This window comes from Bubalus kerabau, chromosome 17, assembly GCF_029407905.1.
Source record: "Bubalus kerabau isolate K-KA32 ecotype Philippines breed swamp buffalo chromosome 17, PCC_UOA_SB_1v2, whole genome shotgun sequence".
Classification (NCBI taxonomy): Eukaryota; Metazoa; Chordata; class Mammalia; order Artiodactyla; family Bovidae; genus Bubalus; species Bubalus kerabau.
Window position 1 is genome coordinate 70,376,367 of NC_073640.1, and position 141,675 is coordinate 70,518,041.

General features: G+C 44.8%; 3 protein-coding genes, 1 long non-coding RNA gene, 1 other non-coding gene and 1 pseudogene across 9 annotated transcripts; 4 read left to right on the forward strand and 2 right to left on the reverse strand.

Moving 5' to 3' along the window:
• The first annotated feature begins 2,714 nt into the window (after positions 1 to 2,714).
• LOC129631503 (zinc finger protein 850-like) lies at positions 2,715 to 19,853 on the forward strand. Of its 2 annotated transcripts, none has more exons than XM_055552561.1 (3): positions 2,715 to 2,993; positions 8,202 to 8,328; positions 15,578 to 19,853. In XM_055552561.1, exons 1-3 carry the CDS (start codon positions 2,961 to 2,963, stop codon positions 18,418 to 18,420), a joined length of 3,003 nt encoding a protein of 1,000 aa, XP_055408536.1. In that variant the 5' UTR covers positions 2,715 to 2,960; the 3' UTR covers positions 18,421 to 19,853. The 2 variants fall into 2 exon arrangements, with proteins under 2 accessions (XP_055408536.1, XP_055408537.1); XM_055552562.1 differs by having other exon boundaries at positions 8,221 to 8,328.
• Positions 19,854 to 30,166: 10,313 nt separating this feature from the next.
• Positions 30,167 to 60,075, forward strand: LOC129631243 (zinc finger protein 256-like). Of its 3 annotated transcripts, none has more exons than XM_055552123.1 (4): positions 30,167 to 31,005; positions 46,695 to 46,821; positions 51,438 to 52,515; positions 59,869 to 60,075. In XM_055552123.1, exons 1-4 carry the CDS (start codon positions 30,964 to 30,966, stop codon positions 59,885 to 59,887), a joined length of 1,266 nt encoding a protein of 421 aa, XP_055408098.1. In that variant the 5' UTR covers positions 30,167 to 30,963; the 3' UTR covers positions 59,888 to 60,075. The 3 variants fall into 3 exon arrangements, with proteins under 3 accessions (XP_055408098.1, XP_055408099.1, XP_055408097.1); XM_055552124.1 differs by lacking the exons at positions 46,695 to 46,821; positions 51,438 to 52,515; positions 59,869 to 60,075 and adding exons at positions 34,408 to 34,534; positions 35,067 to 35,149; positions 36,077 to 36,360 and having other exon boundaries at positions 30,307 to 31,005; XM_055552122.1 differs by lacking the exon at positions 59,869 to 60,075 and having other exon boundaries at positions 30,309 to 31,005; positions 51,438 to 57,462.
• Positions 39,654 to 40,038, reverse strand: LOC129631259 (60S acidic ribosomal protein P1-like; annotated as a pseudogene).
• Positions 60,076 to 60,578: 503 nt separating the features above from the next.
• On the forward strand, positions 60,579 to 76,018 carry LOC129631237 (zinc finger protein 345-like). 2 transcript variants are annotated; one of them, XM_055552098.1, is made up of 4 exons: positions 60,579 to 60,858; positions 62,177 to 62,303; positions 63,842 to 63,902; positions 71,181 to 76,018. In XM_055552098.1, exons 2-4 carry the CDS (start codon positions 62,283 to 62,285, stop codon positions 73,502 to 73,504), a joined length of 2,406 nt encoding a protein of 801 aa, XP_055408073.1. In that variant the 5' UTR covers positions 60,579 to 60,858; positions 62,177 to 62,282; the 3' UTR covers positions 73,505 to 76,018. The 2 variants fall into 2 exon arrangements, with proteins under 2 accessions (XP_055408073.1, XP_055408072.1); XM_055552097.1 differs by lacking the exon at positions 63,842 to 63,902 and having other exon boundaries at positions 60,583 to 60,858.
• On the forward strand, positions 69,719 to 69,791 carry TRNAE-UUC (transfer RNA glutamic acid (anticodon UUC)). The gene has a single exon. It is a non-coding gene; the product is annotated as a tRNA-Glu (tRNA).
• A 38,381-nt stretch (positions 76,019 to 114,399) lies between the features above and the next one.
• Positions 114,400 to 122,055, reverse strand: LOC129631262 (uncharacterized). Its single transcript, XR_008703951.1, has 2 exons — positions 121,325 to 122,055; positions 114,400 to 114,634 (listed from the first exon to the last, which is right to left on the reverse strand). It is a non-coding gene; the product is annotated as an uncharacterized LOC129631262 (long non-coding RNA).
• Positions 122,056 to 141,675: the final 19,620 nt, after the last annotated feature.

Genomic DNA, 141,675 nt, shown 5'->3' on the forward strand with positions numbered 1-141,675 from the left:
CTCAATGAGTGAGAAAATTCCTAATTGTACAGGCAAGAGAGAGGTTTTGTGTAGGATCAGAAGCAGACCTGGTTCTGCTTCAGTGACCCACCATCTGTTCACAAGAAAACCACAGGCTTAATATGAAGTTACTTATGATAGGCCATGACACCAAACCGGGCCTTAATACCTAACCTAATCGACGCTTCAACTTTCTCTGGAAATGTAGCCTTAACTAATCAGTTAAGAATTTTCTGGTTGAAATGAGGACCTATTGTTGCAGGAAGGGGGACCCCTTCCAAGGCCCAAAACTGGGCTCTTGTCTAACACTTGGAAATGAATTGTCCAAGGAGACACATGTGCTAACAAAGCAAGAGATTTTATTGGGAAAGGGCATCCAGGTGAAGAGCAGTAGGGTAAGGGAACCCAGGAGAACTGCTTTGCCACATGGTGCACAGTGTCGGGTCCTATGGTGATGGAATTAGTTTCCAGGTTGTCTTTGGCCAGTCATTCTAATTCAGTCTTTTCTGGTGGTGCATGCATCGCTCAGCCAAGATGGATGCTAGCGAGAGGGATTCTGGGAAGTGGACGGACACGCAGTGTCTCCTTTTGACCTTTCCTGAACCCTTCTGGTTGGTGGTGGCTTATTAGTTCCATATTCCTTACCAGGATCTCTTGTCATAAAACAACTCATGCGAATGGTTACCAAACTGCCTGATCAGGGTGGGCGGTTTCAGTCAGCGTGCTTCCCCTAACACTTCTGTATAGCACGTGGAACTCTACTCAGTGTTATGTGCCAGCCTCAATGGGAGGAGTTTTGAGGGGAAATGGATACAAGTATATGTGTTGCAGGAAGGAGGACCCCTTCCAGGGCCCAAAACTGGGCTCTTGTCTAACACTCGGAAATGAATTGTCCGAGGAGACACATGTGCTGACAAAGCAAGAGATTTTATTGGGAAAGGTCACCCAGGTGAAGAGCAGTAGGGTAAGGGAACCCAGGAGAACTGCTTTGCCACATGGCGTGCAGTCTCGAGTTTTATGGTGATGGGATTAGTTTCCAGGTGGTCTTTGGACAATCATTCTAATTCAGTCTTTCCTGGTGGTGCATGCATTGCTCAAGATGGATGCTAGCGAGAGGGATTCTGGGAAGTGGACGGACACGTAGTGTCTCCTTTCAACCTTTCCTGAACTCTTCTGGTTGGTGGTGGCTTATTAGTTCTGTATTCCTTATCAGGATCTCCGGTCATAAAACAACTCATGCAAATGGTTTCTATGGTGCCTGCCCAGGGTGGGTGGTTTCAATCAGTGTGCTTCCCCTAACATAAGTGTGGCTGAGTCCCTTTACTGTTCACCTGAAACTCCCACAACATTGTTAATCAGTTATACCCTAAAACAAAATAAAAAGTTTAAAGTTTGAAAAAAAAATTTTTTCTTGTTATTACCAATGAAGTAATATGTCACATGAGGCCCTCTCCAACACCCTCAAATGAAGATGAGGCAATCTGGCACCTAGACCCCTTCCATTCTCCATAGGTAGGTTATCTAAGCCTGAAAGCATCCTATTTATTAATGACTTCCTTTTCCTATTTAAGAAAAAACGTTTTCCTCTCTGTAGCCCTTCAGAATTCCCCCCTGCTCGCTAGAAGGGTTGACGCTTAATTAGTGAACCAATCAATAAAGACAATTAAACTTTTTAAATTTACCCAGTTGATTTTTTTTTTCTTGCCAGTCAGGACCTGAAAGGGATCTTTTCTGTTGTTCCTAGCAATTCACACTGAAACTCCCAAAAGTGACTCTAATGCTTGAGGCTACAAACATTTGAGAGCAATAACCAGTTTTCTGCCAACCCACGGATTCATTTATGCCCGAATGGCTCTATTGAACGATGTCCCTCATACCTCAGTTGTGGATTGAAGCGGAAGACACAACCCAAAAGTTGCAAGTTGTTCTATTCAGGGATGTTACTCACAATTTTAACTCTAGTAACAATCTCTCACACAGCTCTGAGGAACTGCTCCATAGAGGTAAGGGAGAAGCTGGGATATAGAGAAGGTGCTTTTTGGTTTTTTGCTGGAAAAAACAGGCAGTTGACCATTAAAGGATCACTGATAATCACAAAGAACAGACAACTCAAGTTAATGATTTTAGTGCTTTTCTTCTGTGTGTGAGAGGATGCAAGAATCTGGGCTTCTTAACACTAGTCCTTAGATATGCATCTTAACTATCAAGGCTCATTGTCCCAGGCACAGAATGCTTCCTGCCTGGCTGCATCCCGATTTCCCCTCAGGGAACACCTTTGGGGAACAGCAGCCGTGGCTGTGGCTTTGTTTCTTTTAGAACTGGAATGGGATCAGGAATGTGGGCAACATTGCCTGCCCACAGTAACAGAAGTTGGAAAAGTCTAATAGACTTGTCCTCTGAGAGCAGGATGAGCTTGGGAGGAGTCTAAATGAATGTCTCTTCACATCTTTAAGGAGTAAAGCTCCTCCCTCTGGGGAGGACAACCTTTTCCCCGAATTCTTCGGGTAGCTGACAGGAAATGCTCTGGAAGTTAAGGATGGCAAACACCCTTTCATGGGGTCTCCAGAGCACCCAGAACCACACTACCAGGAAGAGCCTAGGCAGAGCGACATCAGCGTTGAACCAATGAGGGATGAGGATGAAGGCTTTCCCCCAGTGAGCATGCGTCAGGGGAGGGATTTCCGGTCTCCTCGCCTAGCGCTCAATCTGCTTAGAGCATCCTTTGGAGGAGGGTAGGCTACTGGGAAACCGTTGTGCTCCGTTGGGTATGGTTGTCCTCATGGAATGGTGAGGAGCGAAGGGGACACCCGCCTAGCCAGCCTGGTTGCCCCTTTTTTTGGCGTCTCTCCTGTTGGCTCGCTGGTCGGGGACGGGAAGGTCTGAGAGAAGGCACTGTCCCGGCTGCACTCGCCAGACCCGGGGTACGGACCAACACTCCCGTCCCTCGCAGGCAGAGTCCAATGGCTGCGGCGGCGCTGCGGGACCCACCTCAGGTAAACGCTCTTCTCCCGGCCCTCACCGCCCTCGCCCCGTGCGTGTGTGCTAAGTCGCTTCAGTCGTGTCCGACTCTTTGCGACCATATGGACCGTAGCCCTCCATGTCCTCTGTCCATGGATTCTCCAAGCAGGAATACTGGAGGGGGTTGTCATTCCCTACTCCCGGGACCCGACACAGGGATTGACCCCGCGTCTCCTGTGTCTCTTGCATTGGCAAGAGGGTTCTTTTTTTGGGGGGTGGGTGTGGATCCCTAATACATAAGTTGTGCATCAGTTCTAGGGAACAAATGGAGAAGGGACACGTGTTCTTCGGGAATTTAGGGGGGAGGAAGGAGGCAAGTGTGTACAGGCGTATGACATTCAAATAGATAATTTCAGGGTAATTTTGTTAATGACTATATATATAAAGGTTGTTAAGATAGCACTGAAAAAGGACATTGTTTTAAAAGTTCAGGACAGTTTTTTTGAGTCAGGTTTAGAAAAAGGAGAAGTATTTTGCCGAGTGAAGTAAGAAAGAAAATACATCCTGAGCAGAGGGGCTGCTGCTGCTAAGTCACTTCAGTCGTGTCCGACTCTGCGACCCTATAGATGGCAGCCCAACAGGCTTCCCTGTCCCTGGGATTCTCCAGGCAAGAACACTGGAGTGGGTTGCCATTTCCTTCACCAATGCATGAAAGTGAAAAGTGAAAGTAAAATCGCTCAGGCGTGTCCGACTCTTTGCGACCCCATGGACTGCAGCCTACCAGGCTCCTCCGTCCATGGGATTTTCCAGGCAAGAGTACTGGAGTTGGGTGCCATCGCCTTCTCCAGAGCAGAGGGACTAGAATATGTAAATAGCAATGATAGTAACAACGGTCACAAAAATAACATAAACACACAGTGCTTACCATGAACTGTTTTAAACCCTCAATATATGTTATTTAATCTTAATAGTAATCGTGTGAAGTAGGTGATAACTGTTTTATAGAGAAGGAAACTTTAGCACTCTCCCCCCTTCCCTCTCTCTTTCCTCTCCTTAACCCTTCCTATCCTTCACCGTTTTTCTAGTCTCCTGGTCCTGGACGCAAGAATCTGGTCGAAGGGCCCTCAGCCTGAGCTGAGGATTGGAGACTGATCACCTCCTCTTGGCAGAGAACTCGAATTCTGGTTCTGGTCTGGTCTGATTTGTGGTAGGGCCGAGTTCCAGTCCTCCCATCTCTGGAGGCCCAGGGAAAAGTCCCATAACGCCTGGGTATCTGTAGGTGGCAGGAGACGTTTGTAAGGCCACCCCTTTAACTCCCCTCTCCCGCCTCCTCCCTCTTCTTCTTTCAACCTGGCTTCCTTTCCTCCCTTTGAAATCTTTGATGTTAGTACTTGGATCTGAAGTTCTGTGTCTCTATAGGAGGTTTTCTGAGAGACTGTATTCTTGTATTTAAGGGCTTCCTTGGTGGCTCAGAGGTTAAAGCGTCTGCCTGCAATGTGGGAGACCTGGGTTCGATCCCTGGGTTGGGAAGATCCCCTGGAGAAGGAAATGGCAACCCACTCCAGTGTTCTTGCCTGGAGAATCCCACGGACAGAGGAGCTTGGTGGGCTACAGTCCATGGGTCGCAAAGAGTCGGACACGACTGAGCGACTTCACTTCACTATTAAGCACGTTGTAGAGACTCATAGCTGGTGTCCAGTACCCTAGAACTTAATCTCAAGCAGTCTGCCTCTTACTCCATGGTGTTGTTCTAAGGAAGGAAAGCAAGAGGCTATATTTAATACATTTTTTTTTTTTTTCCAGTTCCAAGCTTCAGACATAGAAAAGGCTTTCTGACTTACAACACATTTTAAAATTTTTATCTATTTATTTTAATTGGAGGCTAATTACCTTACAATATTGTAATGGTTTTTGCCATACATTCACATGAATCAGCCATGGGTGTACATGTGTCCCCTATCCTGAATCCTCCCTCCCACCTACCTCCCCATCCCATCCCTCAGGTCATCCCAGTGCACCAGCCCTGAGCAGGGTGATTCTTTACCACTGTCGCCACGCTGGGAAGGCCATGCTGCACCAGACACTTAAGTCTGGGGCCCATACTCACTTGCCTGCAGCTCAGGCCCCGGGATTCAGGATGGTGAAGCGGTCATCAGGTCATTTCTGACCGCATGGTGGCTAATGGGAGAGCGTGACAGACAGAGGGACCCCGAAATGCAGAGGCTTGTAGGTCAGACTAGCCGGAACCCTGGTACAACTTCTCTGTTTTCCTTTAGAAGCCAGATGTGGTGAGGCCAGAGTCAGGCTTGCAGTGTTGCTGCCTGAGAAATTGGCAATTTGTTATACAAGTAATGAGAGGTTTGACTTGCAGGCAGGAGGTAGTCTTACCGAAATCAAAAGACACTCCAATTAGTTGCAGAGAAGAGAACAGACTATAGAAGTAAATAGGGGGAGGGGTAGCAGGAGGCATGGAATGATTAATTGTGGTAGCCTAACAGTTAGAACTGGACATGGAACAACAGACTGGTTCCAAATAGGAAAAGGAGTACGTCAAGGCTGTATATTGTCATCCTGCTTATTTCACTTATATGCAGAGTACATCATGAGAAACGCTGGACTGGAAGAAGCACAAGCTGGAATCAAGATTGCCGGGAGAAATATCAATAACCTCAGATACGCAGATGACACCACCCTTATGGCAGAAAGTGAAGAGGAACTCAAAAGCCTCTTGATGAAAGTGAAAGTGGAGAGTGAAAAAGTTGGCTTAAAGCTCAACATTCAGAAAACGAAGATCATGGCATTCGGTCCCATCACTTCAAGGGAAATAGATGGGGAAATAGTGGAAACAGTGTCAGACGTTATTTTGGGGGGCTCCAAAATCACTGCAAGTGGTGATTGCAGCCATGAAATTAAAAGACGCTTACTCCTTGGAAGGAAAGATATAACCAAGCTAGATAGCATATTCAAAAGCAGAGACATTACTTTACCAACAAAGGTCCATCTAGTCAAGGCTACGGTTTTTCCTGTGGTTATGTATGGATGTGAGAGTTGGACTGTGAAGAAGGCTGAGCGCTGAAGAATTGATGTTTTTGAACTGTGGTGTTGGAGAAGACTCTTGAGAGTCCCCTGGACTGCAAGGAGATTCAACCAGTCCATTCTGAAGGAGATCAGCCTGGGATTTCTTTGGAAGGAATGATGCTAAAGCTGAAACTCCAGTACTTTGGCCACCTCATGCGAAGAGTTGACTCATTGGAAAAGACTCTGATGCTGGGAGGGATTGTGGGCAGGAGGAGAAGGGGACGACAGAGGATAAGATGGCTGGATGGCATCACTGACTCGATGGACGTGAGTCTCAGTGAACTCCGGGAGTTGGTGATGGACAGGGAGGCCTGGCGTGCTGCGATTCATGGGGTCGCAAAGAGTCGGGCATGACTGAGCGACTGAACTGAACTAAATTGAGTATTCATGGACCAGAGGGACTGCCCTTGATGTCTCAGGAATTCTGGATCCATTTTTGGAGACGGGCCAAGCCAAATTGTGAGTCTTTTTGGTGACAGAAAGGAAGTAGCGATGGATGACCTTCAGGGTTCCTAGTAGATGAAGGGATGGAAGGCCCATCAACTGGATGGGGACCTTAACAGCAGATTAATTTTCCTTGGAAATATTATGTTTGTTTTCGCTCTGTTAAGAGTCTGAGATGTTTCAGAGAAGACTGAGTGTAGGCAACAAGTGGGCAGTTGACTAGGCAGGTCTGGAAAACTGGGAAGGTGTTCAGGAATGGAAATTCTCAAAAGTGATGACAGTTGTGTGGAGAAGCGTGGAGCTGTGGATCACATTTAGCAGGGGAATGCAGGTTATAGTAGGCATGATATTAGTTGGTCAGAAAGACAGGTGTGTCCTGAGAAGTGGTTCTTTTGCTCAGGGCCTGGATATGTTTGTGGGATGAGTGGAGGAAAAATGGCTGAGGAGACCCAGGAGTAATTGAGACAAGAAGGCAGTGAGGCTGGGGCTACTGCTTATTTAATACTATATGGCTTCTTCAGGATTTTGTGATGAATTTTGATGGGATCTGGGATGTTTTAGTCTTGCTAGTGGATAAGGTCTGGGGCAGATGTCATTTATGAGTCACTACGTCTGGCTTAAAACTCAACATTCAGAAAACTAAGATCATGGCATCCAGTCCCATCACTTCATGCCAAATAGATGGGGAAACAATGGAAACAGTGACAGACTTTATTTTCTTGGGCTCCAAAATCACTGCAGATGGTGACTGCAGCCATGAAATTAAAAGATGCTTGCCCCTTGGAAGAAAAGCTATGACCAACCTAGACAGTATATCAAAAAGCAGAGACATTACTTTGCCAACAAAGGTCGATCTAGTCAAGGCTATAGTTTTTCCAGTAGTCATGTATGGATGTGAGAGTTGGGCTATAAAGAAAGATGAGCAGTGAAGAACTGATGCTTTTGAACTGTGGTGTTGGAGAAGACTCTTGAGAGTTCCTTGGATTGCAAGGAGATAAAACCAGTCAATCCTTAAAGAAATCAGTCCTGACTATTCATTGGAGGGACTGATACTGAAAATCCAATGCTTTGGCCACCTGATGCGAAGAACTGACTGACTGGAAAAGACCCTGATGCTGGAAAAGATTGAGGTGGGAGAAGGGGATGACAGAGGATGAGATGGTTGGATGGCATCACCAACTCAAAGGACATGAGTTTGAGTCCACTCTGGGAGTTGGTGATGGACAGTAAAGCCTGGCGTGCTGTAGTCCATGAGGTCGCGAAGAGCTGGACACGACTGAACTGAACTGAAGTGATGTCTTGTGGGGAGATTTTTAGGGCTGGGTTTTTTACAAAGGTTGAGTGGAGAGACAAGTGTTGTGGTGGTTGAAAGGGCAAAGCTGGCAGTAAAGAAGTTGAAGAAAGCTGTGGGGATGTGAAATTCATGTCTGGTTTTAGGGTGGCAAATATGGAAGGAAGGACTGGTGGCAGGTGGTGAGATTGCAGGCCAAGCTCAGAGTTTAGATGGCATCTGTGTGCACCACCACCCCTTCCACCTAGTGACTGCTGAGGGCTGAACACATTGGTTAATGGGCTGTGAGGAGACAGTGGCACCAGGGCCTGGCATCTTCTCTCAGGTTGGGAGCTCTAGTGGAGAATATCTGGAATAGATTTGTGCAGACATGGATTGTGGGTTCTCAGAGGGATAATGTTCAAGCTTTCATCTGTCCCCTTCATGACAGGGTGGTGTGACCTTTCCAGATGTTGCTGTGCGCTTCTCCCAGAGGGAATGGAGACTCCTTGATGAGACTCAGAGACTCCTGTATCTGGATGTGATGCTGGAGAACTACACACTTATATCTTCACTGGGTAAGACTCAACTTCCCCAGTGACCTGGGCTGGGCTCTGTATCCTGCCTCATCCCACCTTTCTGAAGGAGGTGCTCTGGCCTCACGTGGTATAGGCACTGCTAGTTTTCCCAGGTTTCTGTATAGTTGTGGTAGGTAGAAGGCTGGGGTGTTGGCACTGCCCTCTTTTCTCTCCAACCCCAATCCTTGCTGTACTGAACTCTCATAGGGCAAGTGATTTGGTTATACATATATATGTATACATCCATGTGTTTTCAGTTCTTTTCCATTAAATAGTTTACTATAAGTTATTGAATAAGGTTCCCTGTGCGGTACAGTACATCATTGTTTATTGTATACATGGTAGTGTGCATCTGTTAATCCCATACTCCCAGTTTATCCCTCCCTCACTTCTGCTTTGGTAACCATGAGTTTGTTTTATCTGAGTCTGTGTCTATTTTGTAAATAAAGTTCATTCGTACTTTTTTTTTTTAGATTCTATATATAAGTGACATCACATATATTTGTTTTTCTCTGACTTACTTCACTTAGTATGATAACGTCTAGGTTCATCCATGTTGCTGCAAATAGCATTATTTCATTCTTTTTATGACTAGTATGTAATACCCGGCCCCACCCCCACCCCCCACCCTCTCTCCTCCCCGACCCACCGCTCCCAGACACACCTCACACCTTGAGGCTTTGGGATCTTAGTTCCCTGGCCAGGGATTGAACTTAGGCCCCAGCAGTGAAAGTGCCCAGTCCTAACTACTGGACCTCCAGGGAATTCACTGTAATTGCTTTTTGACCATTTTATTATAATATGCTTCAATGAAGTTTTTGATTGAACCTGTGAGCCTCATGTATCTGGATGTGTACTCTTTTCTCTCTAGTTAGAGAGTTTTCAATCATTGTTTCTTTAAATGTGCTTGCTACCCCTTTCTCTCTGTCTGCTCTTTCCAGGACTCTGAAAATACAAATAGTGTTTTGCTTTTTGTTTCATAATCCGTGTATGCTTTCTTCACTTCATCTTAGTCTCTCTTTTCTCCTCACTGGATAATTAGAACACCTGTTTTCAAGTTCCTAGACTTATTTTGCTTAATAAAATTTGGCTATTGATACTGTCTTCATGTGCTTTATTTCATTGTATTCTTCAGCAGCAGAACTTCTGTTTGGGTCCATTTGTTTGTTTGCTTTCTTTTTTAAAACACATTTTTATTTGGTTAGTTTTGGCTATGTAGGTCTTTGTTGCAATGAGCGGGGACTGCTCTTCCTTGTGGTGTGTAGGTTTCTCATTGCAGTGGTTTCTTTTCTTGTGGAGCACAGATTCTAGGAGCATGGGCTCAGTAGTTGTGCAGGGGCTCAGTTGCTATAGGCCATGTAGAATCTTCCTGGACCAGGGATCTTTGACAGGTGGACTCTTAAAGACTGGACCACCAGGGAAGCTCTTGTTTGTTTCTTTTAAATGAGTGTCATGATTGTATTACTAAGGTAAACATAATCCCCAACAGATGAAGGTAATTTTACCAACTCAGAGTTTTTGCAAGTACGTGAAATTTCCATTTTTATTGTATGGTTTTCTGAGACTAGTCAGAGCATTTCTTAATTATATTCCAGTGTAGCTGCTTTGGAATGATTTTTAATAGCCATAACATAAGAATGTACCAAGGACTTTCAATCTAAACAGAATTCCAAGTGATTGACTTTCAGTTAAACAAGGTAAGAAATAGGGAGGCTCAACAGGGAGGGGATATTCCTATACATATGGCTAATTTACTTTGTTGTACAGCAGAAATTAACACAACATTGGGAAATAATTATTCCCCCCAAAAAGATTGATAATATCATCAGATTATTGATACTACCCCTTTTCAACAGATATTTATACTCTTCTTCTAATACACCAGTTATATGTTTGAACATTCGAAACACAAAGACAGCACAAAAAGACAATAAAAGCTTAAGCCCATAGTCATAATTTTTTGACAGAAATTTAATTATCTTTCCTGCAAATCAACTGGGTCTCCCATATTTCCATCTAGTTTTCACTTAGTTAAAAATAGATGCCCAAGGGATATACATTGCAAAGAAACAAAGGAAAACAATAGAATGGGAAAGACTAGAGATCTCTTCAAGAAAATTAGAGATACCAAGGGAACATTTCATGCAAAGATGGGCTCAATAAAGGACAGAAATGACGTGGACCTAACAGAAGCAGAAGATATTAAGAAAAGGTGGCAAGAATACACAAAAGAACTATATAAGAAAGATCTTCATGACCCAGGTAACCACGATAGTGTGATCACTCACCTAGAGCCAGACATCCTGGAATGTGAAGTCAAGTGGGCCTTAGGAAGCATCACTATGAACAAAGCTAATGGAGGTGATGGAATTCCAGTTGGGCTATTTCAAATTCTGAAAGATGATGCTGTGAAAGTGCTGCATTCAACATGCTAACAAATCTGGAAAACTCAGCAATGGCCACAGGACTGGAAAAGGTCAATTTTCATTCCAGTCTCAAAGGCAATGCCAAAGAATGTTCAAACTACTGCACAATTGCACTCATCTCACACGCTAGCAAAGTAATGCTCAAAATTCTCCAAGCAAGGCTTGAACAGTACATGAACTTCCAGATGTTCAAGCTGGATTTAGGAAAGGCAGAGGAAGCATAGATCAAATTGCCAACATCTTGGATCATAGAAAAAGCTAGAGAATTCCAGAAAAACATCTACTTTTGCTTCACTGACTATGCCAAAGCCTTTAACTGTGTGGATCACAACAAACTGTGGAAAATTCTTCGAGAGATGGGAACCCAGACCGCCTTACCTGCCTCCTGAGAAATCTGTATGCAGGTCAAGAAGCAACAGTTAAAACCAGACATGGAACAATGGACTGGTTCCAAGTTGGAAAAGGAGCACATCAAGGCTGTATTCTGTCACTCCACTTATTTAACTTGTATGCAGAGTACATCATGCAAAATACCAGGATGGATGAAACACAAGCTGGAATCAAGATTGCTGGGAGAAATATCAGTAACTTCAGATATGCAGATGATTATAGCAGAAAGCGAAGAGGAACTGAGGAGCCTCTTTATGAAAGTGAAAGAGGAGGGTGAAAAGACTGGCTTAAAACTTAGCATTCAAAAAACAAAGATCATAGCATCAGGTCCCATCACTTCTTGGCAAATAGATGGGGAAACTGTTTCCAGTGACAGACTTTATTTTTTATGGCTCCAAAATCACTGCAGATGGTGACTGCAGCCATGAAATTAAAAGACGCTTGTGAAGCTTTGACCAACCTAGACAGCATATTAAAAAGCAGAGACCTTACTTTGCTAACAAAGGTGCATCTAGTCAAAGCTATGGTTTTTCCAGGAGTCATGTGTGGATGTGAGAGTTGGACCATAAGGAAAGCTGAGCACTGAAGAATGGATGCTTTTAAACTGTGGTGTTGGAGAAGACTCTTAAAAGAGTCCTTTGGACTGCAAGGGGATCAAACCAGTCAATCCTAAGGGAAATCAGTCCTGAATATTCATTGGAAGGACTGATGCTGAAGCTGAAGCTCCAATACTTTGGCCACCTGGTGCAAAGAACTGACTCACTGGAAAAGACCCTGATTCTGGAAAAGACTGAAGGCAGGAGGAAAAGGGAATGACAGAGGATGGAATAGTTGGATGGCATCACTGACTCGATGGACACGAATTTGAACAGGCTCCGGGAGTTCATGATGGACAGGGAAGCCTGACATGCTGCAGTCTATGGGGTCACAGAGTCAAACATGACTGAGTGACTGAACTGAACTGAAGGCGTATACTTCATATATATACCATCTTGGTTCTCATAACTTTAGCTATTCAAGTTTTTAATACCCATAGAAGTCCAAAGGTGTAAGAATACATAAATTGTTCTGGTAATAGGTAAGAGCAGACTGTAAAAGCATAAGTTGTTTGCGCTATTTCAGCATAGTAGAATGTTTTCTTTTGGAGACCAAGTAGAATAATTCTGCTAAAGGATCAGTGCAATAAGGACAGTCAATGTAAAAACAGCCTTTCCCATGTACTAGTTGACACTCGACTGGTATTAAGAGGATATAGTTGTTCTGTGTCTGCATGAAAGTGTTTGATTATAAATATATGTAATGATCTTGTATTGTTCCATTTCTTATTTTGATATGTCTTCTTAGCTCCCTGTTGTATCATATTAAGAATCCCATCAATGATGTGATAGGGATTTCCCACATATTCATTTATCAATTTATCTGTTGATTCTTCACATCTATGGGCCTTTTTGGAGAGTGGGCATACCAGAACCTCCAATATCACTGGGGGCGATTCTTCAGTCCTGTTCCTCTCAGCCAACCTTCATGAGTTCAGTGAGTGCCGGTATCGTTAGTCACTTAGTCATGTCCGACTCTTTACGACCCCATGAACTGTAGCCGACCAAGCTCCTCTGTCCATGGAATTCTCCAGGCAAGAATACTGGAGTGGGTTGCCATTTCCTTCTCCATGGGATCTTCCCAACCCAGGGACTGAACCCAGGTCTCTCGCATTGGAGGCAGAATCTTTACTGACCGAGCCACCAGTGAAGACCTGCTTTTTCATTTTTGTCTCTTTGTTAAACAACTTGCTTTGTTTATATATTGTTTACCTTACTTTGTTGAATTGTTGCTTTGTTGTTGCTTCACTGAACTGTGGTCAAACAATTATTTTGAACTCTTTGACCCTTTATAGGTCTCCATTTCCTTGAGTGTGGTTTCTGATAAATTATGGTATTTCTGTATTGGTTTCATGTTTCTTTGATTTTTTGTGTGTTTCCTGTAGCCTTGCATTTCTTTACGCTGATTTGATGGTTTAGTCATTTCTTCCAGGCTTCACATTACAGTTTTTGGTGTGGGAAGATTTCAATCTGTGGTGGGTTCAAGTTTGGGCTGTGGCCATTCTGGCTCTGTGGAAGACCCAACTATGTTGTTCTGTGTGCAGCTTCTTCACCTGAAGTCTGTCAGTAAAGATAATCAAGATTCCTCAATCAGCAAAGCTGAGGGTGTCCAAAGTGGTGGAGAAGGCTGCTAGCGAACTCCTGATCTCTTTTCTCCCAGAGGACTTTGTCACCAAGGGGATCCTTCTTGGTGCCTATCGACTGTTGGGTACCTGATTAGTTGTAGTGGCACTGGTGTCTGAGGTGTGTGCATCTGTTGAGGATCCACAGACCTGGGGTGTTGTATGCAGGCACTTTTGGAGTGACAGTGGTTCTGGGGTCTGGGTGATTGGATAGCCTCAGCAGCCTTGGCTTTTGTTTGAGATATGTGGCTGTGCAGGGAGCAGCCATGGAATCTGCCTGGCTGCACATGTAGACAATGGCTGTGGTTCTGTCAAACTGGCATGTCTATAGCGAAGTTGTTTCTAGTGCCTGAGACACAGGAGTACATGGTGTAGTGGTGGAGTCAGGGTCTGAAATGCTGGCACAGGTTTAGGGGGTGTGGCAGCCCTGCTTCTGGATCAGCACAACAGCTCCTGCCAAGGGTGTTAACCAGTAGCTTCATACTCACCAGGGTATCCACTCTGACCATGAGCGTCAGATAATTCAGTGGCAAAAGTTCCAGTGTCCTCTGTGGAGCAGGCAGCTATGTCTTCTGCAGCAGAGGCCACTGGGACTGCAGTGGCCCCTGCCCTGTGGCTGAGAGAAATAGGTCAGTGGCAGCCCAGCCCTCATTTCCTAGTCATTTCCAGATGTCTCTTTTAAGACACTTTCCAGTGATCCTTTCTGTGTGCTTCTTCCTTCTATGATGTTTCACTGTGGTGGTGGTGGTGGTGGTGGTGGTGGTGGTGGTCAACAGGTAGGTTGTGTCCTACTCTTTACAACCTCCTGGACTGCAGCACTGCAGACTCCTCTGTCTTTCACTGTCTTCCGGAGTTTGCTCAAATTCATGTCCATTGAGCCAGTGATGCTATCTAACCATCTTATCTTCTGCTGCCCCTTTCTCCTTTTGCCTTCAATTTTCCCCATCATCAGGGTCTTTTCCAGTGAGTTGGCTCTTCGTATCAGGTGGCCAAAGTATTAGAACCTCAGCTTTAGCATCAGTCCTTCCAAATGAGTATTCAGGGTTGATATCCTTTAGGATTGACTAGTTGGATCTTCTTGCAGTCCACAGTATTCTCAAGGGTATTCTCCAACACAATTCAAAAGCATCAGTTCTTTGGCACTCAGCCTTCTTTATGGCTCAACTCTCACTTCCATACATGAATATAAGAGTCAGTTCTTCACTGGACTCTTGTGTCTTCCAAGGCTGATTAATGTCCTTCATGGACAGCTGTTTATTTTTCATTGGTGGTGAAGGGTGGTATCTCCTATTCTACTATTTTATTGGTGTCATTCAACTTGTGCTCTTTCCTGGGTCTGCTGTAATGCTGAATTGCTCTGGAACACTACTAGCCTTTCCGTGTTTCTTTTCTTTTTTTTTTTTTTTCCTTCAGTGCTCCATGTACCCAGTAATTGTGGTTATGACTTTCTTAGGGAAAGGAATCCTTTGTGCATAATGGGATGGACATGACTCTAGCCATGGCATGGTGAGCTCAGTGGGCCTGGTCCTGCTGAATTATAGCTGGGGAGACTGTGACATCAGGGCATTGTTAAAAATATACCAGGAAACTGTCTTTGTTCAATGAAAACTTTGGTACTATTGCCAGTGACCACACCCCATTTCTGCCTTTACTCCTCCGCTGTTGACTTTTTGCTGACCTGTCATTTCTGTTACTTTGTCATTTCTGCTATGACTTCCAGCACAGGGATCAGCTCCACCTCTCTGGACTCAACATCTTACCTGTTTCTCTTACCATGCTTTCTCTATTACTCTCTGAACTTTGCCCATCATGCATCATGCTGCGAGGTGTGAATATATCCTTAAATTGACCTTGAAAAACAAATGATATGTGATTGTGTTTTCATGGCCGTGATCACACCCTTCTACTGAGCTTCACATCAGTAGTAGAAAAGGTCCTACAGGAAGCTGTGGACAGGGAAACAAGCACTAGACCCTGCTTCTTTTCCTTGTGTCACACTCTATTTTTGTATCCTTTTCTTGTTGAGGTCTCCACCAGTTTCAGTCCCAGTAATGCACAGCAGCTGCTGCTTAAACTGATTTCCAACTCCCTAGTCTTTAAAAGTATCCCATTTCTTTGAAGGTCATTCTTATATGAAATGGCTATACATTTATGGTGAACTAGCTCCCTCCCTATGAAGTCAACGTGCACTTCACTAGTGTTTCTTTGCATTCAGGTTGCTGCTGTGGAGCAGAAGGTGGGGAGACACCCTGTGAAAAAACTGTTCCTATAGGAGTCTCATGGACTGGATCTCCCACAGCAACTCCATTTTCTCAGAAGACCCATCCCTGTGAGAAGTGTAGTACAGTCTTGAGATATGTTTTCCAGTTGGTGGAGCAGCAGGGAACAAAATACAGCCCAAAACTGTTGAGGTGTGGGGCGTGTGCAAAAAAATTTTATATATCTTTGAGAAGCTGTGTACATGAGGCTTTATCTTTTAAGAGCCCCAGATTCCATGTGTCAGGGAAGCCTCTTACTTCTGGGAAAATTCTGGCCAGCATGGGACATCTGCAGGCCACTTATACTGTGGAGAAGCTGAATACAGTCACCCAGTACAGATCAACTTCACCAAGCAGAAATCATACCTCCGGAAATTGCGAGAAAGCCTTCAGCCCTGAACACACACTTGTTCAGGACTGGAGTGTCTACACTGAAAGGCCGTGTTTTGTGTGCAGGGAATGTGGGAAAACATTCAGGTACAAATCAACGTTTATTATCCACCAGAGAGTTCATCCTGGGGAAAGACTTCATTTGTTTATCAAAAGTGGCAAATCTTTTAGACAAAACTCAACTGTCAGTCAGGATCAAAAAATTTATACTCGTTCAGGATCAGAGAAGTGCAGCAAATGTGGGAAATCCTTAAGCCACAAATCAGTCCTCGTTTCTCCCCAAAGATTGCACAATGGAGAGAATAGTTCTGTGTGCAGTGACTGTGCAGAGTCTTTTTACGACAGCTTTGTGTTCATTGGACATAAGAGAGTATTTTCTGGAGAACGTCCTTATAGGTGTAGTGACTGTGTGAAATCTTTTACATGTAGATCTGCCCTCATTTATCATCAGAGATCTCACACAGGAGAAAGACCTTATGACTGCAGTGAATGTGGGAAATCCTTTACCACTAACTGCATCCTCCGATCTCATCAGAGATCTCACACTGGAGAAAGGCCTTATAAATGCAGTGAATGTGGAAAATGCTTCACCTCTAACTTCAAACTCCGTAATCATCAGAGATCTCACACAGGAGAAAAGCCTTATAAATGCTATGAATGTGGGAAATCTTTTACCTCTACCAATTCTTTCCAATGTCATCGGAGATCTCACACAGGAGAAAAGCCTTATAAATGTTATGAATGTGGGAAATCTTTTACCTCTACCAGCGCTCTCCAATATCATCAGAGATCTCATACTGGAGAAAGGCCTTACAAATGCAGTGAATGTGGGAAATCTTTTATGTCTAGATCCTCATTCATTTGTCATAATAGATCTCACACAGGAGAAAGACCTTACAAGTGCAGTGAATGTGAGAAATCTTTTATCTCTAGGCCTTCCCTCAGATATCATCAGAGATCTCATGCAGGAGCAAGGCCTTATAAGTGCAATGAATGTGGGAAATCTTTTATTACTAGTTCCCATCTCCATCGTCATCAGAGAATTCACACTGAAGAAAGGCCTTATGTGTGTGTTGAGTGTGGAAAATCTTTTACCAGTAGCACTAGGCTCCATTTTCATGAAGGCACTCACACTGAAAGGCCTATTGAGTGCAGTGAATGTGGGAAATCTTTTATTAATCCTGCTGTTTTTCATTACCATCAGAGAATTCATTCTAGTGAATGGCCATATAGGTGCAGTGAGTGTGGGAAATCTTTTACCTCAAAATTCAACTTTCGTTATCATCAGGGGATTCATTCTGGAGACAGGTCTTATGTAAGGTGCAATGAATGCAAGAAATCATTTACTACTATCAGTTCTCTCCGTAATCATCAGAGAGTTCATTCTGGAGAAAGACCTCATGAGTGCAGTGAATGTGGAAAATCTTTCATGTATAGGTCGGTCCTCAAGCGTCATCAGAAATCACATGCAAGGGAAAGGCCTTTTGAGTGTAGTGAATGTGGGAAATCTTTCATGTATAGGTCGGCCCTCGAGCATCATCAGAAATCACATGCAAGGGAAAGGCCTTTTGAGTGTAGTGAATGTGGGAAATCCTTTATCTTTAGGAGTACCTTAATTGAACACCAAAGAGTTCACACAGGGAAAAGTGCTTATGTGTGTACTGAGTGTGGGAAATCTTATAATAGTAAGTGTAGGCTTACTGAACACCAGAGTATTCACAAAGGTGAAAGGCATTATGAATGCAGGGAATGTGGAAAATCTTTTAACTTTAACTCTGCCTTGTACTATCATAAGAAAACTCACGCTGGAGAAAAGCCTTACAAATGCATTGAATGTGGAAAATCTTTTATTACTAATTACCTCCTACGTGTTCATCAGAGAGCCCACACTGGAGAAAAGCCTTTTGAGTGCAGTGAATGTGGGAAATCTTATACCCTTAATTACTACCTTCGTTGTCATCTTAGAGTTCATACTGGAGAAAGGCCTTACAAATGCACCAAATGTGGGAAATCTTTTACCACTAGTTACCAGCTCCGTATACATCTGAGAAGTCACACTGGAGAAAAGCCTTATGAGTGCAGTGAATGTGGGAGATCCTTTAGCAGCAAATCTGGCCTCTGTTATCATCAGAGTGCTCACACTGGAGAAAGGCCTTATGAGTGTGGTGATTGTGGGAAAAGCTTTGTCCAGAGAAATCTTCTCATTATACACCAGAGAGCTCACACTGGAGAAAGGCCTTATAAGTGCAGTGAATGTGGGAAATCTTTCACTCGTGGCAACAGCCTCTATTATCATCAGAAAGTTCACCGTGGAGAAAGGCCTTTTAAATGTAGTGAATGTGGGAAATCTTTTATTAACACCACTAAACTGCACTGTCATAAGAAAGCTCACACTGGAGAAAGGCCTTAGGAATGCACTAAATATAGGAAATCTTTTACGAGCAAATCACTTTGAACATTTGAGAGTTTACCCTACAGGAAGTCATAAATGTGCAGTGAATATGCAATTTCCTTGTTGAGTTTAGGGACACTGGAGGAAATTGAGGGGCCATTGGTCTGAATTGAATCTCATTTCAAGTGTTTCTGAGAGCAGCATGGATCTTTATTCCTTATTCAGATTAGAGATTATAGAGTATTGAGGCACTGTTGAAAAGTAGGTATTCTCCAAGTCTAAAAGAACCTGATGTGTTTCCTGATGTCCACAAATCTTTGAGCTAATCTCATTATTTGTATAATCTCATTATTTGTATGATCACTGGGTCCAAGGGAAACCACAATTGGTACAGAAACTCTGGTTTAATAGGGAGTGGGGGGAAATTGCAGTCAACCTGATGGAATGTGCCTCTCCTAAAAGTGCATCCTGATGTTTATATGACATTGACTGTGCAGTATCAGTTTATATGCTGATTCTAGTGAATTGTACTTTAAGGACCTTACTGCAGAGGCAGGAAAGGAAAAGGGGATGTGACTCTTGTGATCTAGGCAGCATTCCTGCTGACTCAGGCAGAAACCCTAACCCCATCTTCGCTACCACTGATAGAAGACTGAGCTCCAGAGAACATGAGGAGTGTGTTGGTGGGTTCAGCATACAGTTGCAGAACCTTTTTTTCCAAAAAGAGTAGGACATGAAGGTTTTTTTCATTTTGAGCCAATCTTTAAAGCTATATCAAAGTATAATTTACATGCACCAAACTTCAGCCATGAAGTCAGACTATTTTTTCTTGGCGGGAAACCAATGACAAATCTAGACGGTGTCCTGAAAAGCAGAGACATTACTCTGCCGACAAAGATTTGTATAGCCAAGGCTATGGTGTCCCCAGTGGTCACTTACGGTTGTGAGAGCTGGACCATAAAGAAGGCAGAATGCCAAGGAATTGATGACTTCAAAATGTGGTGCTAGAGAAGATTCCTGAAAGTCCTTTTCACAGCAAGGAGATCAAACCTTGAATATTAACTGGAAGGACTGATGCTGAAGCAAGTTTTCACCTAGGTATGAACCTCTTGAGTCCTAATGATGCCCATATCTGTTAATGGTATGTTTACTTCTCCTTGCCCTTCCCACCTTTCCAATAACCATTGATGTACTTTCCCTTAGAATAGATAATATGTGCATTTTCTTGAATTTATCTGATTGGAGTCATAAACGGCTTACTATTTTTGTTTTCCTTTGTTTCATAATTGTTTCAGATTCATCCATGATATATACAAGTATCTCATCTCTTTAGTTTTTGGTGAGTAGCGTTCTTATATTTAGATGTACAACTGTTTATCCATTCATCTTTTTCTGAGCGTTTAGGTTATTTCTAGGTTTTCATTCTTGAAAATAAAGCTGCTGTAAACACTTGTGTCAGTTCTTTATGTGGATGTATGTTCCTTTTATTGATAACTCAGGGGAATGTCTGGGTCACTTTGGTAGGTAAATTTTAACACCTGATGAAACTAAGAAACTCATTTAAAATGACTGTTCCCCTTTGCATTTCCATCTGCATTGTAGGAGTTCCAGTTTCTCAACATCTGTACCAGTCATTAATATCAGTCCTCTTAATAAGTGAGTAGTGCTGTCTCAGTGAGGTTTCAATTGGTTTTACTACATTTCCCTAGAGATTCATGATTTTGAGCATTTTTAATGTGCTGTTTACCAGCTGTATATCTTCTGTATAATTGCTGATTGCATCATTTGCCTTTTTTAATATGTATCATCCCTGTTCCCATCACTTAAGTCTAGGCTTTCAGTGAAACAATAAACCTAGCCCTGCTTTGTAGCTTTTGCCAATTTTAAAAATTCTTAGTTTGTGAAAGTGGGATGTACTCAGGGAAGGAGCTGATAAATTCTGCTTGGGTCCTCTGGGTGTTCGGTGGAAAACTAAACTTAGCATCCAGTTTCTTATGTTGTTCAGTCACTCAGTCGTGTCCAACTCTGAAACCCCATGAAGTGCAGGACACTAGGCTTCCCTGTCTCACCATCTCCTGATATGGGCTTCTTACACTCTGAATGCTCTCTTCAAGGTTCTTGTCATCTTTCTCTGTAATTAATGACTCATGGCATCGGGTATTTTCCCTACGTGAAGTTCACCAACACTTGGGATGTTTTTCAAAGACTCCAGTTGGTTGATGGGGCCACTGTGGGTCTCTCCATCCCTGGTGAGACTTCTCAGGAAATCTAGAGCCCAGGAAGTTCCCCAGCGGAACCTGGTGTGGCCTTTTTGTCCAAGGCCCACATTCTCCAAACCACTGGCCATGTTTTATTGGAGGTGGCATCTCAGGAGAGGGAAAGGGGTGAGCCAGGTATGGTGCAGAGCAGGAGGTGGCAGGAAGGTAGTGGTGGTAGTGGGGACCCAGGAGAAAACCTAGGTGTGTTGGCACCCACCAAGGGAATTTAGGTAGGACCATTCAGGCTGAGTAACCAATTCTCTTGGGGTGAGGTTACCACGGCTCATGCCTAAGGTGATGCACTGCCCAAAGTCACAGATCCCTCTTGCCCTTGGAGGTTCCTGAGCAATGCAGGACAGTGAGGGCAGGATGCAGTCTTGTTGATCTGCTGGCAGGCCCCACCCACCTTGTGCCCAACATGTATGGTGTAAATGCCAATGATTTCCTTGATGAGGCAAAAAAACAAGGCAAGAATCAAGAGTTTCTGTCGTTGGAGCAAAGTGGAGACTCAATCGTGGTATTGATTAGGTTGTCCAAGCTACATCATTAAGGGAGAAATTAATGTCAGACAAGAAAGCACAAATCAAGAACTTTAGTACTAAGCAGGATAAATGGTAATAAAAAACTACATGTAGCCATCAGTTTGAAACTCCAGGAAATTAAGGATTAAAGATTAAAAACTACATGTAGACATCATTTTGAAATTAAAGGAAATAAAATATTTCAGTGACTTCTTGTGGTACAGTGGTTAACAATTCACCAATTTCAGATTGGGTGAAATTGGTCTTACAGTGCAGGTGGCATGGGGTGGATTCCCTGGTCCTGGAAGATCCCATATGCCACGGGGAAACTAAGCCTGTTCTCCAGAACAAGAGAAACTAAGGAGAAGCTCTCTCACCACAAATAGAGAGCAGCCCCTGCTTACTGCAACTTAGAGAAAGCACGAGGCAACAGAGACCGCCACCACAGCCACCACCTCAACAAAAGGGGGGACACTTCCCTGGTGGTCCAGTGTTTGGGAATCTGCCCGTCAATGGAGGGGACATGGGTTCTATCCCTGGTCTGGGAAGATTACACATGCCAGGGGCAGGTAAGTCCACGGGCCACAACTGCTGAAGCCTGAACGCTTTAGAGCTTGTGCTCTGCAACACAAGAAGCCTCCATAATGAGAACGCCCTCCCACAGCAACTAGAGAAGCCCCCACTGGCTTCAACTAGAGAAAGCCTGTGTACAGTAACGAAGACCCACTGTAACCAGTAATAAATAATCTTCAAAAATTGTGCAGGGAAAGCAAAGCCTTTTAAAGACAATCAGCTATACTCCAATGTAAAATAGTTTAAAAAAATAAAGAGAAATAAAAACGGATTTTTTTTTCCCAGTAAGACTACCATCTTGGTTCATTTGGGGTGTTATAACAAAATACCACAGCCTTGTTAGTTGTTTTTGTTTGTTTGTTTTTTGTTTTTAATGAATATTTCTTATTAAGTTGGAGGCTGTGGAGTACCAGATCAAGATACCAGAATGGATGAGTTTTCTGATAGCAACCCACTTCCTGGATCTTAGTTGGTGCTTTCTTGCTGTGTCCACATGTGATAGAGTTAGGGGTCTCTCTGGAGCTTCTTATAAAGGCATTAATACCACTTCCGAGGACTCCATCACCTTATAACGGAAGCATCTCTTAAAGACCCCACTAGCACCTTTGGGACTGTTCTTTCAACACACAACTTTTGGAGGACTAACTCAAACATTCAGACCATAGCATCTGCCTTGCAAGAAATGTGTAAATTTCATTAGAGAGGAGCAAAATTGTATAGGTCAAAAAGTCCAATTAAAGAAGAGCACTGAAGAAGGAATAAAGGTAAAGTTATTTTTCTCATTTTTAATTGATCTGATAACAATTTGTTTGAAATACTAATACCAACACATTCTATTATGTATGCTTATGTGTATGCATATCCTGTATATGTATGCTTCTATGTAATTAGAATTGTTTAGTTGCTCAGTATGTCCAACTCACTGGTCGGATTGCAATATGCCAAGCTTCCCTGTCCTTTACCATCTTCACCAGAGCTTGCTCAAACTCGTCCATTGAGTTGGTGATGCTATCCAATCATCTCATCCTCTCCTCCTGCTATCCCCTTCTTCTGCTATCAATCTTTTCTAGCATCAGGGTTTTTTCTAATGAGTCAGCTTTTTGTATCAGGTGGCCTAAATATTGGAGTTTCAGCTTCAGCACCAGTTCTTCCAGTGAATATTCAGGACTGATTTCCTTTCGGGTGGACTGGTTGGATCTCTTTGCCATCCAAGGGACTCTCAAGAGTCTTCTCCAACACCACAGTTCAAAAGCATCAATTCTTTGTCACTCAGCTTTCTTTATACTCCAACTCTCACATCTATACATGACTAATGGAAAAACCATTGCTTTGACTAGATGGACTTTTGTTGGCAAAGTAATGTCTCTGCTTTTTAATATGCTGTCTAAGTTTGTCATAGCTTTTCTTCTAAGGAGTAAGCATCATTTAATTTCACAGCTGCAGTCACCATCTGTAGTGATTTTGTGGAGTCCAAGAAAATAAAATCTCTCAATATTTCCATTGTTTCCCCATCTATTTGCCATGAAGTGATGGGACCTGATGCCATGATCTTTGCTTTTTGAGTGTTGAGTTTTAAGCCAGCTTTTTCACTCTCCTCTTTCACCTATGTTAAAAAGCTCTTTAGTTCCTCTTTGCTTTCTGCCATAAGGGTGGTGTCATCTGCATAGCTGAGGTTATTGATATTTCTCCTTGCAATCTTGATTCCAGCTTGTGCTTCAGTCCAGCCCAGCATTTTCCATGATGTACTCTGCATGGAAATTAAATAAGCCAGGTGACAATGCCTTGATGTGCTCCTTTCCCAATTTTGAACCAGTCTGTTCCATGTCCGGTTCTAACTGTTGCTTCTTGACCTGCATACAGATTTCTCAGGAGGCAGGTAAGGTGGTCTAGTATTCCCATCTCTTTAAGAATTTCCCACAATTTGTTGTGATCCATACTGCCAAAGGCTTTAGTGTAGTCAATGAAGCAGAAGTAGATGTTTTTTTGGAATTCTCTTGCTTTTTCTATGATCCAACTAGATGTTGGCAATTTGATCTCTGGTTCCTCTGCCTTTTCTAAATCCAGCTTGAGCATCTGGAAGTTCTTGGTTCACACAGTGTTGAAGCCTAGCTTGGAGAATTTTGATCATTACTTTGCTAGCATGAGAAATGAATACAATTGTTCAGTAGCTGAACATTCTTTGGCACTGTCTTTCTTTGGGGTGGGGATGAAAACTGACCTTTTCCAGCCCTGTGGCCACTGGTGAGTTTTCCATATTTATTGGCATATTGAGTGCAGCACTTTCAAAGCATTGTGTTTAAGGACTTGAAATAGCTCAGCTGCTATTCCTTCATCTCCACTAGCTTTGTTTGTAGTGATTCTTTCTAAGGCCCCCTTGACTTCACATTCCAAGATGTCTGGCTCTAGGTTAGTGATCACACCATCATGGTTATCTGGGTCATTAAGATCTTTTTTGTATGGTTTTTCCCTGTATTCTTGCTACCTCTTCTTAATATCTTCTTCTGTTAGGTCCATACCGTTTCTGTCCATTATTGCGCCCATCTTTGCATGAAAATTTCCCCTGGTATTTCTAATTTTCTTGAAGAGTTCTCTATTCTTTCCCATTCTGTTGTTTTTCTCTATTTCTTTGTATTGTTCACTTAAGGTTTTCTTATCTCTTCTTGCTATTCTTTGGAACTCTGCATTCAGATGGGTATATCTTTCCTTTACTCCTTTGCCTTTCACATCTCTTCTTTTCTCAGCTATTTTTAAGGCCTCCTCAGACAACTATTTTGCCTTTTTGTATTTCTTTTTCTTGGGTATGGTTTTGATCACTGCCTCCTATACAGTGTTATAAACCTCCATCCATAGTTCTTCAGGCAGTCTCTCAGATCTAATCCCTTCAATCTATTTGCCACTTCCACTGTATAATCGTAAAGGATTTGATTATAAGTAGAATAAATGACATTAATAATTCAAGGAACTACAGGGAAGAACTGGGATTGTTGTATTATGAGGTACACTATCTGTGAAATGGAGAATATTATTTGAAAGTGGACTTGGTTTAGTTGTCAATGTTTACTTCAAACTCTATTGTCCATGTGCTAAGATGCTTCAGTCGTGTCTGACTTTGCAACTCTATGGAGTGTAGCCCACCAGGCTCCTCTGTCCATGGGATTCCTCAGGCAAGAAGACTGGAATGTATTGCTATGCCCTCCTCCAGGGGATCTTCCTGATCCATGGGTCAAACCCATGTCTCTTGTATCTCCTGAATTGGCAGGCAGGTTCTTTATCAGTGCAAAGAAGTATAACCTGATATGCTAACAAGATAGAATGGAATCATAAAATAATGAAAGCCACAAAAGCAGGAAAAGAGTAGAAAACAAAATTGGAATAAAGGGACTTCCCTGGTAGCTCAGTGGTAAAGAATCTGCCTGCCAATGCAGGAGATCACTGGTCCAGGAGGATCCCTCATGCCACAGAGCAACTAAGCCCGTGTGCCACAACTATGGAGCGTGTGCTGTACAGCCCGGGAACAACAACTACTGAACCTATGCACTTCACATACTTAAGCCTGTGCAACCTAGAGCCTGTGCCCCACAACAAGAGAAGCCACTGCAATGAGAAGCCCACACACTGCAACCAGAAAGTAGCCTCTGCTTGCCATTACTAGAGAAAAAGGTCATGCAGCAACAAAGACCCAGCACAACCAAACATACATTTAAAAAAAGAAAAAATTTACTTTAAACAAAGGAAAAGGGCAATGAATACAAATTGGTAACAAATATGCTACAGTCCATGGGGTCGCAAAGAATTAGACATGACTGAGTGACTGAGCACAACACAGCATGGTAGATATTAATCCAACAATCCAACTATCTCATAGTCACTTTGAACAGCAAAAAACTAAATACAAGAGATTTCCAGGGTAGGTAGAAAACCAAGATCCTAAGTATTATCTACAGAAACGGTCTTAATCTTCTAAATTTGTAACAGTTTGCCACAGGGGCAATAGAATATGAATCATGGAATTCCCTGGCAATCCAGGAGTTAGGACTCCACCTTTCCACTTCTGGGGCCCCGGGTTCAGTCCTTGGTGGGAGAACTAAAATCCTGCATGCCTGTGGCTTGGCCAAAAAAAAAAAAAGAAAGAAAGAAAGAAAAAATGCATACTGGGATAGAAGTGAAAGAAATGAAATAATTGAAAAAGACAAATTAGCAAACCAAGACAGGACTTATTTCTGATTTTGTGACATTGGTGTGGTCATGTCACATGGTAAATATGTAGTAAATAAACCTCTTTATTTACTATGGGTTCATTGCTTAACAGTGTCCCTTAGTTATCTGTCATCAGACAAAATAATAATGATATATTAATATTTCATTATACATTAATAATGTTATATTAATGCTTCCCAGGTGGCATTAGTGGTAAAGAGCCCACCTGCCAATGCAGGAGACATAGGAGATGCGGGTTCAATCCCTAGGTCAGGAAGATCCCCTAACCTAGGGGATCTTAAGTATGACATGACAACCTACTCCAGTATTCTTGCCTGGAGACTCCCATCGACAGAGAAGCTTGGCAGGCTAAAGTCCACAGTGTCACAAAGAGTTGGACACTACTGAAGTGGCTTAGGAGAATGTTTCATCATAAAATTATTCAGTTATGACTGGGTTAGAAATGACTTTATGACAAGTGGGGGCAAAAGTTAGTTGGTGAACTACTTCGCTAGTTGGAAATCATTCAAGTCTTTGTGCTTTACTGAAATATACCCTTGACTCTATTGTAAAGATTCTGTAAATGGAGGAATAGGAAGGACACAGCCTCATTACAGCTTATTGAGAAGTGCCTGGTTGCTTAGTCAGGTCCAACTCTTTGGGGCCTCGTGGACTGTAGCCCACCAGGCTCCTCTGCCCATGGAATTTTTCAGGCAAGACTACTAGAGTGCGGTGCCATTTCCTCCTCCAGGGGGTCTTCCCTACCTAAGGATCCAACCCGAATCTCTTGTATTTCCTGCCTTGACAGGCGGGTTCTTTACCACCTGGAATTTAATCCCAATAAATATTTACAAAGTGTATAGAAGTTTAGAAACACACAGTTATACTCCCAGTATAGTATGTGGGTTTAGAATTAAGCTTTTAAATCCATCATTGGAATAGAGGTAGATATGTAGGCCAATGGAACACAATATATAGCCCAGAGATGAATAGGTCCACATACGGTGAATCTGCTTACATCAAAGCCATCAAGAATAGACAATGAGGAAAGGATTGTCTTTTCTAAAAATGGTTTTGGGGAAAACTGGAGAGACACATACAAAAGAGTGGAACTGGATCCCTATCTTACACCACACACAAAAATCAACTCAGAATGGATGTAAAATTTGAACACATAACCTGGAATTATAAAGCTTCTAGAAGAAAACATAGAGTGAAAGCTCCTTGTTATTTGCCTTGGCATTGATTTTTGGGGGGATTAACACCAAAAGCAACTAATAAAAGAAAAATATTAATAAACAAGTGGGACTACATCAATCTAAAAAAGCATCTGCACAGCACAGAAAACCAAAACTATCAACAAAATGAAAAGGGAATGTACAGAATAGCAGGAAATATTTGCAAATCATACATCTGATAAGTGGTTAATAAGTAAAATATAAGAAGAACTCATACAACTTAATAGCACAGTAAATAATCCAATTAAAATATGAACAGTGGAACTATATAAACATGTTTTCCAACGAGAGCCTACAAATGGGCAACAAGTACATGGAAATGTGTTCGGTATTACTAAATACACAAAGAAAATTGTAATGAGATATCATCACACACATTAGAAAGGCTATCATCAAACAAAGGATAATAAGTTTTAGAGAGGATGTTGAGAAATGTGAAATTTTTGTGCATCAATTCTGGGAATGTAAATTAGTGCAGCCACTATGGTAAAGAGTCGAGTTTTCACAAAAAAAAAAAAAAAAAAAAAAATAGAACTAACCTAGTATCCAACAATTCCAGATACAGAGCTAGAGAAGACTCTTCAGAGTTCCTTGGACTGCAAGGAGATCAAACCAGTCAACCCTAAAGGAAATCAACCCTCAATATTATTGGATGGACTGATGCTAAGCCTGAAGTTCGAATACTTTGGCCACCTGATGTGAAGAGCAGACTCACTGGGAAAGATCCTGATGCTGGGAAGGATTAAGGGCAGGAGGAGAAGTGGGTGACAGAGGATGGGATGGTTGGATAGCATCACCAACTCAATGGAGATGAGTTTCAGCAACTCTGGGAGATAGTGGAGGACTGGGAAGCCTGCAGTCCATGGGTTTGCAAAGAGTTGAACATGACAGTGACTGAACAACAACCTAGCCATAAGAATGAAGGAACTCTTGCTATTTCTGACAACACCAACAGACCTTTAATGCATTGTGTGAAGTAAAAGAAGTGAAACAGAAAGACGAATACTCTGTGGTATCACTTTTATACAAAATCTTAAAAAGTCAAACTCATAGAAATAAAGAGTATAAATGTTGTTACTGGTGTGAGGCGGGGTGGAAGAAATAGGGAGAGGTTGGTGAAAGGGAGCAAACTTCCAGGTATAAAATGACTAAGGTCTGAGGATCTAATGTAAAACACCATAAGTAATGTTGATAAAACCATACTTTATAATTGATATATGCAAAGAGAGTGTAATATAAATGTTCCCTCTCTCATATACACGATGACTATATGAGGTGATGATGTATTAATTAACTAGATGAAGGAATGGTTTCACATGGTGTACATATGTCAGATCAGCAAGATGTACACATTGATACATTACAGTTTTATATTATAACTCAATAAATCTTATTAGGAGAAGGCAATGGCAACCCACTCCAGTGCTCTTGCCTGAAAAATCCCATGGGTGGAGGACCCTGGTAGGCTGCAGTCCATGGGGTCGCACAGAAACAGACACGACTGAAGCGACTTAGCAACAGCAGCAGCAAATCTTATTAAAAAATAAATAACAAAATAAAACAATAAGTCAACCTCCTAGACATGTCTTTCTTTATTTAAGGTTTATTTTTAATTGAAGGATAATTGCTTTACAATATTGTGTTGGTTTCTACCATACATCAACATTAATCAGCCATATACATATGCCTGATAGTTATACATATGTCATCTCCCTCTTGAACCTCCCTAAAATGCATGTCTTTCTTGATCAAACTAACAAATACCAAATCTCTATGATACTTGCTGATACTTGATATCTGACAGATTTGTAGAAAGACCCCGATTCATAGGAAGGGAGTCACATGAATCATTCACTGAAAAGAGGAATGTAAGCTTATTCTAAATCTTACAGAGATTCATGTTCCTCAACTAATTTTATGGTGCTAGAATAACAGTCTCATAAAACTTATTAAATTCAGCTGTGTTTCCAGACTGTAATACAAGTTGAAAGCATCTCAGTAACTCAAGAATGGTTTAGTATTAGAAATACATTAACAGATTCAACGTAATACTAATGAATTATAAAACATGTTTATATTAATAAGTGCAGAAAAATAGATCTGTTGCAGGAAGGGGGACCCTTTCCAAGGCCCGAAACTGGGCTATTGTCTAACACTCGTAAATGAATTGTCTGAGGAGACACATGTGCTGACAAAGCAAGAGATTTTATTGGGAAAGGGCACCTGGGTGGAGAGCAGTAGGGTAAGTGAACCCAGGAGAACTGCTCTGCTGCCTGACTCACAGTCTCCGGTTTTATGGTGATGGGATTAGCTTCTGGGTTGTCCTTAGCTGATCATTCTGACTCAGAGTCCTTCCTGGTGGTGCACCCCTTGTTCAGCCAAGATGGATGCCAGAGAGAAGGATTCTGGGAGGTGATTGGACCTGTGGTGTCTCCTTTTGACCTTTCCTGAACTCTTCTGTTTGGTGGAGGCTTATTTATTTAGTTCTGTGTTCCTTACCAGGACCTCCTGTCAATACAACTCATGCAAATGGATCCTGTGGTGCCTGGCCAGGGTGGGTGGTTTCAATCAGTGTGCTTCCCCTAACAGATCCATTCATGTTAGAAAACAACACAACTATACAGAGAAATATATATATAATTAGTCAAAATGTACCAAAGAAAACACTACAATAAATTAGCATTCTAGTAATTAAATAAGAGGGCTTGGTTTAAAATTAGCAAGCAAACAAGGCTCTCATTATTGGTGCTATATCAAATATACTATACATTCTAACTGGTGCCTTAACACAGACATTAAAGAATTTAAATAATTGAAAACCCACTTGGGCTTCCCTGGTGGCTCAGCTGGGGAATCAAAGAATCCGCTTGCAATGCGGGAGACCTGGTGTCAATCCCTAGGTTGGGAAGATTCCCTAGAGAAGGGAAAGGCTACCCACTCCAGTATTCTGGTCTGGAAAATTCTATGGACAGTATAGTCCATGTGGTCGCAAAAAGTCCGACACGACTGAGCGACTTTCACTTTCTTTCACTTTCAAGCCTATCTGGAAATATGATTATCTACATAGAAGAGTTTCAAAAAATAACATGAGTATCTGGCATATTTACGACACTTTCACAAGTTTGCTATATTTAAGATTAGTATCCAAAAAGAAATTACAATTCCACAAATGAGAATCGTAAGGGCATAAAGGAAACTTTAAAAAAATATTTGCCTTATAACCAAAAACATTTACAGATACTCAAGATAAAATTAACAAAATATTTTGTGCGAATTTGCATTGGCGCCCTTGTAATTCATGGCATGGATTCCTTGGCGCTCAGTTGCAGAACGCATCCCTACCAATTGGTATTTGGCCCCTTTAAAGGCGTCGAGTCACTGCTCCGGCGTGGCTTGGGAGAGGTCATTTCCTGGCGCCTTATGAGGTGGACGCAGGCCTTTTCTCCTGGCACCTGGAAACTACAAGACCCAGAGTGCCCAGCGTCGAAGGCGACGCTGCTGAGGCAATGATGGCGCAGGAAAAAAGCTATTTCCGCTGGGGCACAACACTAAGGGGCGGGACTTCCGGCCCCCTCCTCGGGGCGGACATTTTAACTCCGCTGGTCCTGTTCGGTGTGCGAGGGCTGTCAGGACCCGAGTGACGGGAACAGGAAGGTCCCAGAGGGGGCGCTGTCGTTGCTGCACAGAGACGGGCCTGAACCTCGGCGGCACCGCCCGGGGTCCGCCGCTCCCGGGTCTCCCCGCCTCTCCTAGCCCTGCTACCCCCAGAGTCCGATGGCGGCGGCGGTGGCGGCGGCGCTGAGGGAGCAGCCTCAGGTAAACGCTCGTCCTGCGGGCCCGCACCGCCCTCATCCCATCAAACACTAAAGCCCCACGAGGCGGCTGCTCGCGCAGCCCAGGCCCTGGGCTCCAGGATGGTCAGGCGGTGCTGGGTGGGGCTCTGCCTCTCTCAGACAGCGTGATGACGCATGGGAGATGGGGACAGGCGGAGGGACCGGTAGGTGCAGAGGCTTGGAGGTCGGACTGAGGCGGGGGGATTCCGGAAACCTAACATCAGCCTTCGGCTTGCCGGAAATAAGAGTGTTAGCGCAGTCAGCCCCGGGTTAGTGCATTAACGGGATGTAATCCTCAAGAGCTGTTTAAAGGAAAAACGGGGTGGAGAGGGTTGATGAGGACATTGAGGTCCTGGGAGGTTGAATCTTCTTTCAGGGCCCCACAGCTGGTAAGACGCAGCACTGAGCATCGAGGCCCAGAGGTTAATCAGCCAGCCTGAGGTCAGCTGGCTTCCAGGGCCAGGCAGGAGTACAGACGGTGAATGGTGGAATCCCACACTGGATGCATTCCTATCTCTTCACACAATTCTCAGGGTTAAAGAAGTGCTTATGGAACCTAAACAGGGAAGTAGGGGGTGTCCCATTGCCTCACTGGCCTGCTCTCACCCCCATGTTCCCTGGACTTGTTGTCGCCCCGAGATGCTTAATGGGCTTCCCTGGTGGCTCACCGTAAAGAATCTACCTGCAATGTAGGAGATATAGGAGACACGGGTTTTATCCCTGGGTTGGGAAAATCCCCTGGAGGAGGGCATGGCAACCCACTCGAGTATCCTTGCCTGGAGAATCCCATGGACAGAGGATCCTGTTAGGCTACAGTCCATGGGGTTTCAGAGAGTCAGGTATGACTGAAGCAACTTAACACACATTCACACAGGAAACGCTTAATGTCCTTTATCCCCTCCTTGAGTCCGAGGTTCCTGAAAAACGCCAAACCTACCGTCCTGAGTCCATGATAGAGGTTAAATGGAGAGGTGTTCCCATTTCTGGCAGTCACGGTAAACGTGCGTAAGGTCAACCTAACCCAAGATGTGCAAATGACTAGAGGTAAAACTGAGCTCAGGAATATTCAGGACCCACAGGTCTCCTCTCTTTTAGGTAGGACTAAATAGCAGGTGGGTTGGAGTCAGGAGAGGAACAACTGCCTGAGATGTGAATTTTTGTGTTCTAAAGGAAACTAGAAGTTTCGGTTGTGGGATGGAGGTGATGTGGTTAAGGCTTTATTTGGCTTTAGAGTGGAAAACAAACTGTGAGCTTGAGAGAGGAAGAAGGACCATCATTGTGGAGGGTACTACCATAGTCCAGGTGAGGGTTAATGGAGCAGGGACATGCCTTGGAAAATGTGGCTGTATTCTGGCTGCGTGTTTTAATTTTTATTTTTTGCCATCCCATGCAGCATGTGGGATCTTAGTTCCCCAATCTGTGATCTTGCATGTTCCCCCTGTGCTGGAAGCACAGAGTGTTAATGACTGGACCACCAGGGAAGTCCCTAGCTGCATGTTTTTAGAGGAGGCAGCTAGATTTTGTAAAGTGGGTGGTGAGGGAATGAAACGCAGGTACCAGAGATGACCCCTGGCTTTGCAGCTGTAGATTTGGAAGCTGCATCAGTAGAGATAAGCAGGTTGGTAGTAGGTGTAATATTCATTGTGTTTATTCAGAGCTTTGTTTTAACCATGTTAAGAGTCAGATATTTTAGACACCAATGAGTGGAGGCATCAAATGAACATCTGACATACAAGTTTGGAATTCTTGAGAGTGATTCAGGTTAGAGACATCCAAAATGTAACTACAGTGTAGACCAAACTGAATGACCTGTGTCTCAACATTTGGAAGAGGCAAGCTTCAGGCTGTGGTGGCAGATCTTTTAGGGAAGAGGTATGGAAGAAGGGGGCAGAGGATTGGGTTTCTTACTTGCTTCCATGCGTGATTGTGTCATTTACTTCATAAACATAAGTAAATGGCCAAGAAGTTTTGATGTATGAGACAGGATATTCTGGCAGGCAGCCAGAGCTTCCAAGAGAAGAGTTAACATGAGGTAGATGAAGAAGCAAGGGGTAATTCATCCATATGACCAGACTCAGGCCAGAACTTGTACTTCTTTACCACTTTATCAGCTCATCAAGTTTTGTGAGAACTTCGGTGGTACCTGGCGTGTTTCATTCAACCTAGTTATATGGCCACGAGCAATAAAGTCATCTGTAAGAATCACTAGGCTTGGGGTAGGCGAGTAATGGGGCTGGAGTTTGAATGAGAGTAAGGGAACAGGGAAAGGTGGTCATTGCTGACTTACATCAAGGACAGTACAGAAGTACCATGAGACTATGTGTATCTGAGATCCACACACGGTTCTGTTGTTTTAAATCTGAGACAAGGATCAGAGTCATGCAGTAAGGCCTTTATAGATGATTTCTGATACTGCCATTGGGAATTGTTGAGAGTTCTGTGGTCATATTGGGTTCTGTTTGACTTTGCCATTTGTATTGTGGATACTGCCTGCCAAGTTGTGGTATAAAGCCTAACTAAGTTCAGTGTGATGTGCTTCTTTGACATTTGGTGAAACTTGGGTGCCTTCAAATGACCTGAGTGCAAGTTCCTTTCCTCACAGTGTTCCTATGGATAATGTCTCTTAGCCTAACAACCATTTTTACAAAGGAAACCAGATACTTCTAGGTAGCACTAGCCCTCAGAATTATTCAAATAAGGTAGTCACATCCTCCTTGGAGCATCCCAACCCCTTCATCCCACAAAGATTCCTTCACACAGACCCTGATTGTGCTGTTTTTTTTTGAGTACTGCTCCCTGTGGGCCCTTGTGGTGAGTGGTGAATTTATGTGATTAATATGTTACCGTCAGTTGCATTTGTCCAGTCTCAGATGTCATGTGTTAGGTCACCATCATAGCCCTATGCTGGGATTAGGAGAAAGTGATTTAAATACAGATAAGGTGTGGGAAGTGTAAGGAGATGTCTGTGGTATGGGAGAGTGAGGTTTTGGTGGCCATCGTCATGTATGGCTAAGGGATACAGCGACTGAGGATGTGCAACCCAAGGAGTGATGTGTGCTTGAAGAGAGAGCATATCTGATGGTGCTAGCATGTCCAGGGCAATGCCCATACCAGGGAAAATTGCTTGTCAGCAGGGGGTGGATTCCTCTATGCCAGGCCTATAGTTGAGATATATGTTCATCCAGCTGCCTCTTGTTCTTGGTGGTTATACATAGTGATCAGTGAGCTTGTGGGAAGACAACCACACTAAGGTGCCAGGGTGTGATTGCTTCTCTGAATTGGAAGGGCTGGGTGATAGACAGTCAAAGGGTAGATGTGTGGGGAAATGGACTGCAACTCTTCAGAGGTGTACTCTTTGTTGTTTCATCTGTCACCATCATGGCAGGTCAGTGTGAACTTTGAAGATGTAGCTGTGACCTTTTCCTGGGAGGAATGGGGTCTCCTTGATGAGACTCAAAGATGCCTGTACCGTGATGTGATGCTGGAGAACTTGGCACTTATAACCTCCCTGGGTAAGAACCTCAAACCTTTCCTCATGACCTGAGGTAGTCTCTGTGCTTTCCTTTTCCCCAGAGACAAACTTGTCCTTCTCATGTCAGGACCATGGTCACTGCTTTTTTTTTTTTTTTCCCCAGTACTCTAGGTTGGTTCTGTGGTTGGTTGGGCTGAGGTATTTGCACTGCCATCCGTTTTCCTTGAAGAGGCCCCACATATGCTACCCTGCAGCCTCCCCTGGAAGGATCCAGGGTCAGGAATCTTCCATTCAGCCTAATATATCCCACCATACTTGCCCTCTTCCTACTGGGTGACATCTAGATGCAAGTAATCTGTGCTCCTTAGGTTCTACTTCTTTCTTCTCATAAACATTTCCTTGTAACTGCTTTTGCTGGGAATTAATTCTATGGTGTAGAGCATGCACTTCTTGCAAGAACCTTTCAAAAGTTCTCTTAATAGTATTTAAATGTTTTCCTCTGGTTTATGATGTGATGAATATGGGTCAACTGAGCAATGTGGTGTCTTTCCCCTTGTATTTGCATCATCCAGGTCCCATACACTTGTTCATTTTGGAAGTGGAGTGGGGAGCTTTTATTTGTCCACAAGCTGGATATGAATTCCAACTCAACCAAGTAGGCTCAAAGGGCTGCTGTACAGTAGCACCCTATGGGAGTGCATGATGCTAGTTCAAGTGATACCAGGAATTTGTTCTGTTCGACTTGAATTTTGATGGCTATTTCCAGTGACCACAACTTTTTTCTCCTTTTTTTCCCCCTCCATTCTTAATAGTGCTGACTTAATCCTGCATTGTGGTTCTTCTACTTGTAGTCCAACCTGTGGCTAATCCTTATCTCTCTGAACTCCCTATATCACCCATTTTCCTCCCTGCTTTATCTGTTCATTCTGTAACATTGGCCCATATATTTTCTATAGTCAAACATACCCATTCTTAAAATGTTCCTGACCAAAATCTACTGTTTTGCAGTTCTTTTCTCTTGGCCCTGGAAATACTCATCTACATTGCAGTCATGTGTTACCAGCAGACACTGTCCTGCTGGCAGTTGTTTGTAACTAATTTTTTTTTTTTTTCCTTTTTTTTTTTTTTTGTTAATGGCTACACTGGGTCTTCATTGTGGCACATGGGCTTCTCTAGGTTGCAGCTCATGGGTTTGGTTGCCTGTGGCTTATGGGATCTTAGTTTTCCAACTAGGGATCAAACCCATGTCCTCTGCATTGTAATGCAGATTCTTTACCACTTGACCACCAAGGAAGTCCCTGTAACTGATATTTTAACTGTCAACAATTAAGTAATTTTTCACCCTGCCTTTCTTCTCTATGACACATCACATGGTTATCTTTTTTCTCATGTGGTCTTCCCCCATCCTGTGGCCTTTATAGCACAGTATTGCTCATGATAATGTCATCAAGAAGCCAACTCCCTGTTCTTGTAAATAATCACACGGACTCATTCATGAGTTTGTCAGACACACACTGGTGTGTGGGCTCCCCCCTGCCCCACTAAAGTCAACATGTGCTTCACCAACATTTCTTGCTTTTAGGTTGTTGCCATGAAGTGGAGAACAAGAAGACTTCTTTTGAGCAAAATGTTTCTTTTCAAAGAATGTCACAGATCAGGACTCCCAAGGCAGATCTATCCTCCAAAAAGGCCCACCCCTGTGAACTATGTGTCCAAATATTGAGAGACTTTCTGTACTTGGATGAATGTCAAGCAATACATTCAAAGCTGAAATTACATAGGTCTGGGAAACAGTTGTATGTCAGCACAAACCTTCATCAGCATCAGAAGCAGTGCATAGGGGAGAAACTCTTCAGAAGAGATGTGGATAGAACTTCATTTGTGAAGAACTGCAAATTCCATGCGTCAGGAAAGTCATTAGTCTTCAGGGTGGTTGAGAAGGACTTCTTGACCAGGTCTCAATTTCTCCAGCAAAGGGCTACTAACACCTGGGAGAGGTCAAACAGAACTGAGTGTGAGACAGCCTTTCAGAGGGGAAAAACTTATCCTAACTGGGGAGAAGTTACCAAGAAGTCACACCTCATTGTACACCAGAGAGTTCATACCAGGGAAAGGCCATATAAATGCAATGAATGTGGGAAATCATTTAGCCAAAACTCTATGCTCCTTCAACATCAGAGAATCCACACTGGAGAAAGACCTTATGAGTGCACTTTCAATCAACGTTCTGCCCTTCATCAGCATCAGAGACTTCACACTGGTTCAAGGCCTTATAAGTGTACTGATTGTGGGAAATCCTTTGCTGATAATTCCACCTTCATTAAACACAGGAGAATTCACACTGGAGAAAGGCCTTATGAGTGCAGTAAATGTGGGAAAGCGTTTTCCCAAAGTTCTTCACTCCTTCGACATTGGAGAATTCACACTGGAGAAAGGCCTTATGAGTGCAGTAAATGTGGGAAAGCGTTTTCCCAAAGTTCTTCACTCCTTCGACATTGGAGAGTTCACACTGGAGAAAGGCCTTATGAATGTGGAGAGTGTGGAAAATCATTTAGGCAAAAGCCCAACCTTATTCAACATTGGAGAATTCACACTAGAGGAAGACCTTATAAGTGTAGGAAATTATTTAGCAATAAGTCCCATCTCGACCTCCAAAGAGGTCACACTAGAGAAAGGCCATTTGAGTGTGGGGAATGTAAGAAATTCTTTGGCAAGAAGTCCTACCTCATTATACACCAGAGAGTTCACACCGGGGAAAGGCCATATAAATGCAATGAATGTGGGAAATCATTTAGCCAAAACTCTATGCTCCTTCAACACCAGAGAATCCACACTGGAGAAAGACCTTATGAGTGCAGTGAATGTGGGAAAACTTTCAATGTTCTGCCCTTCATCAGCATCAGAGACTTCACACTGGTTCAAGGCCTTATAAGTGCACTGATTATGGGAAATCCTTTGCTGATAATTCCACCTTCATTAAACACAGGAGAATTCACACTGGAGAAGGGCCTTATGAGTGCAGCAAATGTGGGAAAGCGTTTTCCCAAAGTTCTTCACTCCTTCGACATCAGAGAGTTCACTGGGAAAAAATCTTACAAGTAAAGAAAATTTGAGAAGCTGGTTAGCCCAAGCTGTTTTTCAAAATCAGAGAACTCACATTGGATCAAAGCCGTGTGAGTGCCATGAGTGTCAGAAATACTTTGCAAAAAGCTTCAGGTTCATTAAACACAGGAGTGTTCATACTGCAGAAAGGCATTATATTGTAGGAAATGTTTGAATTCCTTTACCTACAACTCTAGTCTCATAGAACACCATAATGTTCACAGTGGATAATAGCCTTGCGGATGTAACTAATGTGGGAAATTGTTTTTTTAGCCAAAACTCTAGCCGACATACTGGAGAGTTCACAGGCTTCACTCTTATTTCATTGAATACCACAAAGTCCAAAAAAAATAGTTGTGCAGGGATGAATTATTGGTCAGTATAACACTGGGGAGATCCCTTATGAGGGTGTTGTCTGCCTCTGTTGACCTCATACATGCAATAAACTGCTGGAGTCCATCTCCAGCAGCCAGGGATTCAACCTGAAGGGGTGAGCGGTGTCGGCGAGAAACTGAGGCAGCCTCTCTTTTTTCTTGGACTGCCTGTTTATTTCAAGCTTATGATTCTCTTTAATACTTTTACAAAAGCATTAGGTCAGAGGTTTGATATTTTTAGTTCCCATTGACCCAGATTTATTTTTCTCCAAAAATCATTGTTGCCCCTCAAAAGGAGCTCCTTCCTCAGTGATTCTCTTATCAACTTCTTCTCATGTGTCCTTGTGAATACACTGTAATTCATGCTAATGTCTGGGCTGCATACCACATTCCTCAGTTTAATTCTTATCTTTCTAAGTCCTGTTTGCCCCTAGTATCCTAAGCTCACTATTTCGTAGAAAGGGCTTCTAGCTAATAATATCTCTAAAGTCCCTAATTTCTATAACCTATAGTAGAATATGCTAACATTACAGCAATCCTTAAATCTTTAGCTTCTAATTATTTTAATTATTCCTAAGCCCTAAATTCGGAGAAGGCAATGGCACCCCACTCCAGTACTCTTGCCTGGAAAATCCATGGACAAAGGAGCCTGGTAGGCTGCAGTCCATGGGGTCGCTGAGAGTCAGGAACAACTGAGCGACTTCACTTTCACTTTTCACTTTCATGCATTGGAGAAGGAAATGGCAACCCACTCCAGTGTTCTTGCCTGGAGCACCCCAGGGATGGGGAAGCCTGGTGGGCTGCCATCTCTGGGGTCGCACAGAGTCGGACACGACTGAAGCGACTTAGCAGCAGCAGCAGCAAGCCCTAAATTCAGCAAACTCCTTTGCCATAAACACTTTTCTCACAAATGGGCTTCAGATAGCAATCCCTCCCATGGCTTCAAGCTGTGGCCTGTGTGCTCACCCTGGAACACTTTTTTGTAAAAGTCCTTGAACAAATGTCAGTGTTTAACTTTATGAATTATTCTTTGAGCACAGCTGCAGAAGGCTTTATGCCTTCTCATGCTCCTCTCAAAAACAATAAGCACCTTAATACTCTCTTCAGTCAACTCAGCCGAGGGAAGGAAAAAACAAGTCAGAATCACAAAGCCTAACTCCTTCATTCCGGGTCCATGCCTACGGAACAAAGGGAAGGGGGTTAGGGCCGTGCCTCCATTTTGTCAGCAATGCCTAACACGGCTCTCGACATCAAACCACTAATATTCCAGGTTTATGGGAGCTTCATTGCATTTCTTAACCTGCCCAGAACCCTTAACAGATTTATGTCATTGCCAGTTCTATAGCAAAAGCCATTTCACCACTGTTGTGTGGCAGGTGTTCATGATGTACATATTTGAATCACCCTGAGTCCAAGGAAGAACATTTTGATGTTGTCCCATTTATGGGAGCCTTCATAATAAATCTGAGCACTCATTCCTTTCTAATTCCTTTGATGGGTTACATCTCTGAATTGACCAGTTTTTGTCCTAGACTACTCTGCTGGTGACTTGCAAACTGAGCCTACTTTTCTCAGTGTCTGTTGTGACTCCTGTGATGAGATATTCCTCCTCTTCATGCCTCAAGCCCAGGAATAGCCTGCGTCCCATTGTACTGGTTTGTGTGAAAAATGAAGACCTTACTCTTTTTTTTTTTTTGACAGCTCAGATTTTTATTGAATATGTTACTAAAGAGGTTTAGTCAAAAAGACCAAAGCCCATGTCATCATCAGATTCTTCAGATTCTTCTTTCTTTGCTTCTCCTTTCTTCTCCTCAGCTGGGGCAGCAGTGATGGATGGGGGCAAGACCTCCTGCTGGTGCAGCACCAGCTGCCATGGCAGGTCCACCAGCCCCCACGTTGCAGATGAGGCTCCCGATGTTGACATTGGCCAAAGCCTTTGCAAACAAGCCTGGCCAGAAAGGCTCAACATTTATACTGGCTGCTTTTAATGAGGGCATTGATTTTATCCTCCGTGACCATGCAGAATGAGGGCAGAGTAGATGCAAGTGAGCTCTGAGATTGAGGCCATGGTGAGGGCGAATGCTAGGTGGGGGCTGCCAGGCGCAGTGCTAGTCACCGGATGAAGTGAGGGCCTCATCCCAAAATGGCCTTAGCTTCCTCAGAAGAACCAAGCACCTTAGCAGCAGAGGAGGAAAAAGCAAGACCTTACTCTTTAAGTTCCTTCAATCTTGGGATTTTATTCACTGGGGTGACTTGAAAACAACTGGGTTCTAGCAGCAATCAGGGTTGAAAAGTTTTTTTGTGGAATTGCACACTCTGTGCCTCAGAGGGAACAGTATGCTGTGAATCTACCTCTCTCTAGTTTTGTCCTAGTTGCCATTGCTGCCCAGCGCCTCCAAGAAAAGACTGCAGGGATTTGTGGTTCTTATTTGTAGCCTGGATCCATTGGTATTTTGTTGGTTCAGATCAGTCTTTAGACGGGCAGTTGTAATACCTTTGCTGCTTCCTAAGTCAAGAAAATTTTCTTGTTCCCAGGGATCATGGATTGCGTCCAGTTAGTGAGATAAGTCTGTTCCCTAGGTCCTGCAGTGGAGCCATGTATCCTCATATCTAGAATTCAAGATAGTGGCAGCATAGATTATGCAGTACAGACACGGGGAATCATCTGTTAAAGGAACACTGGATTTGTAGGGAGGGGGAAAGGCTACCACAAGTTTGTGGAAATGTGTCTATATTGAAGGGCCTCCACAATATTCCAGCTATTAGCTGTGAAGGATGAGCCAGTGCAGAAATTGTCATGGCATTCGGAACTATGTATCTTGTATAGGGAAGCTGTTGTGAGATGAAAATATCAGTGGTTTTGTAGTATCTATGTGATTTCACTTCAGATGTGTTGCTGTGCAGGAAAATGAGGATAGTGAGGATGTGCTGTCCCCACTGAATGCAATGTAACCCCTGCATTCCTATTGAATTTGGGGGGGGTTTTCCTAGCAATTCAGTAGTTAGGGCTTGGCACTTTCACTGCTGAGGGCTCAGGTTCAGTCTCTGCTACAAGCTGCAACCACAAAATAATTAAATAATAAAATTTTTTTTGAAGTTTCTGTTTTTTTCCTAACAAAAAAGATAGTGAAACAGCAAAAACTTATGTTGGAATTTTATTTATTTTTCAGTGATGTGACCTCTCTGGCATAAAAATAATTGTTTTTTTAATGTGGGAGTATTTCATAAACACTTTGTGTACTGTACACAATGCAGTAGCCACATACAGCATATACTTTTAAAGTTTAATCATTAATATTCTTGATCACTTAAAAAATTTTTTATTATAGTATGTGCCAATCTGCTGTACAGCACGGTGACTCAGTTATATGCATATATACATTCTTTTTTAAAAAATATTCTTTTCTACTATGATTTATCACACAGAGTATTCAATATAGTTCCCTGACCTTGTTTCTTGATTTCTAAATCTAGATACTCAACATTTTCAAGCCATGACTTGTAGCTCTGAATAAATAGGCCTTGAGTGCTCTCATTTGGCTGGCCAGCTTTATTTCCACAAGTGTAAGTGTAGTCAAAATTCTGTGTTATAAATTGATTTGAAATAGGTTTTGACTATGTGATTATACAAGTATTCATTTTATACAGCATTTAGTTTGTTGTATTTCATTTTCCATTTTAGGTTATTGACATTTTAGCAACAAATGGATCTAAGAAGATACCCTTAACTAACATCTTTAAAGGAGGCATTGTTAGTCTAAATTGCATTTGGACGCCTCATCACACCATGTATGGAAAGTGGTCCATTGGTTAATCAGAATTTTCTTTTCCTTGTGAGTAAACAATAGTGTAGGAACCACTTAGGGGGACTTCAGTTCAGTTCAGTCGCTCAGTCGTGTCCGACTCTTTGCGACCCCATGAATCGCAGCACACCAGGCCTCCCTGTCCATCACCAACTCCCGGAGTTCACTGAGACTTACGTCCATCGAGTCGGTGATGCCATCTAACCATCTCATCCTCTGTCGTCCCCTTCTCTTGCCCCCAATCCCTCCCAGCATCAGAGTCTTTTCCAATGAGTCAACTCTTCGCATGAGGTGGCCAAAGTACTGGAGTTTCAGCTTTAGCATCAGTCCTTCCAAAGAAATCCCAGGGCTGATCTCCTTCAGAATGGACTGGTTGGATCTCCTTGCAGTCCAAGGGACTCTCAAGAGTCTTCTCCAACACCACAGTTCAAAAGCATCAATTCTTCGGCGCTCAGCCTTCTTCACAGCCCAACTCTCACATCCATACATGACCACAGGAAAAACCATAGCCTTGACTAGACGGACCTTTGTTGGCAAAGTAATGTCTCTGCTTTTGAATATGCTATCTACAGATAGTAATCCTCAAACATCTGAGTGCATTCTCTTTAAGAAGGGACGCCCCACCTCAGTCTCTGGACTTAGGTTGTTATTTTAGTAAATCTCACAGTGTAGCTTCGCCTTTTCTCCTGGACGTCAGGGATAAGTCAATCGGGACCTTGGTTCGTGTATCTGTGGGAAATACATTACCCAGGCGGCTGTGCGATGGGTGGCTTCGACGATCAGCCAATTAAGACAAAGAGAAGCCGCATTTTCCTGTGAGGCAATAATGTCTGGGCGGGACTTCCGGCTGCAACGCTATGAGCGTCATTTTGAAAGTGCTAGAGCTTTTTCATAATTCAAGCGCTTCGGTTACTCGTGCTGGGAAGCGGGGATGAGACTGAGAAGGTACCCGCTGCAGAGAGGCGGGTGTGAGGCTCGGTAACGCCGCCCAGGGTGCGCCGCGCTAAGACCCGGAGGGGCCCCGCCGGGCGGGGTACTCCAGCTGCTCCCGGCCCCGCTCCGCCCACAGAGTCCGATGGCGGCGGCACTAAGGGACCCGCCTCAGGTAAACGGTGGTCCCCCTGGGCCTTCACCGCCCTCACCCCACCTGACACTAAAGCCCCGAGCGTCGAGGGGGTTGGGGGCGCCTGCTCACGTGCCCACAGCCCAGTCCCTGGGATCCAGGCCGGTGAGGCCGACTTGGGTGGGGCTCTGTGTCTGACAGACTGTGAATGCGCGTGGGAGAGGGTGACGGGCGGAGGACCTGCAGGCGCAGAGATTTGGAGGTGGTACTGACCAGGGGCTGCTGCTGCTGCTAAGTCGCTTCAGTCGTGTCCGACTCTGTGCGACCCCATAAACGGCAGCCCACCAGGCTTCCCCGTCCCTGGGAGTCTCCAGGCAAGAACACTGGAGTGGGTTGCCATTTCCTTCTCCAATGCATGAAAGTGAAAATGAGGTCGCTCAGTCGTGTCCTACTCTTAGCGACCCCATGGACTGCAGCCTACCAGGCTCCTTCCTCCATGGGATTTTCTAGGCAAAAGTACTGGAGTGGGGTGCCGTTGCCTTCTCCAGACAGGGACTAAGGTATAGCAATTCATCCTCCTAGCAGTTTCTGCTAGGAGCAAGTTGCAGCTGGACCAGTCAAGGTTGCAGTGTTGCTGCAAGAAAGGTTGGCCATTTATGGAAATTTCCTGGCAGCCCTGTGGTTAGTATTCCGCCTCTCTTGGCCGAGGGCCCCGGTTCAACCCCTGGTTGGGGAACTAAGATCTCACAAGTCCCACCGTGCGGCCAAAAAAAAAGAAAAGACCATTTATCTCATAGATAATAGAGGGTTTGAATCGCAAGCGGGAAGTGATTGCATGCAGACCAAAATAGGCTCCCTCTGACTGGCAAGAAAAAAAAAAAAGTAGGAGAGGGAGGAAGGAGACAGGAAGCACAGAGGTATTAATTGTAATAGCCTGGGTGTGTATTGATGGGCCAGAGTGACTACCTTGGATGTGTGAAAAGTGGTTGAATTCTGGATCAATTTTTTGAGAAGGTGTTACCGAAATCGCAAGTCCTTGTGCCCCACACACAGTCAGGCCCATCAATATTAAAACAGAGTTTCGAACAGAGATTTACTACAGATTTGTACAAGGAGATGGGTGGCTTATGCCCTAAGAGCCCCAAAGTTGCTGAAAGCTTTCAGCAAGGCCCTTTAAAAGCAAAAGGTGAAGTGGGGCGTGGTTAGTTGTTGTAAATTTCTCATGTCAGATCCTTTGTTCTTGGGATCAGTTCATGGTCAGGTAAGGATGTTCCTATAAGTCTGTACCAGATGAATGTTATTCTCTGTCCTGACAAGAAAGGGCAAAGTCCCAAGGCACAACTTTCACCCGCCAATGTCTCAGTCCTAGCTAAGAGGAGGCAGATTGCAGTTGGCAGCTCCTTCAAGGCCAGGTCCCCAGACTCACCCCACTGTCATCCCTGAGGGAGCCAGGCACCCAACCCAACTGGCCCTCAGTCTCTTCAGTTCAGTTCAGTTACTTAGTCGTATCTGACTCTGCGACCCCATGGATTGCAACATGCCAGGCTTCTCTGTTCATCACCAACTCCCAGAGCTTACTCAGATTCATGTCCATTGAGTCGGTGATGCCATCCAGCCATCTCATCCTCTGTTGTCCCCTTCTCCTCCTGCTTTCAGTCTTTCCAGCATCAGGGTCTTTTCCAATGAGTCAGTTCTTTGTATCAGGTGGCCAAAGTACTGGAGTTTCAGCTTCAGCATCAGTCCTTCCAACGACTATTCAGGACTGATTTCCTTTAGGATTTACTGGTTTGATCTTCTTGCTATCTAAGGGACTCTGAAGAGTCTTCTCCCAACACCACAGTACAAAAGCATCAACTCTTCAGTGCTTAGCTTTCTTTATAATCCAACTCAGGCTCTTCCGACTGCCCAAAGTGGGAAACCAGTTCTCACAGACTGCAAACCATGTAACGGCCACTGCTGTTACATCTCAGAGACAAGGATGGGAGAGAGGTTCACTACTGCCTCACGGCCTGGGCCACGGCTAGTAGAGGGACTTATGAGGGCGCTGAAGCCCTGCAGGACGTAATCCCCAGCCTGTTTCCTGGACTCTCCAGGTGACCCACTGGCCCAAGCCTGGTTGCGCTGGAGGGCCTCCAGAAGAAGGCCTGAATCTGTGTCCTAGCTCACTCGCCAACTGATGATCACCACACCACTGACCCTTGACTGAATCACTTCCCTAAAGGTCACTCATTGACAGTTGGTTGCTTGTGGGGAGGGTCCTCTGAGGCACTGACCAGTGGCTGAGCAAGACTTGTTGCCTAGTTACAGAGCGCAGAGTAATGAGGCACAGCCATGGCTGCCTGCTAAGGGTTGTTCTCATCCTGCTCTCATACAAAGGGACAAATAAAATTGTGGGTGTTGTTGGTGACAAGAGAAAGGCAGTTGTAAGGGATGACTCTTGGGTTTTGGCCCTAGTAGACAAAGGGGTGGTAGACCCATCAACTGGATGGGGACCTTAGCAGCAGGTTAATTTTCCTTGGAAATATTATGAGTTTGTTTTGGCTCTCTGAAGAGTCTGAAATGTTTCTGAGAAGACTGAGTGTAGGCAACATGGGCAGTTGACTAGGCAGGTCTGGAAAACTGGGGGACGTATTCAGGAATGGAAATTTTCAGAAGTGATGACCATTGTGTGGACACAAGTGGAGCTGTGGATCACATTTAGGAGGGGAATGCAGGTTATAGTGGCCATGGTATTAGTAGGTCAGAAAGACTAGGGTGTGTGCTAAGGAGTAGTACTTTTGCTTAGGGTTTGTAGGGCATTGCAAACCCAAGTGAAGTGAGAAGTGGCCGTGGGACCCGTGTAAGAGAGGTCAACTTGGCAGGCGGCCAAGGCTTCAGTGGGATGAATGGAGTCTATGGTAAGACCCAGAAGTAATTGAGACAAGAAGGCAGTAAGGCTGGGGCTGCTTCTCATTTAGTACTGTATGACTTCTCCAGAATGTTGCAGTGAACTTTGACAGGGACTGGGATGTTTCAGTCTTGCTAGTGGATAAGGTCTGGAGCAGATGTCATTTGTGCGTCACTATGACTGGAGGGGAGATTTTTAGGGCTGGATTTTTTTTTACAAAGGTTGAGTGGAGAGAGGCGCGTTGTGGTTGTTGAAAGGGCAAAGCTGTCAGTAAAGAAGTTGAAGAGAGTTATGGGAATGTGAAAATCATATGTGGTTTTAGGGTAGGGAATATTGAAGGAAGGACTGGCAGCAGGTGGCAAGATCTAAGCAGCATGTGTGGCTTAGTCTAGTGTCAGATCCATCAGAGGGCTGGGGTTGTAGTGAATCTTCTTTAAATTCTCAAGCATCCTCTGGATGCCAAGCACCAGGTATGCGTGTATGTTCAGGAAGAATGCTGTGGTGTGGTGCAGGGAGATGGCAGTGCTGTGGAAGTGCAACTGTAGAGTCTGAAATTGTGAGAGAGTGCTACCTACAGAATGATGTGCCCATTGAGAGGAAGTGTGAACTGATGGCCTCAGGTTCCTGAAGTTGAGTATTTACAGGTGAAGCATGAGCTTATCTTTGGCTGTGTCTGGATTCCCATAATTTGGGAGACTCTAGGGGAATTGCTTGGTTTGGAGGGACAGGACATTGCAGGCCAAACCCAGAGTTTAGATGGCATCTGTGTGCACAAAATTCTGGAGAAGCCTTGTAGTACTGCCCCCCGCCCAGTTACTGCTGAGGGCTGAACACAGTGAGTAAAGCAGTGGTGAAGAGAGAGAAGGCATCAGTGGCACCAGTGGAGGATGGGAATGGCATAGGTGTTTGGAGAGATGTGTTGTGGATTCTTAGAGAATGTTCAAGGTTTCATTTGTCCCCCTTCACCACAGGGTAGTGTGACCTTTCCAGATGTTGCTGTGTACTTCTCCTGGGAGGAATGGAGGCTCCTTGATGAGGCTCAGAGACGCCTGTATCTGGATGTGATGCTGGAGAACTATGCACTTATATCCTCACTGGGTAAGACCTTCAGCCTCCCTACTGACCTGGGCTGGCCTCTGTATCCTGCCTCACGCCCCAGGAGGTGCTCTGTCCTCACATGGTGTAGGCACTGCTTGCTTCCCCAGTGTTCTGGGTAGTTGTGGTTAATAGGGCTGGGGTGTTTGCACCGCCCTTTTTTCTCCCCTACAGCCCTAATACCTGCTATACTCAACTGTCACAGGGAAGGGTTTGTGGTTCATAGTCTTGCAGTAAGGCCTTTGGGTGCAGCTTGCTCGCCCTTTCCCTGAATGGGTCAGTGTGTCCAGATCCATGCGGTTGCTGTGGCCCCTCCTTTAGCTGACAATTCTGTTTCTGCCTGTTTATGGAATTGCAGCCGTTGTCATGGGGACTACTTACGTGAGCATTGGCTACTCTTGATCTCTCTCCTATAAAGTTCTTTTTATGATGTTTAGACCTCTTGTTTCCATTTCGTCCTGTCGTCCCAACTTTATTGAGATATAACTGATAAAATTGTATGTACTTAATATATATAATGTAATGATTTTATATATATATATAATGAAACAATTATCACCATGAAATTTATTAACACATGTATCACCAGACATAACTTTTTTTTCTTTTGTGTGTGTGAGAATACTTAGGATTTGTTAGCAAATTTCAATTATACAATACAATATTAATGACTATAGTCACTATTCTGCACATTTGGTTCTTAGAACTTACTCATAACGTAATGTTTTTTACCATCTCCCCGTTTTTCTAGCTCTCAATATTTGGCATTCTACTTTATGCTTCTCTAAGTTTGACTTTTTTAAAGATTCTATATTTAATAAACTATTTGTTCTTCTCTCCGTGGCTTATTTCATTTAGCATAATGTCCTCTAGGCTCATGCTTGTTGCAAGTGACAGTTTTTCCTTTTTCTTGTCTGAATATTCCTGCACACATAATCATGGGAAAGTTGGTACATGTTTGTGTGTGTACCATATTTTATCACTTCATCCAGTAATGAACACTTTAAAATGTTTCTGTATCTTGGCTCTTTTGAATACTCCTGCAATGAATATGCACATGCACCTGTTTCATGAAGATACTGGTTTTGTTCCTTGGGATATATACCCAGAAGTTGGTGTGTTTGATAATATGGTAGTTCTACTTTCAATATTTTGATGAATATTTGTGGTATTTTCCATGACTACGTTAATGTACATTCTTTGCAGCCATGTGCAATGGTTCCCTTTTCTGTGTGTCCTTGCTAGCATGTTACCCCTCATTTTAAAAAGAAATTGTTTTTGGCTGTACTGAGTTTTGTTGCTGAGTGAGGTTTCTCTAGCTGAGATCAGTGGGGGCGACTCCAGTTGTGACGCATGGGCTTCTTTTTTTTAATTGGAGGCTAATTACCTTACAATATTGTAGTGGGTTTTGCCCTACATTGACATGAATCAGCCATGGGTGTACATGGGTTCCCCATCCTGAACACCCCTCTCACCCACCTCCCCATCCCATCCCTCAGGGTCATCCCAGTGCACCAGCCGTGAGTACCCTGTCTCATGCATCAAACCTGGGCTGGCGATCTGTTTCACGTATAATATACATGTTTCAATGCTATTCTCTCAAATCATCCCACCCTCGCCTTCTCCCATAGAGTCCAGCAGTCTGTTCTTTACATCTATGTCTCTTTTGCTGTCTCGCATATAGGGTCATCGTTACCATCTTTCTAAATTCCATATATATGTGTTAATATACTGTATTTGTGTTTTTCTTTGTGACTTCACTCTGTATAATAGACTCCAGTTTCATCCACCTCATTAGAACTGATTCAAAGATGCATAGGCTTCTTATTGCAGTGTCTTCTTCTGTTGTGGAGCACAGGCTCTAGGGCAAGTGGGCTTCACTAGTTGTGGTGCATGGGCTCAGTTACCCTTCAGCACATGGAATCTTTCTGCACCAGGGATCAAACTTGTGTCCCATGCATTGGCAGTTGGATTCTTAACCACTGGACCACCCTGTGCGGGGTGAGGGGGGGGGTTAAATTTTTTTTATAGATTCATTTATTTTTGGCTGTGCTGAGTCTTCATTACTGCATTTGGACTTTCTCTAGTTGAAGCAAGCAGGTCAACTTAGTTCCTTGACCAGGGATTGAACCTGGGTTATTGCAGTGAAAGTGCTGAGTCCTAACCATCAGATCTCTAGGGAATTCCCCTAGCTTTGTTTTCTTGAGTTTTTTTGTTTATTTTATAATAATCCTTTGGCTATTTGCTAAGTTTTGTGGTTTTATATATAAATTGTCAGATTTTTTGTTCTATTTCTGTGAAAAATGTCCTTGGGATTTTGATTGAGATTGCATTCAATCTGTAGATTGCGTTAGGTAGTATGGACTTTTTTTTTTTTTTTTTTTTTCAAGTTTTTTTTTTAAATTTAAATTTAATAATGTTAATTCATCCAGTCAGTGAGCACGTAATTTCTTTCCATTTGTATCTTTTTCAATGTTTCAACAATGTCTTAGAGTTTTTCATGTATAGGTCTTCATCCTTCTTGGTTAAATATTCCTAGGTATTTTATTCTTTTTGTTGGAATTATAAGTGGTATTGTTTTAATTTTTTTGCTAGCTCACTGTTCAAGTTTAGAAATTGAACTTCTTTTTGTATGTTGATTTTGTACCCTGCAACTTTGTTGGTTATTTCTAATAGATTATTGGTGGAGTCCTTCGAGTTTTCTATGTGTAAAACCATGATATCTGCAAATAGTGAAAGTTTTACTTCTGCCTCTCCGTTTTGGATGCGTTTTTTTCCTTTTTTTTTCCCCTCCCCTTGCCTGACTGCTCTTTGCTAGGACTTTCGATATTACATCGAATAAGAGTGGAGATCGTGGACATCCTTTTCTTGTTCCTGATTTTAGAGGGATAGCTTTTGACATTTCACCATTGAGCTTGATGTCAGCTGAAGGATTTTCCATCTGTGATTTTTATTATGTTGAGGTATGTTCCTTCTTTACCCACTTAATTCAGAGTTAATATTTTGTTCAGGATTTTTGCATCTGTGTTTATCAGAGATGCTGCCCTATAATTTTCTCTGTGTTGTCTTCATCTGGCTTGGTATCTGGTGATGTTGCCATTGTAAAATGAGCTAGGAAGCATTCCTTTCTCCAATATTTTGAAAGAGTTTGAAAAGGGTAGGTATTTAATCTTTTTTGAATGTTTGGTAGAAGTCACCTGTGAAGCCAAGATTTTTATTTTCCTATATATGCCTACAGTAAGCAGTTATTGCTCTAAGTTTCCCTCTTTGAACTGCTAAGGTATTTTTTGGTTTCTTCTGAGATCCATTATTTTTCCATGATTCTGTTGTTTAATTTCCACATATTTGTGAATTTTCCCAGTTTCCTCCTTGTTACTGATTTTTTGCTTCAATCCATTGTGGTCAGCAAAGATACTTTATATTATTTCAATCTCCTTAAGTTTGTTAGACCTGGTTTTATAACCTATAGCATATGATCTGCTCTGGGCAGTGTTCTGTATGCAGTTGAGAATGTGTATTCTGCTGCAGTTGGACGTTATATTTTGTATATGTCCATTTGATCTAAAGTATATGTTCAAGTGCAAAGTTTTACTGAATTTCTGTCTGGGTGATCTACCTATTGTTGAAAGGAGAATATTGAAGTCTCTAGCTCTTTTTTTTCCCCCCTAATTTTATTTATTTATTTGACTGTGTCAGGTCTTAGTTGCAATACACAGGATCTTTTTTGTTTATTCATTTGGAATCTTTTGTTAAGGTACATGGACTCCCTAGTTGTGGCGCATGGGCTTCAGTATTCACAGCACACAGGCCCTCCACTGTGGTGAGCTGGCTCTGGAACTCATGGGCTCAGAAATTGTAGCATGCCAGCTTAGTAGCTCTGCAGCATGTGAGATCTTAATTACCTACTGGGGATCAAACCCCTGTCCCCTGCATGGCAAGGTAAATTCCTAACCACCAGACCACCAGGAAAGTTCTATGAAATCCCTTGTTATTGGGTTGTTATTCCTGCTTTTAGATTGGTTAACATTTGATGCATACATTTTCATGCTACGATGCTCAATGCATATACACTAACTATTGTTATAGACCTTTGATTAACTCTTTTATCATTATATCGTGATATCATTTGTCTTTTGCAGCAGTTTTTCACTTAATGTTTGTTTTGTCTGAAGCTATACAGTATTTATGCTGACTTCCAGTTTTCCATTTGCATGGAGTATCTTTATGTTGCCTTCATTTTGAGCTCTGTGTGTCCTTAGTACTGATGTGTGAGTCTCTTTTTGACAACATAAGATTCGGTCTAATTTGATTGCTGTTTTTATTTTAAGATTTTGATGTGGACTATTTTTAAAATCTTTATTGAATTTGTTACAGTATTGTTTCTGTTTTCTGTTTTGGTTTTTGACAGAGGCATGTGGGATATTAGCTCCCCTACGAGGGATTGAACCCACACTCCCTGTATTGGAAGGTGAAGTTTTAACCACTGGATCTCCAGGGAAATCGTGGCCACTGTTTATTGTTTTCTGGCTGTTTTGTTGTTGATGCAGATACAAATTTGTGATGAGCTTGACCCTTCCCTGTAGTCAATATGTACTTCACCTGCATTTCTTTCTGTTCAGGTTGCTGCTGTGGAACAGAGAATGCAGAGGCACCTTCTGAACAGATCACTTCTCTACGAGTGTCACAGGCTAGGACTCCGAAGGCAGCTTTGTCTACTCAGAAGATGAACCCTTGTGAGATTTGTGGTCCAGTTTTCCGCTTGGCTGAGCACCATGAAACACAACACATCCAGAAACTGTTGAGGTGTGGAGCATGTGTGAAACAATTCTGTTTTAGTGCAAACTTTCAGCAGCACCCAGAGCAGCACATGGGAGAGAAAACCCTCAGAAGCAGTGTGGACAAGGCCTCGTTTGTGAAGAGCTGCAGCTTCCATGTGTCACAGAAGCCATTTACCTGCAGGGATTTTGAAAAGGACTCCCTGACCATCATGGTTCACCTGCAGCAACAAGCTGTGAAGAAGCCAAACATAGTCACTCAGTGTGAGTCAACCTCACATGGCAGGAAAAGTCATCACACATGGGAAGAATGCAAGAAAGTCCTTAGTCCCCCACGTACACTTGTTCAGGACGAGGTTGTCCGCACTGGAAGACCTTGTTTTGTGTGCAGTGAATGTGGGAAAGCATTCAGGTACAAATCCTCATTTGTTGTGCACCAGAGAGTCCACGCTGGAGAATGGATTCATGTGTGTGGTGAATCTGGAAAATCCTTCAGGCAAAGCTCAACCCTGTGTCAACATCAAAGCATTCAGACTGGGGCAATGCAGTACAAGTGCAGCAAATGTGGGAAATTCTTAAGCCACAAATCTGTCCTCATTTCTCCCCACACATGGCACAGTGGAGAAAACAGTTATGTGTGTAGTGAATGTTCGAAATCTTTTACCTCTAGCTCAGCCCTCACTTACCATCAGAGATCTCACACAGGAGAAAGGCCTTATGAGTGTAGTGACTGTGAGAAATCTTTTGTCTCTAGGCCTGCCCTCAGGTATCATCAGAGATCTCACACAGGAGAACGGCCTTATGCATGCAGTCAATGTGGGAAGACTTTTACCACTAGCTCTAACCTCCATTATCATCAAAGAGTTCACACTGGAGAAAGGCCTTATGAATGTAGTGAATGTGGAAAATCTTTTAACAATAGGTGGGTTCTCATTCAACATCAGAGAGTTCACACAGGAGAAAGGCCTTATGAGTGTACTGAGTGTGGGAAATTGTTTAAGTATGGATCCCAATTGAATCAACACCAGAAAGCCCACACTGGTGAAAAGCCTTTTAAGTGCACTGAATGTGGGAAGTCTTTTAACAATAGGTGGACACTCATTCAACACTGGAGAGTCCACACCGGAGAAAGGCCTTTTGAGTGCAGTGAATGTGGGAAGTCCTTTAATCGAAGAAATAACCTCATCTTACACCAGCGAATTCACACAGGAGAAAGGCCTTATGTGTGCAATGAATGTGGGAAATCTTTTACCTTTAGCTCTAGCCTTCGTTATCATCAGAGAGCTCACACTGGAGAAAGACCCTATGAGTGCAGTGAATGTGGGAAATCTTTTATCTCTAGGTCTGATCTCCATTATCATCAAAGAGTTCATTCTGGAGAAAGACCATATGAGTGTAGTGAATGTGGGAAATCCTTTATCCAAAGAAATAACCTCATAATACACCAGAGAATTCACACAGGAGAAAGGCCTTATGAGTGCAGTGAATGTGGTAAATCTTTTACTTGTAGTTCCACTCTCCATTATCATCAGAGAGTTCACACTGGAGAAAGGCCTTACGTGTGCAGTGAATGCGGAAAATCTTTTATTACCACATCCAAACTGCGTTGTCATCAGAAAGGTCATATTGGAGAAAGGCCTTAAGAGTGCACTGAATGTGGAATATCTTTTGTAGGAAAAATCTAACCCTTTTCAACATCAGAGTTCACACAAAGGCATAGATATGCAGGAAATGTGGTTTCAGCATTCAGTTTAAGGGCACTGGAGGAAGCTTTCTGAGGAGCCATCTGTCTTAATTGACTTTCATCCATTTGCACATAAACAGTGAGAGAATCCCTGGTTATGTGTGAAGCCTGTGTGACTGTGTTGCACTCTCCAACCTATCCAAGGTTCTTCCCACTTATGTCACTGCCATCTCTGTTCAGTTCAGTTGCTCAGTCGTGTCCGACTCACTGTGACCCCATGAATTGCAGCACACCAGGCCTCCCTGTCCATCACCAACTCCCAGAGTCCACCAAAACCCATGTCCATTGAGTCCATGATGCCATCCGGCCATCTCATCCTCTGTCATCCCCTTCTCCTCCTGCCCCCAATCTTCCCAGCATCAGAGTCTTTCCCAATGAATCAACTCTTCGCATGAGGTGGCCAAAGTATTGGAGTTTCAGCTTTAGCATTAGTCCTTCCAAAGAACACCCAGGACTGATCTCCTTCAGAATGGACTGGTTGGATTTCCTTGCAGCCCAAGGGACTCAAGAGTTTTCACCAACACCATAGTTCAGAAGCATCAATTCTTCGGCGCTCAGCCTTCTTCACGGTCCAACTCTCACATCCATACATGACCACTGGAAAAACCATAGCCTTGACTAGACGGACCTTTGTTGGCGAAGTAATGTCTCTGCTTTTGAATATGCTATCTAGGTTGGTCATAACTTTCCTTCCAAGGAGTAAGCGTCTTTTAATTTCATGGCTGCAGTCACCATCTGCAGTATTTTGGGAGCCCCAAAAAATAAAGTCTGACACTGTTTCCACTGTTTCCCCATCTATTTCTCATGAAGTGATGGGACCAGATGCCATGATCTTCGTTTTCTGAATGTTGAGCTTTAAGCCAACTTTTTTACTCTCTTCTTTCACTTTCATCAAGAGGCTTTTTAGTTCCTCTTCGCTTTCTGCCATAAGGGTAGTGTCATCTGCATATCTGAGCTTATTGATATTTCTCCCAGCAATCTTGATTCCAGCGTGTGCTTCTTCCAGCCCAGCGTTTCTCATGATGTCCTCTGCATATAAGTTAAATAAATAGGGTGACAATATACAGCTTTGACGTACTCCTTTTCCTATTTGGAACCAGTCTGTTGATCCATGTCCAGTTCTAACTGTTGCTTCCTGACCTGCATATAGGTTTCTCAACAGGCAGGTCAGGTGGTCTGGTATTCCCATCTCTTTCAGAATTTTCCACAGTTTATTGTGATCCACACAGTCAAAGGCTTTGGCATAGTCAAAAAAGCAGAAATAGATGTTTTTCTGGAATTTTCTTCCTTTTTCCATGATCCAGCGGACGTTGGCAATTTGATCTCTGGTTTCTCTGCCTTTTCTAAAACCAGCTTGAACATCTAGAAGTTCACAGTTCACGTATTGCTGAAGCCTGGCTTGGAGAATTTTGAGCATTACTTTGCTAGCGTGTGAGATGAGTGCAATTGTGCGGTAGTTTGAGCATTCTTTGGCATTGCCTTTCTTTGGGATTGGAATGAAAACTGACCTTTTCCAGTCCTGTGGCCACTGCTGAGTTTTCCAAATTTGCTGGCATATTGAGTGCAGCACTTTCACAGCATCATCTTTCAGGATTTGAAATAGCTCAACTGGAATTCCATCACCTCCACTAGCTTTGTTCGTAGTGATGCTTTCTAAGGCCCACTTGACTTCACATTCCAGGATGTCTGGCTCTAGGTGAGTGATCACACCATCATGATTATCTTGGTCGTGAAGATCTTTTTTGTACAATTCTTCTGTGTATTCTTGCACCTTTTCTTAATATCTTCTTCTTCTGTTAGGTCCATACCATTTCTGTCCTTTATCAAGCCCATCTTTGAATGAAATGTTCCCTTGGTATCTCTAATTTTCTTGAAGAGATCTCTAGTCTTTCCCATTCTGTTGTTTTCATCTATTTCTTTGCATTGATCACTGAGGAAGGCTTTCTTATCTCTCCGTGATATTCTTTGGAACTCTGCATTCAGATGTTTATATCTTTCCTTTTCTCCTTTGCTTTTCACTTCTCTTCTTTTCACAGCAATTTGTAAGGCCTCCCCAGACAGCCATTTTGCTTTTTTGCATTTCTTTTCCATGGGGATGGTCTTGATCCCTGTCTCCTGTACAATGTCACGAACCTCCGTCCATAGTTCATCAGGCACTCTTACCTATCAGATCTAGTCCCTTAAATCTATTTCTCACTTCCACTGTATAATAATAAGGGATTTGATTTAGGTCATACCTGAATGGTCTAGTGGTTTTCCCCACTTTCTTCAATTTAAGCCATCTCTGTGGTCAAGGCCATTTCACACCTACCACCTAGCAGGTCCACATAGTGTGCTCAGGGAAATTTAACTCTGTCCTCCCATATATTGGCCAAATCAGGAGTTACCTGAGCCCTAGGGGGTCTTTCCCTCCTCTACAGTGTTGGGCATAGACCTAACCCAATATTGATCCATAGAACATCATTTGAGTTTGCTGGTAGTGCTCCAACAAAGACAATAGTTTTAAGGGACATGTTGGTGTCATGTGATACTTGTGATGAGTGTGTCCAGCTTGCAAGTCATGGACCCCAGAGCTCAGCTACACATTGCTTTGAACGGTAACAAAGGCCTTCCCCTTGAAGTCTTCTTAATCTTGACAGTTCTGTTCCTGTGTAGGGTAGTTTAGAAACTAGTACAGATTTCTAGTCTACAGGCAGGAAGGAGGGGAGAAATTTTTATAGATCTTACATGCTGTACCTGAGGAGGGGCAGCATCATGGCAGGAAATAACTTGGTGGTTTTGACCAAATTTGCATTACTGCCCAGAGCCTCCTAGGAAAGACTGAAGGACTTTCTCTTCATTTGAAGCCTGTATGCTATATTTTTTATGAGTCTCAGATGACTCTTAAGGAAGGGGAGTGGTTCTGAGAACCACATCATTTTTTTCTCTTATTTGGAGTTAAGATCACAGAGATTTCCACCACTGTTGTCAGAATGTCTTCCCCAGGTCTACAAAGATCCACATTCCTTGATGGCCACAATCCACTGGTTGTCATTGGTTGTAAGAGAACTCTGATAGATACAGAACAGTTGTAAGGGGAACCATAATAAGTATGGAAACTCTAGTATATAGTGTAGAAGACTGCAGCCAATTAGATGAAATGTACCTCTTCTAAAAATGTAGCTAGAGGGAATTCCCTGGTGGTCCAGTGGTTGGGACTTAAACGATTTCACTGCCAAGGGCCCTGGTTCAATCCCTGGTTGGGGAACTAAAATCCCATAAACCTCAAAGTGTCGCCAAAATAAAGCATAAGTGCAGCCAGCAGTGTTTCTGTGACTCTGCAAGATCACAGATCCTGCAAATCTCAGGACTTGTGGGCAGGCCTGTCTTGTGTAGCTAAGGATGCTGTCAGGGAAATTAGTCAGGCTTTGAGGATTGCTGTAGCCTCTCAGTGATGTTCACCTCAAGGCCCTTACCATGCAGGGAGGAAAAAAGGGAAGAGGTTTCATATTCTGAGGATGTGGCTCTTGGCTAGTGCGGCACTCTTCCTGATGGATAGAAATGTTCGTAGCTCCCTGTATTTGCTGCTACTGAGACAAGACTGACCTTCCAGAGGGCATAAGGAGAGAGGTGCTGGAGTCAATACAGGGTTTCTTAGCCTATTTTCCATAAAGAGTGGGACATGAGTTTCGTTTGTTTGTTTTCTTGAGCCAGTTTTTAAAGCTTTATAAGAATACAATTTTCATGTAATTAACAGCTTATAAGTAAAATATACAGTTTTACAAATTTTGACATATGTACAGACCTCGAAAAACATCATCCTACTCTTGATAATGACCAGATCTGTCATGGTGTATTTACCTCATGTCTTTTTATCATCTCTTCTTGCTTTCCCACCTCTCCAGGTAATCGTTTACTTTCCCTTATAATAGATAACCTTTGCATTTTCTTATGTCATGGGACTAAGCTGTTCTTTTTTTTCCTGGTTTTGTTTGTTTTGTAATTACTTTGAGATACGGCTATCTCTTTTTTTCCCTGAGTAATATTATCTTTGGATATGCCACTGTTGATTTACTTATCCATCTCTTTATGGTTCTTTAGGTTATTTCTAGGTTCTGACTATTGGAAGTAAACCTGTTACAAACATTTGTGTTAGTTTACATGGATTTGTGTTTCTTTGATTTTCTGTCAGTAACTTAAACTGGGATGTCTGAGTTACAGGATAGATCTAAAATGATTGTACTTTTTTTTTTTTTTGGCATATTAACTAGCAGTATGTTAGAGAGTTCCGCTTCTTCTACATCCCTGCTAATGCTTGATATGATGTATAGCAGCCCTTTTTAAAAACTGAATAGTGCTATCTTGAGGCTTCCCCAGTGGCCTAGTGGTAAAGAATCCACCTGCAATTCAGGAGACACGAGTTTGATCCTTAGGTTGGGAGGATTCCCTGGAGGAGGAAATGGCAACCCATGCCAGTATTCTTGCCTAGAGAATCCCATGGAAAATGGAGATTGGTGGGCTGCAGTCCAGTGGTCACAAAGAGTTGGACATGACTGAGTGAGCATGCACATACAGAGTGCTATCTCAGTGTGATTTTAATTGCATTTTTTAATGATTTGTGGTTTTGAGCACTTTGCAAGTCTTTGCCACCTGTATATCTGTTTCTGTGCTGTTTCACTTCTTATTTGCTATTTTTTAATATGCATTATGACAGTTTCCCGATTCATTTACAAATAAGACACTGAAACAGCAAAGACGTGTGGAATTTTATTCTTTCTTAAATGAGTAACATTTGCCATATGGAATCATTGTTTTTAATACAGGCAGGATATTTCCTCATTTTTCTTCAAATTTTCTGAGTTATGCACAATGTCATGACCACATCCCACACATATTTAAGATCAATCTGCCTTATAAACATGACCTCCATTACTTAAACCCAGGTATTCAATAATACAACAAATGTAGTCTTACTTTATAGTGTTTCCCAATCACCACTAATTTGGAATGTGGTCAGAGAAGGAGCTGAAAATTTCTTTGTATGTGTGTTTGTATTTGGCTGTGCCATGTGGCCTGTGGGATCTTAGTTTCCTAACCAGGGATGGAACCCGCACCCCCTGCATGGAAGCATAGAGTCTTTTTTTTTTTTTTTTTTTTTTGAACTTTCTATTTTGTAGTAGAGTATAGCTGATTAAGAATGTTGTGATAGTTTCATGTGAACAGTGAAGGGACTCAGCCATACAGTATACATGTATCCATGCTCCCCCAAACTCCCCTCCCATCCAGGCTGCCACATGACATTGAGCAGAGTTCCTTGTGCTATAGAGTAGGGCCTAACTGTCCTGAAAGTGTGAAGCCACTGGACTGCCAGGGAAGTCCTGTGGAGCTGAAAAATTCTACCCAAGTTCCCCCAGGCTTTTGGTGGAAAACTACACATATGCAGGAGGAGACTTTACAAGGCCAGGCAGGCAACAGGTCGGGGCACCATGACCTGACTGGAGGCTCAGAGGCCTCAAAGACATAACTTACTGACCAGAGGGGAGGCATGTCCCTGAACACACTGGGGCATCCCTGGAAACCCTCACTGGCCTCACCTTTTTAGCGTCCGGGTATCTGAGTGGTCATGCTATTCTGAGTTGCCCCGTCTGACTCACTGGTTACTTTGCAAGGGCTTCTTACACCAAGCTCTCCAAAACTCTTTATCTCTCCCTTTCTGTAACTGTTGACTATTTGCAACTGCTTTCACCTTCTGTGGATCTCACCACGTTTGGCTGCTTTTCCAGACACTTGGACTTCAGGGCTACTACTCACTCCTGTTTGGGGCAGTGTCTCATAAGAACTGAGGTGGGAGTGTATAGGGCAGGGGCCTGGGGCATGCACTCTTCGCTCTGTACCTTAGGAGGGACATGTATCAAGTCTGGGGACACCTGTGATCTAAGGTTGTATCTCAGGAGGAGGAATACGGGTACAGTGGTAATGGAGGAGCACAGTAGAGACTGCCAGATCCAAAATGTCAGTTGGGGAGGCTGGGATGGTACAGGGGCCGCAGGAGACACCTAGCATGTGTCTGCCCATTGTGGAGAGGCACAAAGGACCCTCTGTGCTGAATCCTTGCTTCTCCCTCTAAAATCACCAAAGGCTAGGCCCTGCCCAGAGTTCCTGGCAGTTCTGCCCCTGGAGGCTTCTGAGGGAGGCAGCGCAGTTCATGGGGATCCACAGGCTCTCCAACTTACCCAGTAGTACCCCACATCCGCCACTCATGCATCCAGTGGTGGCTCAGTCGCTCAGTTGTGTCCAACTCTTTGCAACTCTATGGGCTGCGGCATGCCAGGCTTCCCTGTCCTTCCCTTGTCCTGTCAGAGAAACCCGTGTCCATAATTTTGGTGCGCCCTGGTAACAGCATGCACAAATTGGGATTCTGCCTCTGAAGTGAAAAAGCAGGATTCAGCCTCTGAGTCAAAAATCCCATATTTGGTCTCTGGAGCCAACTAGGGACTCATTAAGTAACTGGATTATCTAGGATAAATCATATTGTATATTGGTGCTTCCCAGGTGGTGGCGCGAGTGGTAAAGAATCCACCTGCCAATGCAGGTGGTTTGAACCCTGAGACAAGAGTTCGATCCCTGGATCAGGAAGATCCCCTGGAGAAGGGCATGGCTACCCAGTCCAGTATTCTTGCCTGGAGAATGCCATGGACAGAGGAGCCTGGCCGGTTACAGTCCACGGGGTCGCAGAACCGGACACGACTGAAGCGAATGAACACACACATATGAGCTGGCTGTTTCATGGAGTCTGAAATAGTATCTTTTCGCCAACAAGCAAAGCCTCTCCCTCCTTTGAGGTATAAGAACCACTGTCCAGCGTTCCTCCTTAGTCCTTTTAGCTTACGTGTGTGCTCAGTCGCCTCCGACTCTTCGCGACTCCTTGGACTGTAGTCCGCGCCAGGCCCCTCTGTACATGGGATTTCCCAGGCAAGAATAACTGGAGTGGGTTGCCCTTTCCGTCTCCAGGGGATCTTCCCGACCCAGGGATCGAAGCCTGCACTGGTTGGCCGATTGTTTACCACTGTGCCACCTGGGAGTGGATGCCACGGTCCCTCAGGAGGTTGCAAAACCAATGCTTCAGATGAACAATAACTCCCTTCACTGCCCCTCTAGAGCGCAGAAACCCAGAAGAGGGCATGCCGAGAAGCTTCCATTAAGAGGCAAAGACCAATCAGAGCGAGGGATTCCTGCGCCCGCGTATCGCTTTGGGGCGGGACTTCCGGCGTCCTCGTTGGGGCAGTGATTTTTTCGCGCCCGTTGGGTCCTTTCCGGCTGTAGACCGTTGTGTCGGGATCTAGGTGACCGCACCAAGAGGGTCCGAGAGGAGAGCCTGTACCCACTGCACAGAGCCAGATCTGAGACTCGGCGACGCCGCCCGGGGTGACCCGCTCTAGGCCCAGGAGAGGCCCTGCTGTGCCCGAGTTCTCAGGCCGCTTCCGGACCCGCTCCGGCCAGAGTCCGATGGCGGCGGCGGCGGCGCTGAGGGACCCGCCTCAGGTAAACGCTCGATCTCCGGGCCTGCACCGCCCTCACCCCACCAGACACTAAAGCTCCGAGCGCGAGGCTCCAGCTCAAGCGCCCGCAGCCGCGGGATCGAGGACGGTGGAGCGGTCGTGGGTGGGGCCCTGTGTCTGACAGCGTGATGGCTCGTGGGAGAGGATGACAGGCGGAGGGGACCCCCGGGCGCAGAGGCTGGGAGGTCGGACCGAGGCAGGAGGATGGGGAAACCTGGGTCCGTCTTATGTGTGCAGTAAACAGGAGTGTGAGGTGAAATCAGGCCTGGCCTGGCAGAGAGAGGTTGTTCCTTTATTCTGAGGGACTTGGGAACCATGGAGAGTTTTGAATGGACAAGGAGCACTGTCAGGGCTTTAAATGTTTTCAAAAACCTACTCCGAGAAGGAACGTACTGGAATAGGGTGACAGAGAAAGACACAGGAAGTTGAGTCTTCGTCTAAGGTCTCAGGATCTGATAAGAGGCAGCACTGAGGACTGAAGCGCAGAGGTTAGTTAGGTTGACGTCACTAGGTTCCAGTGCCAGGTGGGGATACAGGCGAGGTGATACACATTGAGCCCAGCCATGGTTGCCTTCCTTTCCCCCCAGGTCCTGAAGGTTGAAAAGGCACATATGGAACCTACCTAAAGCAGGAGAGGATGTCCCAGCCCCTCTCTGGTTCTGGGTGGCTAATACTGAAACAAAGTTCAGAGAGAAAGTAGGCAGTGCTTCAGAACAGCATTCAGGACTTCCCTAGGTATGGGAGCCCTCAGAGTTCTGGGATAATACTAGATCATGTTTGATTTTGTTAAGCATGCTCTGGATGTCATGTTCCAGGTACATAGGTGAGTCCACAGAGATGCCTGTGATGTGGGGCAGGGTGGTGGGAGAGCTGCGAGAGTGCAACTGTGGGGTCTGAAGATGTGAAGGAGTTTTGGTCAGCTGATGTGCACATCAACAGGAAGTGCGAGTTGAGGGCCCACAGGCCCTAGTGCTGGGGACTTAAGGGTAACAACGAGACCATGTTTGGCTGTGTCTTAGAGGCACAATGTGGGAGTCCTCAGGGGAATTACCTGGTGGGAGGGATGGGGCCCTGTAAGCCAGGCCCAGAGTTTAGGTGGAGTTTATCCCTCCTGGGCACCGCCTTTTGTAGCTGAGGGCTCAACCGTGATTAACAGGACAGTGAAGAGAGATCAGGCATCATTGGCACCAGCCCCTGAGTGGACGAACTCTGGGGGAGGATGACTGGAATAGATGTGTGAGATGAATTGTGGGTTTTCAGAGAGAGAATGTTTATGGTTTCAGCTATCTCATTCATGACAGGGTGGTGTGACCTTTGAGGACGTTGCCCTGTCCTTTAGTTGGAAGGAATGGAAGCTCCTTGATGCGGCTCAGAGACGCCTGTACCATGATGTGATGCTGGAGAATTATGCACTTATATCCTCACTGGGTAAGACTGTCACCCTCCCCACCTGACTTGGGCTAGGCTCTGTATCTTGCCTCACCCTCCTTTCCTCAAGGGGTGCTCTGTTCAAACACATGCACCTTGGGCACTGTTTGTTTCCTCGGCTTTCTGGTTAGTTGTTTCGATAGGTAGAGCTGGGTTGTTTGCACTGCCCTTGTCTCGCCTTGTAGCCCCAATTATTATTTCCAAAAAGAAGGAAATATTACTGTTTTCCTTTACAGGGTCATTGTAAGAATTAAATGAGATACTGATATAGTTTCAATACTAATAATTGAATAAGCGTAGGGATTTCTGTACTCAATCCTCATATGGATATATTTGAAGTCAGCAATCTTGCAGTGAGGCTAATGGATTGCATCTTCCTTCCCTTTTCCCTGACCAGGTGGTGTATCCAGATCCATGGCACTTCTGTGTCCCTGGTTTTGTTCCCTTTTATTATCTCACATTTCCTCATGTCTCTGTATGCCAAGAGTTGAAGGCATTGTCATGGTCATAACCTGGATCATGGGCTGTTTTTCAAGGATATCATTTATGGTTCTGTCTGTAGTCTTTAGATCTCTTTTTTCCTTTTCTCTTATTGAGTTATAATTAACAGTACTGTATACATTTAAAGTGTACAGGGAGTTTCCTGATGGTCCTGTTATTAGGATTAGTTCTTTCATTCCTGTGACCTGGGTTCAATTCCTGTTTGGGGAACTGAGATCCCACAAACCTTGAGGTGGTGAACTCTGGGGGAGGATGACTGGAATACATGTGAAGACGTGAACTGAATTGTGGGTTCTCAGAGAATGCTTATGGTTTCATCTATCTCATTCATGACAGATGGTGTCATGAATGAAGACAGCCAAAAAATAAAAAAAAAAAGTATACAGTGTTATGATTTTATATATACACACACATATTATGAAATGAGGACTATAATAAAGTTAATTAACATATCCGTTTCCTGATATATTTACCTTTTTCATATGTGTGAGAACACTTAGATCTACTCTCTTAGCACAATACAGCATTATTAACTATAGTCTCTGTGCTATATTAGATCCCCAGAGCTTATTCACCTTATAACCAACCACCATTTTCTGTAGACCTGAGCCCCCATTCTTTGTTTCTGTGGTTTCAACTCTCTTTTTCAAGATTCCATATATAAGTGATACCATACAGTATTTGGGCTTCCCTGGTGGCTCAGATGGTAAAGAATCTGTCTGCAATGCAGGAGCCCTGGGTTTGATCCCTGGGTTGGAAAGATCCCCTGGAGAAGGAAATGGCTACCCACTCCAATATTCTTGCCTGGAGAATTCCATGGACAGAGGAGTCTGGTGGGCTGTGGTCCATGGGGTCACAAAGAATTAGACATGACTGAGCGACTTTCATTCATTCAGTCATACAGTATTTGTTTTTCTCTGGCTTATTTTACTTTGTGTTAAGCCCTCCAGGTTCAGCAATGCATGCTTTCCTTTTTTATGGCTGAGTGATAACTCCATTGTGTATAAATACCAGACTATCCATTTATTCGTATACAGATACAGGCAAGGCAAACCTCACAGATACTGCAGGTTTGGTTCCAGACCACCACAATAAAAAGTGAGTATGACCCTAAAGCAAGTGACAAAGCTTTGCTTCCCAGTGAATGTAAGTGTTACGTTCACGCCGTGCAGTAGCCTAAGTGTGCAATAGCGTTATATATAAAACGACAACAAATATACTTTAGTTAAAAAGAAGTCTTCATTGCTAGAAAAATGTTAACTGTCATCTGAGCTGTATCTTTTTGCTCATGGAGGGTCTTCCCTTAATTTTGACTGATCGAGGTGCTGATTAATCAGGTTGCGGAAGGCTGGGGTGGCTATGGCAATTTTTTCACATAAGATGATGAAATTTCTCGCATGGATGGACTCTTCCTTTCATGAATGATTCTCTGTAGTATGGAATGCTGTTTGATAGCATTTTACACACAGTAGAAATTGTTTCAAGGTTGGAATCAATCTTGTCAAACCCTACTGCTGCTTTATCAACTAAGTTTATGTAATATTCTAAATCCTTTATTATCATTCCAACATTCTTCACAGCATTTTCACCAGTATACTCCATCTCAAGAAGTCATTTTCTTTTCTCATCTGTTAAAGTTTTGTTCTGAGATTGCAGCAATTCAGTTCTCTTCTAGCTCCATGCTAATTCTAGTTCTCTTGTATTTTCCACCACACCTACAGTTACTTCCTTCACTGAAGTCTTGAACCCCTCAAAGTCACCCATGAGAGTGGTCTTCAAACAACTTTTCTCCAGATCCTGTTAGGGTTGATATTTTGATCTTTTCCCATGATTCATAAATATTCTTAATGGCATCTAGAATGATGAATCCTTTCCAGAAGGTTTTCAATTTACTTGACCTGGATATATTAGAGGAATCAGGCCTTCCCAAGTGCTCAGTGGTAAAGATTCCAAGTGCCAACGTAGGAGACATGGGTTTGATCCCTGGATTGGGAAGATCCCCTGGAAAAGGAAATGGCAACGCACTCTAGAATTCTTGCCTGGGAAATCCCATGGAAAGAGGAGCCTGATAGGCTACAATCCACGGGGGTCAAAAAAGAGTCAGATGTGACTTAGAGACTAAACAACAAGAACAATTAGAGGAATTCTTATCTATGGTGTCTATAGCCTTATGAAATGTATTTCTTAAGGTTGGCAGTCTAGTCTACTTGATCCATGGGCTACAGAATGGATGTTGTCATACTAGGCATGAAAACAACATTAATGTACATCTCCATCAGAGCTCTTGGGCGACTGGGTACATTTTCAGTGAACAGTAATATTTTGAAAACAATCTTTTTTTCAGAGCAGTAGGTCTCAACAGTAGTCTTAAATTATTCAGTAAACCATGTTATAAATATATGCGCTGTTATCTAGGCTTTGTTGTCCCGTTTATAGAGTATATGAAGAGTAAATCTAGCATAATGCTTAAGGGCCCAAGATTTTCATAATGATAAAGGAGCATTGGCTTCAACATCTAGTCACCAACTGCATTAGCCCCTAACGAGAGACTTTAGCTTGTCCTTTGAAGCCAGGCATTGACTTCTCTCTCACTGTGAAAGTCCTAGATGACATCTTCTTGCAGCATAAGACTATTGCATCTACATTCAGAATCTGTTGCTTAGTGTCGCAGTGTTTATTCATTAGCTTAGCTAGATCTTTTGGATAACTTTGGTACAGCTTCTACATCAGCATTTGCTGCTTCACCTTGTGCTTCTGTGTTATGGAGACAGTTTCTTTCCTTGAACCTCATGAACTAACCTGAGCTAGCATCAAACTTTTTTTTTTTTTTGCAGTTTCTCACTTCTCTCAGTCATCACAGAATTGGAGAGGGTTAGGGATTGACTCCCTTAGGCTTTGGCTTAGGGAACGTTATGCCTGGCTTGATCTGGTATTGTTGTTCAGTCACTAAGTTGTGTCTGACTCTTTGCGACCCAGTGGACCGTAGCACACCAGGCTCCTCTGTCCTCCACTGTCTCCGGGAGTTTGCTCAAACTCATGTCCATTGAGTTGGTGATACCACCCGACTATCTCCTCCTGTGTTGCCTCCTCCTCCTCCTGCCTTCAGCCTTTCCCAACATCAGCGTCTTTTCCAATGAGTCAGCTCTTTGAATCAGATAACCAGAGTATTGGAGCTTCGACATTGGTCTTCCCATTGAATATTCAGGGTTGATTTCCTTTAGGATTGACCAGTTTCCTCTCCTTGCAGTCCATCTGACTCTCAAGAGTCTTCTGCAGCATCACAGTTCCAAAGCATCAATTCTTTGGCATTCAGCCTTCTTTATAGTCCAACTCTCATATCCATACATGACTGCTGCAAAAAATGTAGCTTTGACGATACAGACCTTTGTTGGCAAAGTGATGTCTCTGCTTTTTAATTAATATGCTATCTAGGTTTGTTATAACTTTCCATTCAGGGAACGAGTGTCTTTTAATTTCATGGCTGCAGTCACAATCTACAGTGATTTTGGAGCCCAAGAAAATAAAATCTGTCACCACTTCCACATGTCCCCCCTTTGATTTGCCATGAAGTGATGGGACCAAATGCCATGATCTTAGTTTTTTGAATGTTGAGTTTTAAGCTAACTTTTCACTTTCCTCTTTGACCCTCATCAAGAGGCTCTTTAGTTCCTCTTCACTTTCTGCCATTAGAGTTGGGGCTCACTATTCTGTTCCATTGATCTATGTGTCTTTTTTTTATGCCAGTACCCTAATATGTCGATTACTGTAGCTTTGTACTACTCTGAAATCAGGAAGTATGATGCCTCTCGCTTTGTCCTTCTTTGTCAAGATTGCTTTTGCTATTTGGAATTTTTGTGGTTCCCTATGAATTTTAGGATTGTTTGTTTCTGCGGAAATGTCTTTGGAATTTTGATATGGATTGTTTTCTATCCGTAAATTGCTCTTGGTAAAATTAACAATATTAATTCTTGAAATCCTAGAACACTGGATATCTTTTCATATATTTATGTCTTCTCCACTTTCTTTCATCATTGTCATATAATTTTCAGAATATAAATTTCTCAACTCCTAGGTTAAATTTATTCCTGAATATTTTGTTTTTGATTCTATTTAAAATAAGGTTGTTTTCTTAATTTTCTTTTCAGACAGTTTTTACATTCGTGTATATAAATGCAACTGTAACCAATTTGTATATTGGGGTTGTTTTTTGTGTTTTTTTTGGTCCTGCAACTTTACTGAATTCATTTAGTAGGGTAGAATTGTGGGATTTCTACATATAAGACTGCGCTACCTACAAACAGTTTTGCTTCTTCTATTCTTGCTGTTAAAGTGCTGGACTCAATATGCCGGCAAATTTGGAAAGCTCAGCAATGGCCCCAGGACTGGCAAAAGTCAGTTTTTATTCCTATCCTAAAGAAGGACAATGCCAGAGAATGTTCAAACTACTGTACAGCTGTGGTTATTTCACACACTAGCAAGGTAATGGTCAAAATCCTTCAAGCTAGGCTTCAACAGTATGTAAACTGAGAATTTACAGATGTACAAGTTGGATTTACAAAAGGCAGAGGAACCAGAGGTCAACTTGCCAACATTCATTGGATCGTAGACAAAGTAAGGGAATTCCAGAAAAACATCTACTTCCGATTCATTGACTATGCTAAAGCCTTTGACTATGTGAATCAGAACAAAGTCTGGGAAATTCTTAAAGAGATGGGAGTACCAGACCACCTTACCTGTCTCCTGAAAAACCTGTATTCCGGTCAAAAAGCAACAGTTGAACCAGACATACAGCAATAGACTGGTTCAAAATTGGGAAAGGAGTATGATGAGGCTATATACTGTCACTCTCTTTATTTGACATATATGCAGAGTATCTCATGCAAAATTCCAGGCTGGATGAATCACTGGCTGGAATCAGGATTGCCTGCAGAAATATCAGCAACATCAGATATGCGGATAATACCACCCTAAGGGCAGAAAGTGAAGAGGAACCTCTTGATGAAGGTGAAAGAGGACAATGGAAAAGCTGGCTTAAAACTCAGCAATCAGAAAGCTAAGATCACGGCATCTGGTCCTATCACTTCATGGCAAATAGACGTGAAAACAATGGAAACAGTGACAGACTTTGTTTTCTTGGGCTCCAAAATCACTGCAAATGGTGACTGCGGCCATGAAATTTAAAGACCCTTGCTTCTTGGAAGAACAGCTTTATGACAAACCTAGACAGCATACTAAAAAGTAGAAACATCACTTTGCCGACAAAGGTCCGTACAGTCTAAGCTATGGTTTTTCCAGTAGTCATGTATAGATGTGAGAGTTGGACCGTAAAGAAGGCTGAGCACCGAAGAATTGATGCTTTCAAATTGTGGTGCTGGAGAAGACTCTTGAGAGTCAGTTGGACTGCAAGGAAATCAAACTAGTTTGTCCTAAAAGAAATCAACCCTGGATGTTCATTTGAAGGACTGATGCTGAAGCTGAAGCGCTGGTACTTAGGCTACCTGGTGCAAAGAACCAACCCATTGGAAAAGACCCTGATGCTGGGGAAGATTGAGGGCAAGAGGAGAACGGGGCAACAGAAGATGAGCTGGTTGGATGTCATCACCAACTTTTTGGACATGAGTTTGAGCAAATTTGGGGAGATAGTGAAGGATGGGGAAGCCTGGTGTGTTGAAGTCCCAGGGGTGGCCCAGAGTCGGATGGGACTTAGGAACTGAACAATGATATCAATTCTGGTTTGAATGCCTTTTCTTTCTTTTTTCCCTACTTACTCTGCTAGGGCTTCCTGTACTGTGTTGAATAAAAACAGAAGTGATGGGCATCCTCATCTTGTTCCTGACGATAGAGGAAAACCTTTTTAGCTTTTGAGTGTTGAATATAATGTTGTTGTTGTTGTTGTTGTTGTTGTTGTTGTTTAGTCATTGATTTGTGTCTGACTCTTTTGTGACCCCATGGACTGTAGCCCACCAGGCTCCTCTGTCCTTGAGATTTCCCAGGCAAGAATACTGGAGTAGGTTGCCATTTCCTTCTTCAGGGACTCTTCCTGATTCAGGCATCAAAACTGTTTCCTGCTTGGCAGGCAGATTCTTTACCACTGGGCCACCTGAGAAGCCCTGAATGTGATGTTAGCTGTAGGCGTATCAGATGTGTTGCGGTACATTCCTTCTATATCTAACTTGTTGAGAGTTTTTATCTTGAAAAGATATTGAATTTTATCAAATGCTTTTTCAGCATGTATAGATATGATTATGGTTTTTATCTTCCATTCTGATAATGTGTTTGTCACATTTTTTGATGTTGCACATGATGTTTAACCATCTTAGCATCCCCGGGATACATCCTCCTTAATTGTGATGTATGATCTTTTTAATGTGCTGTTGGATTTGATTTGCAAGTATTTTGTTGAAGAGTTTTGTATCTATGTTTATCAGGGGTATTGTCCTATAATTTTCTTCTCTTGTGTTATGCTTAAGTAGCTTTGATATCAGAGTAATGCTGTTTTCATAAAATGAACTTGGACGTGTTCCTGCTTCAAGTTTTTGGAAGACTTTTGAAGGATTAATGTTAAGTCTTTAAATATTAAGTGGGTTTCTCAGTGATTCTGTCTAGTCCTGAACTTTGCTTTGTTGGAGATTTTTTTATTAGTGATTACATCTCCTTACCAGGTACAGATCTGTTCAGATTTTCTATTTCTTCATGATTTAGTTTTGGTTGGTTTTATGTTTATAGGAATGTTATTCATTTCTTTAGGTTATCTAATTTGTTGGTGAAAAAATGTTCATTGTAATTTCTTCTGATTGATTGTATTCCTGCAGTATCAGTTGTGATATCTCCTCTTTTATTTCTGACTGTGAGTCTTCGCTCCTCATAATCTAACTAAAGGCCTTATGTCTTTTAAGAAACTGACTCGTGGGAATTCCCTGGTGGTCCAGTGGTTAGGACTCTGTACTTTCATTCCAGGAGGCCCGGGTTTGATCCTCGGTCAGGGAACTAAGATTCTTCAAGCCACATGGTGTGGCCCAAAACAAACAAACAAAAAAAAACCCTTTTAGTTTCATTGAAGTTTTCTATCATATTCCTAGTCTCTATTTCATTTTTTTGCTCTGATGTTTGTTATTTGCTTATTTCTGATAATTTTAATCTTAGTTCTTCTTCTCATGTCTTGAGGTATAAGCATACGTTGTTTATTTGAGATCGTTCTTTTATTCTTAATGTAGGCATGTATTGCTCTAAACATTCCTCTTACAATTGCTTTTCCTTATCCCACAAATTTTGATGTGTTATGTTTTCATTTTTATTTGTCTAAATATGTTTTTTGGGTTTTTTTGTTTGTTTGTTTTAACTTCTTATTTAACCCATAGGTCATTCAGGAGCGTGTCACTTAAATTCCAATATTTGTGAATTTTACAGGTTTCTTCCTGTTAATGATTTCTAGTTTCATACCATTGTAGTTTGAAAAGATACTTGATACGATTTTCATCTTTGTGAATTTTTTAGTATTTGATTTTTGACCCAACATGTGATGTCTCCTAGAGAATGATACATGCACTCGAGAAGAATGTGTATTCTGCTATAATTGGATAGCGTCTTTTGTACATGTCTATTAGGTCTGTTTGGTCTTAGGTGCAGTTCAAGTCCAATGTTTTCTTACCCAGAGTGGGATATTGAACCCTTAATATTATTGCAGCTATCTATTTCTACCTTCAGATTTGTTAATATTGGCTTTATATATTTAGATGCTCCAATATTGGGTACATATGTATTTGAAATTTTTATCCTCTTGATGAATTGCTTGCTTTATCGTTACGTAATGACCTCCTTTGTCTCTTGTGACAATTATTTACTTAAAGAGTATCTCATCTGACATAGTATGATTACCCTGCTTGTTTTTTTTAATCCCTGCTTTTGAAAAATATGTATTTTTCTATTTATTTTTAATGTGGTGGATCTGTCTTGCTGCGTGGTCTTTTTCTCTAGTTGTGGTGAGTGGGGGCTGTTCTCATTGCAGTACAAAGGCTTCTCATTGTAGAGTATGAGCTCTAGGTGCATGGGCTTCAGAGGTTGTGGCTCATGGGTTCACCAGTTGCAGCTCCTGGACTCTAGAGCACAGGCTTAGTAGCTGTGGCACCCATGGGCTTAGTTCCTCTGCAGCATGTGGGATCTTCCCAGACCAGGGATCAAACCTGTGTCTCCTGTATTGGCAGGTGGACTCTTTACTAGTAAGCCACTAAGGAAGCCCCATACGGGGTCTTAATTGTGGCTCATGGGGTCTTCATTGTTACATGCAAGATCTTTTGTGTTTCATTTGCACGTTTGTGCACAGAGTTGCCCCTTCCAGTAAAGTGAATGTGTACCTCATCAGCATTTCTTTCCATTCAGGCTTCTGGAGTGGAGAGAAGAAAGCTGAGACTTCCTTTGAACAGAGTGTTTCTGTGGCAGTGTCACAGGCCAGGACTTCCAAGGAACCTTCCTCTTCTCAGAAGACTCACCCCTGTGAAGTGTGTGGTCCAGTCTTGAGAGGCATTTTCCATTTGGCTGAGCAGCAGGGAACACAACACAGCAAGAAATTACTGAAGTGTAGGGCATGTGCAAAAGGATTTTCTTTCAGTACAGACCTTCAGCAGCACCAGGAGCAGCACAAGCAAGAAAAACCACCCATAATCAGCGTGGACAGGTCTTCATTTGTGAAGAGCTCCAATTTCCTTGTGTCAGGAGAGCCTCTAACCAGCAAGGAAGTTGGAGATGACTTCAGAAGCACCTCAGAACATCTGAAGCAACAGGCCAGTCACACTAGGGAGAAGCCAAATACAGTCACCCACTGCATGGAAAATTTACAAAGCAAAAAAAGTCATTGTACCAGGGGAGAATGCAAGAAAGCCATCAGTCCCAAACACACACTTGTTCAGGACCACAGTGCCTGCCCTGAAAGACAACGTTTTGTGTGCAGTAAATGTGGGAAAAAATTCAAGTATAAATCCTCATTTATTGTGCACCAGAAAGCCCACACTGGTGACAGGCTTTATGAGTGTGGTGACTGTGGAAAATCTTTCAGAGGAAGCTCAGCCCTCATTCAACATCGAAGAATTCATACTGGGGCAAGACAGTACAAGTGCAGCAAATGTGGGAAATCCTTTAGCCAAGAATTTGTCCTCATTTATCCTCAGAGGAGTAACACTGGAGAAAATTGCCACGTGTGCTATCATTGTGCACAGTCTTCTGGCCATAGCTCCATCTTTATTCAACAACGGACAGTTCACACTGGAGAAATCAGTTATGAATGCACTGAGTGTAAGAAGTCCTTTAAACGAAAATCTGATGTAATTGAACACTGGAGGGTTCATACAGGAGAAAGGCCTTATGAGTGCAATGAATGTGGGAAATCTTTTACTTCTAACTCTGCCCTCCATTATCATCAGAGAGTTCACACTGGAGAAAAGACTCATAAATGTGGGGAATGTGGAAAGTCTTTTACCTCTAGCTCTGGCCTGCGTTATCATCAGAGAATTCACACAGGAGAAAGGCCATATGAGTGTACTGATTGTGGGAAGTCTTTTACCCAAATAAATCACCTCATTATACACCGAAGAATTCACACAGGAGAAAGGCCTTATGAGTGCAGTGAATGTGGGAAATCCTTTAGCCATAAATCTTACCTGTCTCAACACCAGAGAGTTCACACTGGAGAAAGGCCTTTTGAATGTAATGAATGTGGAAAATCTTTTACCTCTGGTTCTGCCCTCTGTTATCATCAGAGAGTTCACACAGGAGAAAAACCTTATGAGTGCACTGACTGTGGGAAATCCTTTACCAATGGACCAATACTCATCCGACACCGTAGAGTTCACACAGGAGAAAGGCCTTATGAGTGCAATGAGTGTGGGAAATCCTTTACCCAAAGAAATCATCTCAACATACACCAGAGAGTTCACACAGGAGAAAGGCCTTATGAGTGCAGCGAATGTGGAAAATGTTTTACCTCTGGCTCTGCCCTTCGTTATCATCAGAAAATTCACATTGGAGAAAGGCCTTATGAGTGCAGTGAATGTGAGAAGTCTTTTACCTCTAACTCTGCCCTCCGTTGTCATCAGAGAGTTCACACAGGAGAAAGGCCTTTTGACTGCAGTGAATGTGGGAAATCTTTTAGGGATAGTTCCCAGTTGAATCAACACCAGAGGGTTCACACTGGAGAAAAGCCTTATGAATGTACGGATTGTGGGAGATCCTTTAGCCAGAATTCATACCTCTCTAAACACCGGAGAGTTCACACTGGAGAAAGGCCTTATGAGTGCAGTGAATGTGAGAAGTCTTTCACTTCTGTCTCTGCCCTTGGCTATCATCAGAGAGTTCACACTGGAGAACGGCCTTATAAGTGCAGTGACTGTGGGAAATCTTTTACCAATAGCTCGATACTCGTTCGACATCGGAGAGTTCACACAGGAGAAAGGCCTCATGAATGTAGTGACTGTGGGAAATCCTTTACCCAAAGAATTCACCTCATTATTCACCGTCGAGTTCACACAGGAGAAAGGCCTTATGAATGCAGTGAATGTGGGAAATCTTTCACCTCTCGTTCCACCCTTCATTATCATCAGAGAGTTCACACAGGAGAAAAGCCGTATGACTGCCTCAAATGTGGGAAGTCTTTTAGCCGAAAATCTAACCTCTCTCAGCATCAGAGAATTCACACTGGAAAAAGGCCTTAGATGTATAAGAAATATATAGTTTCATTGTTCAGTGTAATGACACTGGACCAAACTGTGAGACACTAATTGCCTCATAAATCCAAACACCAAGAATAAAGAGAATCTTCATCATAATTTCACTTATATGGGAAGCACATGTAACTGTGTTGCACACTAATCTGCTCTTGATAGATTTACATCACTTCCAGTGTCTGTCACGATATCCATTTCACCTCTAACCTGGCAGGTCTCCATAGTATGCATCAGTCACTACCCCAGCACGCTCAGGGAAGCGTACTCTGTTCTCTGATTTGTTGAAGGAAATTAGGATTAGCCTAAATAAACCCTTGGAATGTCTTCATTCCCTTTCTGAGCAGCTTTTGCATGGCCCTGATGCAGTATCGGCCCAGAGAACATCAAGAGTTCATCTGGCAGCTTGCAGAGAAGGACCTCCATTTTCAGGGACATGATGTTCTGAATATACTAGTGATGAATTTTTCTAGCTTCCGAGTCACCAATTAAGAATTGCCAGCCACTGCTGGCAGATCTGCCTGACCATTGCTTTGGTTTCTACAATAACAAATACTTTACTGTTTAAGTCCTCCTTAATCTTGGTGTTCCATTTACCATGTCATCTGTTTTATAAACAGAATTGGGCTGTACAAGCATGAAGAGGTGTGCAACCTTCATGGGCATATCAAATTTTCTGTGCATCAGAGTAGATTACAGAGGCAGAAATTAGCTTACTATTTTTTGCCAAATTTGCATTTCTGCCCACAGTCTCCTGTGAAAGACTGCAGGACTTTCTTGTCCTCATTTCAGGCCTGGATGCTATGATGAGTTTCAGGAGACTTAGATCACACTGAGGAGGGGTCATCTGTGACAACATAACTGCTTCTGGCAGCAGCATAAATATTTTCCCTTGTTCACAGGGGATGTCAGCAGAGCTGAGGGGAATTTCTTCCCCAGGTCCTACCAAGAGTGAGGCAGGCAAAAAAGAATAAATATAGAAAAAAGGAGAATCTCATCCACAAATGTATTTGTGACCCAGGCCACTTTCCTATTGACTCAGGTGGAAGGTCATTCATTGCACAATCTATTTGCTGTCTTTGAGGTAAAACTGATCCACAAAGGGCCTGAGAAAGTGGAATGAATATAGAATTGCCAAACCTACTTTCCAGAAAGTTGGACATAGAGGTTTGTTTTTTGTTGTTGATTTTAATCGTGAGCCATTTCAAAAGCTATTTGATGAGTTCTGACATATGTATGGAAGTAAAACCATCATCATAGTCATGGTAATGACTATGTTACTGTATATTTATCTCATGACCTTTTATACTCTCTTTCCTCGCCCTTCACAAGCCTCCATGTAACCATTGATTTATGTTCCATTATAATAGATAACTTTTGCATTTTCTAGAATTCATATGATGGGAATTTACTCTTTCTCCTGCTTTTATTTAAGTTGCCTAAATACTTGAAGAGTCATCAATAATGTATGAGCAGCTCATACTTTTTTTTTTCTAAGAAATATTCTTGTTTTTGAATATACCACTATTATCCTTTCTTTTGTTTATGAACATTTGAAGTTTTTCTAATTTTTGACTATTGAAAAAGAAAGCTGGTAAAACATTTGTGTATAATTCTTTATGTGGGTATATGTTTCATTTATCTTTACTTCAATAACTCAGAGTGCAAAGTGTGAATGATAAGATAGGTGGGTGTTAAACAAATTTTGATCTGAACTAATTATACCTTTTCTTCTGTTTTTGGTCACATTGTATGGCTGTGGGATCGTAATTTCCCAATCAGGGATTGAACCTGGTCCCTGAGCAGTGAACACCTGGAGTCCTAACCACTGGACTGCCTGGGAATTTTTGTGTTTTTCATTCTTAGCAGCAGTGTTTGAAAGGTCCATTTCCTCTTGTATCCTAGTGAATACTTCATTTGGTCAGTCTTTTTTTTTTTTTTTCCTCTTAAGGAAGCTGTCACTTTAATATATTGTACATATATATATATATATCTTTCTCCATAAATGGGGTAGAGGATAACCTTCCAGGATATTAGTGATTTTATTAGGAATATGTTTATCTTTATTTTTTTAATTGTTATTTTTTTCTGATCAGTTATTCTTAATTTTAACCCTTTTGGTAAGTTTGTCATACTATCACACTGTTGTTTTGTTTGCATTTCGCTAAGGATTCATGATCATTTTTCAGATATGTATTTGCTATCTCTATATCTTTAGTGGAATGTTCATATTTGCCGCCTAGTCTATGAGTTTTGGCTATTTCCTTCCTTTCACAAAAGAACAGTGAAACAGCCAAGTCATACTGGAATTTCACTCACTTTGTGACTTTTTAATTTATGGAGTATTTTAATAATGGAATAATGTGTTCTAATTTTTTCAGTTTTTCTATGCTATGTGCACTGTAACGGACACGTATATCATTCACTTTTAATCTGTGTTACTAATGTACTCTCCATCACTTTCTAAAGTCCAAGCATTTAATAAAACCGCAAACCCTTGCTTAATAGTGTTTGCCCGGTTTCCTGATCTATCATCATTAGGTTTGGGTTGCAGCAGAACTCTAAAGGAAGGGGAACAAGATGGCATCAGAATGAAGAATCTCAGAGCCCAGCTGGGCTGGAAATAGGGCAATAATCAGACTCCCCAAGCCCTGGCTCAGGCAGCCTGGGTTTGAATCCTGATCACAAAACATCATTATGACCCACAGGCAAATGATTCCCCACCTCTGGGCCTCAGTTTCCCCTTGTAAAACAGGTGTAAGATGTGGCTCTACCCATGAACCGTGGGAGGTTGAGCTGGAGCACCCATCTGCTGCCCCATGACTGTACCCACAATCTCACTGGACCTCCCCACTAGCCTGGCCAGGTACCCCTCATTTCCCCTAAAGTCCCTGAGCCCCACTGGTGCCGAGTGCATTTGAGAGAGAAATGGGGCTTCTCATAAGCCACTGACACACTCACCTGAAGGAGGCAGAGGCCGCAGAGCGCTGGTATCTCAGTATGGGTTTCCCTCCTGGGAATCTCTAGGCAACTCACTAGAGCTTCCTGAGCCTATTTGCTGACTGACCTGGAGGTGATGAAGGTGCTTACCTTGGTCCCTGTGAGAATCAATAGAAGTAACAAAACACTGAGTACTTAAGTGAGTGTCACACTGAGTGCCAAGATTCCAGGGTTTGCTTTACAAACATATTCTCTCTAATTCTCACAACTGAGAAAGTAGGAACTATTGTTTTACTGCTGGCAAAATCCAGGGTCGAAATGATGAAGTGGGTTCCCCAAAGTCACACAGTGGAGAAGTACCTGAGTCAAGATGGATTCATACCCCTCAGTCTAGCTCCAAAACTTGAGATGTTTTATCTATTTACCTCGGTACATGAAGCCCTCAGCCTGAGGCAGAGACACAGAGATTTCCAAGGAGTCCCAGCTGCCTTTAGCTTTGTTGGAATCATCAACACAGCAACTTACCCATGTACCATCTGCCCTTGTAGTTCTCACTGTAATACCCTTGTCTGTCACCGCCAGTAGCTTCCCCCACTGGAGGCTTTTCTCTCAGCTACAACTGATTATACCCCAAGGCCACGTCTTCCATTTGAGCACAGCAGAGAACTCAACCTTCGAGAATCAGTGAGTCTGAGCTGGGTCTCTCCACCCTCAGCGGCTGAGTGACAGCCTCTGACATCATCTAACAACCAGGTAGGAGGTTTAACTTTCTCAGGTGTTTGTAACCTTCAGCTTGGAAGAGCAGAGACAGTCCAGAGGACCTGGTACCAGTAAATGATAAAGGAAATCTGTGCTGTTGGTCTCACTGGGTAGCAGCTTGCCTCTGCTCCATTCATGGACCTACTGCCTGTTGGAGCAGCTTGAGAAGACTGACTGGTTGAGAAGACCATTGGCACACACCAGCCTTCTTCCCTGCACTCTGCACATGTTCTGAACCCTCATCCTCTCTTTCAACCTCTATGTGTCCACACCAAGAATCTTTTTTTACAAAAACACACTCCTTAACACGAGTCCTCACTGGAGTGTCCAGCAAGATCTGGCCACGTCTGAGGTCCTTGTTCCAGATTCCACAGAAGAGGAGCTGACTGGCCCAGCCTGCTCGTGTTCCAAGTTTACAGGGCCGTGGATGATAGGTGTGTCAGAGAATAGGGTGATCCAGACAGTACTTCTTGGAAGCCATTTGCTATCAGTTCACCAAGGGCATCTTCCCAAACCATACAATCTCAGTTAAAATGGGCTCTACAATGCTACACCATTGTTGCTTATTTCTTAAGGCCTGGACCACAGTCGTGTGCTGCCTGAGGAGATAATTTTTTAGAGTGTGCACAGATACAACATCGAGTGGCATGACTGGATGCTGAGAAAGCTGCTGATCCTTTTTCCCTGCTCTTTCCCTTGCTGCTGTCTCAAGAAAGTTTTGCTGCAGTATAGTGCTAGATCTCCATTTACCCACTGTTACTAATATCCCCCATTTTGCGGGGGAGGGGGGGGGCGGGAATCCAAACACAGACTTGAAACTAATATCCCTTTTTAACAGAGGGAGCAGCCTTGAGCGTACCCCATGAGGTCCCTGGGACTTCATTATTTCGATTTCATTTCTCATGTTAAACTTCCACTTGTTGCAAGTCAAACTGGTTTTCCCAAATAGCAAACAGATACAAATATTCTTTTTAAGATACAGTCTACATAAGAAAATTAAAAGGTAGGTCATTTAAAAGAGATTTACAACAGTGGTCACAGCCAAGTTTCCCTAAGCACAGACAAGCTGTTGGGTTTGTTACAGGCACTGTTAAAACTGTGTTCCTTGAATTCAAACATCCTGTCCTTAGCACAGTAAGGCTGCATGAAAACACATGTCTTTGGTTGCTGATGTATATAACTCATTATCTAGATGAGCTTCTTAGGCAGATGAGATGTTTAATAAGTGATTACCGATGGAATAAAACATGATGTGGCTTTCTTTCTACTCTTCTACCCCTTTCTGGTCTATTTTTCTTCAAGTTAGTTTTCCTCAGAGATGTCATAAATGGAAAGGATTCACACTTTGTGGAAATAAGAACTTCATGGTAGCCATGTTTCTAGCATAATCATGGACTCAATTCTCTCAAATTTAGGACTCAATGTCCTTCATTTATCACCCATTAAACTTAAACTTTTTTCAGGATTCACAAATCCTTTTTCTCTTCTAGTGGTTTCAACAGTACCCAATGGATGACCCAATTAATCAGCATTAATAACTGTAATTTGCTCACTCTACAGCTGTTTTCCTGAGATCCTCTCATGTACCCTTGCAGTCACAACGACTCCTCTTATAGGTAAAATGATAATCCCTCCCAAGCAAGTAGATGAGATCATGGAATTAACTACTTTTATCTCTTGTTGGGTGCCCACTTTTTACCGCTACACGGATGCTGACCGTTCAGCTATCCTGAGAAGTATAAATTTGGTGAGTAGCCAATATCCACAGATCCATGTCATATCCTTAAAAGAATTAGAGCATGTCTCAGAGAATTCAAAGTGACAGAGAAGGGGTGCATTCTGAGGAACCAAGAGGCATGCTGCCACCTTATCTATCACACTTGCCTTAGGGCTACCTAGTAATTTCCTCAACAAACTGTCTGGATTATATTTCCTCTTATTGCTGACCAAACACATTGAACCTCACAATGTCCATTCTAAAGGCTTTGTGTCAATTGTTGGATATGCATTGTTTACCTTTTGGAAGCATGATTTGAAAATGGAATCTGTAGGAGAGTTTTACTAAGATGCCTCTGATGAGTGCCAGTGTTAAGCGTTCTTGTCAGATTTTTTTTAGTGAGAGCAAGTCATGCAACGTGAATAAGATTGTAAGATACAGATAACAAGACAATCAGGGATATAAAGAATCTCAAAGCTAAAAGTTAACTAATTATGATGTCGTGTGTGTGTATATATATATATATATATATATATATATATATAATATCTTCATTATTGTTAATATTTTGCTCTCTTCTCTCTGGAAAGATCTCTGATGATTCAATGGTGAATCAGTAGGTTTCTAGTAGTCATGAGATTGCTTATTCTAACAAATCATACCCTGATCACACACTGATAGGGATCTTTCAATCCATTTGTGGAGAGTGAGTTTTCTTTCCTTTTTATACTTCCCTTACTCTAATTTCTTGGCATATTTATTGTACTGCCAATTTCCTAATTTTGTTCAACTTTATAAAATGCTATATAAATCAAAATAATCACTGAGAAAATTTGTACTCAATCATACAGGTATGATTTTTCATGTATAGATTTGATTAAATTATTTTCCAATTCGAGAAATTTTTTTCTATCTCAGTTTTCAATCCACTTTAACATTTTATTGAATTATATATTTTATCTCTAAATTGATAATCAAGTTTAATACATGTATGCATCAATAAATTATTCAGCATGTACAAGTCAGTAAGATGTATTCCCAGGCACTCTGCTATGTACTATTAACTCACTATGGTTTTCTCTTCCAGAATAAGTTATTGGATATATTTAGTTTATTCTAATAAACATTTCTTTAAGTAAACTTTAACTAATAAGATCTGCAACAATAGTATTTTGTTTCCAATACATAAAGTAAGTGACCTCTCAGTATTTTTATTCATAATAGCCTTCTTATATAGAAACTTGGTTAATATCTATTATCATTTAGAAGTGGTTTTCATAATTTCTGTTTAATTTCAAAGGTTTTGACTTTTTTTCAGTTTTTCCATCACATTTCTTAGTGTCTTGTTTTTCAAATTTTTGTTTGTATTTCAGTAACACTGCATTTAAATTATAAAATAGAAGAAAGCATCTTAAAAATTAGTATTTGTTTTTAATTTTATTGCATATATGCATGCCCATAATTTCTTGTTAATTATAATATTTTAAATGATTTGAAAGGGATTCTTAGTTATATATAGGTCAACTTTGAGTATGAAGATGTACTTCTTCATTTTCTCAAAATATATATATTCCTAATATTATAGCATTGAAAATGCCAGACACATCACCACTCTTATAAATCTTCTGAATATGTCTATTAAGTACAAATTGTCTTTTATTATGACAATTGCATTGGCATTTCACACTAACAAATACCAACAACTTAAAATTCAATGTTTCTACTTTTTATAAAATTTATTTTTCATAATCATTATCTTTAAATCATAAGCGACATACTCCCATTTTATATTTACATATGCATCTTAGTTCTCTTTTATTTCAAAGATGTGTCTTACATCCTTGTGTTGTATTTGTCATGTGTGTGTGTGTGCTGAGTCACTTCAGTCATGTCCGACTCTGTGACAATAGCTGGCCAGGCTCTTCTGTCGATGGGATTTCCCAGGAAAGAACACTGGAGCGGGTTGCCACTTCCTTCTCCAGGGGATCTTCCTCACTCAGGGAGCAAACCCGCATCTCTTAACATCTCCTGCACTGGCAGGCGGATTCTTTACCACTAGTGCCACCTGGGAAGCCCCATTTGTCATATATATGATGGTGTAACTAGGTCCTTTGGGATAATTTTCCATGTTTTCTAATATAATTGCATTTCTTCGATAGCTTTAACATGTTCTCCATTGCTTCCAATAAATGTATATAATTACAGCCCGGGCCATTGATCTCTGGTCACAGTGCTCCATAGGCAGGGCTGAGTTTTTTTTGTTTTTTTTTTTTTTCTTTTGGTAGCACCAAGCGACATGTAGGATCGTGGGATCTTAGTTTCCTGACTAGGGATTGATTCTGCACCCCCTGAATTGGAAGTGTGGAGTCTTAACCACTGGACTGCCAGGGAAATCCCATGGGCTGAAGCTTTTGACTGCAACATCAACAGATGCCCTAAAGTCTGAGTGTCTGTGTTTTTCAAAGTTAATGACTGATGCACTAAAAATTGTATTTTAAGGCAAGTCAAGAATTAAACTTCATATTAAAATATGAAAATTTTATATGAAATTTAATATGAAAATTTTTTTCTGTACTTTGGCCTCCCCTTCCCCTCTACTATATATCATATATCTGCATTATGCACCCCCCAAAACTCCCCATTGGCAGAAATTCCTGCTTAACCCATAAAGAGCAACATTTTCCTAGCACCAACAAGACAACGCCTTAAAAGATAATGTGTCTGGGCTTCCCTGGTGGCTCACTGGTAAAGAATCCTCTGCTAACGCGGGAGACAAGGATTCCATCTGTGATCCAGGAAGATCCCACATGCCTCAGAACAACTAAGCCCATAAGCACAACTGTTGAGCCTGTGCTTTGGAGCCCAGGAGCCACACTACTGAATAAACGTGCCGCACAACTACTGAAGTCCCTGTGCCCTAGAGCCCATGTTCCACATCAGAAGAGGCTACCGCAATGAGAAGCCTGCACACCAGAACTAGAGAGTAGCCCCTGCTGGCCTCAACTAGAGAAAAGCCCAAGTAGCAGGGAAGACCCAGCATTGGCAAAAATTTAAATAAATTATTGTTTTAAAAAAGATAACAAGCTCCCTTGATGGTGTAAGTGATCATGATAACCTACCACTCTGTACTTACAGATCTGGATTTAGCCAATTATCTATGGCATTTAAAGTAGCCTTTTGTCGCAAAAATCTACACAATGCTTTGATCTTTAACAAGCGTAACAGTTCTTAGAGTTTTCTGAGAGAATGTTCCTGGGTTATAATCCTATTTGGCCTGAGTAAAATGTTCCACTTCTTTCTTTGATTGTTTTATTTTATCAAACCTTAGTTCCCCCACCATGGGTCGAACCTGTGGTCCTTCCGTTGCAACCGCACACTCTTATCCCCTAGTCTGCCAGAGAAGTGCAGACCCATTACTTTTACTAGGACATAGTGGGTTCAATTGTTATCAGGGTTTTTTCCATCCAATATCTTTTTTCCCCCACTGAACTTTTCTCTTTTGTGCCACTGTCTGCTGCAGCTAATTGGATTGAAGTAATTGATTGGTGGGGCTTCCCTGGTGGGTCAGTGGTAAAGAATCTGCCTGCCAATGGGGGAGACACGGGTTTGATCTCTGGGTCAGGAAGATTCCCTGAAGTAGAAAATGGCTACCCATACCAGTATTCTTGCCTAGAAAAATCCCATGGACAGAGCAGCCTGGCGGGCTACAGTCCATGGGGCAGCAGAGTCAAGTACGACTGAGCACTCTTTCTGCATGAAAGTCAACGAGTTAGTCGCTCAGCTGTGCCCATGTCTTTGCAACCCCATGGACTGGGTTCCTCTGTCCAGGAGATTTCCCAGGCAAGAATGCTACACTCCATGCATAAAATTCTCCAGGCAAGAATCCTGGAGTTGGTAGCCATTCCTTTCTCCAGGGGATCTTTCCGACCCAGGTCTCCTGCATTGTAGGCAGATTCTTTACCCTCTGAGCCACCAGAGAATCCCTTCTGCATATTCTTCAAAGGGAAATGCTTGATACCTTCTCTTTCTTTAGCCTTACATAGTTTGCGCACAATTTCCCCAGTCTCCTCACGGAGCAGCTCAGCATTTTCACCTGGAAAAGGAAGCTACATGACTCAGAATTCCTTGCGTATAGGCTAAGGGAAATGGAGTTTCCGTTTGGGCACAAAGGGTCGGGGCGGGACCTCCTGACTCCACCTCCAGGCGGCCATTTAAACTGCCCCAAGCTTGTGCCAGGTTCAGAACGCTAGGTTGGGACGGAGGTGACGCGATTGAGGAGGTCCGGGAGGAGGTGCTGTCTCGGCTGCACAGAGGCGGGCCCGAGGTTCAGCGCCTCCCGGGGTGCCCCGCGCCAGGCCCAGGAGCAGGACCGCGGCGCGGGCATCCCCTGCCTCTCCAGCACTCCGGCCCCCCTGCGCCTAGAAATCCGATGGCGGCGGCGGCATTGAGGGACCCGCCTCAGGTAAACGCTGGTCCTCCTGTTGCAGGAAGGCGGACCCCTTCCAGGGCCTGAAACTGGGCTCTTGTCTAACACTCGGAAATGATTGTGCACATGTGCTGACAAAGCAAGAGATTTTATTGGGAAAGGGCACCCGGGTGGAGAGCAGTAGGGTAAGGGAACCCAGGAGAACTGCTCTGCCGCGTGCCTCGCAGTCTCGGGTTTTATGGTAATGGGATTAGTTTCCAGGTGGTCTTTGGCCAGTCATTCTAATTCAGAGTCTTTCGTGGTGGCGCACGCATCGATCAGCCAAGATGGATGCTAGCAAGAGGGATTCCGGGAAGTTCACGGACACGCGGTGTCTCCTTTAGACCTTTCCCCAACTCTTCTGGTTGGTGGTGGCTTATGAGTTCCAAATTCCTTATCAGGATCTCCTGTCATAAAATAACTCATGCAAATGGTTACTATGGTGCCTGTCCAGGGTGGACGGTTTCAATCAGTGTGCTTCCCCTAACATATGTATGGCTGAGTCCCTTCACTGTACACCGGAAATAGGCTGAGCCCCCACTGCCCTCAGCCCACCAGACACTAAAGCCCCAAGCGCCAGACGCCTGTTTCCGCTCCCACAGTCCAGGTCCCCGGGTCCAGGACAGTGAGGCAGTCGTGAGTGGGGTCTTGCGTCTGACAGTTTGGTGGCGCTTGGGAGAGGGTGACAGGCAGAGGGACCCGCAACTGCAGAGGCTTCGACGTGGAACTTAGCTGGGTGGATTCGGGCATCCTGGGGTCCATCTATTGTCTGCAGGGAATAAACAACACGGGGCAGCTGTTAAGCCTGGACTAGTAGAGTGCAAGTTGTTCATTACTGTGAGAACTCTAGAAGCCATGGGGAGATTTAAGGAAGAAAGTGCAGAATACACGTCGGAAGTTAAAATGTTTTCAAAAGCTGTTCAAAGGAAAAAGATGCAGAGACATCATATTGATGACTCCGGGGTGCTCTGGCCTGTTTCATTCAGCCCAGAGAGTAAGATCGGGGGAAATGTGGTCATTTGTGAGCATCAGTAGGCCTGAGGTACACCACCAATGGGCTAGGCTTTGAATGAGGGTTAGGTGGACAGAAGAAGGTTGTGACAGGTAAGGGGACAGCAGTTCAGTTCAGTTCAGTTCAGTCGCTCAGTCGTGTCCGACTCTTGCAACCCCATGAATCGCAGCACACCAGGCCTCCCTGTCCATCACCAACTCCCGGAGTTCACTCAAACTCATGTCCATCGAGTCAGTGATGCCATCCAGCCATCTCATCCTCTGTCGTCCCCTTCTCTTCCTGCCCCCAATCCCTCCCAGCATCAGAGTCTTTTCCAATGAGTCAACTCTTCGCATGAGGTGGCCAAAGTACTGGAGTTTCTGCTTTAGCATCATTCCTTCCAAAGAAATCCCAGGACTGATCTCCTTCAGAATGGACTGGTTGGATCTCCTTGCAGTCCAAGGGACTCTCAAGAGTCTTCTGCAACACCACACTTCAAAAGCATCAATTCTTCAGCGCTCAGCCTTCTTCACAGTCCGACTCTCACATCCATACATGACCACAGGAAAAACCATAGCCTTGAGTAGTAACTCTGAAGAAGCTGAAGTTGAACGGTTCTATGAAGACCTACAAGACCTTTTAGAACTAACACCCAAAAAAAGATGTCCTTTTCATTATAGGGGACTGGAATGCAAAAGTAGGAAGTCAAGAAACACCTGGAGTAACAGACAAATTTGGCCTTGAAATACAGAATGAAGCAGGGCAAAGACTAATAGAGTTTTGCCAAGAAAATGCACTGGTCATAGCAAACACCCTCTTCCAACAACACAAGAGAAAACTCTACACATGGACATCACCAGATGGTCAACACCAAAATCAGATTGATAGTATTCTTTGCAGCCAAAGATGGAGAAGCTCTATACAGTCAACAAAAACAAGACCAGGGCTGACTGTGGCTCAGATCATGAGCTCCTTATTGTCAAATTCAGACTTAAATTGAAGAAAGTAGGGAAAACCACTAGACCATTCAGGGGACAGCAAGTACAGCCTCAAAATAGCGTAGGGCCATGGATGTTGGAAATGAACAGACGATTGTGTGTGGTTGAGTCTCAGGTAAGAAATGGATCCTGTCAGGGAGGCCTTCAGTAGAAGATTTGGGCACTGCTACCGCTACTGGGAGCCATGAGAGGTCTACTGGATAGAGGAATTACTGGATCCTGTATGAATTTGCCAAACATAACTCTGGATGCTGTCTGCTAAATTGTGGTATAAGTCCTAAAATCAAGTCCCAGTATTATATGCTGCCTGGACATGTGTTAAAACTGGCAGGACCTCAAATGACCCGAGCACCAGTTCCCCACCTTGCTCTGCTCCAGTGGATAGGGTCTCCTTAACTAAACTACCCTTTTCATAAAGGGGATGAGGTATAGTTCCTGTTTATCCCTTTGTAGTGGGTTTCAGTGCCCTGTCAGCCAGCCCTTTGGGGTTATTTAGAAAAGAAAATTGCATCCTCCTTTGGAGAGCACGGGCACCGTACCTTCTTGGGACTATAAAGCTTACATCCCACAGCTCTTGGTTGTCCACTCTTTCCAGAGTGTAGCACCATGTATCCCTGTGTGGTGTGTGGTGTCCTCCTATTCTAGCCGTGACTATATAGGATTAATAAGATGGTACTGATAGCATCTGTCCAGTGTTAGTTGTCCTATGTTTGGTCATCACTACAACTCTAGGCAGGAAGCCCCTCCTCACCAGTGGAGGGAAAAGGATGTGACCAACATAGTTCAACATCAGGGGAGGCCAAGGAGAGGCTTACAGAGCGGGATGGTGAGGTGGTGCTGGCTGAGGGCACGTGACTGTGGTGTCTGGAGATAAGAGGGATGTGCAATCTAGAGAGTGATGTGTACATGGAGAGGGTGTGTGTCTGATGGTCCCAGGTCCCTGGTATTGTGACTTACATGACCTTGACCATATCAGGGTTATTGCCTGGGAAGAGTGTTGGATTCCTCCATGTCAGGCCCACAGTTTAAGTATCTGTTTGTGCACCTGTCTCTTGTCGCTGATGGCTGGACCTCATAATCAGTGGGCCTGTAGGGAGACAGTGGCACCAGGGCCTAGTTTCTCCTCTGACTGGGGAGATTGGGAGGAGGATGGTCATAGAATAGATGTATGGGGGAATGGATTGTAGGTCCTCTTGAGAGGGGTATGGCCACCATTGTGATTGGCACCTCAAACCTCAAACCCACCCCTGTGACCTGAGCTAGTCTTGGCCCTTTCTCTTTTTCCATTGGCAAGTCTTCCTTGTCATGTCAGGACCCTGGGCACTGCTTCCTTTCTCAGTTCCCTGGGTAGGTGTTGTGGCTGGTAGGACTGAGCATTAAGCACTGCCCTCTTTTCTCCTTGATAGATCCAAGACCTGCTACCCCTTGCCTCGCAGGGATGGATCCAGAGTCAGGAGTCTTTCCACCTTGTTTACCCTCTCCATAGCCAGGTGAATTTTCCAGATCCAAGGTACCAGTGTACCCCAGGCTCTATTTCCTTTCTCTAGCTAACATTTCCTCATTCTTGCTTGTTCCAGAAATTGCCATCATTGATCTGCTCCTTTTATATAGAGCATGGGCTATTCTTGCAAGATACTCCTCTGAAGTTCTTTTTATAATATTTAATTTTATGTCTTGTGCTCTGTCATGTGCTGAGTTATTTTGGGCCAGTGCTGGCTACTTTTCTGTCCTGTCTTTACCATAGTCCTTGAATCATCCAGGTTCTTCATAGTTGCTCATCAAGAGGATGAAGTGGAGAGGTTCGCAGAATACAAAGGACTCCAACTACAGCACATGGAACTCGGACATAGTCTGGTCCTGATAAGCGACCCCTGGGAGAGCGTGTAATGTCAGGGCTATATACAGACCATACCAGAGAGCTATTCTCTGACTAGCCTTTGGGTGCAATCACACTGGTGGCCGTACCTCATTTCTCCCTGTACTTCCCCAGTCTTCGGTTAGCCACCTTCTCAACGCTGCTACTTGTCATTTCTTATTTCCGACTTAGGGCTAATTCTTACCTCCCTGGACTCCATTCCTCAGTGCTTTTTCACACTGCTTCTTCTGCAGTGCTGTCCAACATCAGCCTATACCTTTTATGTCATAAAGTGTGTACATTTTTAATCCTTCAACACCAGCTGCTCTGTTACAGTTGGATTTTCCTGAGCCTGGATATAACCTACTACATAGTATTCATATGTCACTACTAGTCAAGGTCCTACTGAAAATTGTTTGCAGAATGAGCTGTAGACTCTGCCTCTTCTTGTGTTATTCTCCATGGTTGTGTCCTTTACTTTGTTAGGACTCCCCCATTCTGTAATCTTTAAAAGCTCAATGCTGCTAAGCAGCCCCATCCTTAACTTGAACGTAACCACCTTGTCTTGCAAACAATCCCATTGATTCATTCCTGGGTTTATGATACCCACATTTGTAATGGGCCTTTTTTTTTTTTTTTTTTTTTTTTTGCACAAAGTCAATATGTATGTCACCAGCATTTCTCTGCTTTTGGGTTGTTGGCATGGAGAAGAGGATAAGGAGGCATTTTCTGAACAGAGTATTTTTGATCAAGGATGCTCACAGATCAAGATTGTTAAGGCAAATCTGTCTCCCCCAGAAGGCCAACCTCTATGAGATGTGTGGCCTGATCTCGAGTGACATTTTTCATTTGGCTGAGTACCAGGAAACACAATGTGGGCAGAAACTCCGCGTGAGTGGGGTATGTGAGAAACCACTCTATTTTAGAGTAAACTTTCATCAGCACCAAAAGCAGCATATTGGAGAGAAACCGTTGAGAAGTGATGTGAGGAGAGCCTTGGTTGTGAGCAGCTGCAAATTCTATGTATCAATGAAGCCTTTTACCCTTGGGAATATTGGGAAGGACTTCCTGGGCAACTCAGGATTTCTTCACCAACAGGCCACACACACCTGGCAAAAGTCACATAGTGAAACCGAGTGTGAGGCTCCCTTTCTAAGGGGAAAAAATCTTTATAATTGGGGAGACTACACAAAAACTTTGAGTGGCAAACATGCAGTTGTTCAGCACCAGAGAGTCCTCACTAGAGAAAGATGTTACGTGTTCACTGAATGTGGAAAATCATTTAGCAAAACTCCCATTTCATTAGACATCAGAGCATTCACACTGGAGAAAGGCCTTATGAGTGCAGTGAATGTGGGAAAGCCTTTATCCAAAGATCACATCTCATTCAGCACCAGAGAGTTCACACTGGAGAAAGGTCTTATGAGTGTAAAAATGTGGGAAATCTTTTAGCAAAAGCTACAGCCTCATTCACCATCAGAGTGTTCATACTGGGAAAAGGCCTTATGAATGTCGTGAATGTGGGAAATCATTTTCCCAAAACTCTGTGCTCCTTCAACATCAGAGGGTTCACACTGGAGAAAGTCCTTATGAGTGCAGCGAATGTAGGAAGTCTTTTCAGCAAAGCTTTGCACTTCTTCAGCATCGGAGAGTTCATAGTGGAGAAAGGCCTTATGAATGTGGTGAATGTGGGAAATCCTTTAGATATCTCCAGCCTCATTACACACCAGAGATTTCACGCAGGAGAAATGGCTTATGACTGCAGTGAATGTGGGAAGTCCTTTAAGAAAAGCTCTTCACTCCATCAGCATTGGAGAGTTCACACTGGGAAAAAGACCTTATGAGTGCAGTGAATGTGGGGAATCATTTCACCAAAATGTTGTCCTCCTTCAACATCAGAGAGTTCACACTGGAGAAAGGCCTTACAAGTGCAATCAGTGTGAGAAATCCTTTAGATACATGCCCAACCTCACTACTCATCGGAGAGTGCATACTGGAGAAAGGCCTTATAAATGCAGTGAATGTGAGAAATCGTTTAGCCAAAGCTCTAACCTCATCACACATCGGAGAATTCACACTGGGAAAAGGCCTTACAATTTGGGGAATCTGCTGAGTTCTTTACCTACAACTCCACTCTCTTAAAACACTGGATCAAGGCCTTATGAATGCAATGAAAGTGATAAGGCCATTAACCCAAAGTCTTGACTCTTTGGAGCCACAGATTTCAGAAGGAAAAAACACCTTACATGTGTAGGATTGTATAGTTTCCTTTTTCAGTGGATCTACACTCAAGATCCCTCCTGGTGGTACTATCTGAATCGAACATCATACATCCAAACATCTGCAAACATCCCAGGTGTGTGGGAGCTATATTGTACTTTTTAACCTGGCCTCTTGCCAGACTTCTGTTGCTGACAGTTTCTGTAGCCAAAGCCATTTCATTTCTCCCACCTGGCAGGTATTCACAGTGTACAGCATTCAGCCACCCCAGGGTGTTCAGGGAAGGAACCTTGATTTTTCCCATTCATGGGAGGGATTGTGAGAACCCTGAGAAGCACTTATTTCCTTCTTGTTGCTTTGATGAGTTAAGTCACTGACATGACCCATTTTGGGCCCAGAGGACTCTGCTTGTTGCCCAAGGCTTCCAAGGAAAGACTGCAGAGCTTTCTGGTTCTAATCGGTGGCCTGAATATGTATTTTCTGGGTTCAGAGGTCAATCTAAGGAAGGAGTAGTCACTGTGAACCTTCAGTGCTTCTGAAAATGGCATGAAGTTGTCTTGTTCACAGGGGGTATTGCCTTGTGTGTGCGCACTGGTGAGGAACATCCTCTCAGGCCCTGCAGTGGAGACATGTGCTCTCACATGCAGAATTCTGTAGGTAGTATCACTGCTTGTAAGATGATAGTGGGGATGGTAATTGTTACAGAAAGCACTAAATTAATAGTGGGAGCAGGACACTATTACAGGCTGGTTGGATGTGCCCATTTAAAAGAGCCTTCACAGTATCCCAGGCATTGTGGCTGTGAAGGATGAATATGTACAGAAATTCTCAGGCCTCCTAAAGTGTGCATCTTGTATTAGCAGAGAGCATTACAGGAGAAAATAATCTGAAAGTTTTGTGGTTTCTGTAATCTTTCTGAGCTATCCTCCTCAAGACCATTTCGGTCCAGATAGAAAAATGAGGATAGAGAGAAGGGATATCTTTCAGTGAGTAACAGACATTGTGACAATATTCCTGTTGAGTCACGCTGGGAACAGTCTTCGTTGCTTATATTTTTGACCACTGAGGCCAACTGCCCCTCCCAAAGCATGAGGCAGAAAGTGGTGAAGTCAATATCGGGGATTTTATTTAAACAGTAAGAAATCCAGATTTGTATTTTGAATATATTTTTAAGTTTTAATAACCTAAAAATACTTGCAGTAAAATGCACATAGTTAAAATACACACTTTGATAAGTTTTGACAATTATATAAATCCATGAAACCATCATCACATCCATAAAAAACCAATCTACTTTCATTTTTACCTTGTTTCCTTTTTTGATGTTACTCTGACCTCTAGTCAACCATTGATTTGTTTTTCTTTAGATAAGTTTTAATTGTCTAAAATTTTATATGATTAAAATCATGAAGTGTTTATGTTTTTCCTCTCAGGTACCCTTATGTGAAATATTTATCAGTGAGTAGTTTGTTTTTTTATATTGATGAGAAATATATTCTGTGGATATACTATTTGTCCATTCATCTGTTTATCCACATTTGAGTTCCCAGTTTTTGACTGTTACAAGTAAAACTGCTGCAGACATTTGAATACAGTAAAAGTTCTTCACATGGTTATGTTTCACTTTTCCTGTATTTTCCTATACTTCGGGCTGCAATGCCTGAGTTACAGGCTTAGTGAATGTATGACTTTTTAAAGAACATTATACTATGTTAAGATAGGAGAGGTTACACAAGAAAAAGATGAAAACCCAGCAGTCTTCCTGAGCTAGGTGATGAGAGGCATTAAGGAATTATATCTGTACAGACCCTGAGTCCACAGAGGGGAGAACACTATTTGCCATGCATTTTATCATGCAGGCTACTCCTGATATCTGTAGAAAATTAAAAAAGCTTGAGCTGGGCCCCAAACCCTATCATCAACCTTGGTAAAGGAGGCCTTCAAGGTCTGTAACTATCAAGACTTGATGGAGGAGGCCAATAAGGATAAGAGACTAATAAAGAAAATGCAGCTCTTGGCTGTTTTGATTCAGCCACAACCTCGAGGGGATCTTGAAGGACTGAGAAGGCTGAGCAGACCCCCAAGACACCACTTGGGCCTTAACCAATGTGCTTTTGTCAGAAAGGGGGACACTGGAAGGGGGGATGTCTTGAGAGCCCTCCTGGGGGACACCCAAGGGGTAACCCCGACCAACCCCAGTTCGTTGTGAATAAGTTGGATGAGAGAGCCCACACTCTGACTGATGAGTCCTGAGTGCCTGCCTGGATATAGATCCCTCTTGACCCATTTTCATTACCCCAGCAGAGCCTTGGGTCACCCTTGATGTAGCAGGTAAAACTGAATTCCTTGTAGACACTGGAGCTGCCTGCTCTGCTCTGACTTGGCCAGCTGGCCCTCTCTCCATCTGTGGACTGTACTGTGACTGGAGTTGGTGGACAGCCAAATAGAGGGTGATTTAATCTCTCTGTGGCTTCCCAGGTGGCACAGTGATAAAGAATCTGCCAGCAATGCAGGAGCCTTGGGTTCAATTCCTGGGTCAGGAAGATCCCCTGGAGAAGAAAAGGCAGCCCACCCCAATATTCTTGCCTGGAGAATTCCACGGTCAGAGGAACCTGGTGGGCTTCAGTCCATGGAGTCACAAAGAGTCAGCAACGACTGAGCACATCAGCACATACTGTAATCTAATATGATTGTTTCATTTTGTATTCTTACAGAAGAGTTTGAACCTTCCAGTTCTTCCATATCCTTGCCAATATGTTTAGTCTTTTTAAACTTTTGACTTTTACAATAGATGTGTAATGTTATCTCACTGTTGTTTTAATTGCATTCCTCAGATGTTTTATGATGTGGAGCATTTTCTCATTTTTTAAATTTCCCACTAGTGTATGTCCTCTTGGTAACTTTCATCCATTTTTATAGAAATAATTTTGACTGTTTCTTTTTTTATTAGCAAGATAGTGAAACAACAAAGACTTAATTTGAAACTTCATTCTTTAGGGATGTAATTCCTAGCCATAAGAAATAATTATTTTTGAATTCTGAAATACTATTTTCTAATTTTTTTTTCTGCTGTATATAGTGCAGTGGCCCCATACAGCATATTTTAAGTTTAATCTGTATTACTAACATATTCCCCATAATCAAGCCAAGAATTACATTGTTTGCAGTTTCCCCAATATGAATATTCCCACGGCTGTCAATTGAAAACTTCCAATGTGATATCATTGAACATGGAGTTTGAGAGTTGACAGCACACCAGTATATTGTGTTTCCTCTGTACTGATGTTTTCTGGGCTTCCTAGGTGGCACAGTGCTAAAGAACCCCCCCTGCCAGTTCAGGAGACACAAGAGACATGGGTTTGATCCCCTGGAGGAGGAAATGGCAACCTACTCCAGCATTCTTGCCTGGAAAATTCCATGGACAGAGGAGCTCTGATTCCTTATCCTAAAACGTTGAAGTAGGTCTACTTGAAAGGTAAGAAATAGGCTCAGAAAACAAACCAAAAAAAAAAAAGAAAGTCAAGAATTTGGCAGCACCACTTGTCACACGTGGTTCTTCCTAAATTTATTCAGCCATTGGGGTTACTATTGTGAAAGGAAAATCAAAACGGAGTCTATATTGAGCAGGGCTTTCGAAAATGGCGTGCAGAGACTATTACGGAAGTGTGATTTATGCACCTCTCAGCCTGGATGGAATCTGATCTTTTGACTACTTATTGTCCTAATGAAGCCACTTAGAACATCTGCCAGGAACTCAGGATGCTTATCAAACCCTTACCCTAAAGTAACTCATGATCGCCTATCTACCTTTTGGATCCCAACCCTAAAAAACTCCTAATTGCTTAAGGACAAATATTCCCTAAATTGCATCAGACTCAGTCACAGTTCTCACAAGGCAACTTGAAGAAACTCATGGCTTTCTGTCTTTGTAAGCCCCCGAGTCTCTTCTCCCGGAACACTCTTTTGGAATTACCTGATTCTGTGTCTCCTGAATTGCAGTTCTTAAAACTCCAAATAAACTCTTTTCTTACTTGCAACCTCCTGTGTTGTTTTTTTGGTTGGCATTACGTGGTATCAGAAGCAGTATACAGGATGCAGACTTGCATAAGCCCTCACTGACTCTAACACTGCCTTGGATTCAAGTCAGGTGCCTAGAAGAGCCCCTTGAGCTTTTCATCTCCTTGGTGATCCCAGATCATGGTGGTGAGTCTTCCTGTACTTAAGCCACCTACCTTGGTAGAAGTTCTAGTTTCAGCAAAGGGTGTCCTTTGTTGCTGACTTCTGTCCTCTAGGATTTCATTTCTGGTTTTGTTTGAGTGGCCTCCACTATTTTTTTAAATATTTTATTGAAGTAAAGTTGATTCCAATGTCGTGTTTATTTCTTTTGTACAGCAAAGTGGCTCAGTAATACATACACTCTTTTTCACTTTCCTTTCCATTATGGTTTGTCTGAGGATATTCAGTATAGTTCCCTGTGCTATACAGTAGTACCTTGTTTATATATCCTATATATAATAGATGGCCTCTGCTAATCCCATATTCCCAGTCCTTCCCTCTCCTACCCCTACTCCGCCCTGGCAATCTCAGGTCTATTCTATATATCTGTGAGTCTGTTGTTATTTTATAGTGGCCCCATTCCACAGACAGGGAAAGTGAGGCTCCAGAACCAGCAGGCAGCCTTGCTGCTGGGACGAGGCAGAGCAGAGACCTGAACCCCTAGGCAGAAGAGTCTCAGCTGGGCAGCTATCTGTCTGCTGAAAACGCAGGTGCAGCCTCCAAGTCGGACCCACAGTAGGGATCCCAGCTACTTTGGGAAGGCTCCCTGTCTGGCCAGAGCCCCTTGGCTCCTGGAACTCTCTGCTGTCCCTGTAGCCTCCCTGTGGGCCCCACCACCTCTCTGCAGGCTCTCGACTCACAGCTGCCCCCTTGGGGGCCTCCTTCTAGGCCCGGCCCTATCTGTCCTCTAAGAGCCCCCAAGGCAGCCCCATCATTAGCCCCCTTTTGCACTGGGAAAACGTCATGAGTGAGACTAGAGGGGCATCTCTTGCTGTGAGCCTGGCGGAGGAGGGGGTGCAGACATCAATCCCAGGCTCACCCACTGTATCCCCCATCCCCTCTGACCTGGTTCCATCCCAAGAAACCTCTCCTCCTTGTTCCCTCGGGCCCCTCTTAGGGTCCCTCTCAGCCTCCCCTGGGGCCCTGTAGATTCTCTCCAGATGCTGCTGGTCCCTGGGGTGATGTGCTCAGGTAGCCTAAACAAGGCCCCATGGTCTGGGAGTTTTAAACACCAGATTACTTCCTCACATTTCTGGAGGGTCAAAGTGTGAGATCAAGGGGTTAACCCTGGTTTTTTTTGGAGGCTTGCAAATGGCTGTCCTCCTCCTCTGTCTTTATGTGGTCTTTCCTCCCACATGGTCTGCATCCCACAGGCCCAGAGCATCTTCCCCAGGTGTCACCCCAAACACATGACTGGCCCTTGCTGCCGCATGTGAGTCATCCCAAGGTTGTTGGTCTTCCTCCTCACGTCGCCTCAGGGTGTGTCCTCCAATCAGTGCCCCGCTCCTCAGCTGTCACCCAGTGATCACTATCGCTGTTCTGGGCCCTGGAAGAGAGGCTCAGGACTAAGAACGTCCACTGTAACCTTCACCGGTCCCTGTCCCCATGGCACTTCTCTCACCCCCTCCAACTGGTGAATTTAGTTCTCACCACCTTCTAGGTAAAAAGCAAACCAGTGACTGACAATGAACATTCCTTAAGAACATTCCTATTCCCTCCTAGGGAACTAAAGTTGACCACCGTCCCTGAATGGACTAGATGAGGTCTGGCCCATCTTGTACATCTTGCACCTTTCACATGCAATAGGATGACAGTGTCCCACACTGTCACACTGTCCCTAGATACATGGAGGCAGGTCATATCTAGTACGTGAAATGTTTGTATCCAAGCTGTGTCATGGTGTGGTACCAAAACACAATCACACTGTTCGTGTTTCCAGATGGTCACATACAAATTATTTTATTCCACAGATACACACTTAAAAAGACAAGAGATTGAACTTCCCTGGTGGCTCAGTGGTAAAGAATCTACCTGCCAATGCAGGAGACCCTGGTTTTACCCCTACTCCAAGAAATCCCACATGCTGAGGAGCAGCTAAGCCCATGTGCCGCAACTGCTGAACCCACACACCACAGCTACTGAAGCCCACATGCCCTAGAGCCCAGGCTTCGCAATAAGAGAAGTACACTGCAGTGAAGAATAGCCCCGGTTTGGTGCAACTTGAGAAAAGTCCTCGCAGCAACGAAGACCCAGCCCAGCCAAAAATAAATAAATAAAAAACAAGAGATTTACTTCTTGTTGAAAATGGGGAATGAGATTTCCTTCCTCTCAGAACATTTACCTTAGAAAATTTGTAGGAACTGTCTCATCTTTTTAAAATTCATGTCTTTGAAGACTTCTAAGAAGGCCTTTTCTTTTCTTTTTTTTAGCCCCCCAGTTTTAGGACTCAGATGTCTTTCTCAAGAACCTGGGACCCGTCTCCTCCCACTGCAGACAGGGAAATAGCTCACCAGTCAGTTCTGGTAGGAGGATAGGAGTCTCATCTTAGTGGATGCTGTGCCCCAACTTTAAAAACTACCTTCAGTTACAGAGATGAGAAGTCTGTGTTTCCTCTGGATAAAACCAGTAAACTACACAGTCACCCCATTACCAGGTAAAATTAGGGCGCTGTGTGACAAACGGTATTGTCAGCTCCTCTTTCTTGAGGATTAGGGGAGTTAGATTTTTTTCCCGTCTTTACAAGTTCCTAGTGGATTGCCTGTGATGCACGGTAATCCTTTAATACTTATTTTAACAATAAAATTTATTTTGTCTCTTTATTACCTTGTGGAAAAGATTTCTCGATTGGGAGAAATTTTGTTTTCATTTCCCTAACAGTCATCATCATGCACCTCTCCACAGGGATCAAACCTCATCACACATCTCGTCAGCATCTAGTGTACAGGATATATGGGGGAAGGGTGGTCAGTTCAACAGTATCAGAGACACATCTAGAATATGCCAAATTCAGATGAACTAATGACAACAAACTGTAAGAAACGAGAATTTTACAAGGTAACCCCATGTGTTAAGAGATCTGTGAGAGACAGCTAATGAACGCTTTTGGAATACATTTTGGATTCTGATTGCAGCTAATCTGAGTTAAGAAACATTTTTGAGACAATTCAGCATTGATAAAATACTTATATTTTTATGATTATTGAGTTATAAAAATACCTTTTTAAAAAGTCAGTTCTGTAGAGATTATGCATTAGATGATGCTGTATGCGGAACTAGTACTTGGCCCCCCTTATCTGCAGCAGATAACATCCCAAGACCTCCACGTGGATGCCTGAAACCAAGCCCTACATGTACTATGTCTTCCCTTATACATATGTACCTGTAATAAAGATTAATTTTAACAATAGCTGTAATAAAAGTTAGTGTGGGACTTCCCTGGTGGTCCAGTGGCTGGAACCCCTAGATCCCAATGCAGGGGTGTTGGGTTTGATCTCTGGTCAGGAAACTAGATCTCAAGTGCTGCAACTAAGACCCAGCACAGCCAAATAATTATGTATTTGTTCAGTGAATGTGGTCTCTCAAAATATATACCACTGTACTCACCTCTTCTGTGATGCTGTGAGATGATAGAATGCCTGTGTGGATTACTAGACAAATGTATATTCATGTGGGAGAGATGAAGAGGGTGGTGAAAGGTTGCTTATGCAGAAAGGCTTGCAATTTAAAATTCATGAATTGTTTCATTTCTGGAATTTTCCATTTAATATTTTCAGACTTCTGTTGACGTTGGGTCTCTGAAACCCCTAAAAAGCAAGTTTGTGAATAGGTAAGAAACTGGTAAACTAGACCGCTGGTGTAGATGGGATAGATGAAATAAGAATGGCCATGAAGGCCTCCCTGGAGGCTCAGTGGTGAAGAATCCTGCTGTCAATGCAGGAGACACAGGTTCTAGTCTTGATCCAGAAGGATCCCACATGCCACGGAGCAAATAAGCCCATTTAAAAAAGCAAAGAATGGCCACGAAATGATGGATAATTGGTTCATCTGGCTTCATAATAGTCTCTTTTTGGTATATATTTGAAAGTAGTCATAACAAAATATACAATATGTCATTGTATCATTAATTTTATATGTTGAGTAGGATAAATTTTAAAAAGCAGGAGGAAAATTGGTTTGGGGATTTTGAACATGCATCAGTGCATCAAAAATTACTTATTAATAAGTGTGTGTAACTTGTCAATTATACCTATACATTCAACTTTTAAAATCAAATATTAAAACTTCCAACTCCTTAATCATATTAAATTCTATTACTGTGTTCTTGAGGTTAATTGCAGCTATACTAACTCTAAGGTGGAAATAGAATATATTGTTGGGCTCCTGGTAACTTTCCAACTCCCATCAACAGTGAAATCACACTGACTGTTTTTTTTAAATTGAAGTTTAGTTGATGTATATTATAGAAATTACAGGTGTATAGTAATTAACACTCTTAAGATTATACTTCATTTACTTATTACAAAATATATGCTGTATTTACCATGTACAATGTATCCTTCTAGCTTATTTTATGGGCTTATTTTATGGACTTTCCAGGCGGTGCAGTGGTAAAGAATCCATCCAATGCAGGTTTGATCCCAGCCAATGCAGGGTTTGATCCCTGGGTCAAGAAGTTCCCCTGGAGTAGGAAATGGCAATCTGCTCCAGTATTCTTGCCTGGAAAATCCAATGGACAGGAGAGCCACAGAGTCGGACACAAATGGATGACTAAGCACACAGCTTTATTTTATATTTAATAGTCTCTGCCTCTTGATCTGCTACCGCTATAGTCTCTTCCCCACTTTTCTTACCCCTCCTCCCTCTCCCCACTGGTAACCACTAGTTTGTTCTCTATATCTGTGAATCTGCTTCTTCTTAAAAATTCATTCACTATCATTTGTTGTATTTTTTAGATTCCACATATAAGTGATATCATACAGTATTCGTCTTTCTCTAGTTGACTTGTTTCACTTAGCGTAAACCCTCTGAGTTCATCCGTGTTGCTCTAAATGGCAAAATTTCATGGATTTTTTTTATGACTGAGTAGAATTCCATTTTCCTTGTGTGTGTGTGAATATATATCAGTTCATCTGTTGATGGACACTTTATCTTAGTAATTATAAATAAATGTTGCTATGAACATTGCGGTGCATGTGTTTTTTCAATGTATACATGTTTTTTCAAAATGGTGTTTTGTTTTGGTTTTTTTGCACATATACCCAGGAGTGGAATGCTGAGTCATAGTAGCTCTAGTATTAGTTTTTGAGGAAGCTGCGTGCTTTTCCCTCAGGGTATGCACCTGTTTACATTCCTAACAACAGTGCACAAGAGTTCCCTCTTCTCTACATCCTCTCCAATGTTTGTTATTTGTGTTCTTTTGGATGATAATCATTCTGACAGGCATGCATTTCCCTGATGATTAGTGATGTTAAGCATCTTTTCTTGTGCATGTTAACCATATGCATTTCCTTTGGGGAAAAAAAATGTGTATTCAATTCTCTGCCCATTTTTTATTTGGACTATTCCATTGACATTGAGTTATATGAGCTGTTTATGTTGGCTATTAACCCCTTATTGTGGTGGTTCAGATGGTAAAGCGTCTGCTTGCAATGTGGGATACCTGGGTTCGATCCCTGGTTTGGGAAGATCCCCTGGAGAAGGAAATGGCAACCCACTCCAGTACTCTTGCCTGGAAAATTCCATGGATGGAGGAGCCTGGTAGGCTACAGTCCATGGGATCACAAAGAGCTGGACATGACTGAACGACTACTATATATATAACCCCTTAACAGTCACATCATTTGCATACATTTTTTCCATTCAGTCTTTTTTTTTTTTTTTGCTTTCTTTGCTGTGCAGACATTTTTTAATTAAGTCCGTTAGTTTTTACTTTTATTTCATTTGTTTTAGGGACAGATCCAAAAAATATCACAATGATTTATGTCAAAGAATGTTCTGCCTATGTGTTCCTCTGGGAGTTTTATGGTTTCTGGTCTTACACTTAGGTTTTTAATGCATTTTGAGTTTATTTTTGTATATGGTCATAGAGAATGTCCTAATTTCATTCTTTTACATGTAGCTGTCCAGTTTTTGCTGCACCATTTATTGAAGAATTTCTCCATTGTATATTCTTGTTTCTTCTGTTGTAGATTAATTAATCATAAGTACATGGATTTATTTCTGGGTTCTCTATTCTGTGTCAAAATCAGGGAGTGTGTAACTTCAGATCTTTTTAGAATAAGGTAAAATTTAAGTCATAAGGAAGCACACTCATGTATTGTTTCCTTTTAAGGTTGATAGACATCATTGTATTTCATCAAAAGCAAGATTTCATCCTATTTTCAGAAGAATCATGATTATATGTACCACTGAAAAAATACACAGCCAACTAAATCATGTTACACATTCAATTAAAAACATGCTGATTTCAGAGATGTGAAAACAAATGTGTGTCTTAAACTTGATGAGATGTGATATATAAAACTGGGTTGGCTAGAATGGTCAGGAGTCAGCATTCAGGCAAGCAAAAGTGTATTCCAACAGGGCTTTCACACCATGTCTGATACTTGTCATTGAACTGTGTGTTGTCTCTGTGCACCTGTTTTGTAGGCTGACTCCCTCCAAGGTGCTAGGTGGTGCAGTGTTAAGTCCATTTGTCTCAGCCAGAAATCTGAATATCATATGGGTTGCCTTCCCTCCTATAGCTGACTCCTGTTCCTTGATTCTGCCTCTTCAATTCCTGTAGCTGCCTCTTCCAAATTGCTGAGAGTCACAACAATTCCTCTGGAGCAGGCCTCCGCCATCTGTTACAGGCCTGTCCCAGGAGTCTCCGGACAGGACTCTGTGTCCAGACTTGACCCTTCCACTTGATTCTCTCCACGACAGCCAGCTGAAACATGTTACTGCCTGGTGGGTGCCCGATTGTGCTCTTCACTGTCTGAGAATGCTGGCCAGGCACTGGAGCCAGTTCCCTGAACTTATTTCAATCCAAGGCATCAATGCCACAGGCTCTTTCACACCTGCCAAACAGTCTTCTTCCCAGGTGGTGCTAGTGGTAAAGAACCCACCTGCCAATGCAGGAGACTTACGAGACGCGGGTTCAATCCCTGGGTCAGGAAGATCCCCTGGAGAAGGAAATGGTAACCGACTCTAGTATTCTCGCCTGTAGAATCCCATGGACAGAGGAGCCTGGCAGGCTACAGTCTGTGGGTTCACAAAGAATCGACACAACTGAAGCACCTTAGCAAACAGGCTGAAGGCTTCATCACTACCAACTGCACAGAACACAAAACCCACAAACAGACAAAATCAGGCCCACTCACCTGGCCAGAATCCTGGCTGTAGATCGTTAATCATTTGAATGTAGCTGTTTGGTTTTTACCTCTTTATCTAATGTGAGTAAAATTTTCTTATCTGGTGTGTGTTTAGCCAATATTTTTTCTTCCCACTTTGTGGCTTAACTTTTGGCCTTCAGAAGGAGGTTTTTTACCCAAGAGGATTTTGACTTTATTTTTTGCCCCCGTGACCCAGGTCCTGTGGACGCACGCGGCGCCCCGCCCCCCGCGCGGCGCCGGAGCAGCGGGGAGGGTCTCCGCCCGCGTCCACGCCAGCCCGGGGCGGCCTTCGGTGGATGGTTCTCCTGCCGGCGATGGAGGGCGTGCGCTGGGCCTTTCCCCAAAATCACATTGGATTTGATAAAAAAAAAAAAAAAAAAAATAGAAATCGATGGCAGAGTCTTAAAGGGATAAAACGGAATACACAAAATAGAGAATGTTCAAATTTTCAGAGATAACTATTTTAGAGGTACCTATCCTTAAAACATGGAGTATCTTCCCAGATCTTTTTCTTGGTGAATTATTCCCTATTAATATACTTGCTCTTTTTTTTTTTAATAGAACATACTATATTTAATTTTTCTCTGCAGCCATGAAATTAAAAGACGCTTATTCCTTGGAAGGAAAGTTATGACCAACCTAGAAAAGACATTACTGTGCCAACAAAGGTCCGTCTAGTCAAGGCTATGGTTTTTCCTGTGGTCATGTATGGCTGTGAGAGTTGGACTGTGAAGAAGGCTGAGCGCCGAAGAATTGATGCTTTTGAACTGTGGTGTTGGAGAAGACTCTTAAGAGTCCCTTGGACTGCAAGGAGATCCAACCTGTTCATTCTAAAGGAGATCAGCCCTGGGATTTCTTTGGAAGGAATGATGCTAAAGCTGAAACTCCTGTACTTTGGCCACCTCATGCGAAGAGTTGACTCATTGGAAAAGACTCTGATGCTGGGAGGGATTGGGGGCAGGAGGAGAAGGGGACGACAGAGGATGAGATGGCTGGATGGCATCACTGACTCGATGGATGTGAGTCTGAGTGAACTCCGGGAGTTGGTGATGGACAGGGAGGCCTGGTGTGCTGTGATTCATGGGGTCGCAAAGAGTCGGACATGACTGAGCGACTGAACTGAACTGAACTATATTTAATTTTTCTCTTGACTCTACATCTGAGGTCCATAACTATGCTGGTGTAGCATAACTTTTAGTGCTGCTTAAGTATTCTGTTTTCCAGCTACTATCATGATGCAATCGACCAGAGGTAATACAGTTCAACTCTAATTGACTTAGTAACCAAGGACATTTATTGTGTCACATAACAAACAATTTAAAGTTGTCATTAGGGCCTTTTTTTTTTTTTTTTTTTGCCTCCATCTTAGCTTATTTGTTTTGCTCTAGGCTGGTCTCCCTCATGCATCTGAAAGGCAGAAAAGGCTGTTTTGCCTCTCACATCTCAGTTTTGTTAGTGAGGAAGGTTTTTTCCTCTTAAGAGCCCCCAGAAAATTCCCACAAAGTTTCTGGTGACCCCGGTCAGGTCACTGAGAAAGCTGAACTTGACACTCTTGGCTTCTGTGGAAAGGGAACTACTCTTGGTAAGGAAGAAGCCTAAGGCAGAGTCTGGGGGAGTGATACCTAGGGGAGGCCCACTGCCCGCCATGAGGAAGCTGTGCCGCAGCTGACTCATTCTGTCCTGTCTGCTAGGCATTTTGAATGTCTGCAGTTTTTACTGTAAGCAGTGGTTTATTGAATATCCTTGTAGCCACATTTTGAACTACATGTTTAATTATGTCCAAAGGAATTAAATATATTTAGAGCCTCAATAAGTATTGCCAAATTTTTCTCCAAAAAGGCTGCATAATTTATATTTCCAGTTAGTGTTATATGTTTGATCATTCTCTCACCACTCCCACCCCCCGTCAACCTACAGATTTGTCATCTGTAGATAGGATCTTTAAAAAAAAAAAATTTAATCTTTGCCAGTATAGGTTAAAAATGGTACCTTATATTTTAAAAGTGTGTTTCTTTCATTACAAACGAGGCTGCTAGGGCAGTGTTATCGGCTGTTTGTGTTCTTTTTGTATGAACCGCCTGTTCATTATCTTAACCTGTTTTTATTTTGGTAAATAAGACTTAAAGTACAAACATATGTAAGATGCAAGACCATCATATTGATGACAGAATCTATTCTGTGGTTGTAGTGCATGTCTTGGGGAGTTTGAAGTCTTATATTAATAATTGTTAAATGTCAGAAGTGAAATAGTTTCATTGTTTCTATTACTAAAGTGAAAAGTTGTGTTTAAATTGTATAGAATTAGGTATTTCGCTTAAGTACAAGAAAAATTTTGAACATTTTATTTTTCACTTCATTAAGCATGCACAGATATTCCAAGCATTAAGTAAATAATTTGTTTTAAAAGAATCAAGTAGCATTTGTAGCAGAGGAAGCATTGTTATCCGTAGCATGAGTGTAATGGTGATATGAAAACGCCGCCGTCTGTCTTGTTATAACATTTCTGAACTTTTATGGATCAGGCACCATGCTGCGTTTCCGGGGGTGGGGCGGGGGCGGGCAGTGGGTGGAGATCTGTTGTCTTAAGGTTTCACATAGTCAGAATCAAATAAATACACATAGTTTAGACTCAAGTAGGTCTATAAAAATCGTTTTTTCTAATAAAAATTACCATTCCCTTGATCGCCTCCTATTTCCTGTCCCCAGAGTGAGCTGTTTCACTGATTTTTTTGTTGTTGTTATTTATTACTGTATCTCTAAATAGCATGCTTATATTGCTTTACCTGTTTCTAGTTTGAGGCATTTCTTTAATTTCTAATATAAAACTTTGTTCTGCTGCTTCCCAGCCATTACACTTTCCCTTCCTACTCCCCTTTCCCCAGTGTATGTAATTCAGTGTTTTCATTATTGACTGTGATTAAGAATGTATGCACGACTGAGCTTATGTAACACTGTACAGCTAAGTGATGTGTTACTCTTACCCTGTTCTGCCTTTTTATTTCCTTGACTTAATAATTAATTTTGTTTGTGTAGGTTTCTGTGTACTTATTGCTAATTAAACCCAAAACTCTACATTCAGACATAAATATATATATATATATATATATATAATAAAAAGAGGTTTCTTAACCTACAGGAATTTTTTTTTTCCTGTTTAAAAAATTGTGTGTTATTTTATTTTCCCTCTGGGAAGGCTTTTGGTGATGTGTGTTTCCAATCAGAGCTTGTAATGTCCCTGACCAGACCCATGGCTGCATGGATGTTCCTTTGAGTGACGTAATTTACTATATACTGCTGTGGTTTGGAAAATTGCTTGGAGACAACCAGGAGTGCCTTTGGGTATGAGCCCTGAAGTAAGCACCTACATTGGTTTGGAGGCATGTTTTCAATCATTGCCCTGTAGTTAGGACTATAGAAGTCCTGGGATAGTGACCTCGACCTGTTTGAGTTTCCAGAGTGTAGTGCCTTGAGCCAGACTAGCAGGAGCGACTCCGGCCTGCTCTGCAGTGGGAGTGTGTGCGGCTTGCTTTCTCTCAGTTGGCCTGAAGTTCAGTTCAGTCGCTCAGTCGTGTCTGACTCTTGGTGACCCCATGGACTGTAGCACACCAGGCTTCCCTGTCCATCACGAACTCCTGAAGCTTGCTCAAACTCATATTCAACAAGTCGGTGATGCCATCCAACCATTTCATTCTCTGTTGTCCCCTTCTCCTCCTGCCTTTAATCTTTCCCAGCATCAGGGTCTTTTCAAATGAGTCAGCTCTTTGCATCAGCTGGCCAAAGTATTGGACTTTCAGCTTCAGTATCAGTCCTTGCAATGAATATTCAGGACTGATTTCCTTTAGGATTGACTGGCTGGATCTCCTTGCAGTCCAAGGGCCTCTCAAAGTCTGTTACTGTTTCCCTATGTATTTGCCATGAAGTGATGGGACCAGATACTATGATCTTAGTTTTCTGAATGTTGAATTTTAAGCCAACTTTTTCACTCTCCTCTTTCACTTTCATCAAGAGACTCTTTAGTTCTTCTTCACTTTCTGCCATGAGGGTGGTGTCATCTGCATATCTGAGGTTATTGATATTTCTCCCAGCAATCTTGATTCCAGCTTGTGCTTCATCCAGTCCAGCATTTCGCATGATGTACTCTGCATGTAAGTTAAATAAGCAGGGTTACAATATACAACCTTGATGTACTCCTTTGCCTATTTGGAACAAATCTGTTGTTCCATGTCCAGTTCTAACTGTTGCTTCTTGACCTGCAAACACATTTCATAGGAAGCAGGTAAGGTGGTCTGGTATTCCCATCTCTTGAAGAATTTTTCACAGTTTGTTGTGATCTACACAGTCAAAGGCTTTGGCATAGTCAATAAAGCAGAATTAGATGTTTTTATAGAACTCTCTTGCTTTTTCTATGATCCAACAGATGTTGGCAATTTGATCTCTGGTTCCTCTGCCTTTTCTAAAACCAGCTTGAACATCTGGAAGTTTTTGGTTCACGTACTGTTGAAGCCTGGCTTGGAGAATTTTGAGCATTACTTTGCTAGCGTGTGAGATGAGTGCAATTGTGCAGTAGTTTGAACATTCTTTGGCATTGCCTTTCTTTGGGACTGGAATGAAAACTAACCTTTTCCAGTCCTGTGGCCATTGCTGACTTTTCCAAATGTGCTGGCATATTGAGTGCAGCACTTTACAGCATCATCTTTTAGGGTTTGAAATAGCTCAACTGGAATTCCATCACCTCCACTAGCTTTGTTCATAATGATACTTCCTAAGGCCCACTTGACTTCACACACCATCGTGATTACCTGGGTCATAAAGATCTTTTTTGTACAGTTCTTCTGTGTATTCTTGCCACCTCTTCTTATTATCTTCTGCCTCTGTTAGGTCCATACCATTCTGTCCTTTATTTTGCCCATCTTTGCATGAAAAGTTCCCTTGGTATCTCTGATTTTCTCTAGTCTTTCCCATTCTGTTGTTTTCCTCTATTTCTTTGCATTGATCGCTGAGGAAGGCTTTCTTATCTCTCCTTGCTATTCTTTGGAACTCTGCATTCAAATGGGTATGTCTTTCCTTTTTTTCCTTTGCCTTTCGCATCTCTTCTTTTCACAGCTATTTGTAAGGTCTCCTCAGACAGCCATTTTGCCTTTTTGCATTTCTTTTTCTTGGGGATGGTCTTGATCACAGCCTCCTATACAATGTCACAAACCTCTGTCCATAGTTCCTCAAGCACTCCATCTATCAGATCTAATCTCTTGAATTTATTTGTCACTTCCACTGTATAATTATAAGGGATTTGATTTAGGTCATACCTGAATGGTCTAGTGGTTTTCCCTACTTTCCTTAAGTCTGAATTTGGCAATAAGGAGTTCGTGAGTCGGCCCGCAGAGGGCGACAACCCTCCTCTCATCCCAGGCTGGGACCTGTGTGTTCTGGCCTTAGGTTTGGCCCAGGGCACAGGCGACAGGCCTTAGGTCTCCTCAGCACCAGCCAGTGCTTTGGCGCAGGGGCCACCCTGGGAGGAAAACTTGAGGAAACTGCGGAGTGGGGGGAGGAAATACTGCCTGCTGGGGGCTGCCGACAGGAGAAAGGGAGGAGGTTTGAATGCCCATCCCCAGCACAGGAAAGCTGGGGGAGAAAATTCTGATTTTGCGTTAGTCTTGTGTGGAAGGAGTCTGGTTTTTTTTTTTTGGGGGGGGAGGGGGTGATGTTCAGCTTTTGGGGTTTTATCTTTGGGTGATGGTGTTTTATCTAAGCAGGTCCCTGGCAGCTTGGTATTAAAGGAATAGACCACATATGTGTCTGATGCTTCCTGGGCTGTCTCCACACCTGTTTTTTACCCCATGGGCATAATTCTGGGATGCCCTTTATATTCCAGTTATCTCCAGAGAGGCACATCCTCATGCCAGTATCACAGCGTTTTAATTACTGTGAATGCGGGATGCACACTTGAAATTGCAGGAGCCTTCAAATGTGACTATTTTACAATTGCTTTAGAGAGATGGGTGTGTTGGAGTTACATATTGTGGGGTGTCATCATCTGATCCCTATTCATCGGGATATACCATTCGCTCCTCCCCTTCTCTGATGCACCCAAGCACTGAAGACCTCCTGAACTTTTTAAGGTTCAGAAAGTATGGGTAGAGCCTTCGTGCAAAAGAGCACTCTTGTTTTTCTTAGGATACAGATTGGGAAAGCAATGGTGTGAATGCCTGGTGGCCTGATGGCTGGTCTGCAGGGTTCGGTTTGTTTGGTTTTGGAAAATGCTGCTAAAAGGTATCTCGAGGGGCTGTTAGGGGTGTCCCAGCAGCAAGAAAGGAGAGGTGCTTGCTGTTGCCCTGTAATCGGAACCACCCTTTCTGGAGGAGGGAGGCAGTTGTAAGAGGTGTGTGATGCTGTTCATTTCCCTCTCCCTCGGGTGATACCATGTGGATCATTTTTCTGTCCACTTACTAGTTACCTGTTTATCTTTGGAGGCCAAAGGCCTCTTCAGATTGGTACTCATTTTGAATGTAACTCTTTCCTTCATGGTTCTTAGTCTAATATGAATAAAAATTCCTCATTCTTTAAACAAAAAAGGAGCTTTATTTTCATGACTAGTTTTTTTATTTTGGGCTGTGCTGGGTCTTCACTGCCGGTGGCTTCTGATAATTGCAGCAAGTGGGGGCCACACTCTAGTTGCCCTGCACAGCTCTCAGAGCAGTGACTTTTCTTGTCACGGAACGGGGCTCTAGGGCAAATGGGCTTAAGTCATTTCAGCACATGGGTTCAGTATTTGCGGCTCCCAAGCTCTGGAGCACAGGTTTAATAGTGTGGCGCTCAGGCTTAGTTGTTCCTTGGCATGTGGGATCTCCCTGGACCGGGGATCAAACCCCTGTCTCCTGCATTGGCAGGTCTATTCTTTACAACTGAACCACAGCGGAAGCCCTGCACTCATTTCTAATGTAGATTTGCCTTGTGGTTCTTAGTATAATGTCAGTAAAAATTCCTTATGTAGTGTGTTGGGGAGTACTTTTTCCTCCCACTTTGTGGCTTTTGTGCTCAGTTGCTCAGTTGTGTCAGACTCTGCAGCCTCATCAACTGTAGCCCCCTAGGCCCCTCTGTCCAGCTTTGCACCTCGGATTGGAAAATAGGTTTTTTTGACCTGCAGGATTTGTGTATGTGTGTTTAATAAAGTGTGCGCTATTAAGTTTTGTTTCCCACGTGTGAAAGGAGTTGGTGATGTGTGTTGCCAATCAGAGCCTATGATCTGCCTGACCAGGCCCATGGCCTTGTGGATGTTTCTCTAGGTGATCATGTCTGATTTTTTTTCCATACTGCTGTAGATTTCAAAGTTGCCTTGGGGAAATCTGGAATGCCTTTTGGTGTGGGCCTTGAAGTGTGCGCCTAGGTTGGTTTGGGGGGACATGTTTGCTCATTGCCCTGTAGTTAGGGTTACCAAAGTCCTGGGATAGTGGCCTCGACCCGTTTGAATTTCCAGATTGTAGCACCCAGCAGGACTGACGGGAGAGATGTCTGCCTGCACTGCTGACATGTGGCCGCAGCCTGCATTCTCCCAGTTGGCCCGCAGAGGGCGAAAACCCCGCCTCCCCATCCCACCCACCCAATGGCGCTGGACCTGGGCGTTCTGGCCTCAGCCTTTGCCCGGGGCCCAGCTGTCAGACATTAGTTCTCCTCAGGACCGGCCAGTGCTTTGGCTCCGGGAAAATGCAGGGCTCTGTCCACTCGGAGGGTGGCTGGGTGTCCTCAGGTCCTGCTGGGAGGGGCCCCCAGGGAGAAAAGAGATGAGGAAACAGTGCGGGGGCTGCTGCTTGCAGGAGAAGGGAGGTCCGTCCTGGAGGACCCAGCAGAGGAAGAGCTGGGGGAGCAAAGTTCTGACTTGGAGTTAGTCCCGTGCATGGCGTGGACGGAGCCCTGTTCTGGTTTAGGTTTACACGGTTGTGATGTCCCGTTTCCAGGTTTTTTCTTAGGGTGACGGCCATTTCACGGCCACAGATCCATGGAGCTTGGTCAGAAATAGAGGAACCACATACGTCCGTGTCTGTGTTGCTTTCTGGGCACTCTAAATGCCTCTTTTTCTCTCTCTCTCTCATTTTGGCACACGAGTTTAGTTCCTCAAAGGCATGTGGGATCTCCCCGGACCAGAAATTGAACACGTCTCCTGCGTTGGCGGGTGGATTCTTTACCACTGAGCCACCAAGGAAGCCCGGTACCCATTTTGAATGTAGGTGTTTGCTTTCTGGTTCTCAGTCTCATGTGAGTCAAAATTCCTCATCAGGTGTGTGGTGGGAATACTTTTTCCTTCCACCTCTGGCTTAGCTCCTGGAATTCAGGAGCTAAGTTTTCTTACCCTGCAGGATTTTTATTTTTATTGTTTTTTTCTGTTTACTAAATTGCATGTTTTTTGTTTCCCCTCTGGGAGGGCTTTTCGTGATGCATAGCTCGGTGATGTACCTGGCTGGACCCAGGGCTGCATGGATGTTCCTCTGAGTGATTATGGGGGTTTCGCACTGGGTAATTCTCACAAACACAAAGGATTGCTCGCAGAGAAGCAACTCCACGAGAAAATGCTGAGTGCATATTTATTGGTAACCTATCTTGTCATCTTTAACTAAGAGCAGCAAGACAGAAACCAGAACTCTGGGATTAAGAAGCTTCCTCCTGGAGGTCTGGAGGTAATCACATGAGAGTCATAAAGAAAGGTCTTTGAAGATAAGGGGGTTTGTTCTGCGTGCAGAACAGCATCTAACTAATGCTGATGTGTCAGCCAGAACGTCTAACTTAAGGGTAGGGGGGAGCAAGCAAGGAAGAGGGAATGAATAAGATTAAATTCCAGGAGATATTTCTGCGAAAGCAATAAAACATGGTTCCCACAAGTGATCTAATTTTTTATATATTTCTGTGGTTTGGAAAACTGCCTGGAGCCAATCGGGAGTGCCTTTGGATATGAGCCCTGAAGTGAATGCCTACATTGGTTTGGGGGCACATTTTCAATCATTTCCCTGTAGTTAGGGTTACAGAAGTCCTGGGATAGTGGCCTCGACTCTCTTGAATTTCCAGTGCTGTGCCTTGAGCAGGACTGGCAGGAGACGACTCGGCCTGCTCTGCGTGGGAGCGGGTGCGGCCTGCATTCTCCCAGTTGGCCCGCAGAGGGCGACAAGCCGCCTCTCTTCCCAGGGCGGGACCCGTGTGTTTTGGCCACAGGCTTGGTCCAGGGCACAGCTGACGGGCAGTAGGTCTCCTGGGGCAGGCCAGTGCTTTGGCTTTGGGAAAATGCAGGATTCTGTCCTTTGGGAAGGCAGCTAAGTTTCCTCAGGACCTGCTGGGAGGCGCCTCCCTGGGAGGAAAACTTGAGGAAACTGTGGGGAGATGCTGCTGGCTGGGGGCTGCCGGCAGGAGAAGGGAGGAGGTCCAAATGCCCACAACCAGCACAAGAACGCTAGGGGAGAAAATTCTGACTTTGAGTTAGCTTTGTGTGTGGTGCGGAAGGAGGTGTGTTTTGGTGGTGTGTTTTTTTTTTTTGGCGGGGGGTGGGTTGTGATGTTTCGCTTTCTGGGTTTCATCTTAGAGTGATGGTGCTTTAATGGAGCAGGTCTCTCCAGTTTGCTGTTAAAGGAATGGACCACCTGTCTGTTGCTTCCTCGAGCGTCTTGATGCCTCTTTTTCGACCCATGAGTATATTCCTGGAATATCCTTTCAATTCCAATCATCTTCAAAAGGTACATCTTCATGCCAATATCATGGTGTTTTATTCTTGTGGGTGTGGGATGCATATTTGAAATTTCAAGGTGTCAGTCTTCAAATGTGACTTTTTTTTCCAGTTGCTTTAGAGGAGTGGACTGTGTTGTAGTTTCATATTGTGGGGTGTGATTTTCTGCTTTCCTTCAGTGCATGTACTCTCATCCCATGCCCCTGACTGAAGCACAAGCGCTGAGGACCTCCTCAATTTTTTTAAGGTTTAGAGGAGGAGTAGAGCCTCCAGGCCGGAGAAGGCAATGGCACCCCACTCCAGTACTCTTGCCTGGAAAATCCCATGGACAGAGGAGCCTGGTGGGCTGCAGTCCATGGTGTCTCTAGGAGTCGGACACGACTAAGCGACTTCACTTTCACTTTTCACTTTCATGCATTGGAGAAGGAAATGGCAACCCACTCCAGTGTTCTTGCCTGGAGAATCCCAGGGACGAGAGAGCCTGGTGGGCTGCCGTCTATGGGGTCGCACAGAGTCGGACATGACTGAAGCGACTTAGCAGCAGCAGCAGCAGAGCCTCCACGCAAAAGAGCGCTCTTGTTTTTCTTTGGACACTGATTGGGAATACAATTGTGTGAATGCTTGTTGGCCTGATGGCTGGTCTGCAGGGGTGAGACTTGTTTGGCTTTGAAAAGGCTGCCTGTGGTTGACTGGAGGACCCTTTACAGGTGTCCCGGACTCGAGAAAGTAGATTTCCTGCTACTTCTCATGCTCCAGTAATCCGAACTGACCTTTCCCGAGGAGGTAGGCACTTGTAAGTGGTGTGTAATGCTGTCTTCTTTATGTAATTTGCCATTCCCTTGGCTAATACCATGTGGATCATATTCCTGTCCACTTTCTTGTTACCTTTTTATCTTTTGAGGAGAGGGCTCTCTTCAGATCAGTACTCATTTTGAATGTAGTTGTTTGTTTTCTGGTTCTTAGCCTAATGTGAGTAAAAATTCATCTGGTGTGATGGGGAATACATTTTTTCCCCACTTTGTGGCTTAGCTCTTGGTCTTTGGAAGGTTTTTCACCATGCAGGACTCTTTGTGTGTGTAATAAATTATGTGTGTGTTCCCAACCAGAACTCATGATCTACCTGACCTGTGGCTCTGTCGATCTTCATCCTGTCCAAATTTTTCTTTAGTGATGTAGATTTTAAAATCACCTGGGGACAACCTGGATATCCGCCTTTTGGTGTGAGCCCTGAAGTGTGTTCCTAGATAGGTTTTGGGCCACGTGTTTGCTCATTGTCCTGAAGTTAGGGCTGTAGAAGTGCTGGGATCCTGGCTTCGACGCATTTGAATTTCCATAGTGTAGTGCTTTGAGCAGGACTGGCAGGAGAGACCTCAGCCTGCTCTGCAGTGGGAGTGGGTGCGGCCTGCATTCTCCCAGTTGGCCCGCAGAGGGCGACAAGCCCCTTCCCTTCCCAGGGCGGGACCTGTGTGTTCAGGCCACAGGCTTGGCTCTGAGCGCTGCTGACAGGCATTAGGTCTCCGCAGGGCAGGCCAGTTTTTAGCTTTGGGAAAATGCAGGGCTGTATACATGTGGAGGATAGCTAGTAACTAGATTTCCTCAGGACCTGCTGGGAGGGGCCCTTGGGAGAAAAACTTGAGGCTCTGTCCTCAGTGAGACTTGGCTCTGCTCCTCGCTTCTCACTGAAGTTCCCTTCTCCTCATCCCTCATCCCTTCTCCTCATCCTTTACTATTCTGAGTCCCGGCTCCAGTCTGCACAGAGGCCCAGCCCCAGAGCTCACTGAGGCTCGGGTCTGCTTCACACTAAGACATGGTTCTGCTCCCCACTAGGGCCTAAGTCCAGTCTTCAGCGGGGCCCCGCACTGAGGCCTGGCTCCATGCCACACTGGGGTCCAGCTCACTTCTCACTGATGCTCCATTCTCCACCTCTCTGAGGCCTGACTTTGCTACTCTGAGTCCCGGTTCCGGTACTCATAAGTCCCGGCTCTGGTCCACACAGAGGCCTGGCTCCGGACCTCAACACTGAGAGCTGGCTCTGCCCCTCACTGAAGTCCAGCTGCACCCCTGCCTGAGTCTCGGCTCAGCTCAGCACTCCGGGTCCTCTCCGCACTGAGAGCCGGCAAGGCTCTGCCCCTCACTGGGCCTGGCTGTGGTCCTCACTGGGCCTGGCTCTGCCCTCACTGGGCCTGGCTGTGGTCCTCAGTGAGGCCTGGCCCCACTGCACAATCAGCTGTGCCTCCCTTTCTCACTGAGGTCCGGCTCCCTCCTCAGTGAGGCCTGGCTCTGCCCTCACTGGGCCTGGCTGTGGTCCTCACTGGGCCTGGCTGTGGTCCTCAGTGAGGCCTGGCTCTGCCCTCACTGGGCCTGGCTGTGGTCCTCACTGGGCCTGGCTGTGGTCCTCACTGGGCCTGGCTCTGCCCTCACTGGGCCTGGCTGTGGTCCTCACTGGGCCTGGCTGTGGTCCTCACTGGGCCTGGCTCTGCCCCTCACTGGGCCTGGCTCTGCCCTCACTGGGCCTGGCTGTGGTCCTCAGTGAGGCCTGGCCCCACTGCGCAACCAGCTGTGCCTCCCTTTCTCACTGAGGTCCGCTCCCTCCTCAGTGAGGACAGCTCTCCACACGGGCCTGGTTACGGTCCTCACAGAGGCCAGGCTCTCTTCTCACTGCAGTTCAGCTCTGCTCCTCCTTGAGGCCTGACTTTGCTCCTCTGAGGCCTGGCTCTGCTCTCCACTGAGAACCAACTCCGGTCCACAATGAGGACCGGCTCTGGTCCCCACTGAGGCCTGTCTCCCGTCCTCACTGAGGTTCCACTCCGGTCCTGTGCTGTGCTCTGGGGCCCGGGTAGGGTCCTCACTGAGGCCAGGCTCCGCTCCTCCGTGAGGTTCGGCTCCAGTCCTCAGCGAGACCCAGCTCCTCCTGCACGGAGGCCTGGCTCTGCTCAGCACTGCCGCACAGCTCCGCCCTGCAATGGGGCCTGGCTATGGTTCTCGGTGAGGCCACAGTACCGTCCTCAGTGAAGCACAGCTCCAGTCCACGCTCAGGCATGCCCCCGGGCCTTAGTGAGCCCCTGCTCTGGTCCTCACAGAGATTTGCTTGCTTCTAACTGAGGTTTGGTTCACCTCCGTGAGGCCTGACTTTGCAACTCTGAGGCCAGGCTCCTTTCCTCACTTGGGGCCAGCTCCACCCTCAGGAAGGCCTGGCTCTGCTCCTCACAGGGGCCTGGCTCCAGTCCTGAGTCCCTGCTCTGCACCTCACTGAGATTCAGCTCCAGCACTGAGTCCTGCTCTGGGCCTCACTGTGGTTCAGCTACCCTCCTCACTGAAGCCCAACTTTCCTTCACTGAGAGTGAATGTTCACCTCCACTCTTCACTCAGGCCCAGCTCTGGTCCTCCTTGAGGACGGAATTTGGTTCTCTGAGGCAAGACTCCATTCTACACTGAGGCCCAGCTACACTCCACATAGAGACTGGGCTCTGGTCCTTTCTGAGGTCTGGCTCTGTTCCTCAGTGAGACCCAGCTTCTCTCTGACTGAGGACTGGCTCCACCCACACTGGGGTCTGGCTAGGGTTCTCACTGAGCCCAGCTTGCTTCTCACTGAGGTTCTGTTCTCCCTCTTCCAGAGGATTGACTTGACTACTCTGAGTCCCGGCTCTGGACCTCATGAGGCCAGGCTCCACTCCACATTGGGGCATGGCTACAACCTCAGTGAGTTCCGGCTCGCTTCTCACTGAGGTTCCATTCTCTTCCTGAGGCCTGACTTTGCTACTCTGAGTCCTGGCTGTAAGGCGAGCATGGAGAAAAAGAGAGTGAGCCGGACAGTCAGGCAGAGAAATATTTATTATAGGAAGAAAGAAAGTGGTTTTAGAGAGAAACCAGTGCTTTCTTTTTACAGCCAACCCTTCTTATACCGTATCGATGGGAAATTATGCCCCAGAGGGGTTTATCCTTAGCCCACAGCTGGAGTCTTGTGGTCACATAGTCGAAGGGGTCTCATGGTTGGGTGGTCGTGTAGTCTTGAGAAACTGGCACCAGCAGGGAAAAACAGGGTATCACCTTAAGGAAAAAAACAGGAAGCCGTCAGGGCAATGTGGCCACCATGATTTCATCCCTTGTTTGTCAGGTCACCACAATAGGCCATATTTTAACTATAGCTATGAGCCCCTTGAGAGCCCTAACACTGGCCCTGGTCCTCAACAAGGCCCAGCTCCTCTCCTCACTGAGGCCTGGCTCACTTCTCACTACGGTTCACCTCTGATCCTCCCTGAGACCTGACTTTGCTTCTCTGAGGCCCAGCTCTGGTCCTCCTTGATGCCAGACTTTGCTTCTCTGAGGCAAGTCTCCATTCTGCACTGAGGCCTGGCTCCACTCCACACACAGGATGGGCTCCAGTCCTCAGTGAGACCCGGCTCCTCTCTGCCCTGCACTGGGGCCTGGCTATGGTCCTCAGTGAAGCCCGGCTCCACTCCTCACTGAGGTTCGGCTCTTGTCCCCAGGGAGGCCAGGCTTCGGTCCACACAGAACCTGGCTCACTTCTCACTGAGGTTCTGTTCTCCTCCTCCCTGAGGCCTGAATTTACTTCCCTGAGGCCTGGCTCCTCTAGGGACTGAGAACTGGCTCCGCTCTCCACTGAGGCTCCTATCCGCTCCTCACTGGGACCCACCTCCCTCAGCACTGAGGCCCGGGCCTCACAGAGGCCAGGCTCGCTTCTCACTACCTTTCAACTCTGCTTCTCCCTGAGGCTTGACTGCTTCACTGAGTCCCATCTCCGCTACTCAGGAAGGTTCGGCTCTGGTCCTCCTTGAGGCCCAAGTCACATGTTACAGAGGCTCAGCTCTGCTCCTCCCTGAGGCCTGACTGCCTGTCTTCAGCCCGGCTCCACTCCACAATGAGGCCCGGCTCTGCTCCTCACCGAGGCCCAGTCTGGTCCTAAGGCTCGGCTCCGGCCTTCACTGAGTCCTCGCTCTGCTCCTCGCTTAGGCCCAACTTTGCTTCTCTGAGGCTTGGCTTGCTTCTCACTGAGGTTCGGCTCTGCCCCTCTGAGTCCAGACTTTGCTACTCTGAGGCCCTGCTCCACCCCACTCCACACTGAGGCCTGGCTCACTTCTCACTGAGGTTCCGTTCTCCTCCTTGAAGCCTGACTCTGCTTTTCTGAGGCAAGTCTCCGCTCCTCACAGAGGCCCAGCTGTTCTTCCCTGAGGCCCTGCTCCACTCATCGGTATGGCCCGGCTCTGCTCCTCACTGATTCCCAGCTCTGGTCCTCATTCTGACCTGATTCTGTTTGTCTCTCAGACCTGACTATAACAGGAGGCTCCATCAATATGGAACTTAAAAGCACAACCTTCACATACTTTAAAATTGTTATATTAAAAATAAAGATAATTTTTGGCAACAATGTATAGAAATTGGAACTTTTAAACGTTAGTTGTCGAAATGTGATATGGCTCAATCTACTTACGTAAAACTTTGGCATCTTATAAAAAATATAAAAATGCAGTTATCATCAGTTTCAAAAAGTCTGCTCTTACATATATACCCAAAGAATTTTAAATAAATGTTGAAATAAAACTTGTATACCAATATTCACAGCAGCGCTGTTCTTAATGCCCCTCTGAAAAAAAGAATTAAAATGTCCATCATTGGATTATTGGATAAGGAAAATAGGGTAGATCCATTAGATGTGTTATTTTACCATATAAAGGAGCAGTATCTGTGGAAATCAGTAGGTGGGGTCCTCAAACACTGAAACATAAAATTAACATATAACTCCTGAATTTGCCTACGGCCATGCCACCCTGATCACACCTGATCTTGACTGACCTCTTAAGCTAAGCAGGGTCTGACCTGGTTAGTACTTGGATGGGAGAATCCCTCAATTCCACTCCAGGCTGTACCCGCAAATACTTAAAAGCAAGGACTGGAACAGGTATTTGTACCCCATATTCACAGCAGCCAAAAGGTGAAATCAAAACACGTGTCCTTCAGCAGATGAATGGATAAACATAATGTAGTAATGTACAAAATAGAATACAATTCAACCTTTAAAGTAATTCTCACACAGACTTCAATGTGGATAAACCTGGAAGTCAATATCCTAATTGAAACAAACCAGACACAAAAAGACGAAGGTTATCATTCCACTAGTGTGAGGCATCCGGATAAGCCCTATTCTAGGTTGCCAGGGATTGAGGGTGGCGAGTGTTTGTTTAATGGTTACAGTTTCACTTCAGGAAAATGAAATGATTCTAGAGATGAATGGCAATAATATTTTTACAACAATGTGAATGTAATTAATGGTATCGAAATGTATAGTTAATATGATTCAAATGATAAATGTTATATATGTCTTAATCACAATGAAAAGTTACTGATACATGGTACAAGGGAAAACACTGAAATTATCCTCAGTGAAAAAAGCCATACAGAAAAGCCACCCAGCTCATATTCATCCTGTATACTTTAAATCCATGAAGACTTTTAACATGAGGGAAAACCCCAGGGATGGTTCCAGAAAAGGAAAATTGCATTAGAATGGAGAAAGGCCTTTGCACAAAGTTGGGGGCACCTGGCGAAAGTTGAAGTGGTCTTGCGGATAGGATTGCAATGTGGAAAGCATAATTATCCCTCATTTTGGAGTTATGTGCAGGGAGAGAGGCCCTGTTTTGGGTAAAACACACTGTAGTGCCTGGTATGAGTGTAGCAAACTTTGTACTGCTATTTAAAGTTTAAATATTTGAAATCGACTAGAAAATAAATTACTTTTCAATACATGTCAGTAACATGCCAGAAAATCAGAGATGACATCACACACTGCTAATAGAGGCCAAGACTTACTTACCCAATTCAAATTCACCCAAAGTAGTGATGCTAATCGGCCTTGTAGAAGTGCACATAGTATAAAGAGGCACCATGGGAAGAGTATATTAGTAGCCATGTCTTGGGTGCTGTGGATGACCCTGATGTAGCTGGAACTGTGGGATTTCTGAATTCTAGTTTTCCACATAGTACCACCAAAAAATGCCAGAACTAAAAAATGAGTTCAGTAAAACTGCAGGATCATTTGTGATTCTCTACACTAATAATGAAGTATCAGAAAGAGAAACTAAAAAAAACCATTTACAATTGTATCCCCCCAAAAAACTAGGAATAAATTTAACCAGGGACTTAAAAGGGATGCACACTGAAACTGTAAGACGTTGATCAAAGAAACTGAGCAGACACAAAAAGAGGCACGCTATCCCATGCTCACGAGTGAAGACGTTGTTAAAATACCTATTCTACCCAAAGCCACACATACATGCAATCACTACCAGTATTTCAGTGACATTTTCCACAGAAACAATCTTAACATTTGCATGGAGCCACAAAGGACCCAGAAGAGCTGAAGTGACGCTGAGAAATGAGAAGAGGCTGGTGGCATCTTTCCCCTTGACTTCAACCCACATTAAGCAGCTAATGGCACCACAAGACGTGTGGAATTGACACAGAAACAGGCAGAGACGAGAGCCCAGAAGTAAACCTACAGGCCCGTGGTCAGTCAGTTCACAAGAGAGGACCTAAGTAAATACACTGGGGAAAGGCCAGTCCTATCAATAAACAACACTGGGGAAATGGACACCACACACAACACCGGACACCATCCCATAGTGAGAGCGAAGTGAAGTCGCTGAGTCGTGTCCGACTCTCTGCGACCCCATGGACTGCAGCCTGCCAGGCTCCTCTGTCCATGGGAGTTTCCAGGCAATAGGACTGGAGTGGGTTGCCATTGCCTTCTCCAGGGGATCTTCCCAACCCAGGGCTCCCGCATTGTAGACAGACGCTTTACCGTCTGAGCACCAGGGTAGTCACCATCCTATACTACAGACAAAAACTAAACACCCACAACTTTCCACATCAAACTTTTCCAGTCCTGAGTTCTCTGAAGACAGACACACTCAGCATCAGCCACACACAGAAACTCTCTCCCCAATTTCCTCACCTTCTCTTTCAACGGCACCTCTTCTCCACAAATCCTGAGGAGACCAGACTCCCATCAGCCTGAACTGAACCCCACAATGTCCCAAAGCTGAAGCCCCAATGGGCCCTGAGGAGACCAGACTCCCATCAGCCTGAACTGAACCCCACAATGTCCCAAAGCTGAAGCCCCAATGGGCCCTGAGGAGACCAGACTCCCATCAGCCTGAACTGAACCCCACAATGTCCCAAAGCTGAAGCCCCAATGGGCCCTGAGGAGACCAGACTCCCATCAGCCTGAACTGAACCCCACAATGTCCCAAAGCTGAAGCCCCAATGGGCCCTGAGGAGACCAGACTCCCATCAGCCTGAACTGAACCCCACAATGTCCCAAAGCTGAAGCCCCAGTGGGTCCTGAAGGGCCAGGCTCCTGTCACCATGACTGGACCCCACAATGTCCCAAAGGCAAAACCTGAGCAGGTCCTGAGGAGACCAGACTCCCTGTCTTCCTGAACTGAACCCCACAATGTCCCAAAGCTCAAGCCCCAGCGGGTCCTGAGGAAACAAGACTCCTATCAGCCTGAACTGAATCCCACAATGTCCCAGAGCCGAAGTCCCCAGAGGGTCCTGAGGAGACCAGACTCCCATTTGTGTGGACTTGACCCTGTGTTGTCCCAAAGGTCCCAGGCTTTCAGCATGGACTCAGCCACGAGTGTTCCAGAAGCCAATGCCCCAGCAGGTACAAAGGAGACCAGGCTTCTGTCCACTGCCAGAGGGAGCCAGGTGCATGGGCAGAGGTTCAATGCCCTGGTGGGTCACGGAGGGGAGCTCTGCGTTCCCTGCCAGCCAGTAAACAAGTGCAGACCGAGCTGCCCTCACAGCTGAGTGGGGACCCTGCACCCCTGAGGGCAGTTCTACTAGGTCCATTAAAGTGTGGAAATTCAAGCTGAAACAGAGCCAAGGATCCCAAAACTTTTCCAAAATAGTCAAGGAACAATTAATTTATAGACATAAACACAGAAAATCTACATGATCTCGGGTTTAGCACACAAAAAGTCAGTCCACAAAAAATATTGCGGACCTTAAAGATTAAAGATGCCTACTCTGAAAGACCTTATTCAGGAAATCAAAAGATAAGCCACAAACGGGGAGAAAAATGTTTGCAAAACTTGTGTCTGATAAAGGATTTGGACTCAAAATAGACCTCTTGAACAGAATGTATAGACAAAAGGCAGAATGGACCTTTCATAGACAGAGGGCTTTATTTTACAGGCTTCTTTCCAGAGCACAGCAGCTAACAGCACCAAGACCCGTGCGCATGTAATCCGGAAAGAAGCGACACACAGATAGAGGGCAGACAGTGGGCGCCAGGCTCCTCACCGTGGGAATGCGAAGGGCAGACACACGAGCGGAGAGCCTCTGCTCTCATCATCATAAGCCAGTGGCTACCTGGTGCTTTCGATGGTGCCACCCAGGAGAGCCAGCTTTGCAAGGTAAGCCCTGCTGGACTCGACACTGCGCCCCTTTCCACGGACAGGATGGGGTGGCTGTTCTCACGGGCCCCACGGTGGGAGAGATCACGTCTGCTGAAGCCAGGCCTTGATCTTTCCCAGGTCCTCATTCTCCCCAGATGCCCACCCACATGACTGCTGTCTGTGCTGGTCTATATGGGACTGCGGTGATCTCCTAAAATGAGGCTTCTTTTATACATGGATAATGGGCTGAATTGTGGCCCCAAAAGCTGAGTCCCCCCAGAGCACATAAACAGGGCCATTGTCTGGGGAAAACATCTCTGTAGATGTAGTTAAGGATCTCAAGGTGAGGTCATCTCCGGTTAAGGTGGACCTCAATCAAATTGACCAGTTCCTTATGAGACAAATGAGGAAAGACACAGAGGAGAAGCCATGTGAAGACAGAGGCAGAGATGGGAGGGAGGGGGCCACAAGCCAGGGACCCCTGGAGCCCCTGAAGCTGGAAAAGGCAGGAAGGATCCTATCCTGGAGCCTCTGGAGAGACCTCAACCCTCCTCCACCTTGATCTCAGGTGTCTGGTCTCCAGGACTGGGGGAGGATAAACTCCTGTTGTTTTAATCCACCCAGCTTGTGATCATTTGTTAGAGAAGCCATAGAGCAGCCACACAGACCCTGCTCTGTAGGATCCTAGAAGTGTGGGTGTCAGTAAAGGAAGATGGAGGGTGGATTACAGAACCCTTGGAGTCAGCACTGGGACCCCCCCCAAATCCTGAAGCAGTGTCTGGATGTCAAAATGCTGAGGGGTGAAGTCTGAAGCCTGTCCCTAGGGGAACGGGCTGCACAGGCCTCCCCAGGTTCTTACACCGGTACACGTGGTGTGACATCTCAGCCCTGACTGAGGAGGACATTTAACGTCACCGTTCACGTTGCTAATTAACAACCCACCAGTTACACCGGTGAAAATCAATCAGGACGCCTGCTACACGGATGGACAACTCTGAAAGTGGCCAAGGGCGAGGACTGACACACAGCCAGCAGCCCCGCTGCCCTCCCACCCCACTCCCAAGGAGGGTCTGCAGTGCGGAGCTGGGGGACCCCATGGAGGCATCTCTAAGTAAACGCTGGCTGACCCCCAGGCTGGTGCTCCTGAGCCTCCTCCAGCCTTCCCAGCTAAGACACCTGAATGTGAGCAAAGACCTCAGAGGCTGGAGGAAGGGGCCTGGGACCACCCCAGCAACAGCACACTTGCCGAGTTGGCTGTGCAGGCAGGCAGGATGGTGCTGACCCCAGGGGCTCTTCTGGAAGCTTTCCATCTTCTTACCTGAGTTACTCCTCTGCCCTGCTCCCACTGCCTGTGTTTTTGCTTCCTCACCTCTGCCTGGGAAGACTTCCAACAGCAGGTACCAGCAACACAACCTCTTCCTTATCAAGTGGCAGCCTAGCAACTCCTGCAGAAGGCCCAGCAGAGCCCCATGCAGGCTGACGCCCTGACACGCCACAGCCCTTCATTTCCCCTCACCAGCACAGCCCTGCGGCCTCTGATGGCAGAGAAGGTGGTGTCTGGTACCGCTGCAGGCGCCCTCCTGCCTGGAACCAGGGCCTCAAGCAGGCACACCTGGGAAGGGCTGGCCAGCTGGGTCACGCTGCCCGGGTCAGCCGATCCTCGCCCACCAGGGGCTCAGTTACAGAAAACAGGCCGTGCTGTCCCAGGTCCAAGGACCAGCTGTGTCCTGAAGGTCAGGATGGACGTGGGGCTGCAGCTCTGGTCTGTCTTCTAAGTATTTTAACTGGCCTACAAGTGGGAAACAATTTCAAGAAGACCTGCCATGCGTTCCTGGTGGTCCAGTGGTTATTAATCCGCCTTGCAAAGCATGGGACACCAGTTTGATCTCTGGCCAGGACGATCCCACATGCCTCAGAGAGAGTGAGGCTGCGCCCTGCCGCTGAGCCTGTGCTCTAGGACCCACGCACTGCAACTGCTGAAGTTGGCCCATCTGGAGCCTGGGCTCCAGGCAAGCTCAGCAAGGAGGATCCCCCACTCCTGACAACCAGGGAGGAGGCTCGTGTGCAGTGATAAAGTCCTACCACAGCCAAAAGTAAAATAAATGAATGAATCTTAAAAAAAGAAAAGACCTCTCCCCAGGAGAGGAGCCCAGGAGTGAGGGAGAGGAGGGGAGATGTGGAGGCCTGGTAGGGGGAGGCCAGATAAACTCCATGGGCTGCCCAGGCGAGTCTCAGGTTCTGGAAGGCTTCTGCCCAGGTGGCTTCCCAATCCTGGAAGTGCCTGTTTAAAAGTGCCCCTTGCCCTGGGAGGGCCATGGGGAAGGAGCATGTTCTCCTTGTGACCAGCACAGTTTCTGACGAACAGCCCTGGGCAGCGCTGGGGTGAGGTGAGAGCCAGGAGACACTGGGCTCCCAAAGCCGCCTGGGCACATCTAGAGCAAGGAGGCCCAGAGGAGGCGATGGTGGAGGCACTGGCTGCTGTTCGGTCGCTCAGTCGTGTCCGGCTCTGCGACCCCCTGCACTGCATCACACCAGGCCTCCCTGTCCATCACCATCTCCCAGAGTTTGCTCAAACTCATGTCCATTGATCAGTGATGGCATCCAACCATCTCATCCTCTGTCGTCCCCTTCTCCTCCTGCCTTCAATCTTCCCCAGCATCAGGATCTTTTCCAGTGAGTCAGTTCTTCGTTCGAATCAGGTGGCCTAAGTATTGGAGCTTCAGCTTCAGCATCAGTCCTTCCAATGAACACCCAGGACTGATCTCCTTTAGGATGGACTGATTGGATCTCCTTGCAGCCCAAGGGACTCAAGAGTCTTCTTCAGCACCACAGTTTGAAAGCATCAATTCAGGCTTCCTTGTGGTCCAACTCTCATATCCATACATGACTACTGGAAAAACCACAGCTTTGACTATACCGACCTTTGTCAGCAGATGTCTCTGCTTTTTAATATACTGTCTAGGTTGGTCATAGCTTTTCTTCCAAGGAACAAGCATCTTTTAATTTCACGGCTGCAGTCACCAACCACAGTGATTTTGGAGCCCAAGAAAACAAAGTCTGTCAGTGGTTCCACTGTTCCCCCATCTGTTTGCCATGAAGTGATGGGATCGGATGACATGATCTTAGCTTTCCGAATGCTGAGTTTTAAGTCAGCATTTTCACTCTCCTCTTTTACCTTCATCAAGAGGCTCTTTAGTTCCTCTTTGCTTTCTGCCATAAGGGTGGTGTCATCTGCGTATGAGATAATTTTATAAGGCTTGAGTTTCATCCAGCCCAGCATTTTACATGATGTACTCTGCATATTAGTTAAATAAACTCCTGGTACCCATTTTTTAATGTAGCTGCTTGTTTCATAGCACTTTATATTATGCAAGTACAAATTCTTTATCACATGTGTAGTTTGCAAATATTTTTTCTTCATTTCTGGCCTGGCTTTTGACTTTCTGGATAAGTGATTTCACCAGTACAATTTTCAGTTTTATAAAGTTTGCTATTTTTTCCCCTTTTCTGTGGATTTTCATGTGATGTGTTAGAAATAAAAGCTTGTGGTCTACATGACAAAAGCCACAGCCATGTCGATTTTCTTCTATAATTTTAAAAAGTTTTACATTTTAAATTTGCCTTTAGACAACTTGGAGTGTCTTTTGGTTTGAGTTGTAAAGTCTGTTCCTACATTCCTTTTGTGGTTCCTAATTGCTCTGTAGTTAAGGGTTGCAGAAGTCCTGGGATAGTGGCCTCGACCCGTTTATTTCCAGAGTGTTGTGCCTTGAGCGGGACTGGCAGGAGAGACCTCGGTCCGCTCTGCAGTGGGAGAGGGCGTGGCCTGCATTCTCCACGTTGGCCCGCAGAGAGTGACAAGCCGCCTCTCTTCCCAGGGCGGACCCGTGTCTTCAGGCCACAGCTTGGCCCAGGGCACAGCTGACAGGCAGTAGGTCTCCTCAGGACCGGCCAGTGCTTTGGCTTCGGGAAAATGCAGGGCTTTGTCCATGCAGAGGGTGGCTAGGTTTCCTTGGGACCTTCTGGGAGGAACCCCTGGGAGAGAAAGGTGAGGAAAGGTGGGGTGATGCTGCCTCTGGGGGCCGGGGGAGGCATCCACAGATGGCGACCTGCCTGCAGACAGTGCTGCGGACCCCCCTGAATTCTTGCTGAGTATTAGGGGGAGTGCAGGCACCAGGGCAAACAGGTTGTTCCAGTGGCTCTTGAGCAGAACTGGGGGACAGGGCTCAGTCCACACAACCTGAGACGCACTTCCAGAATGGCAAGAGGTGGTTCTTCCACCTGCCAGACATGAAGGGAGGGGTGGGCCCACTGGGCCACCCTCACTCTCGGCGACCTTCTAGGAGGCTCACCGGCCTCAGTGCACGCTGTGTGTGAGGCTAGGATGGGTCAGGTTGTGCAATAGGGAGGCACGGTGTGGTGGGGGGGGCTTCCTCCAGCTTCCTCGCGACCCCTCCTTTCCTCAAGGGTCTCGGAACGTCTCCCCTCCCAGTGACGGAGGGTAGTTCCCCAGGAAAGCTCATTAGAGACTTGACCCCCAAGTGGGGCTGGTCACGTGGTGTCCACCCTCCCCCTCCAGAATGCCAGGCCCCAGAAGGGGAGCCTTGCTCAGTAAGAACCACATGGCATGCAGTGATGCTGCAGGGGGCCACCCCTCAGGGGACGGAGCTTTAGGTCACGAGGAGGGTGGTTTGCCAGCTCTCCTCAACCCTGCCACCACCCACCTTGGCCAATTCACAAAAGCCAGAGTCTGCATCAGCACCGACCAGCCCAAAGTGAGCAGCGAGGCCCACACGGCCCGGACACTCCCATCAGATGCGAGCTGACCTCCCCAAGCCAGCAGGAGAGGTCCTCTCCGGGCAAATCATTTATTTACTTCTTGGGGTACATTTATTCCCAGGCCTTATGTCCTCTTGACCTTACTGTGAGATGGTTTTCTTTCTCTCTGATGCTAATTAGTGTGTAGGAACACAACTGATATTTGTGTACTGATTCTTGTATCATGCAGCGTCACATACTGTTGGTGTTCTTCGGTAGTTGCGCATGGAAAACTACGATTAGAACACCACTGTTTCTACAACAGCCAGGTCATCCGGGACAGCAAGACACGCCATGCCCTTCGAACCCACGCCATCCTACAGTGGTAAAGCACGTTTCATTCTGGGGGAGCGGCCTGGGTGGGGCTTGGCGTCTGAAACAAGTTTTGAAGTCTTCTCTAATTTCTGGCTCTTCGTTGACATGGTTGTTTTGAAAAGAAATGTACGTAACTTCTGAACTCTAGAAAATTGTCCACAGCAGTAGAATGGGCTCCCATTTGCCATCTCACACAGAATTCAGCCCTGTTTTACACAAAGCAGAAACCCTCTGCCAGGGAAGTGGCACGTGACCTCCAAGTGAGGACATTATAATATATTTCTACATTATAATCCAATCCACAAGGCCATGTCCACTTCCACCAGTTGCCCCAATTCTAGAGAAATGTCTTTCCCATGCTGATCCATGTTTCTTTCTCTGGGACCACAAACAGATACTTTCCGTCCTTGTCACAGCCTTGATGGACTGAAGGGCAGCAGATGAGCAGGCTGTGGGTGGCCCTTTCTTACGGTAACAGGCATCAGTGCTTCATTGATTGTTTGTGACTAAACAGACATCACACTTACCATCTGAACCATTTTATGTACACAGTCCTATGGTATCAACCACACACATGCTGTTGTATAAACATCCTCAGCACCCACGTCCAGATCTTTTCCATTTTCACTGGTGAAACGCTGTACTCTGAACACGAATCCCCCTCAGTCTACTTTGTGCCTTTGAGCTGCACTGCTCTGGACGCCTCCTGTACATGGAGGTTCGTCCTCTTGTGACAGGGCCATTTCACTGATCATGCCTTTGAGGTTCGTGCCCGCTGTAGCAAGCAGCAGCATTTCCTTACTTGTGAAGGCTAAATGGCACTCCTTTGTGTGCAGACCACACAGGGTCCATCCACTCATCCATCGATGAACACTCAGGTGGCTTCCACTACTTGGGTGTTCTGATTCACGATGCTCAGAATGTGGACGTGTACCCACATCTGTTCCAGGCCCTGCTTTCAATCTTTTGGGTATGATTCTCTCTAACCAGGTGTTTCAAAACTTTTAAAAGAACATTGGACAGACTTCCCAAATATCAGGTTCTATTTAAAGTTCTTCTGAACTCCAGTTGACTTTGGGGTGCTTCAAAGGGCCCTGGAGCATCTCAAAGAGAGACCCAAACTAATTAGGTTCATTTGGAGGGTTACGCTGCATGGGAAACACTGTCCAAACCTGCTGTCGCTTGTGTCAGAAGGACTCACGAGGCTTGTCCCCAATTTCATCACAGATGCCAAACAGGGGAAAGGGTTCAGGGTGTCTCCTGCTGCCTAGTCTCTCACCTCACACAGTGTCCAAGAAATCTAAAGAACATCTTCATTTCCTGGTCCTCGGGTCTTGAACCCCATGCTGCCTTCCACAGTGCCCAACTCTACTTTCTCCAGGGGTTTCTTTCTGCATCAGCTGAATGCCTTTCACTCCAGTCTCCTGGGCTGGCCGCTGCCCAGAAGCCCAAGTTATAATCTTTATAGATGCTCAATCGCGAGGAATACACCCCAGGGTAGGGAGACTTTCTGTTGGCTCTACCCTTTATACACAACAGAGCCTCCTCAGGGAGAGTCCTGGCAATGCCCTGGCAGTGTGCAAACGTCCCTGTCCCACCCACTGGGGACCAGTGAAAGGCCTGGGTCAACCAGAGATATCTGGTTAGACAACGGGAGAGTAGAGGATGCTCAAAATCCCACTGGGGGGACTTCCGGTGGTCTGGTGGTTAAGAATCCACCAGCCAATGCAGAAGACACAGATTCGATCTCTGGTCCAAGAAGATTCCACGTGCTGCAGAGCAACTAAGCCCGTGTGCCTCAGCTACAGAAGCCCACGTACCCCAGTGCCTGTGCGCCCCCAAAAGAGAAGGCACTACAACGAGAAGCCTGCACACCACAGCTAAGGAGAAGCCTTCGCTCTCTGCAACTACAGAAAAACCCTCACACAGCGACAAAGGCCAAGTGCAACCAAAAAAAAATAAAATTTAAAAACCCATTAGGTTCAAAGGGAATTTGGACAATGCTCTGACCCCTTCAGGTCAAAGCCTCCTGGTAAACGTTTCCTGGACGCTGGATTCCATTTCTAGGAAAGTCCAGTTGCAGGTTGTTCAGTATGGGTGGATCCCCTTCTAAGCCAGAAGAAACACCTCTGGAGTGTATCCTTAAGAACTGGAAGTTCTTAAAAATAGTTGGGCTAAGAAAGGAAACACTTAAAGTTTATTGTAACACTGCCTGTCCTTTATGGAAGCTGGGAGGATGGAGAGGAAATGGCCTGAAAATGGGTCTGTAAATTACAATATCACCTTGCAATTGGGTCTTTACCATCACAAGAGGAGAAAATGGACCTAGGTTCCCTATGGTCAAGTCTTCAAGATCCTTTCCCCAAGTCCCACCCTATGTGGCTTTTGTAATTAGAGGCCTGGGGAATCAGAAAACACTCCTGACATCTAAGGTGATCCCCTTCTAAGCTCCCCAACCCTCAGTGGGGAAACCGGCCTCCCCTGCTCCTCAGGAGCCAGCAGCCTTTCCAGAGCCACCTACTCCTCTGGAGCCCTCCAACTGACCCCAAATCCCACTTCCCTGAAACCTTTCATACCCTCCGTTACCCCAGGAGGGCAAGCCAGAGCCTCCGTAGTAGGGGAGCTTCCTCTCGCCCAGGATGAGGGAAAGTGACAAATGGCGAAGGATGATCAGAGTGTATGTGCCCTTCTCTCTAACCAACTGAGCCCAACATGGAGACTAAGCCGATCTTCTAAGGAACCTACTAAGTCTGCTGAAAGGTTTTAGGCCTGACTCTGGCCTCTGATTTAACCTGGAAGGATGTCCCAATAGTCCCACCTGTTGTACCCAAGGAGAGCAAAGCACCTGGACCGAAGCGCAGGTGCACACTGTCCTGGCGTGCCAGGGCCTCCATGCAACACCCACTTCTGCCAGCTGTTAGGCCAGACGGGGAATAGGAGGTGCACACAGACCGGGAGCAGTAAATGAGGCGGAGGCCCTGCGCCTTCCCTCGTGGAAGATGTGAGGGCCGTGCTGCCACTGAGGAAAGGGGGAGACACGGTGGACCTGAAGTTCTCACCCAGGGAGGTGGGAGTGCCCAGTTCTCCAGCCTCACATCGCAGGACCAGCATCCCTGAGCCTCTCAAGGAGACCTCACTCCTCCCAGGCAAAATGCACGGCCACGTCTTCGAAGGTCAGGCCATCCTGCTGTGACCGTGACAGACGAAACCACAAAAGCCACACACCCATGGAGCCACGATCCACTCTCCACCTTCCCCCCAACACTGACCCCATCCTCTTCCCATACTCCTCAACACAGAGGAAAACCAGGCCTGGTGCCCCTGTCTCTTCACTGGGTAAAGCCCTTGGCAGCAGGAGGCATCTAAGCTCTGGGTGGGGAGAGAAGTGCGACTTCCACAGGACAGCCCCGCGGTGCGGCCACGGCCATGTAACCCTCAAGGCAGATCAGCAGACGCGCGCCAGGCCCCGCGCCCAGGGCCACCACGACCCAGGCCCTGCCCCTGGCGTCTCACTGCCCTCCCGGCACTGGTGTCTCAGTCACTTGCCAGAAACCCCGCTGGTTACAGTGCCATTCCCTCAGCATGCGGCTGGACACATGGCCCCTGGCGGCGGCCAGATGCGGCCACCAGCCCTTTACTGCCCCCACGTTAACATGTGGGAGACGGCACACAAGGCCACCAGCAGGCTGCACTCTGGAGGGTGACCAACCACGGGGTCTGGGACGCAGTCTTTGTGGGATCAAAGGGTTGGATGCCCTGCTTCCCGGAGGACGTGACTGGCTTGTTTAAATGACTCTGCACGTTTGTAGGGAACTGAAACTCACTACAAACAGATAAGCAGGAACTGCGCCTGCTCCCTTTGATGAAAAGGGTTGTGAGGTTAGGAGATATTACCTGTGAGGAGAGTGTGGAGGGAAATGCACTACCGCCCCTCGAGGGCATCCTTGTTTCAGGAGATCTGGGCACCATGTCTACTGGCCTTAACTTGAAAACTTACAACTTGGCAGACAGCAGCCAGAATATCACTAACAAACTCCACAGGAGCCAGGATGAGCACAGGCTTCCCACAATCCCCCCAGTGCTGGCAGCCTCAGATCACTCTGTATGCGGCCACAGAGAGCCCAGTGTGATCCCAGACGCCCAGAGGCCTGCTTTTCCTGCGCTTGCTGTGCCCTCAGAAATTACAACCTTCCTCCACTCATCCAACTGTCACCCACAGCCCGGCGACACCGGCAGCCCGGCCCAGGCCTGCTGCTTCCACAAAGGGCCGCACTCGCCCCTGACCACAGGCACTCGGCCGAATGAAACACCCGAGGCTCCGGAAAAGCCTCACAAAATCTTGGTGAGTCCACAAAATGGTGAATTCCAAGTATGTCTTTAAATAATCCCATGGACAGAGGAGCCTGGTAGGCTCCAGTCCATGGGGTCGCAGAGTTGGACATGACTGAGCGACTTCACTTTCACATATGCATAATTTATGGTAACACAATCAGTAGTCCTCATCTTTTCACAGATTCAGTATTTGTAAACTCGCCTACTTGCCAAAACTGTGGAAACCCCTCAAATCAATACTTACATTTTTACATTCGTTCACAGACATTCAGCTGTGTCTGACTCTGCAACGCCATCAACTGCAGCCCACCAAGCGCCTCTGTCCATGGGATTTCCCCGGCCAGGCTCCTCTGTCTGTGGGATTTCCCAGGCAACAATACTGGAGTGGGCTGCCATTTCCTTTTCCAGGGGATCTTCCTGATCCAAGATCAAACCCGCATCGCTTGCGTCACCGGCAAATTCGTACCACTCAGCCACAGGGGAGACACCTCACAGATGTACAGACACACAAAAAAAATCTGAGTCACCCAGTGATGCTCTGCCTTCTCATTTCAGCTCTCATACTGGAAATAGGCATTCTTCCCATGATGTCTTTGGTACCCCATTTATGCTTTTTCTTGGTGATTTTGTGGTCCACACAGGCCTCCAAACCTGGTGCCTCTGTCCACCTGGTGTTCCTAAGCACAAAGAATGTGCCTTAAAGAAAATACGTAATAGGTTAGAATTGTTCAGTCAGGAACCGCTGTTGTTGGCCATGATTTCAATGTTAACAAATCAACAGTATATAGTCAATGAGTTGCTTAAAAAAAAAAACAGGAAAACAATGTTATTTACTGACTAGTGGACAACAATTTTGTGACCAGAGGCTCTCAGGAAATTAATTCTGTTATTTCCCCTAGAAACAATGGTTGTACATCTATTAACTCAGTGAATTACAGAAAATGACTATTGTGAATGACAACTAATTGGACTTCAATAAAGCTGTTTTGCTTTTTTTTAAAACAAACTCTTAAAATTTGTAACCTCCTAATTTACTATGCTTTACTATTATATGTATGTTCTTGAAGTTATCCATGTCTACTGCAGCATTACGGAGTCGACAGGATATAATGCGGTACCTTCTCTGCATCTTTGTCTCTTCTCAGGTTGCCCCAACAAAATCCCTGATTAGGTGGCTTCAAGGGATGTACGTTCTCATATTTCTAGAGGCTGGAAGTCTAAGGCCAAGGTGCCATCAGGATTGCTGTGTCATTAAATGGCCTTTCCTCTGTTCAAAACTACAGAGACAAGCAAGCACCTCCTGGTGTCTGGTCTTCTTATAAGGACACAAGTCACACTGGGAGGCCATTCTCATGACCTCATTTGTCTTAATCACCCATCTCCTTATAGGCGACACCTAAAAAGTTCCATTGGGTGTTAGTGCTTGAATGTACAAATTTTGAGGGGCACAATTCAGTCTATAACAGACTAACCAGTATTATATAATGGTCTTTATGCCTTGTGAACATTCTGGTACTTTGGCAGACTAGGGTTAAAGGTAAAGGACTTCCATTCACTAAACTCTAAGGTCTTTCTCTAATGTGAACTTTCTGGTGATTAATGAGGTTAGAGCTCTGGCTAAAAGACTTCCCATATTCTACATCCATAAGGTCTTTCTCCAGTGTGACCTCCTCAATGCTTAATGAGGTTAGAACTGTCACTGAAGGCTTTGACCCTCGCTACACTCATAGGCCTTTCTCCAGTGTGAATTCTCCAGTGCTGAAACAGTGTCAAGCTATGGCTAAATGATTTCCCACATTGCTCACAATCATAAGGCTTTGCCCCAGTGTGAACTCTATAGTGTGAAATGAGGTAAGATTTGCAGCTAAAGGACTTTCCATATGGCCTTTCTCCAGTGTGAACTTTCTGATGTTTAAAGAGGTTGAACAAGCTGGTACACATTCATCACATGAGATCTTAAACAAGTGTGAACTCTGTGGTGTTGGAACAGGTGGCTGAAGGAATAAAGAATTTCCCATTCACTGCACTCATAAGGCCTTTCTTCAGTGTGAACTCTTTGCTGTATAATGATGTGAGAGCTCTGGCTAAAATATTTCCGACATTCAATGCATTCACAAAGCCTTGTTCTAGTAAGAATTCTCTGGTGAGTTATGAGGTCAGACTTACAGCTAAAGATTTTCCCACATTCACTGCAATCATATGGCTTTTAACCAGGAGGAACTTTCTGATGCATAATGATTGCTAAATAATTTTCCACATTCATCACACTCATGAGGTCTTACTCCAGTGTGAACTTTCTGGCGTTGAAAGAGGCCAGAGCTTTGTCTAAAGAATTTTCCACATTCCACACACACACAAGGCTTTTCTCTAGTGTCAACTCTCAAATAGTCCCTGAAGATACAGTATTTTTACTGCACATGTAAGATTTTTCCCTCGTGAGGACTCTCTGGCGCTGAACAAGCATGTGTTTGGGGCTCCAAGCTTTCACGCTCTCCAGTCAGTGACTTTTTACAGTGTGGAAGGCCACCGCACAATCTCCTCTGCTGTTTGGCTTCTCCCTGGTGTGAGGGGCCTGTTGCTGAAGATGTCCTGAGCGGCCCAGGAAGTCCTTCCTGACCTCCTTAAAGGTAAAAGATTTCCCTGACGCTTGGAATTTGCAGCTCTTCAAAAACAAGGCTCTGTTCGTGCTGCTTTTGCAGCGTTTCTCGCCAACATGCCACCTGTGCTGCTGATACAGGTTTGCCATGAGATGAAATCGATTTCCACAGGCCCCACACGTGTGCAGTTTCTGCCTGTGCTGTATTTCCTGGTGTTCAACCAAGTGCAAACTGTCTCTCAACATGGGACCACACACCTCACACAGGTGTGCCTTCTGGAGAAACAGACCTGCTTTGAGGGTCCTGTCCTGTGGCATTACATAGGCAGAAACGCTCCGCTCAGATGCTTTCTTATCCTCACTACACACCGACAACCTGAAAGAAAGCTGAAGTGCATGTTGACTCCGGTGAGAAGGGGTAACCTGTAGAAAGTGTGTGTGGGACAAGCCCAGGAGCAATCAGTGAGATTGTTCTGAGGACTAAAGACGTGGGGACAGGTTGAGAATGGTCTGCTTAGCAGAATTGGTCCTGTAAAGATCACAGATCAGAGGCAGACTCAGGAGGCTAAATACACTGCCACTGTGAGACAGAAAGCGTCTGTAAGTCCTTCCTCTGGGGAAAACTCTCAGGAGACCTGGGCGTTTGCTGACATGGGTGTGTTATGTAGAGCACTGAGTTTAGGCTCTGAGTTTAGGCTCAAGAAAATGCAACCGCAACAGAGTGGTTGGTGTTCAATGACTTAAAAATTATGTGTGTGAGGGCCTCTGGGGTGAGGCCCCGCCCCGCAGACCCCAGCCCGCCTCAGGCCTCAGGCGTGCAGCCCTTAGGCCCCCAGGCTGGCCTGCTGCGCCCCCACCCCAGGGCGCAGAGCTCCGTGCTGCTGAGGGTGTGGCCCGGCTGCAGCCTCCCACCCCGGCCCCGCCCAGACTGGGCCAGACCAGTGAGCGCCCGGCCAGCCCCGCTCTCTGGAGCCCGACTATCCCCCTTGCCCCAGCTTCCCCTAGTCCAGCCTTGCTTCGACATCGGATCGCCTCTCTTGCCTTTGGTACCTGCCCCTCCTCTGCTGGGGCTTTGCTGACTGGCGTCATCATCCAGGTCTGGTTCACATAGCAACGTGCAGCACAGCGGTGGTCAGGGCCCTCCAGGAGAGCTGGGTGGAGGTGGCCATGGGGTCCCGTCTCCCCAGGGCCAGCTCCGTCGTGACGGCCTCTCCCGGATCTCTGAGAGGACGTCCTGCCTCACGGCCGCCGGGCTCTGTACTGTGAATCTTCCCGGCCCAGGCGGCTGGCTGCACCGCAGAGCCCACAGCTCCTCCCAGCCTGAAGCCGACCTATCTTTTAATAAGTTATTCAGACAGAATAGCCTGACTGCATGACTTTAACTCTTGGGACAAAACAGTCGTTTACACCTGCACACACACACCGGTGTGGTCTAGATTATGCACTATTTCGGCCCAGTTTGGTGGGGGTGGGTGCCGGGGTGGACGGTTGGTTTGGAATCCGGAGGGAGACCCTGACAGAACACGCGTCCACCCCGGCGCTCCCGGGTGTGCGCAGGCTCCGGGAGGGCGGGAGGGAGCAGGCTCCCGGCAGAGCGCAGGCCGAGAGCTGGGCGCTGCCTGAGCCCCACCCTCTCCCCACCCAGGTCGCAGGCAGGGGCTTTGGGAACAGGGGTGCCAGAGCAGGAGAGGAAGGTGGCGGTCGGACCTGGCCCGGTGGCAGGAGCGGCAGATGCCCGCCGAGGCCCCTCAGTTTTTGGAGGAGGCCCCTCAGTTCGGGCCACTGACCTGGGTCCCACCTGCGGGACTGCGGAGGGAGCGTTCTCAGAGGCGCTTTGAACGGAACCGAGCCTGGCTTCCCGAGGGGCCTTTTGTGCCATTTGCAGAACACTGTGCCGACCCCGCGCTGCCCTGTACATTCTCCCGGTGGCGCCTGGTCCCTGATGAGCGGTGGGAGTTTTGTCGATTGTACAGAAATCAGCACACTATTTTCTTGCAGCTTTCAGATTTTGTTAATCTGGATTATACAGCAGATGTAAAGTGTTTTAGCAAAATGGAAAATTATGTGTGCAGTTATTAAGATGGGATTTCCAGAGCTGTGGGGCCTGGACCCAAGACCAACAGAGCCACCAGCTCACACTGCCAGTCTGGGAGAGCTGCAGTCATGAGACTCCAACCCAGGAGGGCACAGAGGTGGGACTGCTCCCAAGAGAGCCTCAGAGGCAGGCCTGCTCCCAGTGGGCCTGGAGGGCAGAAACTGAACCACTGAGGAGCATTCTTAAGGTTTGAAGTTCAAACAAACTTGCCCCAGTAAATTTTGGACTTATCTGGTACCTATCACTCCTTTCTTCCTCCCCTTTAGAATGGGAATTGCTTCCTTCTGACATGGGAATGTCTATCCCATGCCTGTTCCATTATTATATTCTGGAAGCATATAACCTGTTCGGTTATACAGATTCTCAGCTGGAGACAAATCTGTTGAAAGATAAGCTGTATTTCAAGTCTCACCCACATCTGATTTAAATGATACTTAGATGAGACTTTGGAATTTAGAGTTGATCCTAGAACTAGCTAAGATTTGCGGGCAGAGATTGACTCTGAGTATGGGGTAGGTTTGAGGGCCTTATCCAGGGGGTTACAAGTGCCAAGTTCTCCAGCATCACATCATAGTATATGTATGGATCACTGAGCCTTATCAAGCAGATTCCATTCCTCCAAAGAGAAGCACATGGCCACATCCTCAGAGGTCATATTACCCTGCCAAGATGGTGACAGAAGAATCATAGAACAGTCCACTTCAGAGCCATAGTCTCTTCCCCCACACGTCTATTCCATGCCCAACCTCCTCGCAAACTCCCTAACTCAGGGTTCTGAGAAACTAGACCTTGACACCACTGATGCCTTGTGCCTTCATGTGCCCATGAATCACTGGATTCAGACATCCACAAGAGGAAGGTGGAAAAACATACAGTTGAACCTTGGATAACACAGGTTTGAACTGCAAACGTCCACTCATGCTTGATTTTTTTTCAGTAAATAAATACTACTTCATGAGCTGTGTACAGGTTGGTTGAATCAGCAGATACGGAGCTATAGACACAGAGGGTCAGAATGTAAATTTTATGTGGATTTTAGAGTGGGCAGAGGGTTGGTGCTCCTAACCTCTTGTCATTCAAGGGTCAACTGTGTATCTAAGCCATGTGCTGGCATAGAAGGATCCAGCTGCTCATTTTACCCTCGTATTACCAAGGGCTCAATACCAGATCCTAGAACCATAAGGTACACTCTCTAAGGATGCACCACTCTTTCCAATGCATATCCCTCACTTCTCTAGATTCCACAGCCACATGCCATGGCTACCACCACCTGAGGGTTCACACCGTAGGCACGCCCCTGGTCTCCCCATATTACTTGTACCTTAATTGGCATCTCTTCACTCCACTGTTGCGGGTGGAATTCCCAGTGTATAGTTATGGAGACAGCCAAATACGTGACACTGAACATATGACACAGATAGACATTTATAAATCACGTAGATGCAGAGCCTAAGAAAGGAGGACACACCACACCACACAAGACCACATGGAGGTTGTATTTCAGAAAAAGTAGGCTTCCCTTGTGGCTCAGCTGGTGAAGAATCCACCTGCAATGCAGGAGACCTGGGTTTAATCCTTGGGTTGGGAAGATCCCCCAGAGAAGGAAACAGCTACCAACTCCAGTATTCTGCCCTGGAGAATCCCAGGGACAGTATAGTCCAAGAGGTCTTAAACAGTCAGACACGACTGACCGACTTTCACTTTCACTAACTAAGTTAGTTTACAAATAATCTAACTCCCAGTTTGATAAAATAGAAAAGAGTAAACCGCCACGGACTGTGGAGCGTGAGCTTTGTAGTGTCAAGAGAAGTGTTCCTTGGTTTCAATGGGAGGATGTGATAGGCTTTTTGCAAAATTCCATGGATTGGTAGGAACTGAAACCTGCTACAAAGAGATAAATAGGAACTGCTCTGGTCTTCTTGATTAAAAAAGAAAAAAAGAGGGGGAGTATCTGGCTAGGAGAGCTTACCTGTAGGAACAGACTGGGGAGGGCAACTTGTATTCAGGATATCGGGGCCATTGTATTTTTCACCCCCCACGTTAAGGTTACCCATAATGGGCCTATGTGGCAATCTAGCAGACGACACCCACACCATGCTTTACACAGTTCACCATGATTTGATATCACACCAGACATCCCATGTCTTCCACTAGCAGCCGCAGCCCCAAAACTGTCTATGAAGCTCTCCCTGCCTGGCTCTGTTCCCTGCCTCAGACTCAGTCACACAGAACCTCGTGTGGGTCTCAGACACACATGGCTCTCCTCCGCTTCTGTGTTTCACTTGCTGCCCCCTTGCTAGAACCTTCCTCTGTCCACCTCTCCCTCACTCAAGTCACAGCCCACAGGTGGCCTGCCCCAGAGAACACGTGGTTCAGTGTCACGCCCCAGAGCGGGAATGGGATACCTTCTACTGTGTTGGTTCCACAAGCAGCCACGGAAAGGTGGAGAACGTGATGAGTCTATGGCCGGGGCTTGGACACGTTCCTGTTTCCCTGTACTCCTGCACGGCCCTGAGGTGTCTTGCAGCCCTTTAACCTCTGACCCTCAGTGCTCAGTTCGCCTTTTATCAGGTGTCCCTCTGCCTGTCACCCTCCTCCAGTTGCCACAATGCGCTCAGAAACAGGTGCCCACCTGAAACCCCAACAGGACCCCCTGCGGCTCCTGGGCACGGAAGCCTTTCCCCATCCCCAGCTTCTTGTCTGTCGGTCAAGGGATACACACAATATCTTGATTTCTACTGCAGAACTAAAACAACCAACAAATAGAAAACGCTAAGCACTTGAGGAAGCGTTCTTCAGAGACGATCAGGAAGCCAACGAGGCCAGATTGAAGAAACGTAGGCCCAGCACACACGCCCTGGTCCTAACTCCTCCCTTGAACCCAGTAACTCCTCACTGACAGCCCGGGGGTTGGGACGCACTGTGTTTCAGGGCACGTCCCCACTGTGTCTCCCTGCGCCGGGCAAAGCAGTACAGACAATTCTCTCTGCTTCACGGAAAACTCGAGCGCCGAGATCCCATCCCGCACTTCTGCACAGACGCTGCGCTTTCGGCATCACGCCTACGGCCATCCACCCCCCCGCCTCTCCCCGCCCCACCGCGCCCTGGATCCCGGGCCGGGCTGCGGGCCCCCGCGCTCCGGGCTACAGTGTCTGGTGGGGCGAGGGCGGCGCGGGGCCGCGGGACGTGCGTTTACCTGAGACGGCCCGGCAGCGCCGGCCGCCATCGGAGTTCGCGAAGGGCGGAGCAGGGGGGGACTCGGTGCGGCAATCCCCATCCCGGGCCTGGCGAGGGGGACCCCGGGCCACGTGGGAGCCTCAGATCCGCCTCGGTGCAGTGGGGACAACGCGTCTTCTCAGACCAGAACGTCCCTCACCTCTGTCCAAAACCTTAGGCACCGGTGCCCAAACAGACCTAAGGCAGTTATAACGTCAGCCACGAAATCAGAAGTCCCGCCCTTGCGAATTGGTCCTAAGACCCTTGCTCCTTGGCTATGACCAACCTAGACAGCATATTAAAAAGCAGAGACATTACTTTGTCAACAAAGGTCCATCTAGTCAAGGCTATGGTTTTTCCAGTAGTCACGTATGGATGTGAGATTTGGACTGTAAAGAAAGCTAAGCGCCGAAGAATTGATGTTTTTGAACTGTGGTGTTGGAGAAGACTCTTGAGAGTCCTTTGGCCTGCAAGGAGATCCAACCAGTCCATTCTGAAGGAGATCAGTCCTGAATATTCACTAGAAGGACTGATGCTGAAGTGAAACTCCAATACTTTGACCACCTGATGAGAAGAGCTGACTCATTTGAAAAGACCCTGATGCTGGGAAAGATTGAAGGCAGGAGGAGAAGGGGATGACAGAGGATGAGATGGCTGGATGGCATCACTGACTCAATGGACATGAGTTTGAGTAAACTCTGGGAGTTGGCAATGGACAGGGAGGTCTGGTGTGCTGCAGTCCATGGGGTCGCAAAGGGTAGAAACACGACTGAGCGACTGAACTGAACTGAAGTGAACTGAATCATCCTCCAGCAAAGGAGGCAAAGCTCTCCTGGGAAATGGTGCCTTTGGGTTTCCAGGCAGAGGCGGGACTTCCACTCCTTCTTAAAGAGGTTGTACTCAGATTACTGGAGCGTCCTGTCAGCAACTAAAACTCGTAGGTGTTTGGCGACCTATTTATTAGTTTGGGCTCCAGGAAGTTCAGCATGCTCTCAGAGGCTAAACAGATTCAGATTCTCGCAGAAGCTATAGATATAACACACCTGTCCTCCATAGAATCACAAAAGGTGTGTCCACTAGTAGAGAAAACTCATAAATATCATGTGCAATTCAAGCATCAAAATTATAAAAATTCAACCATGTTTTGAAATTCAAGAAATTATCTTTAACAATCGTATGACAATGATCATAAATTGACAAAAGTCATTTATGTAAATTTGGAGTAATTGCTCTGCAAGAAATTGAGACATAAATCTAGAGTAAAAAAATGCCAATTACAAATTGGCAATTGCTATCTACCTCTACAAGGATTAACTCGTGTGCTCTGCAGCTGCTGACTTTCAACATCTCCCAGAAAGGAGTTCAAGGTGGACAGCAGAAATGAGGCACTCTGCTCGGGGAAAATTAGCAGAATAGGTCTTCAGATAGACGTTTTCAGGAGCCAGTTTTATGAGCCCAGTTCTTATATCTCCTCATATCTAGAAAAGCACCAAAACCGTTCATTGTGACGACTGTTCCTTGTGACTAGTACTAACCTTGACGAGACTAGCAGAAAACTTTTGCAAAAAATATGTTTGATTGCATGTACTCCCCTTTCACCAAAAGTACATATATACTGACTCCCCTCTGCCTCTCTGGAGCAGTTTCGCAGCGCTCTCTGAAATGCTGTCTCCCAGGTTATAGTCCTCGTTTTGCCCCAAATAAAACTTGATGCACAGCTTTCACGTTGTGCATGTTTTTTAAGTCAACAGAAACAAACACTGGGACGTTGGTATAGAGACCTAAAATGTAAGTCACAGACGTAACAGAACAGGACTTCCCTGGTGGTACAGTAGTTAAGAATTCACTTGCCAATGCAGGGAACCCGGGTTTGATACCTGTTCAGGGAAGGTTTCACTTGCTGAGGAGCACCTGGGCCTCTGTGCCGCCAGTACTGAGAAGCCCACGCACCTAGAACCCGTGCTCCACAAGAGGCCACAGCGATCAGAAGCCTACACGCTGCAACGGAGAATAGCCCTTGCTCAGTGCAATTACAGAAAGCCTGTGTGCAGTAATGAAGACCCAGCCCAGTAAAAAATAAATTAATTTTTTAAAAAGACCTACATTATTAAAAAATGGAACAGGACAGATTATGGAGAACATTTAAAGGCATGTGTATATTTTGATCCTGGATTTATGGGTACAGCGGTACCAGATAGCAGTGAGAAATGTAAGCTTTAAATACGGTCTGCATGCCGCAACAAAGATCAAAGATCCCACGTGCTGCAGCCAAGACCTGGAGCAGCCAAATAAATAAATACAACTAAATATTAAAAAGGAAAAGAGTCCAAAAAAAAAAGAGTCAAACTTGAATCAGAGGGGCATCAGTAAATGGCAGAGTAGGAAATTATGGGTCCTTGTTCCCCCTAAAAACTCTAAGTAAACAACATCATGCTGGTCAAAATAGTTTTTCAAGTACTGTAGAAACCAGTGAAGGATCTGCAGAAACTAAGCAAGCACCCTAATGAAAAAAATCCCACAAATCAAAATAGTAAATTGGGGGGATGTCCCAGAAGTCCAGTGCTAAGACTTTGTGCTTCCAGTGCAGGGGGCAGAGGTTTGATCTCTGTAAGGGAACTAAGATGTCACATGCCATGAGTCCAAAAAACTAACGGGAAGAAAGATAAGCTTGAGGGCATTTTCAACGGCTCCATGCCCTCCTCCCAGGCACAGCAGAGTGAGGTGGAGGCTGCCGTATTCTCAATTCTACTGTGGGAAAGGAAGGGAAAGCACGGCACTTAACTGCAGCATTCTGGCTTGTCCAAAGGCGGGCCAGCAGTCTGGTTTCTGCATCGCTTGCCTCGGTGCTGACGACATCGGTGGCGACAGCCTGCAAGTCAGGACGGAGGCCAGTAAGACCCCTGGGCGACTCCAAACCCTGGGAGAGCAGCAGGAGACTGCAGTCCTGCCATGTCTGCGGACAAAAAGACGAGGGCAGAGGAACGCGATAGAATGTGTAATGCCCTGAGAAAAATCAGGAGTGTGGGGGAGTGAGACTTTAGGGAAATTAAGATATTTAATGCAGCATACTGTATATGGCAGTATGGGGGGGAAACACACCCACACACCGGGGAAGATGCATGTCCAGAAAAAATCTGAGAACGCCTGAAGCCTTCACAATGGGTTGATTAGCAAAGGTCTTTCCCTGCATGGGTTGTGGCTTCCCAGATAGCCCTAGTGGTAAAGAACCTGCCTGCCAGTGCAGAAGACCTAAGAGATGTGGTTCAATCCCTGGATCGGGAAAGATCTCCAGGGAAGATCCCCTGGAGAAAGAAATGGCCACCCACTCCAGCCTGGAGCATTCCATAAACACAGGAGTGGTGGGCTAAAGAATAAGGTCCATAAAGACTTGGACAGATGGCTTAATGTAATGATTAAGAGTGACAGTCCCATCACCTTTGCCCAATCACAAGACTGACGTCCGTCATATCTGAAGACCCACGCTCAATGGCAGGTGTGTACACACAGCTGTGTAACCAGGGAGCAGGATTTTCAGGGGCCGTCTCAGACTTCTGCCTGCCACCCTGGTTTTTGCTAAGACATGCCTGCCTGAGACGATTTATGCTCTCCTCATATCCTTGATACCTGATAAAAAGTAGTCCAGGGATTTCACTGGTGGTTCAGTGGTTACGACTCAACACTTTCATTGCAGTGGCCCAACTTAAGTCCATATATCTGAGTCACTTTGCCGTACAGCAGAAATTAGTATAATATTGTAAATCAAATATAATGCTTGTGTCTTGAGTATTGGCCTTTGCAGCAGTGAGCAGCTGAACTTGGGTTTGGTATCAGCCTTGTCCAGTTACACTAAATTTTTTTGGTAAAAATTTTCATTGCCTTCAAAAGAATACTCATACTCGCAAACCATTTTTCCATTTTCTCCCCACCCCCAGCACCTAAAACCCCTTATCTACTTACACCCTCTATGGATTTGCCTAGTCTGGCTTTTTCATATAAACAGGATCATATGATGTGTGACCCTTTGTGTCTAATCTCTTTAAGTTATGCATAATGTTTTCAAGGATCATCTGTGTTGGAGCATGTGTGGGTACTCCTTTTGTCCAGCTTAACAACATCCCACTGTACAGGGAGACATTTTGTTCGCCTGTTTATCAGCTGATGGACGTAAGTGGTGTTTCCACCTTTTTGCTCTTATGAATAACGCTGCTATGAACGTGTGTGTACAGCTTTCTCTTGTGTGCAGGTACATGTATTTTCAATTCTTTCAGATATATACCTAGGAGTGGAGTTTCTGGGTCAT

Bases quoted from the DNA above. Each gene is read 5' to 3' on its own strand.
- LOC129631503 (XM_055552561.1), top strand. From the start codon at position 2,961: ATGGCTGCGGCGGCGCTGCGGGACCCACCTCAG. The intron at 2,994-8,201 runs GTAAACGCTCTT...CCTTCATGACAG, and splicing joins CGCTGCGGGACCCACCTCAG to GGTGGTGTGACCTTTCCAGA. The intron at 8,329-15,577 runs GTAAGACTCAAC...CTTTGCATTCAG, and splicing joins CACACTTATATCTTCACTGG to GTTGCTGCTGTGGAGCAGAA.
- LOC129631243 (XM_055552122.1), top strand. From the start codon at position 30,964: ATGGCGGCGGCGGTGGCGGCGGCGCTGAGGGAGCAGCCTCAG. The intron at 31,006-46,694 runs GTAAACGCTCGT...CCTTCACCACAG, and splicing joins CGCTGAGGGAGCAGCCTCAG to GGTAGTGTGACCTTTCCAGA. The intron at 46,822-51,437 runs GTAAGACCTTCA...CTTTCTGTTCAG, and splicing joins TGCACTTATATCCTCACTGG to GTTGCTGCTGTGGAACAGAG.
- LOC129631237 (XM_055552097.1), top strand. From the start codon at position 60,823: ATGGCGGCGGCGGCGGCGCTGAGGGACCCGCCTCAG. The intron at 60,859-62,176 runs GTAAACGCTCGA...CATTCATGACAG, and splicing joins CGCTGAGGGACCCGCCTCAG to GGTGGTGTGACCTTTGAGGA. The intron at 62,304-71,180 runs GTAAGACTGTCA...CTTTCCATTCAG, and splicing joins TGCACTTATATCCTCACTGG to GCTTCTGGAGTGGAGAGAAG.